The sequence below is a fragment of the Ornithorhynchus anatinus genome, chromosome 1, assembly GCF_004115215.2.
Source record: "Ornithorhynchus anatinus isolate Pmale09 chromosome 1, mOrnAna1.pri.v4, whole genome shotgun sequence".
NCBI classification, from domain to species: domain Eukaryota; kingdom Metazoa; phylum Chordata; class Mammalia; order Monotremata; family Ornithorhynchidae; genus Ornithorhynchus; species Ornithorhynchus anatinus.
This window is the reverse complement of record NC_041728.1, coordinates 71238588-71382766: the sequence shown is the minus strand read 5'-3', so window position 1 is coordinate 71382766 and position 144179 is coordinate 71238588. Positions and strand designations below refer to the sequence as shown.

Genomic DNA, 144179 nt, shown 5'->3' with positions numbered 1-144179 from the left:
CTCTCCACTTTATCCCTCCCTGTCTCCCTCCTCTTGAATGGGACAGAAAGATCCGAGGAACTAATATTTTACAATTCTCTGATGCAGAGTAAGTTCTCCTGGTCATCAGTGCCCCTGCACAGTCGCTTTCCTTCTGGATAGAGGGAGAAGAAGGGGGCTTTGAGGGGAATAGTGGTAAGCTCCATGGCAACAACAATAACAATAATAATAATGGTATTTGTTAAGCGCTTACCAGCACTGGAGTGGATATAAGCAAAACGGGTTGGACACAGTCCCTTGCCCCACGTGAGGCTCAGTCTCAATCCCCATTGTACAGATGAGCTAAATGAGGCTCAGAGAAGTGAAGTGATTTAACCAAGGCCATACAGCAGACAAGTGGTGGAGCTGGGATTAGAACCTCTGACTTCCAGGCCTATGCTCTATCCACTGCATGATGGCACCAGAACCAAAGCTCCTTCAAAGACAAACTACTGGAGCAGTCAGTCCTGTTTGTCCGGGTCACCCTAGAGCCAGCTGTGGCTGGCCAGAGGTCACAGATAAATCCTGGATTTGACTGGATTCCCTGAGCACCAACAGTAGGGGTAGGGTCAATAAATCCGATTGATTGATTCATGGATTAGGGCCTACTTTGCCTCATTTTCTCCTGTAGTCCTCTTCAGCCACTCTGCACCAGCTCTCCCTAGTTCAATAACTCCCTGAGTTCAAACCCACCCCTTCTTACCTCACACACAGGCAACAACAGATCTGACTGGCCCTGCTGGGACAAGGCAGAGCTGCACCTAGGGAAGGAAGATAAGGAACAGCCTTGACTCAGCTTGAGATCAGATTCCTGTTTCGAAGCTCACTCCTGAATCCTTGAAGATTTTTTTTTCCTTTATTGCCTCCACTCTGAAGAAACAGAATTTTTAAAATATAATAGTAACTTCATTAAAACATTACTGTATTTGAGAAGGAGTGAAAAGATGAAAGAAAACACTGGGGATCTCATATGTTTTTCAGAGTTGATGGGCTTTATAAATCCAAATTATAGAAATTATTCATTGTGGTAAAACTAACAAGATGAGTAGGGAGGATCCAACTGTAGACTGGGAAAGATTTTTATTCTCTAAGATGGATGGTTGATGTTCTAATTTGTCCATTGAATTTTATTTTTTAAAGCTAAAAATTTGATCAGTATTTCAAAATGAATGAAAATCCAATCGTTTTTCAGAAAATCATTACAAATCCATTCAGCAAACTACATCCTTCCTAAATTCAATTCAGTGTAAGAAATGAAGGAAACACTTTTAACATTCAACTTTTAAAGTTACATCATTATTTTAATTGAAAAGGAGAAAACCACTTTAGGAAAAAAAAATCCTCCATTTTAGCTTTTGGTGTTTTTTTAATAGCATTTGTTAAGTGTTTACTAAGTGTCAGTCCCTTTGGGAGATGAAAGATATATCGGACGGACTTAGTCGGTATCCTACATGGGGTTCACAGTCTTAATCCGCATATTACAGATGAAGTAACTGAGGCACAGAGAAGTTAAGTGACTTGCCCAAGGTCATGCAGCAGATAAGTGGAAAAGCCAGGATTAGAACCCAGATCCTCCTGACTCCTATCTCTAACCACTAGACCATGCTTCTTCTCTTAGCAGATGTTCTCTATCCCAGAACTCTCAGTTTCCCAGGAGTCTCCAAAACACTATTGAAAAGAGGCTAAGTTCCCTTTCCATTTTGCCCTGGTACATGAATAGATATAAAATCTTACGCACAGCATCTTTAGCAGGAAGAAGTACTTTAAGGAATCTTCCCCAAAACTGACAGTTTGAAAGGTTACAATTTCCCGGCACTTAGTACAGTTTTCTGCACAGAGCGGTACTCAATAATTATTATTCAATGGAGGACAAAATCAAATCTGATTGTCTCTCCTCTTAGAGGAAATGAATGAATCAATCATGTACTAAGCATGTGTGTACTAAGTAAGTGTACTAAGTATTGTATTGTACACAATTCAAAAATTATCCAGGTATCCCCTCTTGTCACCACCCCTCCTCCCCCCCAGTTTCTCTTCCCTCCTTCTTTCTTACTTTGGGTGCTGTCTGCATTCCTCTAGATTTTGAGCTCGTTGTGGGTGGGAATGTGTCTGTTTGTTGTTTTATTGTACTCTCACAAGTGCTTAGTACAGTGCTTTGCACACGGTAAGCACTCAATAAATATGATTAAATGAATGAATCACAGTGCTTATGTACATATCTGTAATTTTATTTATTTGTACTGATGTCTGTCTCCCCTCCTCTAGACTGTAAACTCACTGAGGGCAGGGAATGTCTGTTTTTTGTTGTGTTGAACTTTTCCAAGTGCTTAGTACAGTGTTCTGCACACAGTAAGCACTCAATAATATGACTGAATGAATAAATCTCATCATCTGGCCCTCCTCATCCTCCTCTGACTGACTGATGCTGCCCACCCCACACCTTGTCTGGATTGGGATTCCCACTGGATAACTCCTTGGAGCTTCCCATGTCCACAGAAATGCAGGCAGCCCAGCTTCTGGGAACAAACCTGTCACCATTGACTGCACTTAATTTGGGCTTTCTTGGCCTGATGTGTCCTGGGAATTCCTAGCACATGCTTGCTGGCTAGATTCAGTGAATCCCTAGAGTCAGCGAAGAGCTTTAAAATCTACTCTCTAAATGCTTAGTACAGTGCTCTGCACACAGTAAGTGCTCAATAAATACGATTGAATGAAAAATTAAAAAAAGGATGACAAGGGATGTAGAAATTTAGGCAGGGAGGGAAAAGAAGTTTGGGTGGGGAAAAAAGGAGGGAGAGGAACAGAGGAGAGAGAAAGGGATAGGGGGACAAGAGGAAAGCTTCATCAAGCCAGGATCTTACTTCCCTAACCAGCCACTGTCCCCATGCAAGTTCTCCCTCTGAGGATCAAGGAGGTCATAGTGGCAATGATGCTGTAGGTTCAGATCCACAAACTCATGTCCTTTCCCCAAGTCCCACTCCACACCACCCCTTCTACCACCACTCTGACCTGCCCCTGCTTCCCGCCCGTCCGCCCCCCACCTGGCAATATGGGACCACATGGATATTTTTCAGGTCAGTGTCACAGATACAACCACCCAACTCCTTCATTAACTAAGGATGCCCTCTTGTGCCACTTGTATCTTCACCTTCTTCCTGGACCCAGGAAGGTGGGTAATAATCACTTGCTGGAGGGAACAAATAACCTCCCCACTGATAAAGAAGTAGAAAAGCATAGCAGGGACAAGTGCTTTGATACCATGTCAGCTCAGACCTTCTCTGCCCCTACAGTTCTCCTCATGGATAATAATAATAAATAATTCTCTTCATGGATAATGATAATAAATAATAATGCTGGTACTTGTTAAGCACTTACTATGTGCCAAGCACTGTTCTAAGTCCTGGAGTTGATGAAGTTGATCAGGTTGGATATAGTCCCTGACCCACATGGGGCTCACACTCTTATCACCAGTTTTTAGAGATAATAATAATAATGATGGTACTTGTTAAGCACTTACTATGGGCCAAGCACTGTTCTAAGCACAGAGGTAGAAACAAGGTAATCAGGTTGTCCCACATGGGACTCACAGATAAGGTAACTGAGACACTGAGAAGATGTGACTCCAACAAGTGACTCTAGCCACCATCTTGTCTCTACTCCAGTGTTTAGAACAGCATCTGGAACATAGCAAGCACTTAACAAATATCTTTTTTAAAAAAAACATGCTTCCTGCCCACAACAAGCTTACAGTCTAGTGGGGGAGACAGATATTAATATGAATAAATAATTTATAGATATGTACATAGGTGCTGTGGGGCTCAGTCTCTTTATCCCCATTAGAATTAACTCCATTAGATATTTCACCAAGCTGGAGGCTAAGAATAATAGTAAATGTCATATTTTTAGAATGCTTACTACGTGCTAAGCATTGTACTAATTGCTGGGGTACATGCAAGATAATCAGCTAGGACCCAGTCTCTGTCCCATATGGGGCTCCCAGTCTAATGGAGAGAGAACAATTATATAAAACCCCCATTTTGATGATGAGGAAAATGAGGCATGGAGAAATTATGAGGCTTGCCTAGGATAACAATGCAGAGCAAGAGAAGAACAGGGATTTAAGCCCAAAGGTCTGGATTTCTCTAGTCTACTGGGTTCCTTAGATGTTAAGTGGAGATATTCCATACCAGGGAAACAAAAAAGACAGGCTGTAATATTTAGATAAGAAATCTATCTCTGTCTCTGTCTCTCCCTCTCTCTCTCTTCCCCAGGCCCACTTCCCCACCACCATCCACCAGGGGAATTAGAGATGAAAAGTATTCCAGAGTATTTGTTGGGCAAACTCCAAACTCTTAAGCATCACTAATAGAGAATATTATGTTTTGTTAAAAACATGAGTTAAAAAATTAATCTTTATCACATTGCCATTTGTTCAAACATCACTTGCCTTCCAATCACTAGAGTGATTGTTATTATTATTCCAGGAGCATCTGAGACCCTCCTCTGTTTATGAACTAAAATCCCAAGGAAACCCAAACTTCAACCTCCCCCACTCAGTGAAACACTCCCTTCTTACCTGTTTTGAAAGGCTCCTAGGACCTGGGTACTTTTGTCCATCCCAAATAGGATGAGAAGATAAAAGCAAAAACTCTTCCAGTGAATATTAGGCCACTGAAGAGAAGCCCATTAAGTAAACTCCTCGAGGGCAGGGATCTACCAAACCTACTGCACTGTGCTCTCCCAAACCTTAGTAGAGAGCTCTTCAACAAGTAAGCTCTGGTTAAATACCACTGATTGATTAATTGGTACTGCATGGAACAAATCTTTCTTTTCCACAATGAACCCTTATTCAGGCCTTAAAGACCAAGGAAAAAAGTGTCTGATATTACATATAACAAATCTAATCTTTACATTTCCTTCTCAAATATCATCTCTGCTCACTAGAGGAGGTTGACCTTGAAGACTCAAGAAATAACTAAGTGGAATGTATTGAATGAAGCAAATCTCTGTTTTTTAAGTTCAAATATCTCTAAGGTCTCAAACTGGTACACCTTGAAGACTCACAGGAGAGATTTAATCAGGAGCAATAGCATGAAACAAATCTCTTCTTTTCACCTCAAATATTCTCTACCCACTGGGGTAATCAGGCCTTAAAAATCCAAAAGAGAAAATAAGCAAGAGATATTTCATGCAGCAAATCAATCCCTCCATTGCCTGCTCAAATTTTCTCTCTGTTCTTTCTATAAATTTGGCCTTGAAAACCCAAGAGAGAATTAAGCAGAAGATAAAGAAAAGCACTTCTTTTCAACCTGAAATAGTTTCTCTGGTCACTTTAGGAGTTAGACCTGAACACCCAGGTGAGAAGCAGGATATATTTCATGAAGCTAATGACTCCTTTACTACCTCATATTTTCTCTACTCACTCTAGTAGTTAGATCTTGAAGAACAGGGTTAGAAAGAAGGGGGAAATATTAAATGAATCAAAACTCCCCTTTTCCACCTCTAATATTCTCTTGTCTTGAAAACATAATAGAGAATTAATCAGAATTAAAAGAAGGAAATATCCCTTTTGCACCTCACTGGAGTAACCAGGCCATAAAGGCCCAGGAGAGAACTAAGTAGGTAATATTGCATGCAGTAAATTCAATCTTTCCACTTCCACTTCCAATTTTCTTTTTGAACAAAGTTAGACAAGGAAGAATCAGCAGAGAATTAAGAAGGAATTATTGCATTAAGAAAATCTCTATTTTTCCAACTCAAATATTCTCTCCTCTCACTTGGTACCCAGGCCTTAAAAACACAGAAGAGAAATATGTGGGAGTTATTGCACATAGCAATTCAATCTTTCCTTTTTATAGATACATTTTCTCTATGCTCTCTTGAGGAGGTGGGTTTTGAAGACACATGTAATAATTAAGCACAAGATATTATATGAAGCAAATCTCTCCTTTTCAACCCAAAACATTCTGTCTGATAAAAAATAAATTGTGGTTTCTGTTGAGATAACTCAAGTAGTTGAGCTTTGAAGATCCAGAAGAATTAAGTGGGAGATGTTACATGTTACATTGGAGCAAACCTCTCCTTTTCCACCAAATAGTTTCTGCTCTCTTGAGTAGCCAAGCCTTAAAAACCCAGGACAGAAATAAGTAGGAAATATTTCAGTCAGAAAATCATATCCCTCTTTTTTCCTTTTCAAATATTATCTCTCATCTCTAGAGGCCCCTCTTAGGGTCACTCTTGGAGAGTTTCCAGTATTCCACTGGGCTCAACTATGGGAGGGAGAGACAAGCGGAGGCATATCCATTCCATTCCTAGCTTGGGTGGTGGCTAGCGAGTAAAAGGCAATTTGCTACAAACTCACCTGGCTGGGCAGCAGAGGCAATGGAGAGAGTTGAGGGCAGAGACTCTAGTTTACTCCACAGAAGAAGGCAATGGTAAACCACTTCCATATTTTGACCAAAAATACTCTATGAATCCACTGCCAGAACAATTGCAGATGGAGGTGGTGTGTTATGGGAGAGATGAGTTCACAGCATCGCTATGGGTCGGAGACAACTCAACATTATAAGAAAAGACAAATCTCTACAGGAGACTGGCCTTGAAGGCTCCAGAGAGAATAAGGCAGGAAACTTTGGCATGAGGAAAATATTTTTTTTTGCACCTGAAATGTTTCTTAGCTCCTCCAAGGAGTTTAGACTTGAAGACTTAGGAAATAATTAAGGAGATATTGCATTAAAGAACTCTCTCCTTCACACATCAAATATTCCTCTGCTTGCTTGAGTAACTCAGGGCAAATAAACTCAGGAGAGATCTAAGTATTACAAGCAGAAAATCTAAACTTTCCTTTTCCCCCTAGGACTTCCTTTCTGTAGAACCAGGAGAGAAGTAGAACCAGGAGAGAATTAAGAGTGATTTATTGCATGAGGGAAATCTCTCATTTTCCACCTGAAATATTTTCTCTGCTTACTTGCGTAGCCAGAACCTAAAGACCTTAGAGAGAAGTTGATAATCCTTCATGCAGCAAAATGAAGCTCTCTTTTTCCACCTCAAATATTCTCTGTACTCTGGAGGAGTTTGGCTTTGAAGACCCCGGAGGGAATTAGGCAGGTGATACTGCATGAAACAAATCTCTTCTTTCCTCCTTAAATATTCTCTGCTCACTTGGGTGGACAGACCATAAAGACCATAGAGAGAATAACAGATATTGCATGCAGCAAATCAAATCTCCCCCTTTCCTTCTCAAATATTCTCTGTTTTCTCAAAGATCCTTGAAGAACCAAGAGAGAATTAAGCAGGAGATATGGCATGAAGTGAACCTTAAATAGTCTCTGTCCACTGCTAAAGCCAGACCTCATAGACTCATGGGAGAAGCCAGTTGGAAGTATTGCATGCAGCAAATCAAATCTCTCCTTTTACTTCTCAAATATTTCAATAAATTAATGATGATGATGATGATGATGGTATTTGTTAAACACTTACTATGTGCCAAGCACTGTTCTAAGCAATGGGGTAGATACAGGGTAATCAGGTTTTCCCATGTGGACCTCACAGTCTTAATCCCCAATTTACAAATGAGCTAACTGAGGCACAGAGAAGTTAAGTGACTTACCCAAAGTCACCCACCTGACAAGTGGTAGAGCTGGGATTCAAACCCACAACTTCTGACTCCCAAGCCTTCTAGACTTCTAGACAGTGAGTTCATTGTTGGGTAGGGATTATCTCTATCTGTTGCTGAATTGTGCTTTCCAAATGCTTAGAACAGTGCTCTGCACACAGTAACTGCTCAATAAATATGACTGAAAAAAAAAGGGCCGTGTTCTTTCCACTTATCCACGCTGCTTTGCGTGGTTAATGTGTGCAGATTACTGTATTAAGCACTTCGGAGAGGACTTCTGCTCTCCCTAGGAGTTAATAATAATAATAATAACGATAATACCATTTGTTAAGCGCTTACTATGTGCCAAACACTGTACTAATCACTGGGGTAGATACAAATTTATCAGGTTGGACACAGCCCCTGTCCCACATGGAGCTCAAAGTCATAGTCCTCATTTTACAAACAGAGTAACAGAGAAGTGAAGCGACTTGTCTAAGTCACACAGCACACAAGTGGAAAAGTGGGATTTGAACCCATTACCTTCTGACTCTCAAGCCCATGCACTATCTACTACTCCATGTAAACCTTGAAGACCTAGGAAATACTTTAGCAGTAATATTGCTGAGAAAAAATATCTCCTTTTCTATCTTAGCTAGTATGTTGAGGAGCTAAACCTTAAAAACACAGAAGAAAATTGAATGGGAGATACTACATGAAGCAAAGCCCTCTATTTCCACCTCAAAACTCCTCTGCTTACTTAAGGAACCAGACCCTAAAAGCCCAGGAGAGACCTAAGTGGGAGATATTGCATAAAGCATATCAAATCTCTCCTTTTCATTTGTAAATATTTTCTCAGCTCTTTCAAGAAGGTTGGCCTCTAAGATCAAACATAAATTAAGCAGGAGATACTGCATAAAACAAATTCTTCATTTTCCACTTAAATATTATCTTTGCTTACTTGAAGATTTAGTAATAATAATGTTGGTATATGTTAAGTGCTTACTATGTGCTGAGCACTGTTCAAAGCGCTGGGGTAGATACAGGGTAATCAGCTTTTTTTCCTCAAAAATTCTTGCAGTAAAGGTATAGTATATTTTCAAGGACCTTTCAGAGTAAATTCTTCTTTCCCACACCAGCATCTTAAAGGTTTTGGGATTTCTTCAATGGCTGTAAGTATTATTTTCAGGAAATTTGGTGAAATTCCCTTTTTCTATAAGAAAAAAATGTTTTTTTCTCCCCTTGTTCCTTTTCATAAAGACTTGGGGTGGAGCTGTAAAAGCTTCTGGGAATTTGTTTGAGACCCAAAAGAGTTTCCTTTTATCCATCTCTTGCCCACTTATTTGCCACTTCATCCTCGGTTTATCTTCCTCTTTACGCTCTTCATTTTCCAAATATGACAAGTATGATTGCCATCCACATTAGGCAGAAAGGTAAAGCAATTGCTCCACAAGGCTGGAATTCCCACCTGTGTCAATGTACTGTGGGGTTTCAAGGGGCTTCTATGCAAAAAAAAATTCTACACAGAACCTTTACTTGCTGGGAAGAACTGAAACTGGGTTGACACCTTCATTTCTCTTTCATTTGGCTTCAGGCATAGCAGACCAGTTTCTACTACCCTCCTCCTCCTCTCCCCACCTGCTTTTCTTTGGAGGATTGCAATTTTATGAAAGATCTCAAAAAATGTGATTTGGTTTTAAAAGGTTTTTGTTTAAAATGATAAAATGTATGGGCCAAATATCACTGTAAGGGTGTGACATGCATTATTAATCACTATTATTTAAAGATTGTGAGCCCCTAGAGGGGCAGGGATGATGTCTAGTTCACACCTGGGTATTCTTTCCCAGTACTTAGAACTGTGTTCTGGACACAGTAAGTGTTAAAAAATACTATTACTGCTTCTACTGTACTACTAATCTGACATATTGTACTCTCCCAAGCGCTTAGTATAGTGCTCTGCACACAGTAAGTGCTCAATAAAAAATGACCAAATGAATGAATACTAATCTTCAATTGAGGGAGGGGCAGGGAAGTAAGGGAGAAAATCTCTTCAAGAGCTCTGTATTTGTCTCTTCCTTAGGAATGCAATTTAACACTTGCAAGTGGTGATTGCAGATGGGTGCTGAAGCAACCTCTGCACCCAAAAGCCATGTAGCCCTGCTTCTGTGATCTTTGTGGCGGTGAAGGAGGGGAGGACAGCAGGGTGGAGGAGGGGATCTATTTCCTCCAGGTGCTGAAACTTTTAAGGGACAGAGGCTCTGCACAGTCACCCCAGAAGGAAAACCTTGCCCATCCTCAAAGCCCCATGGTGTACTGGATAGATCACCGGTCAGAAGGTCATGTGTTCTAATCCAGAGCTCCACAACTTTATTGTGTGGTCTTAGAAAGTCACTACACTTTTCTGTGCTTCAGTTACTTCTTCTGTAAAATGGGGCTTGAGGCTGTGAGCCCCACATGGGACAGGGACTGTATCCAACCTGATTTGCTTGTATCCACCCCAGTGCTTAGTATAGTGTCTGGAACATAGTAAGTGCTTAACAAACACCACAATTATCATTATTATTATTATTGTGTAGGCCTAATAGCAGGACCAGCTGCCAGTCCAGCTTAGCATTTCTCCAAAGCCTTATTGAAGACTCATCTTCTCCAAGAGACCTTCCCTGACTAAACCCTGCTTTCCTCTACTCCCCCTCCCTTCTGCATCACCCTAGCTTGCTCCCTTAATTCAACCCCCATCCCAGCCCCACAGTACTTATGTACATATCTGCAATTTACTTATTTATATTAGTGTCTGTCTCCCCCTCTAGAATGCAAGCTCACTGTGGGCAGTGAATGTGTCTGATTTTTGTTATACTGTACACATCCAAGCACTTAGTACAGTGCTCTGCACATGGTAAGCACTTTATAAATACAATTGAATAAATGAATCCGAGCAGTCCCCCTGCCTGGGACTGAAAGTTTCTCTCCCTTTGCAAATCCCAGAGGACTAATAAATGTTGAAACTCAGCAGCCTAGGTGGGCTTGAAGTTTTTCCAAAGAAAGCCCTTTCCAGTGGGGCTCAGTCCCTCCCCTCCCACCTCCTGATGGAGAAAGAAATAGCAGAGGAACCAGGCTTCAGCTTCATACAAAAGATGGAAGCAGGGGGAATTCCCATTGTGATCAGTGAGAGGTCCCTTTCCTTCTGGGAAGGGGAAAAAGGGACAGCTCCCAAGGGTCTCCAAAATTAAAGCCTTACCAAAAGGAACTTCTGCTGCAGCAGTTAGTTCCTGCTCACTGAGGGGCTCTAAGGATTTTTTTTCCTTTCTCCCTCCTTTCTGGAAGTCACAGATTTAGTAAAATTTAATAATGAAACGATAGTGGCTTAAAGAGGGAGTTAAGAAAATAAAGAGATATTAAACCCACTATGTATTCTTGAAAGGAGATTGATTTTATAGGTTAGAACTATAGAGAAATTAGGCATTGTGGAAAAACTGACAAAAACAGGGAGGAGGACCAAATTGTAGATTTGGAAGAAATTTTGTTCCTCTAGAATATACATTTTCTTCAAGATTACTTAACTTTATTTTACACGAAGGGATGTTTTGTCATTTGTCCATTGGATTTTATTTTCTAAAGGTAATAATTTACTCAGTATTTCAAAGTAAATGAAACCTAGTTCAGCAAAACACATTTTTCAGAAAATTATTACAAATCTACCCAGCAAAATTCATCCTTCATAAATTCACTTTCATTCATTCATTCAAACATACTTATTGATAGCTTACTATGTGCAGAGCACTGTACTAAGCTCTTGGAATGTACCATTCGGCAACAGATAGAGACAATCCCTGCCTAATAACGGGCTCACAGTCTTAGCGGGGGAAACAGACAGCAAAACAAAACAGAACAAAACAAAACAACACCTTGGTCAGTAAAAAAAACACTTTCAACTTTTGATTGTTAGTAGATAGATCACTATTTTAAGTGAAAATGAGAAGAACCCCTTAGAAACAAAATCCATTTGATGTCCCGATTAAATCATCCCATTTTATAAACTAACCACGACTTCCTGTCCCAGAATCCTCAGTTCTCCTGGGCTCTCCAGAACTCTCCTGACCAAAGATTAAATTCCCCTTCTCCTCTCCTTCTGATAAATGAGAAACAGCATGGCTTAGTGGAAAAAGCATGGGCTTCAGAGTCAGAGGTTGTGGGTTCTAATCCCAGCTCTGCCACTTGTCAGCTGCGTGACTTTGGGCAAGTCACTTAACTTCTCTGGGCCTCAGTTACCTCATCTGTAGAATGGGGATTAAGACTGTGAGCCCCACATGGGACAATCTGATGACTTTGTATCTACGCCAGTGCTTTAAACAGTGCTTGGCGCATACTAAGCACTATACAAATGTTATCATCATCATCATAAATGGAAAGAAATAAAATCTCACATATAATGACTTAAGCTAGTAAAAGCACTTTACAAAATCTTACCTAGAACTGCAGGTCCTTGAAGACAGGAACTATGGGTTTTACTTCATCTGCACTCTCCCCAGCAGTTAATGCAAGGATCTGGATGGAGTAATTAATTAATCAATCATTCAATCATATTTCTGAGTGCTTACTGTGTGCAGAGAACTATACTAAGTACTTGGGAGAGTGAACTCAATAAATCTGCTTAATGGAGGATACAATCAAATCTGATTATTGTCCATCTTTCCCCTCTGTTTTGAGGAAATGAATCCAGATATTTGTTAACCACTTTTTTTTTTGGTATTTTTTAAGTACTTACTATGTGCCAGTCACTGTATTAAGCCCAGGGGTAGATACGGGCTTACCAGGTTGGACACAGTGCTTGTCCCACATAAGGCTTGCAATCTTAATCCGCATTTTAAAGATGAGGTAATTGAGGCACAGAGAAGTCAAAGGACTTCCCCAAGGTCACACAAGCAGTTAAGTAGTAGATCAGTATTAGAACCCAGGTCCTTCTGACTTTCAGAATGTCTAGAACCAGGCCAGAATTCCCTGGTTCTATGAAAATGCATTTTCATTTTTCTTTCTCCCTGCCATAAAGTGGTGGAGGATATGTGAATGGATTTTGCATGAATTTCCTCTCTCTCCCTTCAGCACTAAGAACTAGAAGATCCAGGGCAGAGAACTTCCTAGGAGGCTGTAGGAGATGGAAGATGGTTTTGAAAGAAGCAAAGTCCTCTTATTTTACTTCACATTTAGTCTTTTCCCTCTTCCATAGCATGAGTCATAAAGATGGGAGGTGCTGACCGGATCCAGAAGAGTTTCCCTTTGCCAAATACCTGAGATTCTCCCACCAGAACAGTTGTCTGATTTCCGTTCATCTTCTCTTCTGCTGCTACTAATCATTCCATATTGTTTGATACTGTTTAAAATTGTTCAATTGTTTAATTATTGTATGTGTACATAAATGAAATAGCATTAGAATCAGGACTTGAAAACAGCATGTGTTTTTCACTTTTTCTCCTGAGTAAAAACTTAATTGCCCTCTCTACCAGAACTGGTAGCTGTTTAATGACCAGTATTCCACTACAAAGTAAAACAGGAATATTCTTTTAATGGAAGTAACAGATATTTGTGATGATTTTTCTTTATGAGCTTTCAATTTCCTGCATCTATCACCAAGTAGCATATGCTGAAAATAATTACCCTATTTGATCCAAATACATTGCGAAGAGTCCCACTTACCTGTTTCTTTCTCCAGGGACTTTTCAAGAGTCAGAGTTGAACCTTCCTAAGGTTGCTGCAACTGTAGAACAGGAAGGACAGTCTTTAAAAACATGATGGGGTACGAGATGGGGCTGCAAATCTTCAGCCTCACTTAATTCAAGCCAGGGTGAAGGAGAGGTTAACTGCACAAACCCAAACTAAAGTAATAATTTTATCTCCCTTAAAAAACACCTCCATTGGGCACTAGGACAAGCTGGGGGACCAAAGCATAGGCCTTTGGGTTTTTTAGGTGTACAGGGAGACAGTCCATATTGAGGGAAATAAATATGCTGGAAAATTGGAATGGGAAAATATCTCTCTGCTTTCCTGGTGGAATTAGAATTGAAAAATATCATAGGTGCTTATAGTGCAAACTTCAATTTTTTGCCAAAATCTGAACTGTATTAAGCGAAACTTTAGAAAGCACAGTTTTTATGAGTTAAAGAAACAAACCTTAATTAGAATGTAAATTTTTCAAATATCACAGACTATCTCTGAACCCTACTCTCCGAACTTGCAAACTAGAATCCCAAGGAAATCCAAACTAAGGACTCCTTCCTTATCCCCTCACCCCACCCCAGCACTCCTCCTATTACCTTTTTTAAGCAGCATGGTGGTGTATTGAATAGATCCCATGCCTGGGAATCAGAAGTTCATGGGTTCTAGTCTCAGCTCTACCACTTGTCAGCTTGTGACCTTGGGCAAGCTACTCTGTCTCATCTGTTACCTCATCTTTAAAATGGGGACTGTGAGCCCCACATGGGACAGGGACTGCCTCAGTGCTTAGTACAGTGCTTGGCACATAGTAAAGGCTTAACAATTATCATAATTATAATTACTATTAAGGTGGCCAAGGGCCTCCAGTGGAATAAGGGATTAAAAAACAAAACTCTTCCAAGAATTATTAGAATAATCAATTTTTTCATCAATTAACTTACTCCCTTGCTCCTTAAACTCACTGATTCTCAAAGACCCAGAAGAGGATAAGATGAAAGTTATTACATGAAGGATATTTCTCCTTTTTCTCTTCAAATTTTCTGTGCTCACTTATAGAGAAACAGGCATTGAAGACATAAGGGGAGAACTAAGCTAGATATGTTGCATAAATCAAATCTCTACTTTTCACCTCAACTACTCTCGGTTCACTAGAATAACAATGTCTTAAAGACCTAGGACATAAGCGGGAGATATTGCATGAAGCAAATCTCTCCTTTCATACCTCAAACACTTTATCTGCTCCTTCGAAGGTTAAGAGAAGTGGGAGATATTGCAGAAGCAAATATAACTGATTCTAACTCAAAAATTCTCCCTGCTCCTTTGAGAATTTTGGCCTTGAAGATCCAGGAGAGAATTAAACAGGAGATTTTGTTCTAAACAAATTTCTTCCTTTTCAATTCAAATATTCTTTCTGCCCTCTTGAGACAATATTGCATTAATCAAATTTCTCCTTTACCTCAAACATTCCCTTTGCTCCCTCAAGAATTATAAAGAGTGAAATTTTGCATGAAGCCTATATTTCCTTTCCACCACAAAAATTCTCTAGAGTATTCAATTTTGAAGACTAAGAACAGAATTAAGAAACAGATAATGCATGAAGGAAATCAAATCTCTCCTTTCCTACCTCAAATATTCTCTTTGCTTGATCAATACATTAGGTCTTGAAGCTCCAAAAGAAAATTGAGGAGATAATACATGGAGTACATCTCCCCTTTTTCATTTGAAACATCCCTGTTAATTTAAGGAGTTAGGCCTTGGAAATTCAGAAATGGGAGAAATGATCAGGACATACTGCATGAAGCACATCAAATTTGTATTTGCCTTCTCAAACATTCTTTCTGCTTGATCAAGGAGATATTGCATGAAGCAAATTTCTTGTTTTCCATAGCATATAGCCTCTCTGCTCTCTCAGGGAGGAGGGCCTTGAAAACATGAGAGAATTAAGCAGGAGATATTGCATGAAACAAATGTCCCTTTCTACATCGAGAATTCTCTGCTCATTTGAGTAGCCAGGTATTAAGGACCCAAAAGAGAAGTTAAGTAGGAAATGTTGAATTAAGCATATCAAATGTCTGTTTTGCTTCTCAGATATTCTCACTGCTCCCTTGAGGAGTTAGGCCTTAAAGACATGAGGGGTGAATTAACTAGGAGATATTCTATCAAACAAATCAAATCTCTTCTACTTATTTTCAACTATTTTCTTTGCTTGTCTGAGTTGCTAGTCCATAAAGACATGAAGGGAATGAAGCCTGAGATACTGTAAGAAGTTAATCTCTGCTTTCCAGAAAAAGTGGACCTTGGAGACCCAGAAGAAAATCTACCAGAGATGTTGTATGTAGCAAATCTCTCCTTTCTAATTCAAATATCTCTGTTCCCTTGAGTAATTTGGATTTTTAGTTGAAAAGAAGTAAATGGGAGGTATTGAATGAAACAAATCTCTCTTTTCAACGTGGCCTACTGAAAAGAGCATGAGTCAGAGGACAGGGGTCTAATCCCGGCTCTGCCACTTGTCTGCTGTGTGACCTTGGGCAAGTCACTTAAATTCTCTGTGCCTCAGTTACCACATATGTAAAATGGGGATTACGACTGTGAGTCCCATGTGGGACAGGGACTGTGTCTAGCCTGATTACCTTGTATCTACCCCAGTGTTTAGAACAGTTTGGCACATTATAAGCACTTAACATTTACTACAATAATTATTATTATTACCTTATATATGGTCTCTGCTTTCCAGAGGAGTTTGGTGTTGAAGATCAAGGAGAAAATTGACCTGGAAACACTGAATAAAGCAAATCAAATATCTTCTAAGGTTTTCAGCTACTTTCTCTGTTTGCTGGAGGTGTTAGTCCTTACAGATCCTAAGGTAAATAAGCCAGAGATATGGTATGAGTTAATCTCTCTTTCCCCCCCATCCCCCAAATAGTTTCCACTCTTTCTAGGACCCAGAGAAGAGTCAAATATTGCATGCAGTCAAATTTCTCCTTTTACTTCTCAAATATTCTGTCTTCCCTCTAGAAGATAAGAGTTTAGCAGGCCCATGAGAGAATTAAGCAGGAGAAATCAGAAGAAATCAGTGTCTTTCCAACTCAGGTATTTTTTGCTCGTTCATTCATTTAATTGTATTTATTGAGCGCTTACTATGTGCAGAGCCCTGTACTAAGTGCTTGGAATGTACAATTCAGCAACAGATAGAGACAATCCCTGCCCAACAACGGGCTCATAATCTAAATGGGGGAGACAGACAACAAAACAAAACAAGTAGTTTGGCCTCAGTACCATCAAGATAAATAGAATCATAGATACATACACATCATTAACAAATAGAGTAATAAATAATATATACAAATATGCACAAGTGCTGTGGGAAGGGGAAGGAGAAAGAGCAGTGGGAGGGAGTAGGGGGAATGGGAAGGGGAGGAGGAGTAGAGGGAAAGGGAAGGCTCAGTCTGGGAAAGGAAGGGCTCAGTCAATTAACCTGGCCTTGAAGACCCAGGAAAGACATATGTAGGAAATATTGCAGACAGAAAATCAAATCTCTCTTTTTTTTTATATGTTAAGCCTTGAAAGCCCTAGGAGTGAAAGTAGGGAAGTTACTGTATGAATACAATCACATTTCTCCTTTTCTTCCTCAAATATTTTAATAATACAAGTGTACTGCATGTTCAAAGATATTTCAGTAAATTTTTCTCCACCACCTCCCTCATCCTAAAAGTACTTCTTCAACAACTGTAGAAACATTTTCAGGAATTTTAAGAATTTCTCCTTTTCTATCTCAAATATTTTGGGTTTTCCTCTCTTTATGTTCTGGTTATAAAGACCTAGGGTGGAGCTCTTATTAGCTTCTGGAAATTGGTTCAGGAGCTAAAAGAGTTTTTCTCTTAATTCTTCTCCTGCCCAATTAACTGGAATTGTATCCATGATTAAAATTTCCTCAATACTCTCTTCAGTCTTCCAATTTTCTTTCCATTGGAGTCTTAGAATTCTTGTTGCAGTTTTTTTGGGGGGAAAATAAAAACGCTTCATTAACTGTAGTGAGCCAGACTTAGGTTGGCACTGTCTGTCAAATTTTCCCAATTAATTAACATTCAGATACAGGAAGATTTGACCTGTCTATAGAATTAAGGACATCAGGTCTCCAGTCCCACAGTCAACTCAAACAGAACCATTGTTCTGTACAGAGGCCCAGATCCCATTTCCAGACACACTGTTGCTTGTGTGTCAACAGTGGCATCCTCTTCCTCACTTTTCTATCCCCCACCTAGATAATCTCCCCCATCATTCTCTCTCTCACCCCCTTCTCTCTCTCTCTCTCTCTCAGACATGCACACACACTCACACATACATACACACACAAGAAAACACATACCCTTCCCTCTGAGGTAGCTGCAAAGGCCTTGGCTCCATCTCAATGGCAGGACAAGTCTGAGAAATGACTTGGTAGTCCAAACTGCAAAGGGATGGTCCTCAAGGCTGGGGAAATGCATTGAGCTGCCTCTGTAGAGAGAGTAATAACTAGTCAGAGTCCCCTCTCGGTCATCTCAAACCAACCTGTGCACTGCCAGGCATTGAGGCTGCAGGACTTCCTTCCAGGTTTTGGAGCCATTTGGACATGGAACTGGGTGGGGAGACTCACGGTCGAGGCCTCCTCTGGCAAAACGGTACAGGTCCGATGGTGGTGAGGTATAATTGGAGCTCCTCTGCTAGTTCTGGCCGATGCACATCTGAAAACCTGGCAGGGATGTTTGGATTAGTGATACTGACATTTTGGTTTTCTCACCATGTCCTCTATCCACAGTTGATGACCATGTCTAAATCTAATGTCTCCAGGAGAATCAATGCTCTCCAAGCTAGAGAGAGAAGGATGGGGTTTCAGACCCTTTTTTTGTTTGTTTTTTGCAATCATTCAATTCTCCCTCCTCCCAGTGACTCCAACACCAGGACAGATGAGGTCTACAGACACAGACAATCAATCACACTCAAGCAGAATGCAAAACTCTGCCCAAATAATACTTAGCTACCCCTTTCAAAGCTGTTAGTCCAGGCAGGGTTTGTACTCTAGGGACTGGAAGTCCAATACAAACAGGATGAAATTTGAATACAATGCCTGTCTTCCTTGCTCCCTGTCCGCACCTATGACAAGTCAATCTCAGAACTCTCCTTTTCAGAGAGGAACAGACAGGCTGATAGTCTTTCTGCCTGACTCCTGACACTAGACTCTTAGGTGGCACCACTGCCAAACCCAGGCACGTCCCTTCTCCAGGGACTGCAGGTGTGCAGGTTGACCCTGCAGACATGACTGTGGGTACAGGGAGATTTGACCAATCTATAGAATTAAGGGCCCCAGATCTTCTCAATACTACAGTCAAGTCAGATAGAACCAGTACCTTGCAAAGAGCCCCAGGCTCATCTTCCAGAAGCAGCCTCCATACCAAGAGCAGCAGCTTCGTCCTCATTATCTTTCCCAAAAGCTAACTCCATTATGCTCTTTCATTCAAACTTAACATGTTTAAAACAGAACTTCTTAACTTCCCACCCTAACCCTGCCCCCCACATGACTTTCTCATCACTGTAGATGGCACCAGCATCCTTCTTGTCTCACAAGCCTGTAACCTTGGCACTATCTCTGGGTGCTCTCTCATTCAACCCAAATATTCAATCCATCTTTAAATACTGTCAGTTTGGCCTTCACAGCATCACTAAAATACACCCTTTCCTCTCCATCCAAACTGCTACCACATTAATCCAATCACTTATCCTACCCTTCCTTGATTACTGTATCAACCTCCTTCCTGACCTCTTTTCCTGCTGTCTCTTCCCACTCCAGTCCATACCTCACTCTGCTGCCCCGATCACATTTTTACAAAAATGTTCAAACCATGTTTCCCCTCTTCTCAAAAAAGTCCCATCACCCTCCACATCAAATAGAAACTCCTCACCATTGGCTTTAAAGCACTCAATCACCTTGCCCCCTCCTACCTCACTCACTTACTCTCCTACTACAACCCAGCACACACCCCTTGCTCCTCTAATGCTAACCATCTCACCGTACCTCAATCTCATCTATCTCACCACTGTCGTCTCACCCACGTCCTACCTCTGGCCTGGAATGCCCTCACTCTTCATATCCAGCAGACAATTACTCTCTCCCTCTTTGAAACCTTACTGAAGGCACATTTCCTCCAGGAGGCCTTTCCTAAGCCCTGTTTTCCTCTTCTCCCACTCCTTTCTATGTCACCCTGACTTGCTTCCTTTGTTCATCCCCCCTCCCAGCCCCACAATACTTATGTACATATTTGTAATTTATATATTTATATTAATATCTACCTCCCCTTAGCTACACTGTAAGCTTGTTGTGGGCATGAAGTGTGTCTATTTATAATTGCATTTTACTCTCTGAAGTGTGTAGTACAGTGCTCTGCACAAAGTAATAATAAATGCTTAATAATAAATACAGATAAATACAATTGAATACGATTGAATAAATACGATTGAATGAAAGAATAAATGAATGAAAGAAAGAACAAAGAACCTCACTTAGTACCTAGAGGGACCCTCCGCTAAAGATCAGCCCCACTTGCACTTCACCACTTTACTTCCTTACATAATGAACAAGGGTGACAGCTGACCCTCCACATCAAACAAGAGGTAACAACAGGGATTGCCATAAACCCAGCATATTGCTCTCAAATATTGGATGTCTCGTATGTGAGTTTTATTGCAGAATTTTAAGTTGTAGATGTGTTCAACTGCTGTCACAGCAGATTTTTTATAGAAATGAACACCTGATCAAAATTGTCAATTTTAGATTCTAAAGGTTAGTACCCTTGTTGTTACTCCAGTTAATTGTAATTATTCCAAACAATATACATTCTGATGGAGTATCTTGAAAATTCTCCCAGATTAACGGGGGGAGTTTTGACACTACTTTGAGGGTCTGTGTTCGTCCCCCTTCCCATCAGTCCTCCAAAGTTTCCAACTGTTGCCCATTCTTCTGTGTATCAAGCAGAAACTTTTGCCCATCAGCTTTAAGGAACACAGTCAGCTCTCCACCATACTGATTCTTACTCCGTTCCCACTACAACCCAGTTTTCACACTTCACTCCTCTGAAGCCATACCACTTATTCTGGCTATTCTCATCTCTCTCTTCTTCTGTCTGGGACTCCCTCCCACTTCATATCAGCAAACCACTGCTCTTCCCTCTTCAAGGCCCTTTGGAAATCACATCTCCTCCAGGATGTGTTCCCTGATTCATTTTTCATCTCCCTCTTCTATCCCTATCACCTCCCCCACTGTTAATTCAGCACTTCCACATCACCCAAGCACTTGGGTACTTACCCCACTGCCTCCCTGTTGCATCCATGTGCAGGTCCTCCTACTCTGTTTTTTTCCTCTGCTTGTAATATATTTCAGTGTCTGTCTCACCTGCTAGATTTTCAATCAGTAAGTCAGTCAGTAAATCACATTTAATGAGCACTTTCTGTGTGCAGAGCACTGTACTAAGTGCTTGGAAGAGTACAATCTAACAATATAATAGACATATTCCCTGTCCACAGTGAGCTTACAGTCTAGAGGGGGAGACAAACGATATAGTTACAGATATGTACATATGTGCTGTAGGGTTTGGTGGGGTATGAATGAAGGGAGCAAGTCTGGGAGAGGCAGAAGGGAGAGGGAAAAGAGGAAAGGAGGATTTAGTCAGGGAAGGCCTCTTGAAGGAGATGTGCCTTCAATAAGACTTTGAAGTGGGAAAGAGTCAATGTCTGTTCAAATTTGAGAAGGGAGGGCATTTCAGGCCAGAGGCAGGATGTGGATGAGAGGTCTGTGGTGAGATGAGACTGAAGTACAGTGAGAAGGTTAGCATTAGAGGAGCAAAGCGTGTGGTCTGGGCTGTAGTAGGAGAGTAGTTAGGTGAGGTATGAAGGGGCAAGGTGATGGAGTGCTTTAAAGCCAGTGGTAAGGAGTTTCTGTTTGATGTAGAGGTGGATGGGCAACCATTGGAGTTTCTTGAGAGATGGAGAAACAAGTCCTCAGTGTTTTTTTAGAAAAATGATCCAGGCAACACAGTGAAGTATGGACCCAAGTGGGGAGAGATAGGAGGCAGGGAGATCAGTAAGGAGGTTGATACAGTTAACAAGGTGGTTAACAAGTGATTGGAGTAGCATGGTAGCAGTTAGAATGGAGAGGAAAGGGTGGATTTTAGTGATGTTGTGAAGGTTGAACTGACATTATTTAGGGATGAATTGACTATGTGGGTTGAATGAGAGGAAACAAGAATAGTGCCAAGGTTAGGGGCTTGTGAGACAAGAAGGATGATAGTGCCATCTACAGTGATAGAAAGGAGAGGACAGTCAGAGGGAGGACACGATTTGGTAGGAAGATAAGTTCTGTTTTAGACATGTTAAGTTTGAGGTGACAGAAGTACATCCAAGTAGAGATGTCTTCAAGGCAGGAGGAAATGCGAGACTGCAGAGAGGGAGAGAGATCAGGGCTAGAGATGTAGATTTGAGTGTTAGCTGCATAGAGGTGGTAGTTGAAGCCATGTGAGAAATGAGTTCTCCAAGGGAATGGGTGTAGATGGAGAATAGAAGGGGACCCAGAAATGAACCTTGAAGGACATCTACAGTTTAGGGGTGGGAGGCAGAGGGGGAGCCCACGAAAGAGACTGAGAATGGATGTCCAGAGAGCCAGTAGGAGAACCAGGAGAGGACAGTGTCAGTGAAGCTGAAGTTGGTTAATGTTTCCAGAAGAAGAGCATAGTCAACAGTGTCAAAGGCAGCAGAGAGGTCAAGGAGGATTAGGATTGCTTAGAGGCCATTGGATTTGGCAAGAAGGAGATTATCTGTGACCTTTGAGAGGGAGGCTTTTATGAAGTGAAGGGGATGGAAGCCAGATTGGAGGGGGTTAAGAAGAGAATTGGAGGAGAGGAACTGGAGACAGCAAGTATAGACGACTCATTCAAGAAATTTGGAGGGAGAGAGATGGGGTGATAACTGGAAGGAGCCATGGGGTCAAGGGAAGGTGTTTTTAGGATAGGGGAGACATAGGAATGTTTGAAAGCAGTGGGGAAGAAGCCACTGGAGTGCATACAGTTGAAGATGTCAGTCAGGGAGAAAAGGGAGGGGGCAAGCATTTTGATAAATTACAGAGGAATAGGGTCATATGAGCAGGTGGAGGGGCTGGATTTTGAGGGAAGACAGGAGGTCTCCATTAGAGATACTGCTGGGAAAGATGGGAGAGTTGAAAAAGGGCAGGACTGGGGAAGGAATGGAGGGACAGGGGAGATTTTAGGATGATCAAGCAGGGATCAAATCTATTAACCCTACTGTACTTTCTCACTACTCTACACAGTAGTATATCGATCATGATATTAACTGAGCACTTACTGGGGGCCTACAACTAAAATTAATTTTAACGGTAGCTTAGAACAGTGAATTGCAGTCAGGAGATACACAACTACAGCTATTCCTGCTCCTAGAAGGCAGCAGCTCCTAGCCTTCACGTTTTCCTCTTGGAGACCTCTAAGAGTATGGTACCCTCCACTCACCACAAACTCCCCACTCTAAAGACCTGACCCCAGCCCATGTTTGTGCTGGAAATTTGGATTTCCCGGCAGCAGTGCTTGTATAGCCCAAGGTGAGGTTTGGGTTTTAATAATAATTGTGGTATATATTAAGCACTATATGGTAAGCACTATTCTAAATGCTGGGGTAGATACAAGATAAGTTGAACACAGACCCTGTTCCACATAGGGCTCAAAGTCTAAGTAGGATGAAGATCAGGTATTAAATGCCCATATTATAAAGCTAAGAAAACTGAAGCACAGAGAAGTTAAAAGACTTGCCCAAGGTCACACGGCAGGCAAATTTTTACAGATATTTAGCTCAGAAGTGCACTTCTTTTCAGCTTGGTTCAGTAGAGAAGCAGTGTTACCTAGTGGATACAGCAAAGGGCTGGGAGTTAGAAGGACCTGAGTTCTAATCACAGTTCTGCCACTTGTCTGCTGTGTGACCCTGTGCAAATCACTTAACTTCTCTTTCCCTCAGTATTCTCATCTTTAAAATGGGGAATGATATTGTGAGCCCCATGTGGGATATGGACTGTATCCAATCTGATTAGCTTGTATCTACCTTAGTGCTTAATACAGTGCCAGACACATAATAAGTAATTGACAATCATTTAAAAATTGAAAAAGATTGGAATTTGATATCTGATGCAGTTTTATGATTCACTGCTACCAGTCCCCATCCTTTTGAGAAGCAGCATGGCTCAGTGGAAAGAGGCCAGGCTTGGAGTCAGAGGTCATGGGTTCAAATCCTGGCTCAGGCACTTGTCAGCTGTGTGACCTTGGGCAAGTCACTTCCCTTCTCTGTGCCTCAAAATTACCTCATCTGTAAAATGGGGATTAAGACTTTGAGCCCCACGTGGGACAACCTGATCACCTTGTATCCTCCCCAGAGCTTAAAACAGCGCTTTGCACACAGTAAGTGCTTAACAAATGCCATCATTATTATTATTATTTAGCTGCATAGAGGAGAGATGTACATAACTCTTCCACCATCCTCACTAGCCTTTGGCCACTGCTGCTCCATCATTTGTCTGCTGTGTGACCGTGGGCAAGCCACTTAACTTCTCTGAGCCTCAGTTACCTAGTGGCTTAGTGGAAAGAGCATGGGCTTATGAGTCAGAGGACATGGAGTCTAATCCTGGCTCAGCCACTTATCTACTGTGTGACCTTGGGTAAGTCCTTAACTTCTCTGTGCCTCAGTTACCTCATCTGTAAAATGGGGATTAAAAGTGTGAGCCCCACGTGGGACAACCTAATTACCCTTTATCTACCCCAGCACATGGAACAGTGCTTGGCACATAGTAAGTGCTTAACAAATACCATAATTATTATTATCTCCCTACATCCCCAACCACAGTGCCGGCTCAGCAAGTAGGGTTTAAGTGCTGAGACTGTCATTGTTGGAGTTATTAAAAGCACATCCTCTCCAGGAGATCTTTTCTAACTAGGCCCTCATTTCCTCTTCTCCCACTCCCTTCTGCATCACCCTTGCACTTTAAAATAATAATGGTATTTGTTAAGCACTTACTATATAATGTTGGTATTTGGTAAGCACTTACCATATGCAGAGCACTGTTCCAAGCTCTCGGGTAAATACGAGATAGATGCACTTGAATTTTCACCCTTTGTTCACACTTCCTGCAGACACCCAGCACCCAGACACCCAGTAGATAGACCACAGGCGTGGGAGTCAGAAAGACCTGTGTTCTAAACCCAGCTTAGCCATCTGCCTGCTGTGTCAGGTTGGGCGAGTCATTTCACTGCTCTATGCCTCATTTACCTCATCTGAAGAATGGGGATCAAGTGTATGAGCTTTATATGGGACAGGGACTGTGTCGAACCTGATTAACTTGTATGTACCCCAGAGTCTGACACATAGAATTGCTCAAGTACAATTATATGTATAATTTACCTATTTAGATTAAAGTCTATATCCCCCTCTAGGCTGTAAGCTTATTATTGGCAGGGAATGTGTCTACCAACTCCCAAGTGCTTAATAGAGTGCTCGAAGCACTCAGTAAGTACGATTGATTGGAGGAGGTTAGATAGGAGACCTAGTAATAATAATGATAGTATTTGTTATGCTCTATGTTCCAGGCACTGTACTAAGCACTGGGGTAGATAAAAACAAATCGGGTTAGACACAGTCCCTGTCTCACAAGGGGCTCACAGTCTCAAACCTCATTTTCCAGATGAAGTAACTGAGGCACAGAGAAGTGAAGTGACTTGCCCAAGGTCATACAGCACACAAGTGGTGGAGTCAGGATTAGACCTCATGACCTTCTGACTCCCAGCCCTGCACTCTATCCACTGTGCATTCTGCAGGGCAAGCAGGTCCAGCAGCAATACAGAAAATAGCTGCCTAGCATGGTTGACAAAGAATGCAGTGGCTACCAATCAGTCAATGCTATTTATTTGGTGCTTACTGTACATAATTCACTATACAAAGTACTTGGTACAATAAAGTATGTAGAAATCATGATCCTTGTCCACAAGGAGGTTACAGTTTAGAAAGGGGAAGACATTGAAATCATCAATGGTATTGATTGAGTGCTTAATGTATACAGAGCACTGTACTAAGCACTTGGGAGAGTACAATGCAATAGAATTGGTTGACAATTTCCCTGACCATAACCAGTTTAGTCTAATCTGTAACTGTTAGTCTGTAACAGAAATGTTACAGGTGGGGGTAATGGGAGAGTAAAAGGATATGTTCAGAAGTGCTGTGGGTGAATATCAAATAAAAGTGAACAGATCAAAGTGGGAAATGCAGAAGGGAGACTCTACCACACTGAGCTATCCCAAACACTTAGTACAGTGCTTTGCACACAATATGTGATCAATAAATAAAACTGATTGACTGTGCAGGATGGGTTGTAAGAGGAGATCAGTGAGGTAAGGTAGAAGGGGACAAGGTAGTTGAGCACTTTAAAGTCGATGGTAAAGTGTTCTGTTCAGCCGGAAGGTGGATGGGCATTCTTGGAGGCTTTTGAGGAGTGGGGAGACATGGACTGAACATCTTTTTAGAACAGTGATCCAGGCAGTAGTATGGATTGGGGTAGAGAGAGACAAGAGGCAGGGATTTCAGTGAGGAGACTGGTGCAGTAATCAAAGTAGGATATAAGTGCCTGGATCAGCATGGTAGCAGTTTGGATGGAAAAGAAAGGATGGATTCTAGAGATAACAGGAAGGTAGAACTGGCAGGATTTACCAACAGACTGAATAACCAGGTTGAATGAAATGAGTTGAAGACAATGCCCAGGTAATGGGCATGTGAGGAAGAGAGAATGGTGGTGGTGTTTACAGTGATGAGGAAGTCTTGGAGGAGATGTGCCTTCAATAAGGTTTTGAAGGAGGGGAGAGTCATTGTCTATCAGCAGTTACTCTGCTCCACTCACCATGCTCTGTGCTCAACCTCTCCCTGATGCCTTCAAGGCCTGGCTGGAGACTCCCCACTCAGAAAGCATGGGTCTGCATGCAAAATACACTTTTTCATGCTGTACTCCTACCCTGCTTTCTCCCTGCATCCCCTGCTCCAGTAGGGATAGAAGATTGCACCACTGCTGCAAACAACTCTTTCATGCATGCTGACAGCCCTGAACTCTCAGGCCTGAGGCTAGTACTCCATCTTGAAGAAGCCACTCTCAGCGCTAGGCCACTGTCTGACTGGAAAATCCCCAGATGGGCAGGATCAGAATGCATATTTGTACAGCGGATGGGGCCCAATAGGCATGTCTACAGGCTTATTCAGTGTGTCCCTTTGTCTCCAGCCATCACAGGAATGCCCACTTTGCATTTCGAGTGAACTTGGGATGGGGCTTTGGGTTGAGGGATGGATGGAGGATGTTCATAGTGACCTCCAGCGGGTGCTCAAGAGCTCTAATGGGTTCAGGAAGGAGGAAAATGGGCCTAGAGGGATTTCTGGATCACGCTGGGAAACCATGGCCCGCTACAGTACCAGGAGTGAACCAGAACTCACTGGAACTCAGTTCTGGTAAAAGGAAAATCCTGGAATGGGTATTCTGGCATGGCAACAATCAATCCTATTTATTGAGCACTTACTGTGTGCAGAACTGTGTAGTCTGGACTCCGCTCTACAACTGCTGCTGCTTCTTCTAGTTCATTCATTCATATAGTCTTATTTATTGAGCAACTGCTGTATGCAGAGCACTGTACTAAGGGCATAGGAGAGTACAATACAACAACATATGCATTCCCTACCCACAATTTTACAGTCTAGGTGTGGGGGGTGGGGAGAGACATTAATATAAATAAATTACAGATTCATACAGAGTGATCTGGGGCTAGGAGGAGGGAAGGACAAAGGGAGCTAGTCAGGGAGATGCAGAAGGGAGTGGGAGAAGAAGAAAAGGGGCTTAGTCAGGAAAGACCTCTTGGAGGAGATGTGCTTTCAATAAGGCTTTGAAGGAGGGGAGGGTCATTGTCTGTCGGCAGTGACTCTGTTCCATGACCCATGCTCTGTGCTCTGTGCTCGGCCTCTTCCAGGTGTTTTCAAGGCCTGGATGGCCACACTACCTTCAGAAAGGCTGCTCGATACCCTCACCTTCTAGCCCCCCAAGAAAGTCTGTTCATTAAACATTGCAATGAATGTCCCTCCCCTCCGACGCTCCCCACCTCCCGCCCCACATGTAACAGGCGTGCTCTGTGTCCTGGCACAATCCTTCTCTCTTGCAAGCTCGATCACTGCCCCCACTGCCCAACATGCTCGTTGCTCTGTGGAGAGTAGAGAAACTCAGTCAGTTGTACTTACTGAGAGCTTACTGTGTGCAGAGCACTGTACTAAGTGTTTGGGAGAGGACAATACAACAATAGACACATTCCCTGTCCACAACAAGCTAACACCATGGGAAACTACTTATTTAATAAATTGTGGAAACTTCCTGCACAGCTCATCTGTGAGAGAATTTGCAAACAGAACCTAATTCTTTTACTAAACCAACTATTGCAATACCTTTGGGGGAAAGTCGAGGACTGTGTTGCAGAAATAACAGCATGAAAATTTCTGATGTTAGATTTTTGCCAAAGGCAAAATATAGAAAGTTAAAAAAAAAACCACCATCACACTGAGAGGCCAAAATGGCATAAGTTTTCAAAAAACAAAAGGCCTGTCTTCCCCCAACAGAACCTGTCTCTCCCACTACTCTATGGGTCTTTGGCAGGGAGAAATAAGGTTATGTCTGTCTGGGGGAAAAAAAATTGGCACTGTAGAAGTTTGAACACAAGAGGGCAGTTTGATACAATTCAGGGGAAACACAGAACCACATTAGGAAAACAGGCCGGGGAAATTCCCAGCCTATAGAACTAAAACACCTGGTTCCATCTCTTTAAAGGTCAGAATGGTGTTGGGACTGAGCTGCCAGAACGAAGTCAGTCATCGAGGATGAAGGGAGTCATCTTTAGAAGTCAGAGATCATAAGGTCAGATTCCAGCAAATGGCACCAGGAAGATAAGTACAAATGATGAGGTTACTCCAGGTACACTCTGTGGGTTTTCTAGAGAGTTTTCTTACAGGGGAGCAAAGTTTGGTGTGAAGGGGAAGAATTCCAACACAGGCTGTACACACACTGCTTAGCACATCCACTAATTCTGTTATACTCTCCCAAGTGCTTAGGACAGTGCTCTGCACAAAGTGCTCAGTAAACTATTATCTGCCCACTTGTCAGCCTGTCCCCTCCTCCTTTGTATACCCATCTGTCCCATACCATATCTCACTGTGAGTCTGCCATACCAGATAGAATTTAGAGGGAGTCTTCCCAAATTTAAGCATTTTCTCCACTTAGTACAGTGCTTTGCACATAGTAAGCACGCACTCAAATACAATTGAATGAAGTAGGAGGGAATAGCACTTCAGTACTGACACTTTGTTAGCAGCTCCCATCAACACAAATATTAACATCCATTCTTAAGACTCATGATTATGTCTAATCACTTTAGTACTTCATTCTGATATTCACATTACCTATTTTCTCCTTTTTCTTCCTGCTCCCCCTATTGTATTTGTCTCCCCCATTAGATTGTAAGCTCCTTGCAAGAAAATGTGTTTTGCCTATGTAATACTCTACCACAGGCTTAATACAGTGCCCTTAAAGCAGTTGGTCCTCAAGAAATAATGTCAGTTAATCTACATTTGCATATTTGACTAAGCAACTTGAAGGCAGAGGAAACTGCAGCTTCTGTTTAGACTGTATGTTTGCCCCAAGCTGTATCTACTGAGTATTCAAGATAATTTCTTCTCATGGTAGGCATTCCATAAATGCAACAACTGGTTGACAGCCAGCTATTCTGAGTCTGCAGGCTGGTTCCTGCTTTGCTTGCCTTATTCCCCTTTGCCAGATAGATCTGCTGAGATGGGATGACCACTTACCTCAGTTTTGATACACACAAACCCCATAAGCAAGGAGGTGGGTGAAACAGGCCTGAACCTGCTGTCATTTTCAACTCTGGCCCCCACCTCTACACATACTTTGTCATGAGAATTCTATTACCACATTCCAGACCAAAATTTCAAAATAGGAGAAACACGGACAGAATGCAAGAGGATATAAAAATGAGAGGAATGTAAAGTTATAATGAAGGAGCTTGAAAAATAACATTTTCCCATTTAGGACAACTTTGTAGTACTGATTTTCTAGCCTTAAAGTGACAAGGGGCAGCAGGCATTCTGATATGGGGCTTGAATGAAGTCTGATAGAGTCTCCCATCAGGTACAGCAGACGAATCTGAGTTCTGAGACTCCAGTAGGCCTGAATTGAGTGATGTTTCCTTGGCTTTTATGGCTTTTCCTCCTTTTGGTTCTAGTCTGGTAGGTAACTTTTTGGCAAAAACCCAACAAAGTGCAACCACTTGACACCTACTCACACTAGTGTTTTCCACTTCTATCACATCCATTGTCTATTTCTTTTTTTTAGCATTTAAAAGCTTTCCACCCTTTCCTTCCTCCAACAAAGGTGTTCTACTGCCATAGGAAAATCTATTCATTTTTTAGGATGAGGAAGGGAGAGTAAGGAAAAAAGTGACAACCCCATGAGAGGAAGAGGGTTTAGAGGCTAGGAAAGGAACATTAAATACTAGTTTCCTGAATGTCCAGGATGAGTTGTCTTCGTCAGAGTGAAACAGGATCTTTCCCCATAATCTAGATCACCAGCACTGCTGGTGTGCTGGGTTGACCTTTGCAGTTTCCCCACTTTGATGTCTTTCTACTCCTTTCAACGAGCACCATGTTCACTGGTGGCATTGAGGGGCACAAAGGCAAGGATAGGACCAGTGGGCAGAGTGGCACCTACTGCTTTATCTCTTTCCACCGCTTTCTGCTCCTGAGCCTTGAACTGCAGCAGTAGGTTTTCCTCCTTGAGGAATGTGTGTTTTCCCAATGTGACCCCTTCCACCCTCTTTATTCACTGTGGTAGACACCACCCCCCATTCTCTTTCTCCTTCAGTCGGGGTCACTTGCTTCCAGAAGGGCCTTCTATCTACTTTGTGTCTCCAACTATCTAGGTAGACTAGAAGATATTGATCCAACGATATGTCTCTCACTCTCTCAACCACACTGACGAACAAGAGAGTGTAGATCCAGGGAAAGAGGGCTGAGGGTAAATTTAAGGGCCATATTTAAATAAGGTGGAGAATGATAATGACCAATCCATTTCATTCTCTTCAAGTCAGAGTCAGGGAGCATAACCTAGACATGTAGACTTCAGCTTTTATATAAAAAGTAAAAGTTTCCCCATAGAGTACCGTTAAAAACCACAATAGCTTATGGAAAAAGGTTGGGGAAATCCTGTTGCCCTGAGGGGCTAGGGAAGGAGAGAGTTATAATATTAGGCATACTGTATTTAATTATAAGGTACAGTCAAGGTGTCTTTAAAGTGGTAATGATTCATCTGAATGGGGTGATTTAGTTGTGATCCTGCTTGAAGGCTGGGGTTTGGATCCCAAACTTCGAGACCCTCCCAACTTGTAGGAACCATGAAACCCTCTGGATCTTTAGCCCGGATAAAGCAGCTTTTACTATGGAATTAAGTGTTGAGAGCAGACTTGAGAGAGCAAGAAACGGTACTGTTAGCCACACAAGTGTCTAGTTTGAAACTTTCATTTAGCCTGGAGAGCCTGGCCTAGCTTAGCAATCAGAAACCTCATTTCTTAACAAAAACCTAAATGACTGAAAATACTTTTTCATTTAGTTGCTAGGTTAAAGAACTGGGATGCAAGATGGATGAAATATAGATCTGGGAATCTGAAACTCTACCTCTAATTCCAGTTTTGTCTGGTGAGGCTATTTCCAAAGTGTCCAACCTCTATATCCCTCAAATTCTTCACCTGACAAAATAGAGACAATACTGAGAAAGCTCAGGCTGACAGACAGTAATAGGTGTGGTTGTAAGACTGAACTCAGGACAACAGAGCTATTTACAGTGGGCTTGGTTCAAACCTGATCTGTTTGGAAAGTACCAAGCTTATCTTCACTTAAGCAGCAAAAATCATCAGGTCAAACATTCTGAACCTTAAAGCAAAGGGAACTTTTTTCTGGTGTCTTAAAGCAACTAAACTTTCTGGTAAACAATCAAGAGGAAGTCTTCTTAGATAGATTCTTCACTAAGAAGTCCCCGATTCTGGAGCATTTGAGCTCCAGAAAGTGGAGTTGCTGTCCTTAACGAATGGACTCCCTGTGATTATCCTGGTGGTGCTGGATGCTTCTCAGGAAGACAGACCCCATGCGGGTTAGAGGCATGTTTTAATTTAAAAAGATGAAAATATAGAATTTGTTTTCCATTGAAATAATTATTGTTAGTGCCAGGTTGATCACATGAAAGTACAGAACATTGTCAAAAAATGTACTAGAGCTGAGGGGATATGGAGTCACAATAAATTGAATGGCAGTTCAGGGCAAGATTAGGAGGAACTAGAGAAATGATTAAATCATAAAGCAACAGGATCTTGATACCGAAGGAGGATCAACAGACAACAGAAATAAGGCTTTACACTCATCCTTTTCAACATCCTTGAGAGAGTCTAATGGAGTTTTCATGGGGGTATGTAGTTTCTCTGGACTGTCAAAATTCATTTCGGAGACTGCTTCACCGTGGCCCAACCCGGTTCTTGAAAGCCCTTATGGACTTGGCCATCATGGGTGCCATTTCTGTGGAAGAAACACAAACCATTTTCTTGGCTGTCAACTTCTTTCCTCAGCAGAGCATGTGTCAGTGTAAATAATTAGTTATTCTTCTATCAACTGAGGGAGAACATTTGGCCCCAAAACATACAGTTATTGAAATGCCTATATTTAGACCCTGCCAGACTATTCTTTAATCATGCAGGACAACCAAAGCCCCAAAGTCTACAGTTGGGGGGGGCGGTGGGAGAGGAGAAGAGGGGTGGGAGGGAGGGGCTGGGGTCAGACTTGGGCACGTTCTACTTACTTTTCCCAGCTCTTTTGACATCCTGGCAGGAGCCACTAGAAAGAGGACTCGAGCTCGTGGCTGCTACACTGCTGCTTGCTGCTCGAGAGTGTTTTCTCTCTCTGCTCTCGGGAGTCCGTTTTCTGGAGAGAGAGAAAACTTACAAAATATTAGACTTCCAAATTCCCCTCTCCATTTCTTGAAGGCTCATTTACTGCCTGTCAACACTAGGGAAAAAAGGAGGATTGTCATTTTCAACAGCACCCAAGGGGATGAGGGTCCAGCAGTGTCTGCCTTTGAGACAGTCCACCAAGAGACAGCATTTGATCCATAGCCATCGTCAATGGTTTTTATTGAGCACCTACTGAATGCAGAACACTGTACTAAGCACTTGGGAGAGTACTATACAGAATTGATAGATACATTACAGAGTTGATAGATACGTTACCTGCCCACAGTGAGGTTACGGTATGGAGTGCTTTGATGAGGGGTGGGCAGATATTAACATAGTTTGTAATATATAATCGGTAGATTATATAATTTATAGACAGACACCAGCCAGCCATGCCTCAGTGAAACTATCTTCTTGGTCCAAGGCTCAGCACCATGGGCTCCCCCTTCCTTCACTGGGTGGTTCTACTGCTACTGCTGCATCTCCGAAGGGTCTTGCTTCCTCTTTCTTTTCCAGAGCCAGCTCTCACCCCAGTCCCTCCCTCTCTGCTAAGCACCTGCTGCTGCAGGTTCTATTCTTCACCACTAAGGGGAAGTAAACTCAGCATTTGCAGAACTAAAATCCACAAGCATTTGTTGCACTGTTTCGTTTTTTCCCCCCATCTTTTCTACTGCAGTTGATATATCTCATTTTCAAAGCCCATTAGTTTTATTGAATGGTTAATTCTGGCTTTATTTTGCAGTTAAGCCAATGGTTATGGACCGAGAAATATAACTCTTAGGCAGTGGCAGAATAATTAGCTTCAGCCTTTTGAAGACTAGGCCCAGGATTTTGACTATTTCAGTTCAAAGATGGAGCAGTTGTTTGATGAGGGACCCAGATCATTAGTGGTTAGTAATCTTCAGCAAGAGTCACTTGACAGAGTATTGACTGAGCTCTCATGAGTATTGATTGAGCTCCTGTGAGCAAAGGAATTATAGTAATAGCATTTGTTGAGCACCCACATGATGTGATCCACCATACTAGATAAGCAGTGTGCCTGGGTGTCAGAGGACCTGGGTTCTAATCCCTGCTCAGGCACCTGCCTTCTGTGTACCCTTGGGCAAGTCACTTAACTTCTGTGTTTGTTACCTCTTTCGTAAAACTTGGAAAAAATCCCTCTTCCTCTGTGTCCAGCCTGATTACCTTGTATCTACCCCAACACTTAGAAAAGTGGTTGAAACAGAATAATCGCTTAATACATTATTATTAGTTGCTTGGGAAGGGCAGATTAACAAAGTGTCACATTTCCTGAAAACAAGGTCTTCACACTGTAACAGGGGAGACAAGAAGAAAGACATTTAAAACTAGGTCTAAACACTTGGGAGAGCACAATAGAATTAGTAGACATGATCCCTGCCCTCAAGTACCTTATGATCTAGCAAGGAAGACAGTCATAAAATGTTACAGGTAGGAGGAAGCAACATAGAGAAGAAGCATGGACAGAAAACAGGCCTGGGAGTCAGAAGGATCTGGGCATCGACCCCTGGCCCACATCCTACCGCTGACCTGGAATGCCCTCCCTCCTCACATCCGCCAAACTAACTCTCTTCCCCTCTTCAAAGCCCTACTGAGAGCTCACCTCCTCCAGGAGGCCTTCCTAGACTGAGCCCTCCCTTTCTCTCTGCTCCTACTCCCCTCCCAATTCCCCCTTCTCCCTCCCTCTGCTCTTCCCCCTTCCCCTCCCCACAGCACTTGTGCAGATTTATATTTATTACTCTATTTTGTTAATGATGTGTATATATCTATGATTCTATTAATCTTGATGATATTGACATAAGACTACTTGTTTTGTTCTGTTCTGTTGTCTGTCTCCCCCATTTAGACTGTGAGCCCATTGTTGGGCAGGGGATGTCTCTATTTGTTGCCGAATTGTGCATTCCAAGTGCTTAGTACAATGCTCTGCACATAGTAAGCACTCAATAAATACAAATGAATGAATGAATAATCCCACCTTCATCACTTGTCTGCTGTGTGAGTTTGGGCAAGTCATGTAATTTTTCAGGGCCTCAGTTAACTCACCTGTAAAATGTGGATGAAGCCTGAGCCCAATATGGGACAGGGACTGTGTCCAACCTGATTAGCTTATTAGCTGGTTAACTCCACCATCTAGAACAGTGCCTGGCACATAGTAAGTGCTTAAGAAATACTGTTTAAAAAATGGATATAAATGCTACAGATGGGGAGAGGGTGAGTGCTCAAGACACTCAACCGAGCACCAGTTACTATGAGATTCCTCCAAACACTCACTTGTACTTGTTAGAATGAAGTCCCGCCGTGCCATGGAGCTCTTGCTGCCGACGGATATCTCTAGGTGGTTTAGCCGTACTGTGTATGTAGGCCATTTTCACCTGACGCCCTAGCAGGAACAGAGAAGAGAGTCAGCAGAGAGATGAGAATTAATGTCAGCTACACCGGACATTTTAGGAGAGTGTCGCTCTGCATACATGGGCCATCTGTCTCCAACAAGGCAATGGAAGAGTTCATTTTTCTTAAAAACTCAAAAAACTTCAGAGCAAGTTTCCTAAAAGACTGAGTAGGTTTTCTTTAAGACATACAAGATGCATTGCATAAGATGTTTATAAATTGAGCAGGACCCTCTAGAGTCATTTAAAACTATAAATAGGCTCCCCAGACTGTTTCCTTCATTGCAGAAATGCTTTAAAACCAGGCTTGTCAGATTTCAGGTTTGAGAACACAGAACCAACTGTAATCACTTAACCCACTCTCCTGCAGAGAAAGGAGGTTTGTGTCATTCATATTCAGGTAAGTTATCCATTCCCTCCTGACAGATCTTTCCAGGGAAGAAATGAGAAAGAAGCCCCCAGCTCTGTAAAAACTATAGCCCCTTTGACACTTCCTGTAATTATCTAGATTCTGTCCAGATAGCAATTGCAGGGAAACACATATCTTGATGGTATAGAGTCCATAAGTGTTTCTATATCTGCCTGAGTCCAAAGAATCAGATCAATAGGAAGTCCATTAGACTGTAAGCTTCTTGCAGGCCAAGCTCAGATCTCTCACTCAGTGGCACTTGAGTGTGTTCTCTGTGCCAACCACTGTACTAGGCTCCTGTAACCACTGTACAGTACAGTTGTTAGGCAGTCCCTGCCCTCAAAGTGCTAACAGTCTGATGAGAGAGACAGACATTAAATTACTGATAGGGAAATGGTACACACAGTAGGCAAAAACAGTTGATTGATTTTTGCTGGACTTCTTAGAAAAAGCTATTTACTATGGAGTTTGAGCATTTCTAAAGCACCCATCCATTACAAATTTCAAGTTCGAGGGAAAAAAAGTTACCTGAAGGGGTTAGTTACCTCTGGGTTTTTCAGACTGAGCAGAAATAATATTTTTTGTGAGGATCTTCAGTTTTTGTTCCCTCTGATCAAAAAGCCTCAGGTACATCTCCCTCCATGATTCATACTCCAAAAGGCTCTCATTTTTAAATTCTCTCTGGCAATGCTTCATCCAGAGATGGTCGTCTTCTTCCATGAAGGTCTTAGAACAAAGAGTCATCAGGGTGGCTCCATCTAATTTCACTTTAGCGAGGGCTACTTCAACTCCACAACCACACCCCAGTACCTCCAGCTGCTTATTGCTGTGGACCCTTCCCTAGAATCCTTCTAGTTTCCAAACGTCAAAAAACAAACTACTTACCCACTGTTAAATTTAGAAAGTCAGAGATTAGAGTCATTTGCAGCATTTATGCACATACAGCACTTATATTCACAACTTTGAATTATATATTATAAATTTATACAAATTGTCAGTCTCACCCTCTAGACTGTAAATTATACATGGGCATTGAACATGTCTGCTAATTCTGTTGTATTGTACTCTCCCAAGTGCTTAGTACAGTGCTCTGCACATAAGCATTCAATACCATTGATTTTTGGATTTTTTTTTAAAAAAAGAAGAAATTCACCAGGCCAGTGGTTTCAAAAATAAAATCCACAGATGAGGCCCTTCTTTATCTATAAAACCAAATGACAACTCTAGATTTTCACCTTTGTACAGAGAATTAGGCTTAGTATCATTTGTTTTTCATTAAATTGATTTAACTGAAGAAAAGGAACTTGGATTCATTTTTAACATTTTTTTGATGATGGTAGGCTCTTTTGCCCATTTTAGCTGTGGTTGGAATTCCAGAGAGGAAGACCTATGGAAAAAGTAGGTTAGGAAGAAAAGAGGCGGCGAGGGGTATGACTGTTTAGAAAGTTAAGAAGCAGTGGAAAGAGCATGAGCCTGAGTCAGAGGACCTGGGTTCTAATAGCTCTGTCACTTGTCTGCTGTGTGAACTTGGACAAATAACTTAGCTTCTCTGTGTCTCTGTTACCTCAACTCTAAGATGGGGACTAAGTCTGTGAGCCATATGTGGCACAGGGTCTGTGTCCAACCTAATTACCTTGTATCTATCCCAGTGCTGAGCACAGTGCCTGGAACACTATAAGTGTTTAAATACCATTTAAAAAGAACAAATCAGAGACTTTCTTTGTGATTCTTCCTTACTCTGCCCTGAGCTAGCCTCTGATTTCCTCAGAAGGGGAAATGGAACAAGTCATTGGTAAGGGAAGGGTGAGTGGGCAGAAGCCACTCTCTCCACTCCCCCCAGCACTACCCTGCTATCCTCCCTCTCTCCCAGGAGGCTGGAATGAGAGGGATGATGCAGTCCAAAACAGTGACTGAAGATAGACACCGGGTAGAGTCAGGGCTGGATCCCTTCTGTGTCTCATCAAATGTTCACAGCACCTCTTAGAGCAGTGCTCTCCTCACAATCCCTTTCTGTCATTATCGTCGGGCTTTAGTATGTAGGCTTGTAGAGGGGTCAGGACGAACAACAAAGCAGAAGAAGTGCTTTTCAACTCTTCCTTACAAGCAAGTGGTTTTCTTTCAGTGGCTGAAGTGGGGAAAGGGGAAAAAGGACATCTTTTTCAACAATGGTGGGGTAGTGCCAGATCCATTCTCAAAGATGCTACACACCAAGCTGCCATTTTTCACTTTGCAAAATTGCCCTGCTCTTTTTAATTTTTGAAAGCACAAAACAGAGGAGGGGTGATTGCATGGGAAAATAAATCTAGTAACAAGGGGAACAGGAGAAAGAGAAAAGACAAGAAAAGGGAAAAAGAAGAGGAGGGTTAGGAGGATACTTGATCGTGTGTATACACTCAATGAATTATGGCAATCCCTCAGCTCCTCCCACTCTCTAAGGACCCCTACCCCAGAGTTTGAATTTTTCACAAGCCTTTATCTGCAGCTTGAGTGTATTCTGAACCTGCTCCCTTTCCTACCCTGGCATACACAACTATCACTGCTTACAAAAATAATCTTTTTATTTCCTTCCCATAAAACCTGGCCGAAGGGGGCAGGGGTGTGGCAGGTGTGATTGTGTGTGCATAAATTATGCAGTTCAATATGGTATTTAAAAATATTGAGTATGGTGGCAGAGCCCCTATCAGCTCCCAACACACCTCAAGCAACACTTACCGGATTGCAATCCTCAATGTGGAGCAGTTGTTTGGGGGTGCAGCGTTCCAGCACAGGCTCAAGAAGCTCAAAGGGTACACCTCCCACTTCACGGAGGGCTACGAAACAAAAGATGAATTCCAGTCTCCCAAGAGAGCCCCTTACTCTGTCCTTTCTAGCCCTTTTGCCAAAAACAAGACCCACCTCAACATTTTCTCCCTCCATGTTCTCTCTCCTGCGGACATCATTTGCAAATCAGTTATGTCTACCTGCCTTGCCTATTGGAATGTAAGCTCCCACGAATAGGAAGCATGTCATACTTCTCTCCCAAGAATTTCATACAGTCCTCTGCTCATAGTAGGTGCTCAATAAATGGCAGCAATCGAGTGATTCGGGGGAATTTGAAGCAAATCAGTGAACTGCCTAATCACTTTGTATATATTAGTTAATCCTGGCTGTTAGCAAACCCAAGTTCATGGCTGCCAACTTTTTACCCCTCTCCTTTCCCTTCGTGGTTCATATCACTCAAGCCTAAGGACCAGTTATTACAGTGAGTTAATACCTACTCGTTTCCAAATAAATTATCAGAAATGTAAAGAAGCAGTGAACGCCATAGACCAGTAAGTCCAAGTTGACTAAGATCTGTCAACCAGGGTTAGCAATTGCCACTTGTCCAACCCATCTAAGTTGCTTCCTCATCTTACAGTCAGAGAAATCAGTCCCATCCCAGCAGCCAAGGGGAAGTCCCAGGCCAAGATGCTCACAGCTCACAGGGTTGTAAAGTACTCACAGTCCAGATTATTTTGAAGCACCCTGATGCACTGAACATACAAGGAAAGCATCTTTGGCAAGTGGGTGGTTTTGGATCCAGAGTACACCTGCATCTTGGAATTCAGCCTCCGACATGTGAAAGGATTCGGCTCGTTGCAAGGGATGTTGGCTGCTGGTGCTGCCAAGGTGAACAGAAAGAAAAGAGATCACAACTGGAGTGCTTCCCAGAGAGGAGGAAGGCTCTCCCCAAATAGTGTCGTTAGAAGCTAGAAGCTGGTAAGAATGGTGGCACTAAGAACTGCTTTTGCATGCAACTCGGAACAAGCTGTTGCAGAAAAGGATTGTTTTTAAAGCCTCTGATGCCCCCAGTGCACATGGCACAGAACTGTACCATACCCTTCTCATGAAAACAATCCTTCCTGCACTGGACTTTGGCAAGTCCTTAGGGAGACAGATTAAGGACACTTGGAATTTTCACCCAAAGAGGGAACGTTAAGATTTCTTCCAGGGTGATGCCTGCTCTTTGGCCCCAAAGAAAGGGTCAATAAAGAGACCCCTTGAGAGTAAGAGGATGATACTTAGTAAGAGTCAGAGAGGAAAGTCTGAACCAAATAACGAGTGGCATTTGGGGGCTTACTGTGTGCACAGCACTATTCTAAGCACTTAGAATACAATAAAGTAGTCATTATCTCTACCCTTAAGGAGTTTGCAATATCACGGGGGAAGGCAGACATGAAAATAGGCTATAACAGGACTCCTTTTCCAGTTGCCTATGTACAAGTCTTAGCAACTACTGACCATTGTGCAAAAAAACTGTAGGTAGGATAAGTGATCAAGAAGAATATCTACATAAGTTTGAGTCGGAGGAGTATCAAAAGGCTTGAGGGGTACAGACTCACACGCATAGATGATGTAGTAGGGAGGGAGGATAGGGTGCGGAGATAAGGGATTAGACAAGAAAGTCTTCCTGAAGGAGATGAGATTGTAGTAAGACTTTGAAGATAGAGAGTGGTGGACTGCATGAGGGCAGGTATGTCTGTCTGCTGATCTTTTTGGAGGCTCAACAGCAGGCAGGGAGTGTCATCTTGACAAATGTGCTCAATATCATTGAAACTCCAGACACAGGGGAGGCCTAGGATGCACGTTAGAGAGTGTGGATTGGACAGCATGGAGACTGTAAGTGTGATTTTGTCCTACACCTCAACCAAATGGAAAGAGAGGATCCCTTAATGGGGATCATTACTATGACATAGTACAGACTGTAATCCACAGTGATTCGGGTCTAAGAGAAGCAGAGTTTGGTCTCCGAGAGCAAAAAACACACTATTCTTTTATAAAAACGTTGCTAGAAATATGACAAATCAAGTGGGAGTTTAGTCCTTCACAGGTTTGATCTAAGAGAGACTTTGGCATTAAGAGTTTCCCAAGGGTCTGGTAGACAGTGATCCCCTCCCCGCTACTCAACCTTGCCACAGATCCTGCTTGTTATTCTGGGTCGAGGTGATGACAAGTGCTCTAAACCCTTCCTCACCCTGATTTCCATACCTTTAAATTCCATAACGTAAGGGGGTGAAGGTACTAAGGAAATCTCTGGCAGAAATTTAGGCAGTGGGAGATTAAGGAGTTCTTCAAGCGATGTGGTCTTGGCCTAGGCGAGGTCAAAAAAATTCCGTTATTCAAATGCTGATGCAGCATTCCATCTCTACCCATCAGGCAAAGGGGGTGGCTGCCCAGGGTCATCAGTTTGAAAGGGCTCCTCCCCTCTGAGGGAGGCAGAGCCATTTGTTTCACAGCTCTCCTGGGCCATTCCAGGAGAGCTAGCATTTCACAGCCCTGGCGCAGGGAGCTGGTGGATTAGGAAACAGGACCGATTTTGAGGAGCCAAATGACTTGCTACAACAGTAGTTTGACCTTTAAAGCCATCCCCTCCTGGATCCAAACTCAGCATGTTTTTGGGTCCCAAGTAGGCAGGAGACTGGAGTGACTGTAATTTCACTGTTTGGACCCCCATCCTTCCATTTCTGGCCTGGGGCTACCAGTGTTTGTAAAATGGGGCCTGAGTGGTGAATTTAATTAAAAATGTTTCCACCAGAACCATCCTGCTAAAAGATAGCTTTGTGTCTTAGTTCTCATCCCCTTAATCAAACAGATGCTAAAAATTTCTCTCCAAGTTCTTCTATGTTTCTCCCAGGTGGTTGCAACCTCACTTCCTTTATGTTTTCAGGTCCTCATCCTTCCTCTGTTTCCCTATCAGAGTCCTAAAGTCTGCCTCTTGTGGTTCCTAATGAAACCATCTCAAACTCTTGAATATCTAAAAAAGGTAAATAAAGGGCAGATTCCCCCCAGACACCACACCTTTTTGCCTCACTTTAGGACACAGCTTAAGGAGATAAAACTTTGGTCCAATTTCTCTGAAACTCTCTCTCTGGAACAACCTTTGTGGGTCCAAAGTTAGATTGCCCATCTACCTCTTGGATAGGCTGGAACCTTAGTCCAAGCTCATTTGGAACAAATAGAGGCATCCCTGGATGTTGGCAGATTTTACAGTGAGTCCAGAGAGGAAATGGATGACCAATGGTCTCTTGAGGGCAAGCAGGCAAGTCCCTGCCAAGGGTGAGGGGCGGGCTGCGAGTCCCACAGGGGGGGACGAAGAAGGGGAGCAGAGAGAGTCAGCAGACAAATTTGCCCGGCAGCGGCTTACCTTTTTTTCCAGCTGATCGGTCTGCTTCTGGGAAGGGATGCCAGGGTCTCTGACTGCTGTAGGAGTCAGTGCCCTTTTTGAGTCCGGTCGGCTTTCCTCAGTGTCCTGAGCTGGGGGAGGCTGCCCCCTTTTACAGCTGGGTCTTCTTTTTCTCTTCCTAGGCACTTGATCATAGTTGAGGTAGGATTCAAAAGACATAGTGGGAGGCTCAAATTGCTCCCCCTCAGGAAACTCGACTCCATTCTCTGCATGTTTTTCTGTGAGTTCAGACACCAGCATCCCGGGGGCCAGAGGGCTCCTTTGCCCTGACTTACAGGGGGAATCTCTGTGGCTGGCAGTATGAGTGCAGAGCCGGTCTGGAGCTCTCTCTCTTGTTCCATCCCCTCTCCCCGGGGAATCCTTTGGCTTTCGGACACTCCTGGCATCTTTGACCTTAAGCCCACAATAAGGTTTAACCACCTCTTTTCTCTTTGGTTTAGACCTTGTCCCAGCCGGCCTTTTCTTTGGGGCCTTTGAAGACCTTTTCTTTTCTCTTGGGGCACTCTCAGACTCCTCTCTTGACTGTTTATTCTCCTTAGAAACAGAAAGCTTCTTCTTGCCTCTCCCAGAGTCACGCTTTCTTCCTTTGCATTCACTGCAAATCAAATCAAGAGGTGAGTTGAAAACACTGGCCCTTCTAGACCGAGAGAAGATCCCGGTGTACAATCTGATTATTCGGGCCACCGTTGGAGGCGGCAGGTTTTTCCAGTCTGATCAGGCTCATCAGCAAAGTCTGTCCAAAGGGGTGTCAAGCAAATCACGTTTTGCATGGAAGCTGAAACAAACCTCTCCTTTGAGAATTTTGGGAGATGGCCCTCATTCATGGATGACCTCCTGGAGTCAACCCCTTTTTCTCCTGGTGGGGTCTAGCAATCCTTAGGGTGCTGATGGTAATAGGTAGCAAAGTATCATAAAGGCTGTCAGTCTCTGGCCCACCAAGGTGAATGCTTATCAGGTGTTCAGAGAACGGTGCTTCAGTTCCAGCCACCTCTAATTTCATGCCTTTTACCCTTGATCCTGTTCACATTCAGTGAAAGTTGGGCAACTTTACACAAGGTCAAGATAACTTATGTCCCTCTTATATGGGCCCATCTTGGGCCTCCCTTGGAAGTCAGTCAGGTACCTGAATTCTTTTGAAGATTCTGGATGGAGGGAGCACTGACCTAGATGTTGGTCCTTTAATGATAATAATAAGAGTAATTGTAGTATTTGTTAAGTGCTTACTAAGTGCCAAGCACTATACTAAGCGCTAGGGTGAGTACAGGCAAATCAGGTTGGACATAGTCCCTCCCCAGCACGGGGCTCACACTTTCAATATTTATTTTACAGATGAGGTAAGTGAGGCACAGAGAAGTGAAGTGACTTACCTGAGGTCACAGACATGTGAAAGAGCCAGGATTAGAACTCATGACCTTTTGACTCCCAGGCTTGTTCTTTATCCACTACACTGCTGTACACCATGGTCCTTTCCTGGTGAAGAGACTTCTGTACCAGGACATGTGATAGCCCTGGATTCCTAGCCCATGGCTCTTCTTCACTGAAAGCAGGAGCCATAGTGGCCCTCAGCAGAACTTATGTGGCTATGGTGGATATTATGGGTGACCAGCCCATTCACACCTGTAGCCCTTAGCAGTGGGAGCCTCAGGGACAAGCAAGGAGGTGGCAGGAGAAGTAGAGGCTTAAGGATTCTCCTGCTCTCACCAAGGTCCTGCATGGAGGGTGAGAGTGAGGCCAACATGGTACCCCTCCAGCTCTATCCCCCAGCAATGATTTAGGCTTTGCTCCAGCTCAAGTTCTTTGAAATCCCAAGTCCTACTGGTAGGGGAAGGGAGGTGGACTCCCAAGAGCTATGTTATAATAGGCTTTTACTACATCACACAGCGGATGGTATTCACTGGGACAGAGACCAAGCTGACTACACTTCCTGGGATTAGAGAAGCAGTGTGGCTCAGTGGAAAGAGGCGGGCTTGGGAGTCAGAGGTCACGGGTTCTAATCCCACCTCTGCCACTTGCCAGCTGTGTGACTTTGGGCAAGTCACTTCACTGGGCCTCAGTTAGCTCATCTGTAAAATGGGGATGAAGCCTGTGAGCCCTATGAGGGACAACCTGATCACCTTGTATCCCCCCAGCGTTTAGAACAGTGCTTTGCACATAGTAAGCGCTTAACAAATACCATTATTATTATTGTCACGTGCTAAACGAAAAGTTAAAAACATTATAACATTAGAGGTAGAGCATGGACCTGGGAGTCAGAAGGACCTGGATTCTAATCCCAGCTCCACCTCTTGTCTGCTGTGTGAACTAGGTTATGTCAGTTAACTTCTCTGTATCTCAGCTCATTTGAAAAAGGGGACTAAGACAGTGAGCCCCAAGTAGAGCAGGGACAAGTGTCAATTACCTTGTGTCTACCCCAGCTCTTAGTACAGTGCTTGGCACATAGTAAACAATTAAATACCACGGTTATTATTACAAAGTGTCGAGGTAATAAGCCTCAGCTGTAGATATCCCAAACTCCACACCTCACTGACCTACTCATCTCCCATCTCTCTTCAACCAATAGGATTCTCAGCTAAGAATATCCTCAGCTGTCTTCCTTCCCCTCCAGTGCTACTGGGGGATTTCATTTAACCAAGAGGAAGTGGACACATACCTGCCATTTTCTGAAGGGAGAAGTTTTTTCCACCGCTTTACCAGGGATTTAGCAACACTTCCAGCAGTATCATGCTTCCTAAAACCATTGACTGTTTTTCCTATTCCAGTTTCCTAGGGAAGATGGTGGAAAGGCAGAAGAGATGAACAAGTCATTGCCTGGAGGAATCATCCCAAAGTATTGGAGCGCCTGCATGTGTGATTCCCAGACCAGGCCCTTGGGGAAATGATGGAGTCTCCAGTTGGGAATAATGGAGGATCCTTGGTCCTGTGACTTTAGAGGACCTGTGTCGAGGAATCATTTAGGAATCATGGTTTGTACAGCACTACTCCTGTTCTCTGGACTGTAAACTAGTGGGCAGGAAAAGCATCTGCCAACTCTGTTATAATGTAGTCTCCCAAGTGCTTAGTACAGTACAGTGCAGAGGCACACAGTAAGCACTCAAATTCCATTGATGATGATGACAGTCCCTGCTGGCTGTGTTAACACCAGGTACAGTACAGAAAGAGCAGGAGGAAAAATGAACTACCATGGGAAATTACAAGAGTACCAAAACATGAAATAAATCTATTTCCTACCTCTATTCCTACAGAGGCCTACAAAGACAGCTACATAAGTGCAAAGGGAAGCTGGGTAGACAAATTAAAGATGAGGATTAGGCCTCCTAATAGGGCCCTTTCAGTTGACATGAAAGACCAAATCAGGGCTGGGTTTTTCCATGTGTGCTCAGCATGCTGTTAGTGCTTAAAGGAGGCAGCTTGACCTAGAAGAAAGAGCATGGGACTGGAAGTCAGGAAACCTGGGTTCTATTCCCAGCTGCATAATGTGTCCTTAGGAAAGTTACCTCTTTATGCCTCAGTTTCCTCAACTGTGAAATGAGAACATCAGTTGCTTCTCCCTACCTTTTGGATTATGAGTCCCAGGGAGAAAGCAATTGGGTTTCACCTAATTATCTTGCATTTTCTCCACTGCTGAAGCTCATTCAGTCATTCAATCAAATTCACTGAGCACTTACTGTGTGCAGAGCACACTACTAAGCACTTGGAAAGTACAATTCAGCAACAAATAGAGACAATCCCTGCCCACAATGGGTTCACAGTCTAGAAGGCGGGAGACAGACATCAAAACAAGTAAACAGGCATCAGTAGGGTCAATATAAATAGAATTATAGATATATACACATTAATAACAGAATTATAAATATGTACATCTATACCCCACAAGTGCGGTGGGACGGGGAAGGGGAGCACAGGAAAGGGGGGCTTCAGTCTGGGAAGGCCTTCTGAAGGAAGTAAGCTTTCTGTAGGGCTTTGAAGGAGGAAAGTGTGCTAGTTTAGAGGATATGAGGGATTCCAGGCCAGAGGTAGGAGATAGGCCAGGGGTTGACTGCAGAACAAGCAAGAACGAGGCACAGTGAGGAGGTATGAGGCGGCAGAGAAGCAGTGTGTGGACTGGGCTGTAGGATGTGAGAGGGGAGGAGAGGTGGCAGGGGGCAAGGTGATGGAGAGCTTGGAATGTGTCTACCAACTCTGCTGTATTATACTCTTGAATGCTTAGTATAGTGCTCTGCACAAAGGAAGTGTTCAATAAATACTGCTGATTGATTAATATTCAAGATATCAATCGAGTTCTTGTCTTTTAAGTGATATTTATTAATCCCTCCATCCCCAGTCACTCCTGCAGTGGAACTTTTATTTTATTTTTTGAGACAGCTGCAGGCCTGGATCTGAACTGGGTCCTGAGGCACATCTGCCTCTTGGGGCTTCCCCCCACCTTCCACATGGTGCTTCATGGTGTTGTTGCTGTCGAGGGACCTGGGCAGGGACAGGACTGGGGCTAGGGAGGGTGGAGGGCCCCTAGCCATGCAGGAATGATAGCAGTGATAATAATTGCAGTACTTAAGTGCTTACTTTGTGTCAAGCACTGTTCTAAGAGCTGAGGTAGTTGCAAGTTAATCAGGTTGGATAGTCTCTGTCCCACATGGGGCTCAAACTCTTAATCCCCATTTTACAGATGAGGTAACTGAGGCCCAGAGAAGCTAAGTGACTTGCCCAGGGTCACACAGCAGACTTATGGCCAAGCCAGAATTAGAACCAGGTCCTTCTGACTTCCAGACCCATGTTCTATTCACTAAACTACTTTTCTTCTCCCATCCACCATCCTCCTGGCCACCAATGCCTCCTCTTCTGCAACCCAGCTTGTGAGAGCCCACGCAGTCTTGGCAGGGGAAGGACAGGGAGTGCTATCGCCACCTCTTCACACCGCAGCTGGACTGCTCCACAGTCTCACAGAACAAATGCTAGGGGCCCTCCCAGCTCAGGCGGAGGGAGTGTGCTGGAAGGTAAGGGGGGCCCATGGAGGACTGAAGGCTATCCCAGGCCACTACTTCTCCTGTGCCTCAGCCACCCATAGGGAGGAGGGGCAGACCTGGGCAAGCAGGTGGAGAGTCAGTGTGGGGGTAGGGATGGGGCAGTTTCTCACTGAGTGTGGAACACTGAGCCCCGTTGTGACTCCCAAGAGCCAACCCCACTCCTTGGGACAGGGGAGTGACTTCAGGGTGGGCTCACATGCAGGGCAACCCAGAAAAACCACTCTAAAATCAAATGCAGTTTGTCACATGGTAGATGACTCAGTCCTGGGGTCAATCTGCCGTGGCTGGGGCTATCTATGAGGTTCATACATTAGGTCATATGTATAGTGTGGATTTGAGTTGTGGGGGGCGACGGAGAGGGGAAGAGAATACGAGGTTAAAGGGAAGCAGTGTAGCCTAGTGGAAAGACCCCGGGCCTGGGAGTCAGATGACCTAGGTTCTAATCCCAGTTCTGCCACTTGCTTGCTTTGTGACCTTGGGTAAGTCACTTGACTTCTCTGGGCTTCAGTTTCCTCATCTGTAAAATGGGGATACATGTTATCCCATCTCAGAATGAGTCCCATGTGCTTAGAAGAGCGCATGACATATCGTAAGCACTTAAATACTATTTCAGAGGGAAAAAAAGGGCAGAGGATAATGTTGATTCAAGGGGCTAAAATCATGACACTCCTCCTGTGGCAAAACTCCATTAATGCTGAAGTCTCACCTATCTTTTCTCAGTTGCTTCAACCCTGTTTGCTGACCGGAGGCTTTGGAACAATCTCTCTACCTCCCCAAAGGGTCTCATGTCCTAACTTGATCAGGCAGCGACCTGCTTTGCAGGATGGATAGAATGAAAATAGCCATCACTTCTAAAAATACACTGCGGTTCTCCAGAAACACTTATCCGTAGGGACACACTAAGGCAAACTTCAGTCCGATGGAAACGCGAACTCACCCTGGGCTCCTGATACTACCACCTACTGTGGAAACAAGTATTCCTGCAAATGGGAGTATTCAAATACCATTGAAATACACCAGTTGCATCTCCTCCATACCTATCCAGTGTTAGGATGACAGATTTGGGGTATGGATGTTATCCAAATCTACATCTCCTCCCCTGACCTCTCTCCCGGCTCACACCTCCTGCTGCCTTCAAGACATCTCTACTTGGATGTCCTCGCATCACTTCAAACTTGACATGTCCAAAACAGAGCTTATCTTTCCACCCAAACCCTGTCCTCTCTATGACTTTGCTATCACTGTAGGCAGTACCACCACGCTTCCTGTCTCACAAGCCCATAACCTTGGCATTATCCTTGACTCCTTTCTCTCATTCAACCGACATATTCAATCCATCACCAAATCCTGTTGGTCCCACCTTCATAACATCACTAAAATCAGCCCTTTCCTCTCCATCCAAACTTCTACCACGGTAATCCAATTGCTCACCCTATCCCTCCTAGCTTACTACATCAGCCTCCTTGCTGACCTCCCAAACCCCTGTCTCTCCCCATGCAAGTCCATACTTCACTCTGCTGCCCAGTTCATCTTTCTACAAAATCTTTCAGGACATGTCATCCCCCTCAAAAATTTCCAGTGATTGCCCATCCTCCTCCATAGCAAATAAAAACCCCTCACCATAGGCTTTAAAGCACTCCTCTACCTTGTCCGCTCGCTTGTCTCCTACAACCCAGCCTGCATACTCCACTCCTCTGGTGCTAACCTTCTCACTATGCCCCAATCTCACCTGTCTCGCCACCAACACCTGGCCACATCCTGCCTCTGGCCTGGAATGCCCTCCCTCCTCAAATCTGCCAATTACTCTCCCCCACTTCAAAGCCTTATTGAAGGCACCCCTCCTCCAAGAGGCCTTCCCAGATTAAGACCTACTTATCTTCATCTCCCACTCCCTTCTACATCATCCTGACTTGTTCCCTTTTCTATTCCCCCCACCTCCCAGCCCCAAAGCACTTATGTATATATCTGTAATTTTATTTACACTGATGTTTCATCTAGGCTGTGAGCTCATTGTGGGCAGGGAATGTCACTGTTAATCATTTTATTGTACTTCCCCAAGCACTTAGTACAGAGCTTTGTACCCAGAATGAATTCATTCAATAGTATTTATTGAGCACTATGTGCAGAGCACTGTACTAAGATCTTGTAATGTACAATTCAAGCGCTTGGAATGTATGAATGTTACTTAGAATTTCTAGAGAGTGGCAATATCGTGAATAAAAACTAGGGATGATCCAGAAAGCACATTAAAATACATTTACTCATGCTGGTTTTTCTCCCTACCAGAACAACTTACACCTGCATCACACCAAGAAATGTGTTGCATTTTCAGGCAGACATGTAAGACTGCTAAGTCCTCAGTTCCCTGTCCCCCAGAATTGATTTGGACACCAGCTCAGTTAACTCACTATCCACATCCTGAACAGATGCCAAGATCCAATGTCCTTAGGCTGAGGGTTGGGGGTGGGAAGGGGTTTTTCAACCGGAACCAAGGGAGTCCAGCACTTAGGGCAGTGCTTGGCACATAATAATAATAATATTTGTTAAACACTTTATGACAAGCACTGTTCTAAGCATTATGGTAGATACAAGGTAATTAGGCTGCCCCACGTGGGATGCATAGTCTTAATACCCATTTTACAGATGAGGTAACAGACCCAGAGAAGTTAAGTGACTTGCCCAAGGTCATACTGCAGACAAGTGGCAGAGCCAGAATTAGAACCTACAACCTCTAACTCCCAAGCCCGTGCTCTTTCCACTAAGCCATGCTGCTTCTCTGGATGTAGTTCATGCTTAACATATACCATAATAAGGGCCATAGGACATCTGTGCTCTAGAGCAGTAAACAGCTGCTTGGTGATGGAATGAAAAGCTGTGGCATAATTGGCCAGGCTTCTCTGTCTCTTCCTGCATCACCTATGGATGAAGGGTGAGATTAATTCATTTTAAATTATATTTATTGAGCATTTACAGTGTGCAGAGCCCTGGACTAAGTGCTTGAGAGAGTGCAGTGAGTTGGTAGACATGTTCTCTGGCCACAGTGAGCAGAGAAGCAGTGTGCCTAGTGAATACAGCATGGGCCTGGAAGTCAGAAGGACCTAAATTCTAATCCCAGATCTGCTACTTGTCTGCTATATGACCTTGGGCAAGTTACTTCTCTGAGCCACAGTTCTCTCATCTAATAATAATAATAATGTTGGTATTTGTTAAGCACTTACTATGTGCAGAGCACTGTTCTAAATCCTGGGGTATACTAGGTAATCAGGTTGTCCCAAATGAGGCTCACAATCTTCATCCCCATTTTACAGATGAGGTACCTGAGGCACAGAGAAGTTAAGTGACTTGCCCACAGTCACACAGCTGACAAGTGGCAGAGCTGGGATTCGAACCCATAACCTCTGGCTCCCAAGCCCATGCTCTTTCCACTGAGCCACGCTGCTTCTCTAATGGTGGTATTTGTTAAGCGCTTACTATGTGCAGAGCACTGTTCTAAGCGCTGGGGGAGATACAGGGTAATCAGGTTGTCCCACATGAGGCTCACAGTCTTAATCCTCATTTGACAGATGAGGGAACTGAGGCACAAAGAAGTTAAGTGACTTGCCCACAGTCACACAGCTAAGTGGCAGAGCCGGGATTTGAACCCATGACCTCTGACTTCCAAGCCCATGCTCTTTCCACTGAGCCATGCTGCTTCTCATCTGTAAAATGGGGATTATGACCACAACTCATATGTGGACTATGTCCAACCTGATTAGCTTGTATCTATCCCAGGACTTAGTACAGTGTCTGGCACATAGTAAGAACTCAATAAACACCATTGATAGAAAATTATTAACTAATACTAAAAAAAAGAAACAAAGAGAGCAAGCCTATAGTTTAGAGGTGGGAGACAGTCATATAATATATAATTTATTAGTATATACTTTATAGATAGGTACACAAGTGATATGAAGTTGAGGGTGGGATGAATGTCAAATGTCTGAAGGTCACAGGTCCAGGTGCAATTAACTGGGGACAGGGAGATATTTAACTGGATAATGAAGGGGTACCAGGGAGTAAAGGAGGAAAGAAAAGAATGAGAGTCATGGCAGGTGTCAAATCAGGGAGGAAGCATTTGAAAAAAAGATCAATTTAACTGTCCCTACTACAACTTTTGGTATTCATTCTGCATCCTCCAAGAGGATCCTCTATGACCTATTATTGCCAGTGCTTGTCATTGTGCTTAAAATCTTTTTTAGCTGTGCACATATGTTCTGCCTGGGGCACTGGGCTTGGTGCTATTTGAGACCCTCCCCTTTGGTTTACTACCACGATAAAGTCACTTCAGAGTCCTTCCTCATCTCATTGCTGAAAACTATGCAGAATTTGCTTCTGCCATTCCCCAGTCATGAGCATCAAGATTCTAAATCTTCAAGTAAGGGTCCAGTAGAAATATGATTTTTTTTTGTGCCTCCCACCTCAAAAATTAAGAAAAAAAATCAGCCTCACTACAAAACAGTTAATAGCCCAGATTTTCCTTTCCATCACAAATGCTCAGATACAAAGGCAGCTCATGCTTACTATCCAACTGTGGCTCCTTCCTCAGGAGTCTAGAGTATACTTTACATTCCTTGTGACCTCCTTCTGGAATGGATGAGAAAGGAAAAGAAAGGCAAATCCATACAGGGAGGCCTCCAGATTTGTCTCAGTCTGAGAGTGTTCAGAGCCTTGCCCATCAGGAACAAAAGCTATATATGTCAAACAATGGTATTTTTTGAGCAGGTAATGTGTGCAGAGACCACACTAAGCACTTGGGAGAATACAATATAACAGAATTGATAGAGATAGAATTCTCTGCTCACAACAAGCTTACAGTCTAGGTGACAGTGAAAATAAATTGCAATAGTAAAATTCCAGGAGTTTCTAGTTTTCCCCTGTTGCAAGAGAGCAGTCCTTAAAACTACCTTAGACAAGCATAGCTCCTTTGGTACCAGCCCAGGACTTTATATAGTAAGGGCCAGGGCCATTTTCCAAACCCTCCTTCTTTTTCACATGGCCCGATGAGGTTTCATAGCAATCAGGACACGAGCGTCCTAACTTAATTCAGAAGAGGTCATCAAAGTCGTTGGCTCACAACAGCTCACCTAGACCCAAGGGGTCATTTTCCAGTAAATAAGATGCTGCTGTGACTTTCTGGAAGGGAATGGAGTGAGATCCCAAATCAAAAAGTCAAGGCTGCAGTGTCCTAAAGGGAGTCGATCCAATGGGCCGCCACATTTAGATCCAGAAATACAAGCCAACCTAGGGGAACACAAGAGAAAGACAGATGGCCAAAGGTCCCAGAGGGCCAAGCCAAGAATCACTTGAAACACTCAGGAAACCCCAGATGGCTCAGGGAAAGTGCCTTAAAAGGTACCTAAAATGCTCATTAGGGGCAGGGAACGTCTCTACAAACTCTGTTATATTGTGCTGTCCCAAGCGCTTAGTAGAGTGCTCTCTGCACATGATAAGTGTTCAGCAAATACCACTGACTGATTAGGACTGGATTGGAAGGAGAGTGGGGAAAAAAAAAAGTCACCAGCTGTTCATTCCTTAGTGGAGATCAGTGGGGAACTAAAATTCATTCAATAGTATTTATTGAGCGCTTACTATGTGCAGAGCACTGTACTAAGCGCTTGGGATGAACAAGTCGGCAACAGATAGAGACAGTCCCTGCCGTTTGACGGGCTTACAGTCTAATCGGGGGAGATGGACAGACGAGAACAATGGCACTAAACAGCGTCAAGGGGAAGAACATCTCGTAAAAACAATGGCAACTAAATAGAATCAAGGCGATGTACAATTCATTAACAAAATAAATAGGGTAACGAAAATATATACAGTTGAGCGGACAAGTACAGTGCTGTGGGGATGGGAAGGGAGAGGTGGAGGAGCAGAGGGAAAAGGGGAAAATGAGGCTTAAGTTGCGGAGAGGTAAAAGGGGGATGGCAGAGGGAGTAGAGGGGGAAGAGGAGCTCAGTCTGGGAACGCCTCTTGGAGGAGGTGATTTTTAAGTAAGGTTTTGAAGAGGGAAAGAGAATCAGTTTGGCGGAGGTGAGGAGGGAGGGCGTTCCAGGACCGCGGGAGGACGTGACCCAGGGGTCGACGGCGGGATAGGCGAGACCGAGGGACGGTGAGGAGGTGGGCGGCAGAGGAGCGGAGCGTGCGGGGTGGGTGGTAGAAAGAGAGAAGGGAGGAGAGGTAGGAAGGGGCAAGGTGATGGAGAGCCTTGAAGCCTAGAGTGAGGAGTTTTTGTTTGGAGCGGAGGTCGATAGGCAACCACTGGAGTTGTTTAAGAAGGGGAGTGACATGCCCAGATCGTTTCTGCAGGAAGATGAGCCGGGCAGCGGAGTGAAGAATAGACCGGAGCGGGGCGAGAGAGGAGGAAGGGAGGTCAGAGAGAAGGCTGAGACAGTAGTCTAGCCGGGATATAACGAGAGCCCGTAATAGTAAGGTAGCCGTTTGGGTGGAGAGGAAAGGGCGGATCTTGGTGATATTGTAGAGGTGAAACCGGCAGGTCTTGGTAACGGATAGGATGTGTGGGGTGAACGAGAGGGACGAGTCAAGGATGACACCGAGATTGCGGGCCTGCGGGACGGGAAGGATGGTCGTGCCATCCACGGTGATAGAGAAGTCTGGGAGCGGACCGGGTTTGGGAGGGAAGATGAGGAGCTCAGTCTTGCTCATGTTGAGTTTTAGGTGGCGGGCCGACATCCAGGTGGAGACGTCCTGGAGGCAGGAGGAGATGCGAGCCTGAAGGGAGGGGGAGAGGACAGGGGCGGAGATGTAGATCTGCGTGTCATCTGCGTAGAGATGGTAGTCAAAGCCGTGAGAGCGGATGAGTTCACCGAGGGAGTGAGTGTAAATGGAGAACAGAAGAGGGCCAAGAACTGACCCTTGAGGAACTCCAACAGTTAAAGGATGGGAGGGGGAGGAGGCTCCAGCGTAGGAGACCGAGAATGATCGGCCAGAGAGGTAAGAGGAGAACCAGGAGAGGACAGAGTCCGTGAAGCCAAGGTGAGATAAGGTATGGAGGAGGAGGGGATGGTCGACAGTGTCAAAGGCAGCAGAGAGGTCAAGGAGGATCAGAATGGAGTAGGAGCCATTGGATTTGGCAAGAAGGAGGTCATGGGTGACCTTAGAGAGAGCAGTCTCGGTAGAGTGGAGGGGACGGAAGCCAGATTGGAGGGGGTCTAGGAGAGAATGGGAGTTAAGGAATTCTAGGCATCGATTGTAGACGACTCGTTCTAGGATTTTGGAAAGGAAGGGTAGTAGGGAGATAGGACGATAACTGGAGGGGGAAGTGGGGTCAAGAGTGGGTTTTTTTAGGATGGGGGAGACGTGGGCATGTTTGAAGGCAGAGGGGAAGGAGCCCTTGGAGATTGAGTGGTTAAAAATAGAAGTTAAGGAAGGGAGGAGGGCAGGGGCGATGGTTTTAAGAAGGTGAGAGGGAATGGGGTCCGAGGCGCAGGTGGAGGGGGTGGCACTTGCGAGGAGGGAGGAGATCTCCTCTGAGGATACTGCAGGGAAGGATGGGAAAGTAGGGGAGGGGGTTGGTGGGGGGGAGGGGAGAGGCGGAGGGGTGACTTTGGGGAGCTCAGACCTGATCGTGTTGATTTTCGTGAGGAAATAGGTGGCCAGATCATTGGGGGTGAGAGATGGGGGAGGGGGAGGAACAGGGGGCCTAAGGAGAGAGTTAAAGGTCCGGAACAATCGGCGGGGGTGACGGGCATGGATGTCGATGAGGGAGGAGAAGAAGCTTTGCCTGGCGGAGGAGAGGGCAGAGTTAAGGCAGGAAAGGATAAATTTGAAGTGTGTGAGGTCGGCTCGGTGCTTGGACTTTCGCCAGCAGCGCTCAGCAGCTCGAGCATAGGAGCGTAGGAGGCGGACGGAGGAGGTGATCCAGGGCTGTGGGTTAGTGGAGCGAGAGCGGCGGAGGGAAAGGGGGGCGAGAGAGTCGAGATGAGTAGAGAGGGTGGAGTTGAGAGCGGAGACCCGCTCGTCGAGAGTGGGAAGAGAGGACAGGGCGGCAAGGTGAGGAGAGATGCTATTGGAAAGACGGATGGGTTCGAGAGAGCGGAGGTCTCTGTGGGGCAGTAGCGAAGATTTGCAGGGGGAGGGAGTGTGAGAGATGAGGCAGGTGAGAAGGTTATGGTCAGAGAGAGGGATTTCAGAGTTGGTGAGGGAGGAGATAGTGCAGCGGTAGGAGATGACGAGATCGAGGGTGTGACCGAGTCGGTGAGTGGGCGCGGTATGGTGGAGGAGGAGGTTCGCAGAGTCGAGGAGGGATAACAGGCGGGCGGCAGAGGAGTCGTCGGGTACATCCGTATGGATGTTCAAGTCTCCAAGGATCAGAGTGGGCAGAGAGAAGGAGAGAAGGAAGGTGAGAAAGGGGTCAAGGTGGTTGAAGAAGTCGGAGGTGGGACCGGGAGGGCGGTAGATGACGGCGACAAGTAACTGGAGTGGGTGGTAGAGGCGAATGATATGGGCTTCGAAGGAGGGGAAGGAGAGGGAGGGGGGAGGAGGGATAGTGCGGAAGCGGCATCGGGGCGAGAGGAGGAAGCCGACGCCTCCTCCCTTACCGGTGAGTCTGGGGGAGTGGGAGAAGGAGAGGCCTCCACCGGAGAGAGCGGCGGCGGAGACCGTGTCTTCGGGAGAGAGCCACGTTTCCGAAAGGGCGAGGAGGAGGAGAGAGCGGGAGAGGAAAAGGTCATGGATGAAAGGTAGTTTGCCTGTAATAGAGCGGGGGTTCCAGAGGCCACACTTGAAAGTAGCTGTGGGTGCAAGGGGAAGAGGGGGGAAGGGCGGGGGGAGGGGAGGGTTTGCATGGGAAGGAGGTGGCGGGGCCCTGGACGAGGAGAGGGGGATGAGGGGTGGCGGTGGGACAAGAGGACTGGGATGGGTCATGGGTGGGGAAGAGAGAAGGGGGGAGGGGGTGAAGAGGGGGTTTGGTGGGGGGAAGAGTAGGGGGAGGGGGAAGAGGGGTAGCGCTGGTAAAGTGGGGTTCTAGGGCGGGAGAGAGGAGGGGGGGAGGAGACAGAGGAGAGAGCGGGAAAGAGCTGAGCGAGAGAGGGGAAGGGGAAGGGGAAAATGAGATATGAGAGATTTGTGTGGAGACAACTAGACAGCAAGTCAGATAAAAGGAAGAGGGGTGAGGAGTACAGAGAACCACGAAGGGAAGGATGAATTAAAGGTGGGCAGGCAGGAGAAGGAGGTGGCGATCTGCCTGACCATTTATTCATTCAAATGTATTTGAGCACTTACTGTGTGCAGAGCACTGTAGTAAGTGCTTGGAAAGTACAATTCAGCAACAGATAGAAGCAATCCCTGCCCAACAACGGGCTCACAGTCTAAAAGGGGGAGATAGACAACAAAACAAAACAAGTAGACAGGCATTAATACCATCGAAATAGATAAATAGAATTATAAACACATCATTAATAGAATAATAAATATGTACAAATAAACACAAGTGCTGTGGGGAGGAGAAGAGGGTAGAGCAGAAGGAGGTAGTAGAGGTGATGGGGAGGGGAGAAGGAGCAGAGGAAAAAAGGGGAGCTCAGTCTGGGAGGCCTCCTGGAGGAGGTGAGTTCTCAGTAGGACTTTGAAGAGGGGAAGAGAGTTAGTTTGGCAGATGTGAAGAGGATGGACATTCCAGGCCAGCGGTAGGACATGGACCAGGGGACAATAGTGGGAGAGGTGAGAGTGAGGCACAATGAGGAGGCTAGCGGCAGAGGAGTGGAGTGTATGGTCTGGGCTGTAGAAGGAGAGAAGGGAGGTAGGTAGGAGGGCGCAAGGTAATAGATTTGGCAACACCTGAATATTGTGGCTTGAAAAGGAAGAGTTAAAGATGATGCTAAGGTCACAAGCTTCAAAATTGGGGGTGGGGGTGGGGTAATTTGTGTTGTCATTTGTGATGAGAAAGTTAGGTGGAGGAGTGGATTTTGGAGGGAAGATGAGTTCGTTTTGGGATATATTACGCTTGAGATGCCAACGTAACATCCTGGAGGCAGGATATGAGGTGAAATAGAGAAGGAGAGAGGTCAGGGCTAGCAAGGGAGTCAGTTGTTTCATCACTGTAATTGAAGCCCTGGAAGTACATGAGCTGTCGGAGAGAGTGAGTGAAGTGTGAAGAGAAGAGGACCCAGAATCGAGCTTTGAAGGATACCCACAGATAGGGATAAGAAGCAAAAAAAGAGGGGCTAATAGTAAGAGGCAATGTGGGCTAGTGGAGGGAGCATGGGACTGGGACAGTTAGCAGGTCTGGTTAATAGTCTCAGCTCTGCTACTTTTCTTGCCCAAGGTCATACAGCAGGCATTTAACCTGTGCTTCAATTTTCTCACCTTAAAATGTGGATAAAATACTTGTTCTCCCTCCCTCTTGAACTATAAATCCCATGTAGAAGAGGGGCGGCACATGAACGCCTCATATTTGACATAAGGTAAGTATCCTATTTTTACCTCTGTGTTCAACACAAAGTAGGAGATCATATCACTAAAGGACAGCCTCTGTAGTCCTTATTGAAAAAGAAACCTTCCCCAGGGCCATGTTAGAATTGTAAGAAAGGTATCGCTGGCAGGCAAATGTGGATTCTCTTTAAGCAAGTGCTCACAACGGATCTGTGAACACTGGGAGCCTTCCGGGGCTTGGGGTGCAGGAGAGAGGCTGGCCAGCCCCCTAGCACTGTAAACCCCACTATCCTCTGTGCCAGCCGTGGAAGGACAAGGAAACTCCTACCTGGATCATTTCATTCAATAGTATTTATTGAGTGCTTACATGTGCAGAGTATTGTACTAAGCGCTTGGAATGTACAATTCGGCAACAGATAGAGACAATCCCTGCCCAATGACAGGCTCACAGTCTAATCGATCATTTGTCTTTGAAAAGTCCAGTCCACATTTCCCCACTCCTCAAAAGCCTCCAGTGGTTGCTCATCAACTATAAAGCACTCAGTCAGCTCTCCCCGTCCTAACTTACCTCACTGATGCAACCCAACCCACACACTTCGTTCCTCTGCCAACCTCACTGTGCTTTGATTCTCTCCGTCTTGACATTGACCCCTGCCCACATTCACCCTCTGGCCTGGAACTCCCTTCAATTTCATATCCCACAGTCCACATCTCTCTCTACCTGCAAAACCTTAATTAAAAAAAAAAAAAAAACCCACCTCCAAGAGGCCTTCATTTCTCCTAATCATGCTTCCTAATACATTGCCTGTGCATCTAAATCTGCCCCCTTAAACTCTTTGTTATTCATTCCAGCCCCACACCACTTTAGGTACATATCTTTATACTCTATTTCCCCTATCTGTAATTTTAGTGTGTATGCTCCTCTAGGTGGCAAGTTCCCTGTGGGCAGGGATTATGTCTACCAACTCCATTGTATTGTACTGTCCCAAGTGCTTAGGATAGTACTCAGCAATCAATGGTATTTAATGAGTGTTTATAGTGTGCAGAGCACTCAGAGTTGGTGGACACATTCCTTGTACATGAGGAGCTCACAGTCTAAATGGGGAGACAGACATTTTAAAAAAAAAGAAAGGTGCAAGTGGATTTGGAGAAACAGGGATGGGAGTGAGCTGTTGAAGATGATTGACAGGAAAAGAAGAAGAGTGTGTACAAATGCCTAATGAGTAGTCTCTGCCTCTACCACTTACCTGCTGTGTCACCTTGGGAAAGTTACTTAATGTCTGTACCTCAGTTTTTTTAATTCTGTAAAATAGGGAGTCAATACTTGTTCTGCCTCTTCCTTTGCCTGGAAGCCCCAGGTATGAGAGAGGCTGTGTTCATCCTTATTATCTTGTATTTAACCCAGTGCTTAGTAAAGTGCTTGTCACAAAAATACTTAATGAATACCACTATTACTATCATTTCTAGTTTTAGAACCTTCTGGGACCTTCCCTCACTGTTGGGCATGGGGAAGGGAGGGGAAATCTACAGCTTCTTTTGCTAAAGGTACCACTAGGCCTTCTCCCAAATGCTTAGCACAGTGCTCTGCACACAGTAATGGCTCAATAAATATGATTGAATAAATGAATGGTTTCTGGCCTCCCTGATGTCAATGGTTCACAGTTTAGAAATTTGGACCATGGCTTTCAAGGTTCTCCACCAAATGGCAACCCCTTCTCTAACTGTGGTCTTCTCCATTAGACTCCAAGCACTCTCTTTTCTCAACTCTGGGCTGCTGTACTAATTACTCTTAGTGGAATGGGCTCTTTCCCTGCCTATATGGCTACCAAGCTCTCTCTAGATGCACTGATTGATTGGTTCCCTATCTACAATTTGCTTGCTTCTCCTGCTTTTCATCAGTCATATTTACTGAGTGCAAAGCACTGTATTAAGCTCATGGGAGAGTACAGTATAATGAGTTGGGTAAATATTATGTATGTGTCGCTTCCATTAGATTATAGGGTCTTAGTGGGCAAGGAATTAATATTTTGCTTCTGTTGTACTTACCCAAGCACTTAGTACCATGTACCAGCCTCGTCAAGTACTGAATAAATGCCATTATTGCTTCTACTTTTTTTTTTACTGGTATTTAAGTGCTTATTATGTACCTGACACTATATTAAACACTGAGGTAGATACAAACTAATAGGGTTGGATACAGTTCATTTCCCACGTGTGGCTCACAGTCTTATTCCCTATTTTACAGGTGAGGCAATTCAGGCTCAGAGAAGTTGTGTGTTCTTGGGCAAGTCACAACAGACAAGTGGCAGACAAGTGGCAGACCTATGATTGGAGCCCAGGTCTTCTGGCTCCCAGGGTGTGCCATTTTACTAGGCCATGCTGTTTCTTCCAAAGTGTTAGAAGTCCTCCTTCTTCATAGCACCTCTCATATTAAGCATCCTCACTATAGACCTGGCAACTGGAGCCAAAGAGCAGATCACGAAATTCATTTCCGGGCCTTAGATTTTTTATTTAATAAGATGGTTATCATAGGAATACAGTGATAGCATTATGAACTTACTTTAAAGTTTATACAGCACAAACTTTCATCTTACCCTCAAAAAAATGAATGATGTCATAGAAGATCTTTCTGACATCTCATATTTAACAAATACCACACACCAGTCAGCTTTTTTCTTCCATAATTCATCTTTTCACCCACAACGAGGAAACGTGTGTGTCACAAGCCTGTAATCTTGGCATTATCCTTGACTCCTCTCTCTCAACCCATATATTCTACCCATCACTAAATCCTGCAGGTTCAACCACAATCACACGTTGGTTGCTTTGTTAAAATGGGCTTACATAGTTTATAATTAAAAAATATGTTAAGGTATCTTGGAATACTCTTTAGAAAATTTTAAATTTTTTCCAAAAAATACCTATCTCTTCACAAAGATTTTCCTTGTCTGCCTTTAACCATTTCCTGCCTTCTCTACTGCATCAGCCTTCTCACTTACCTCCCTGCTTTCCATTTCTCCCTTCTCCAGTCCATACTTCATTCTGCTGCTTGAAAAAGCCATTAAGTCCATATCTCCCCATTCCTCAAGAACTTCCAGTGGTTGACCATCCACCTTCACATTAAACAGAAACTCCTTACCTTCGACTTTAAGGCAATCAGCTCTCCTTAACTTACCTCACTGATTTCCTGCTGCACCCCAACATACACACACTGTTCCTAACACCAACCTAGTCTCTCTTTGTACACTTAGATCTTGTCTATCTCCTTGCTGACCTCTTGCCCACATCTTCCCTCGGGCCTAGAACTCCCTCCCACTTCATATCTAACATACCACCACCCTCCTCATCTTCAAAGTCCTCCCTAAAAAAGAAAAAAATCACATCTTCTCCAAGAGGCCTTCCCTGACTAAGCCCTCCTTTCCCTTCTCTGCCATCCTCCCTCCATGGACAATTCAATTGGTTGTGTACTTTTTAAGCTTTATAATATGCACCTCATCCCTCTAGCACTTACCTACATGTCCTTATACTGTCCATAATCTGACACTGTCCTCTCCTGGCTTTCCTCCTATCTCTCTAGCCACTCATTCTTAGTCTCTTCCATGGGGTCTTCCTCTAATAATAATAATAATGTTGGTATTTGTTAAGCGCTTACTATGTGCCGAGCACTGTTCTAAGCGCTGGGGTAGACACAGGGGAATCAGGTTGTCCCACCTGGGGCTCACAGTCTTAATCCCCATTTTACAGATGAGGTAACTGAGGCACCGAGAAGTTAAGTGACTTGCCCAAAGTCACACAGCTGACAAGTGGCCAAGCTGGGATTCGAACCCATGACCTCTGACTCCAAAGCCCATGCTCTTTCCACTGAGCCACGCTGCTTCTCTGCCTCTTCCTCTGCCTCCACCCCCTAACTTTGGGGGTCCCTCAAGGTTCAGTTCTGGGTCCCCTTCTATTTTTCATCTATACCCACTCCATTGAAGAACTCATTTGGTTCCATAGCTTCAACTATCACCTCTATGCAGATAATTCCCAAGTCTACATCTCCAGACCTGATCTCTCTCCCTCTCTTCAGTCTCACATTTCCTCTTGCCTACAAGACATCTCTCCTTGCACGTCCCACCAACACTCAAACTAAATGTCTAAAATGGAACTCCTAATCTTTCAACCCAAATCCTGTCCTTCCCATCACTGTAGATGGCTCCACTATCCTTCCTGTCGTACAAGTCCGTAACTTTGCCGTTATCTTTGACTCCTCTCTCATTCAACCCACATTTCTACCCATCACTAAATCTGCAGGTTCAAAACTCACAATGTCGCTAAAATCAGTCCTCTCCTCTCCATCCAAACTGTTACCATGTGAAGCCAATCACTCATCCTGCCTGGATTAATGCATCAGCCTCCTTGCTGACCTTCCAGCCTCCTCCCCACTCCAGTCCATACTTCACTCTGGTGCCCAGATCATTTTTTCATAAAAACATTACCACTCTCCTCAAGAACCTCCAGTGATTGCCTATCCACCTCTGCAAACAGAAACTCACTACCACTGGCTTGAAAGCACTCATTCACTGTGCCCCTTCCTACTCTCCTACTGTAACCCAATCTACACACTTTGCTCCTCAAATGCTAATCTTCTCACTTTACCTGAACTCGTCTATCTCACTGCCAACCTCTCACCCACGTCCTGCCTCTGGCCTGGAATGCCTTCCCTCTTCCTATCCAACAGACAATTACTTCAAAGCCTTATTGAAGACACATCTCCTCCAAGAGTCCCAGACTAATCCTTCTTTTCCTTTTCTTCCACTCCCTTCAGCATCACCCTGACTTCCTTTCTTTATTCATCCCCTTTCCCAGACCCACAGTACTTTTTGCATATCTGTAATTTTAATTTATTATTGTCTATCTCCCCCTAGAAACTGTGAGCCCATTGTAGGCTAGGAATGAGCCTCATAGTATATTCTCCCAAGTGCTTAGTATAGTGCTTTGCACAGAGTAAGCACTCAATTAATATAATTGGCTGACATACTCTACTATTTCCCATATCCGTAGTTTATTTTAAATGTCTCACTCTAGATTGTAAGCTCCTTGTGGACAGAGATCATGTCAACCCTATTATAATGTACTCTCAAGTGCTTAGTACACTGCTTTGCACACAGTAAGTGCTCATTAAATACCAATGATTGAATTCATTTACACCAGCACTTAAGGAAACCATATGTACTCTTAAGCTTTAGAGCCCATGAACATACACCATGTCTACATGTTTGTTTTTTCTCCTTCCCCAGTAGATTCCAAGCTCCATTTATATCAGAGACTGTGTCTGATTCTTTTTCTTACCCTAGAAAAACTAAAATTATGTCTGGGAAGCTGGTTATGCAACCATCACATTCTGAGTTTAACAAAGCTTCCTTGAACAGTTGATTTCAGATAAAGGTGTGTGAAAAAGCCAGTGGTATTCCCTTAATGCAGAGCAGTAAACAACTAGAAGAATGATCCAAGAAATTCATTCATCAGTTAGGAAACTTACCACTAAGACATCCAGGGACATTTCCAAAACCTCTAGTCTCTTCAGTGCTTTTAGGATCTGAGGGAAAAAAGAAAAAAAGTTCAACTATGATTTTTTTTTCCCCCATTGCATTTATTCCTTCAAGTACTCTCTATTTTTGTAGGCACATGCCCTTAGTAACCTAGAGGAAGTGTTGCCTAGAGGAAAGTATGTGGGTCTAGAATTCAGAGGACTAATCTCAGGCAAGTCACAACTTCTCTGTTCTTTTGCTTCCTCAATCTTATTTCATTATTCTTCAAAATCAAAGTCCACCACTGGTGGTGTAATTCCCCTGTGGATGAAGGTGTGGCTAAAAGACCAATGAGGGATTAAGAGAAGCAGTGTTGCCTAATGTGAAGAGCACAGACTTGGGAGTCAGTGGACCTAGGTTCTGATCCCAGCTCTGCCATATGTCTACTTCGTGACCTGATGTATGGTCAGACTCCACTCCATCCTGCCTTGTTAATTGCAGAGCGCCGGCATAGTGCCAGCCCTGGGTGGGAGGAAGACAGACCTGCCGGAGGATAAAGGTCCCATAGCAGCAACAAGACCGTACGGTGAATGATCGCCAAGGACATTCTACCTCGCGAATCTTGGGGCCCCAGAGATATCTGGAAGGGTAAATCAATTCAGGTGGCCAATGTTCTGGGGGTAAGACCCCCTGCGTTTCACTCTAAATAACTATCAACTTGGACTTATCCACCTCTTATCCACCTCTTTCTTCAGTATTCTGTTATTATCAATATATGGGGGATAGGTAGTCTACGCAGGCTCCGGTCCTGCTTGGTACACCTGAACGAGTCACTTAGTTTCTCTGCGCCTCAGTTTCCTCATCTATAATATGGGGTATTAAATTCTACTCCCTCCCACCTAGACTGTGAGCCCGATGCGAGACAGGGACTGTGTCCAACTGATAACCTTGTGTAATAAGAGTTCCAAGCAGGATCCTCAAAGAGACTACCTCCTTAACTGCAAGATAGGTGTAATACTCTGCCAGACCTCAGTGCACTATATTTTCCAAGCCCTTCCAAAGTTCTACACCCTCCAAGTCTTCTCTAATATTCTGAGTTCTACCCACCCAAAATCCATGCCTCACTAGTGCATAGTCAATGATTAAGTCTGATAATTCAAAACTTACAGTTTTCATTCTACTTTCTATTGGTTACTTGCACAATGCTCTTGGCATAAAAACTCCCTACCACCCCCCCATATTTTTTTTCATTCATTCAGTTGTATTTATTGAGGGCTTACTATGTGCAAAGCACTGTACTAAGTACTTGGGAGCCAGCTTGGGAGCGTACAGCTTGAGAAGCAGTGTGGCTCAGTGGAAAGAGCAGGGGCTTGGGAGTCAGAGGTCATGGGTTCTAATTCTGGCTCCGTCACTTATCAGCTGTGTGACTTCGGGCAAGTCACTTAACTTCTCTGGGCCTCAGTTACCTCATCTGTAAAATGGGGATGAAGACTGTGAGCCCCTTGAGTGACAACCTGACCACCTTGTATCCCCCCAGTGCTTAGAACAGTGCTTTGCACATAGTAAGCGCTTAACAAATACCAAGATTATTATTACAGTAAACAAAAGACAAATTCCCTGCCCACAGTGAGGTTGCAGTCCGAACAGGGAGATTAATGTAAGGCATAGTGGATAGAGCATGGGCCTGGAAGTGAAGAGATCATGGGTTCTAAACCCATCTCCTCCACTTGTCTGTGTGTTCTTAGGCATGACACTTCACTTCTCTGTGCCTCAGTTACCTCCTCTGTAAAATGGGGAATAAGACCGTGAGCCCTAAATGGGAGAGGGACTGTGTCCAACTTGATTTGCTAGTATCCACCCCAGTGCTTAGTACAGACTCTGACATGTAGTAGGTGCTTAACCAATACCACTTATTAGAAGTAAATAAATTACAAAAATATATGTAAGTGCTCTGGGACTGGGCAGGGGTTGAAATATGGTGTTACTATTTGCCAGGCTATTAAGTGCTAGGGTATATACAAGCTAAGCAGGTTGAACACAGTCCATGCCCCACATGGAGCTCACAGTCTTTATTCCCATTTTACAGATGAGGCTAAGAAGATAAGTGACTTGCCCAAGGTCTCATAGCAGGCAAGAAGAAGAGCAGAGATTCAAACTAGGCCCTCTGACCTCCAGTCCTGTGCTCTTTCCACTTTCCACAGTTTCTCTGTGTGGAATAGGAACTATGATATTTTATAATCTTCCCTGTGGGTATCACATAGATAAAACTTCCTGTCATTACTGGGTGATCATAAAAACCTCCTGCTTTTTTCCATCTAACAGTAGGGATCCCAGAAAATAGGAGTTATTCTTGGGCAGAAAAAACAAACAGGAAAAAGACAAAGACTAGAGGGGTCCATTCATTCTTTCAATAATATATACTGAGTTCCTACAGTGGGAAAAGCACTGGAGGAAAATGCAAGATGGGAATTAGACTCCATCCCTGGCCTCATGATTTAAGAATAAGGTAGTGGAGAGAACTGGGGGTGGACACATAGAATAGAGATATTTGAGACGAGGGCAGTAATGAATACATTGAGGAATAGAGCTTTGCTGCTAGGGGACAGAACCCAAGGCTACTCACTGCTGAGGTAAGGCTGTCCAGAGAAGCAATGTGGTTTAGTGAAAAACACACAGGTTTGGGAGTCAGAAGACCTGGGTTCTAATTCTAGCTCAGCCACATCCCTCTGTGTGACCTTGACAAGTCACTTACTTTACCTAATTTAACTCATTTGTAAAATGGGGATTTAATAGCTGTTCCACCCTCCTACTTAGATCCCTGTGTGGATCCCTGTGAGCCCTGTGTAGGACAGGGCCTGGGTCTGACCTGATTATATCTTCCCCAGTACTGTGCTTGACACATAGTAAGTGTTTAAATACCACAATTATTATTAAAACAATCAAAACAATGCCCTAGAAGTTGGAAGGGGAAGATATCTGGAAACAGCAAGTCAAATTAGATAAGAAGCAGCGTGGCTCAGTGGAAAGGGCACGGGCTTTGGAGTCAGGGCTCATGAGTTCGAATCCCAGCTCTGCCACTTGTCGGCTGTGTGACTGTGGGCAAGTCACTTAACTTCTCTGTGCCTCAGTTCCCTCATCTGTAAAATGGGGATTAAGACTGTGAGCCCCATGTGGGACAACCTGATTCCCCTATGTCTACCCCAGTGCTTAGAACAGTGCTTGGCACATAGTAAGCGCTTAACCAATACCAACATTATTATTATTATAAGAATTAGAGCATTAGCCAATCTAGAGAAAAAATAAATCAGTACACCCTTGAGGCAGAAGTGTCAGATAGATTTCAAGCCCCCACAAGTTGGATTTAGGATGAAAATCTCTCTCTTCTGAAGTCTTGTACTTTCTCTGCCTTCAGGACATCTTTACATGGATATCCCACTGATACCTCAAAATTAAAATATCCAAGACAGAACTCCCCAGCTCCCCACCCAAACCCCATTTTCCTCCTGACTTTCCCATCTCTGTAGACAGCACCACTATCCTCCTTGTCTCACAAGTACATAACCTTGGCATTATCCTCAACTCAAAGCTCTTCCTTCCTCCCTTCTTTCCTTCTACAGCTTAGCCCGCACACTCTGCTCCTCTGCTGCTAACCTCCTCACTGTGCCTCCTTCTCGCCTGTCCCACCTTTGACCCCTGGCCCACCTCCTACCTCTGGCCTGGAATGCCTCCCTCCTCACATCCGCCAAACTAGCACACTTCCCCCCCTTCAAAGCCCTACTGAAAGCTCACCTCCTCCAGGAGGCCTTCCCAGACTGAGCCCCCTTTTTCTCTGCTTCTCCTCCCCTCCCCATTGCCCTGACTCCCTTCCTCTGCTCTACCCCCCGTCCCAGACGATTTGTGTATATATGTACATATTTATTTTATTTTACTAATGTAATTCTATAATTACATATTCTATTCTATAATTCTATTTATTTAAATTGATGCTGCTGATGCCAGTCTACTTGTTTTGTTGCATGTCTCCCCCCTTCTAGATTGTTTCTATTTATTGCCAAATTGTACTTTCTAAGTGCTCAGTACAGTGCTCTGCACACAGTAAGAGCTCAATAAATACGATTGAATGAAATTCGAACACACATATTCAATCTGTCACCAAATCCTGTTGGCTCAATCTTCACAAGATTGCTAAAGTCCATCTTTTCTTCTTCATTTAAACTGCTACCACATTAATCTATGCACTTATCTTATGCTACCTTGATTACTGTATCAACCTCCTTGCTTACCTCCCTGCCTCTCCCCACTCCAGTGCGTACTTCCCTTTGATGCCCAGATCATTTTTCTTCAAGTGCTCAGTCCATGTTTTCCCACTCCTCAAGAAACTCCAGTGGTTGCCAGTCCACCTCAATAACAAAAACTCCTTACAATTGGCTGGAAAGCATTCATTCACATTGCCCTTTCCTATCTTACCTCCCTGATTTCCTACTACGACCCAGTCCACACACTTTGCTCTACTCATGTCAACCTACTCATTGCACCTAGAGCTCATTTATTTCCCCGCCAACTCCTAGGCCATGCCCTGCCTATGGCTTGTAATACCCTTCCTCTTCATACCTGACAGATGCTCGCTTTCTCCACCTTTAAGGCCTTATTCATTCAATAGTACTTATTGAGCACTTACTATGTGCAGAGCAGTGTATTAAGCGCTTGGAATGTACAAAACGGCAACAGATAGAGACAGTCCCTGCTCACTGACGGGTTTACAGTCTAATCAGGGGAGACAGACAAAAACAGTAGCAATAAAGCATCTCCTCCAAGAGGCCTTTCCCCACCAAGCCCACATTTCCTCTTATCCCACTCCCTCTGTGTTACCCTTACACTTGAATTTGTACCCCTTACTCACCCCTCCCTTAACCCCACATCACTTATGTGCATATCTATTTATTTATATTAATGTCTACCTCTCCTTCTAGACTAAGTCCCCATCTAGGCTGTAAGCTCCCTGTGGGCAGGGAACTTGTCTATCAACTCTGTTGTATTGTACTCAGGTGCTTAGCACAACACTCTGCACACAGTAAGTGCTCAGTAAATACAAAAGACATTCCCTCAAAGCATGCAGATACCTGAAAGACACGATGGTAATCATAATAAGAAAAAATTTATTAAGTGCTTACTATAGGTCAAGTACTGGGGTAGATAGGAGAGAATCAGATAGGGCATGGGTCCTATCTCACATGTGGGGCTCATTCCAAGAAGGAGGAAGAACAGGCTGAATCCCCATTTTACAGATGAGAAATTGAGACAAAGAGAAATTAAGTGGTTTGTCCAAGGTCATAACAGCAGGCAAGTGACAGAGCTGAGATTAGAACCCAGAGGTTCTGACTTTCAGGCATATGCTTTTTCCATTAGGCCACATGACTTAACTCACCTCAGACTCAACCCTGATCTGTTTTTTGCTTGCCTGTTTCCATATGGAAACAGGTGCATGCAAATGCATTCTGACAACCTCCTTTCCACCCAAATCATGTCCAAGATCAGATTGAAATGGAACACTTCCAGCTACAAAGTGGCTGTGCTCATTTCAACTGGGGGAAAATGCACTGGCCTACAATCAGAACTGACACCTTTCACTTCCCCATCAGTCATGTTTGAGTGCTTTCCTGTGTGCATAGCTATGTGCTAAGTACTTGGGAGTACTAAGCACTTTGCTAAAATCCACCCTTTCCTCTTCATCCAAACTACTACCCCATTGATCAAAGCACTTATTTCATCCCACCTTGATTACTGTATCAGCCTCCTTGCTGACCTCCCTGCCTACTGTCATACCTACTCCAGTCCATATTTCACTCTTCTGGCCAAATCATTTTTTCTAAAAAAAGTTCTATCCATGTTTCCCCACTCCTCAAGAACCTCAAGTGGTTTGCTATCCATCTCCATAAAGAAACTCTTTACCATTGGCTTTAAATAACTTAATCACCTTGTCCCTTCCTACCTCACCTTGCTACTCTCCAACTACAACCCAGACAACACACTTCGCTCTTCTAGTGCCAAACAACTTGCTGTAACTCCATCTCATCTATCTTGCTGCTGACCTCTCACCCACATCCTGCCCCGATCTGGAATTTTCTCCCTCTTTAAATCCAAAGGAAAATTACTCTCCTCTCCTTTAAAGCCTTATTGAAGGCACATCTCCTCCAAGAGGCCTTCCCCAGTTAAGTCCTCCTTTCCTCTTTTCCTACTCCCTTCTTTGTCACTCTGATTTGTTCCCTTTATTCATCCCCCCACCATGCTCTTCAACCCAGCATCGCAGCACTTATGTACATATCTGTAATTTATTTAATGTCTTTCTCCCCCTCTAGATTGTAAGCTTGTTATAGGAAGGAAATATGTCTCATTTTGTTATATTGAACTCTACCAATAGTGCTCTACACACACTAAGAGTTCAATAAAACGATTGTCTGGGAGTGCATGACATAACAGTCAGTAGACATGTCCCCTGGCCACAAAGGACTTACAGTCTAGAGGGGGATATGGACATTAATATATATAAATTAGATATGTACAGAAGTGTTATGGGCCTGAGGGAGGGGTGAATATAGGGTGCAAATCCAAAGTCAAAGGCAATGCAGAAGGGAATGGGAGAAGAAGAAGTGATAACTTAGTTGGGGGAGGTCTCTTGGAGATGTGCTTCTAATAAGGCTTTGAAGGTGGGGAGAGAGAGCGTCTGTCATAAAAAGAGGGAGGACATGGGGAGGGGCTCAGTGGCTATATTCATTCAATCGTATTTACTGAGCAATTACTGTGTGCAGAGCACTGTACTAAGTGCTTGGAAAGTGCAATTCGGCAACTAATCCCTACCCAACAACAGGCTCACAGTCTCGGAGAGGGGAGACAGAAAGATGAGATTAAGATACAGTGAGTAGGCTGTTGTTAGAGGAGCTAGGTGTTCATGCTAGATTGGAGAAGGTAAGCAATGATAAAAAGGTAAAAGGAGGCAAGCTGACTGTGTGTTTAAAGACAATAGTAAGGAGATTCTTTTTGATGAGGAGAGTTTCTGTGATGCAGAATAGTACTAGAGAAATGCAGTGTTTTGTTTTTTTTTTACTGAGCTCTGAGCAACAGAGAGACTCTTGTCTCCACCAATGAGAACTCACCCTACACACAGTAAGCACCATCCAAGATGATGAATCTAACTGAATGGGGTGCTGGCAGGTTGGAGCAGGGCCAGATAGAACTTGGTAGGTTAGTGGTTTAAGGAGCAGATGATTATTTGCTTGTGCTATAGAAGTAAAAAGAAACTTCTGGGAGCCCATCCCTGAACAGAAGCCTGAAGCACTCACTGTGGAGATGGGGGATGTCACGTTCAAGAATAAATAAAATCAATGAATTTGAGGACTTACTGTGTGCAAAGCACTATACTAACCACTTGGGAAAGCACAGTACAACAGAATCCCTACCCACAGGGAGCTTAGATTCTAGAGGGATGAATCTGTGGTATTTGAGTACTTACTGTGCAAGGTCCCCCCTTAGGGTTGTACCTTGAGAGTTTTCAGTACTCTACCAGTCTTGACTATGGGAGGGAGAATCAAGCAGAGGCATACCCATTCCATTCCTAGCTTGGGCAATGGCTAGCAAGTGGAAGGCAATCTGCTACAACTTAAAACTCGTTTGTACTGGGCAGGAGCAGCATGGGGGAGAGTCGAGGGCAGAGACTCAAGTTTACTACACAGAGGCAGGCAATGGTAAGCCACTTCTATATTTTTACCAAGAAAACTATCTGGATCCACTACCAGAACTATTGCAGAGGAAGGAGGGATATTTTGGGAGAGATGTGTCCATGGTGTCACTATGGGTTGGAGATGACTTGATAGAGAAGCAGCGTGGTTCAGTGGAAAGAGCCCGGGCTTGGGAGACAGAGGTCATGGATTTGAATCCCGGCTCCGTCACTTGTCAGCTGTGTGACTGTGGGCAAGTCACTTCACTTCTCTGGGCCTCAGTTACCTCATCTGTAAAAGGGGGGTGAAGACTGTGAGCCTCACATGGGAAACCTGATTACCCTGTACCTACCCCAGTGCTTAGAACAGTGCTGAACAAGTGCTTAATAAATACCAACATTGTTATTATTATTATTATTGATAGCATAACACAAAACACTGTGCAAGGAGTTCTATTAGGAGCTTGGAAAATAACAGAATCAAGAGTCCCTGACCCATATGAGTTTAGACAGCAGGGCAGTTAATAATAATAATGGCACTAGTTAAGTGCTTACTATAAACCAAGCACCTTTCTAAGCAGTGGGGTAAAAACAAGCTAATCATTTTGGACATAGTCCTTGTCTCCATGGGGCTCACACTCAAACTCCATTTTACAGATGAGGTAACTGAGGCTCGGAAAAGCTAAGTGACTTGCCCAAAGTCATGTAGCAGACATATGGCAGAACTGGGATGAGAACACAGGTCCTTCTGACTCCCAGGCCCATGCTCTATCCACTAAGTCACATTGCTTCCCAGTACTTTACAAGCAACAAGAGCAGAGCATCCCTCAAGATTGTAAGCTTGCTGTGGGCAGGGAAAGTGTCTATCAACTCTCATATTGAATGCTCCCAAGAACCTTGTACAGTGCTCTGCACACCATGAGCACTCAAGTACCATTGATTGCTTGATTCCTAAAAAAGAGCAAGAATTTAGAAAGCTCAAGGCTAAGGACTACATGAGATATATGGAAATGACTGTTTAATTTAGGGTCAAGGAAAAAGAGAGCAAACCTTATTTTTAAACTTCTGATAATAGTTCAATTTTTAACCTTACTATGGCTATTACAAGTGTTCGATAAGCCCTTTGCAGATCAAATCAGGAGGTGTTAGCTGGCCTTGTGGGTGCTTTGAATGATAAAATTAGTCTTTAGATCATTCTTTTAGGGTTGGATGAATTTTCATGTTTGGAACCACAAGATTCAGCTTAAGGAAAGGGAACAATACAGACAGGATGCTGGATAGAGAATAATTTAAAAAATTGTGTGAGAAGACCAGGGATTTAAGTGCCCTGGATGACAAAGCCATGACTTAAGCACAGGCAAGTCTCATTCTGTGTCCTCATTTTTGCTTGGTCAGTATGATCTTGGTCATATCACTTTCTTCTGGGCTTCACTTTCACCATCTAAAATGGATTTACCCCACTTCACCCCCTAAGTTGTCTGCCTATTGAGAAGGAGCTATACTAAGACATCCTTCCCAACAGTATCTCTAGAGAATCTCCTGTCTCCTCTCAAAAGAACCTGCATGTCTGACCCCATTCCTTCACACTTTATCAAAAAACTCACCCTCTCCCTTTTTCCCCCTCCATAAAGCCAGACTACTTGTTTTGTTCTGTTTTGCTGTCTCCCCCCTTTAGACTGTGAGTCCGTTATTAGGCAGGGATTGTCTCTATTGCTGAATTGTACATTCCAAACTCTTGCTCTGCACAGACTAAGCACTCAAATATGATTGAATTAATCTTCAACCATTCGCTTTTCAGTGGCTTCTTCCCCACTGCTTTCAAATATGTCCATATCTCCCCATCCATAAAACAAAACAAAACGAAAAAAAAACACCTTGACCCTATGGCTCTCTCCAGTTATGACCCCATCTTCCTTCAACCAATCCTCTCCAAACTCCTTGAGCAAGTTGCCTACACCTGTCTCAGATACCTCTCCTCAAATTCTCTCCTTGACCCCCTCCACTCCACAGAAACCACCCTCTCAAAGGTCACCAGTGATCTCTTTTTTGCCAAATCCAACAACCTCTACTCCATCTTAATCCTCCTCAACCTCAGATCCTTTCAACACTGTCAACAACCTCCTCCTCCTGGAAACGTTATAATAATAATAATGTTCGTATTTGTTAAGCACTTACTATGTGCAGAGCACTGTTCTAAGCGCTGGGGGAGATACAGGGTCATCAGGTTGTCCCACGTGAGGCTCACAGTCTTCATTCCCATTTTACAGATGAGGGAACTGAGGCCCAGAGAAGTTAAGTGACTTGCCCACAGTCACACAGCTGACAAGTGGCAGAGCCGGGATTCGAAACCATGACCTCTGGCTCCCAAGCCCGGGCTCTTTCCACTGAGCCACGCTGCCTCTCTATCCAACGTTATCCAATCTTGGCTTCATTGACTCTATCCTCTCGTTTCTCCTCTAATCTCTCTGGCTGTTCATTCTCAGTTTCCTTCATGGACTCCTCCTCTGCCTCCCACCCCTTGACTTTGGGGGTGACTCAAAGCTTAGTTCTGTATCCCCTTCTATTCTCCATCTACACCCTCTCCTATAGAGAACTCAGCTTCAACTATCACCTCTATGAGGATGATATACAAATCTACCTCTCCAGCATCTCCTCCTGCCTTCATCTCCTTCCAGCATCTCCTACTTGATGTCCTTCAACCTCCTCAAACTTAATATGCCCAAACAGAGCTTATCTTTCCACCCAAGCCCTGTCCTCCCACTGACTTTCCCATCACTGTAGACGGCACCATCATCCTTCCCATCTCACAAACCTATAACCTTACAATTATCCTTGACTCCTCTCTTTCATTCAACCCAGATATTCAATCCATCACTAAATCCTGTCAATCCCAAATGCACAACATTGCTAAAGTTCCCCCTTCATCACTAAAGTTCAACCTTTCCTCTCCATCCAAACTGCTATCATGCTAATGCAATCACTCATCCTATCCATCCTAGATTACTGCATCCCAGCCTCCTGTCTCTCCATACTCCAGTCCATACTTCTCTCTGCTGCCCGGATCATTTTTTTCTACAAAAATCTTCAGGACATGTCACACTGCTCCTCAAAGAATTCCAGTGGTTGCTCATCCCCCTCTTCACCTGAAGAAAACTCTTCACCTTTGGTTTTAAAGAACTCCACTACCTTGCCCCCACCCAAGTCACCTCGCTTCTCTCCTTCTACAACCCAGTCCACACACTGCTCCTCGAGTGCTAACCTTCTCTTGTGCCTCCATCTCGCCTATCAACACTGACCCCTAGCCCACGTCCTGCCTCTGTCTTGGAATACCCTCCCTCCTCAAACCTTCCAGACCATTATTCTCCCCTGCTTCAAAGCCTTATTGAAGACATTTCCTCCAAGAGGCCTTTCCAGACTAAGCCCCAATTTTCCTTATCTCCCACTCCTTTCTGTATTGCCCTGACTTGCTCCTTTTGTTTCCACCACCCCCCCCCATCCCCATACTTACATACATAAGTCTGTCTCCCCTCCCAGACTGAAAACTCATTATGGTCAGGGACTGTGACTGTTTATTGTTGTATTATACTCTCCCCAGAGTTTAGTACAGTGTTCTACACACAGTAAGTACTCAATAAATACAATTGCATGAATGAATGACAAAAAAAATAATGGCATGTCAACATTAACCCCAAGTCAGCCAGCATAAATGAACCACTTACAAGTTAAACTAATGGCTAGTTAATGTTAAACATGGTATAATAACTCTGCTCCAGATACCAACATGCAAAACCCCAAAATGCAAAGTTTGGCATAATCTCAATCTGCCATACTTCATGAGTCTGCCAAATTGTTAGTTCAAAACAATTTCACTACACTGAATCTTGAAGAATACTCATACAGTCAAGTTAGATTAAGACAGAGTGTTCTCATTCTGCATCTGATTTCAACCCAGGAGGTGGCCAAGTTCTACATTCAGATCTTTGATAGGAGGGCAAACATCAGACAAAAATAACACAGCTTCGTTTTGCTATCCAAGTACAATGTTAGTACTGGGAGCTGGCTGCTTAACTACGACACTCAAAATGAGGTTACTGAATGATACCCATTTAAAATACAATGTAGAGCAAAAAATACAAAACAGATTTTTCCTGAGTGCTTCTTTGGCCAATTAAATGTCACTGGTCTTTTTTGGTCTATTTATTTGGACAGAATGGACTGACCCAGGAATTAACAGATTTATGCCAAAGGTTCACAATGTTTTATACCCCTGTTTCTATCAGTGCCTGAAAAAAAAAGGCTTAGTACAGGTCATTATAACTTTACAAAGTCCCATTCCAAGGATTATGAAGTGGAACAACTCTTTGGAAAGAAGCCTGGATTTAGCAACTTGGAACTGTAAATAATTCTAAGAAGAATCACAGATAAGTCAATAATTCAGGATTTCTTTTAATCCATAAATTGGGATTTTTCTTTTACTTAGATAAAAATGTGAACATTTCAGGTTTTTTTTTTTTTTTTTAATTCTTGTATTCCTTTATGGCACTGCAAAAGTGAAGGGCTCCTCTAGTTATGGGAAGCAGTTCGGCCTAGTGGAAAGGAACACAGTTCTGGGAATCAGAGGATTTGGGTTCTCAGCTCCACCACTTGTATGCTGTGTGACCTTGAGCAAGTTACTTAACTTCACTGTGTGTAGGTTTCCTCATCTGCAAAACTGGGGGTTCAATACTGTGCTCCCTCTTAAACCATGAGCCCCATGTAGGAGCTGATTATCTTGTATCTCTCCCACTGTTTAATACAGTGTTTGGCACTTACAGAGTGCTTAAATGCTTTTATCATCATTTCCAGGTATTTACAACAATACAGTCCTATTACTGGTTCTGTGAAACGAGTACAGGTCTGGTTTTCAGGAAAATTGAGGCCCTAGTCCTGACTTGAAGTGACAGTTGTGCATGGCTTGAAGGAGCCTGGGCAGTTAGAAAAAGCACCAGATTGAGATTTAGGAAACCCAGGTTCTAGTCCCTTTGTTACTTGCTTGTGGGTGAATGCTGTGGGTGGGTGGGCAAGTCACAACCTCTCTAGACCTCCGTTTCCTCCTTTTTAATGGTATTTAAGTGCTTACTATGTGCCAAGCACTGGGTTAGATACAGGATAACATTTTGGACACAGTCTATGTCTCACGTGGGGCTCACAGCCTTAATCTCCTTTTTACAGCTGCGGTAACTGATGCACAGAGAAATGAACTGACTTGCCCATGGTTGCACAGCAGACAGGGGAAGAACTGGGATTAGAACCAGGGCCTTCTGAGTCCCAGGCCTGTGCTCTTCCAATTAGACCACACTCCTTCTCAACTTCATCTGCAAAATGGGGATATGATACATGTTCTCCCTCCTCTTCATTCATTCAATCATATTTATTACGATTATACTTGGACTCCCTTTTAGACTCAGTCCTGTATGGGACTGAGACTTTGATTTAATTACCCTACCACTCGGCACTCGTATTTGTCACATAGTAGGTGTTTAATGCACTTATTACTATTATGGCCTTGGTCCTCCCATCTCCTGGGAAATGGACAACTTCTCCCTGACCCCACAGTATCTGGGCACTCCAGCCCTACCCTGCTGGACAGTGGTGGGAGAGACTGAAGCAGTGTTAGCAGAAATTGGCCTCCAATCCCAGATCAGGGTTGGAAGAGATTAAAGTGGAAGCAGCATTAGGAAAGCTGTGATTGTTATGAGTACTGGATTCTGGACTGTCCTGTCTGAATGGCAAGAAGTCCGAAGTCATCCACAATGTTCTGGAGTTCTTATATTGTTGGTCATTGCCCTTTGAAGACATAAGGACAAAATAACCTTTCCTAGTATCAGTAACCAATCTTTCCACCAACCCCTTTTGACATTCAATCATTCGTATTTATTGAGCACTTGTGTGCAGAGCACTGTACTAAGTGCTTGGAAAGTACAATTCTGAAGCAGACAGAGATAATCCCTACCCAACAATGGGTTTACAGTCTAGAAGGGGGATGCAGACAACAAAATAAAACATAGATGGGCATCACTACCATCAAAATAGATAAATTTTGTATTTATTTGTATTTGTATTTGTATAAAATTTGTATTTATCAAAATAGATAAATAGAACCACAGATAAATGTACATCATTAATCAATAGAGCAGTAAACATACATACAAGTGCTGTGGGGAGGGAAAGGGGGTAGAGCAGAGGAAGGGAGTAGGGGCAATAGGGAGACATCCCCTTGAAGGCCAGGGGAAAAGTCTTACTCATCCTTTATTATATTTTTCCCAGCACTCTTCACACAGTGGGAGCTCAATAAATACCACTGAATGAATAACTGAAAATAGGGAAATTGCTATGGCTAGGCTAAGGGTGAAGGCTTCTGGCTGAAGAACTATCTAGGACTTCTGCTAGGTGGACAGGCTCAGCAGAAATCCTGAAATATAGCTGGTCAACTTGGCCAGTGAAAACTGCAGTGGCTACCAAGACAATAACTACTGGTGCATGGGGCTAAGATAGTTCTGTGCTCTGCTGGGGTCACTCCAGTTGTAAATGATTTAGACTGTGAGCCCATTGTTGGGCAGGAATTGTCTCTATTGCCTAATTGTACATTCCAAGTGCTTAGTACAGTGCTCTGCACATAGTAAGTGCTCAATAAATACGAAGCAGTGTGGCTCAGTGGAAAGAGCACGGGCTTTGGAGTCAGAGGTCATGGGTTCGAATCCCAGCTCGGCCACTTGTCAGCTGTGTGACTGTGGGCAAGTCACTTAGCTTCTCTGTGCCTCAGTTACCTCATCTGTAAAATGGGGATTAAGACTGTGAGCCCCACGTGGGACAACCTGATTCCCCTGTGTCTACCCCAGCGCTTAGAACAGTGCTCTGCACATAGTAAGCGCTTAACAAATACCAACATTATTATTATTATTAACTGAATGAAATGGGTCCTGTAAGCAAAAACTGCTAGTACTTCAATTTATGGCATCCAATTCCCTTCTAATCCCATGAAGCTGGGGGTCAGAGGACTGGGTCCTCATACCAGATCTCTCACTTGCTGACTGTAGGACCTTGGGCATGTCACAACTTCTTTGGGTGTGTTTCTTTATCTGTAAAATGTAGATTAAATATTTGTCCTCCCCACTTAGCCGTGTGGGTCCTATATGGACTAGGGATGGGGTCAGATCTGATTACATTGTATCTACCCTAGAACTTAGAACAGTACTTGGCACATGGTAATTGCTTAACCACTACCACAGTTATTTTTATTACTCTTTGCTGCACTCTTTGTCCCAGCAGAAACATAATTGGCAGGGATGAGACAGTGGACACTGCACAAACTCCTTGTTTCTTTGGGTAGGTTCTTGGTCCTGAAGCCTCAGATCAAGACTCAGTCATCATTCAACTAGCGATTCCATTATGGATGGTAGATGATCTACCACTAAAGTAAGCTGGTTTTTTTGTTGTTTTTTAAGGCAATTGAATTCCAACCCCAGTTCCCAAAACTAAAGATATCCAAATCTCTGTTCTGAGGACTGTATGTTGGTGTGAGGAGCAGGGGAACTCAGGAGGTAAGCCAAAGTCAGCCAGCTGACAGCTATCATAAGAAACTCCAGAGCTTTTATAGACTAGGAAGGAAGGAAGGAAAGAAATCACCGTTCCCCTCCCCACACACAACCCTGGGTTGATATTGAAAAGTGGCCAAGCCCTCCATACAGCAAACTACAAAGTATATGTCAATTCTTTTGTAGACTGCAAGCTCCTTGTGGGCAAGGAATAATGTCTACCATCTCTGCATTATTGTATCCCAAGTGCTTAGTGTAATGTTCTACACACAGTAAGTGCTCAAATACCATTTACTGATTGATTCTATTCACAACAGTGGAGATGCTGACAATCTGTCATACAAATGCACTGTCAATTCAAATTAACTGTGGTGGAATTGGATGGGTCAATATAGTGATTAAGTGCATTCTGACAGTGTAAACTCATTGTGGGCAGTGAATGGGATTGTTGATTGTTGTATTGTATCCTCCCAAGTGTTTAGTTCAGTGCTGTGCACACAGTAATTGCTCAATAAATATGAGTGAATGAATGAAAAAGCATTTTTTAAATTTAGCTTTTCCACATTTTATCATACTTTAGAAAAATTATTTGAGGGTAAAATCTGTGTTAAATCAGGTAAGACACTAAAAATCCACTCTCTAATTACAAGAGAGTTGTAGTATTTCAGCAGTTAAATACCCATGCATCTATTTCCAGCCAAAATTTAGATGTTCACACATCTCCCACACTCCTAGTATAGTGCCCTGTGCACAAATAATTCCACTGATTGATTTCTATTTTTCCCAGTGAAATGAATATCCACCTGCTTGTGTCAACACATACACACTCCCCTTCTGTGAAGATGCAGGGAAGCAAGTAACATAATATTTGAGGCTTATCATGGAAAACCCAACTACATTGTGATAGAGTGAAAAATTAACCCAATGTTCCCTGACTCCATATCTCATTACCAACCTTCCAGAACTTCAAATCCAACCATTCTCTTTCTTCTAAATCTCTCCCTAAGGTTCAGCTTCATAATGGATGTGTGTGAATAAAGGAATGCAAAATAAAATCCACCTCAAAGATTTAACAATCATGGAACATATTTGTTTCTCCAACAAGTGATCATATCTACAGTATAGGACCAGAGAGTTGGCTGGCATTTGGGTGCCTCCTACTATGCTAAGCAGGTTAGCTGGATACAACAGCAATACACAGTGGCTTCAATTATCAGTCAATTGAAGTATTCATTGAGAACTTACTATATGCAGAGCACTGTACTAAACACTTGGGGAAGTAAACAACTGAGGTGGTAGATATGTTCCCAGCTCACGAGGAGTTTACAGTCAACTATTTGGACACTTCAAGCTTCTATTTTTCCTCCTAAAATAATTTGATATGTGAATAATTTTCATAGCAGGACACAGCCTTAGTTTCTTAAAAAAAATCCAGAACTCATTGAGCATATTCAAAAGCCTCTCTGAGCAGATTTAAAATTAATCTTAGTTTGGACAGCCCTTCTGGGTAAAATGCATGGTTTCATACCCATAAAATTGCTCACATCCTCCCTCTGAACTCAAACTCCCTCCCCCTGTATATAGGACAGACCGCCACTCTCCCCACCTTCAAAGCCTTTTTAAAATCACATTTCCTCCAAGGCCCTTCCCTAAGCCCTCATTCATTCAATCATTTTTATTGAGTGCTTACTGTGTGCTGTACTAAGCACTTGGAATGTACAATGTGGCAACAGCTTGAGACAATCCCTACTCAACAACAGACTCACAGTCTAGAAGGGGGGAGACAGACAACAAAACAAGTAATAATAATGTAATAATGTTGGTATTTGTTAAGCGCTTACTATGTGCAGAGCACTGTTCTAAGCGCTGGGGTAGATACAGGGTAATTAGGTTGTCCCACGTGAGGCTCACAGTTAATCCCCATTTTACAGATGAGGTAACAAACACAGAGAAGTTAAGTGACTTGCCCACAGTCACACAGCTGACAAGTGGCAGAGACAGGATTCGAACCCATGACCTATGACTCCAAAGCCCGGGCTCTTTCCACTGAGCCACGCTGCTTCTCATAAAGCAGTGGACAGGCATCAGTAGACAGCCTAGTAGCAATAGCCACGCCACCTTCAAAACCTTATTAAAAGCACATCTCCTCCAAGAGCCCTTCTCTGACTAAGCCCTCATTTCCTCTTCTCCCACTCCCTTCTGTGTCACCCTTATACTTGATTTGCACTATTTATTCACCCTTCCCTCAGCCCTACAGCACTTACACACATATCCATAATTTATTTATATTAATGTCTGTCTCCCTATCTAGACTGTAAATTCATTGTGGGCAAGGAATATGTAGACCAACTTTGTTATATTTATAATACCCTCCCAAATGCTTAGTACAGTGCTGTGAACATAGTAAACGCTCAGTAAATATGATTGATTGAGGACCTTAAAAAGGGCAGTTTCTGTGGGTAAGATAAGGGGTAGGAGCCAGACTGGAGAGGGTCAAGGAGAGAACTGAAGGAGAGGAAGTGGAGGAAGTAGGTGTAGACATCTTTCTCAAGGAGCTGGGAGGAATGGTAGGAGGAAAATGGGGCGATAACTAGAGGGAGCCTTGGGGTCAAGGGAAGTTTATTTTATTTTTTATTTTCCAAGAATAAGGGAAACATGAGCATGTTTGAAAGAATGTACCCTTTAAGCACTTGATATTCACCCACCAGCCTCCCTTTAGCCCCACAGCACTTATGTATCTGTATTTCCTTAAAGTTAGTGTCTATCTTCTCATCTAAATTGTAAACTCTTTGTAGGCAAGGAACTTGTTTACCAACTCTGGAGTAGTGTACTCTTCACAGCACTTAGTACAGTGCTCTGCACACAGCAATCACTCAAAATACCATCGACTGATTGAATTAGAAAGTCTCTCAGGGATTCCTGAAAATGTAAACACAAAGCATGACAAACTTATAAAGGCCAGATTTCACAACAGCTTCAGGATTAGATTTTGCAGTCAGACCAGAATGAAGTGATAGAAAACACCACCTAGAAAATATTCACAATCGTAATCCTTTTCCAAATGAAAAATCAAATCTTGTCATCAGTGACTTGGAAAAACCACATCAGTTTCTACAGCAGAGAGCCCCCTGAATCCTTTTATTGGAAAAGCCTCCTCCTAACCTCTAGAAAATCTGGTATGACTGAGCCGTCAGTGAGATCGGTAGCTATGTAAGGGAAGACAACAGGCTGGGAGCTCCAGTTACACTTCTATAATTGGGCAGTATACATGCCAACAGCTAGTGTGGCAGAAAAAATGGCTGAGCTCATGGCTCAATGCCACAGAGCCTAAAGGATAATAGGAGCAACATAGTCAACTCCTCCTCACTTAGCCAACTCACTGGAAAGGAAAGCAAGTTTTTTGGTTTTTTAAAGTTATTAGGGCAGAAATTCAGTCAGACAAGTGCTAAAATTGGGGATTAATGACAGAAGCTATTAAAACCAGTTATTTCCTGTCCCAATTCCCAAATTTATTACACAAGAGGACACTTGTAAAAATTAGGGCCTAAGAAACCTGAAAGGATGATTGAGATCTTGAGCCTTTAATTTTAGTTTTTGGCTTTTTTTCCATTGCAGTTTACAGAGTGCAGTAGCAGAGATCTTGTCTAGTTTAAGCCCTGATGGTATGTTAATCTGTCTCTTTTTGCAACTGATATCCAGTTATTCTCACAAAATATGGACAACAGTACTCAGCTAAGATTAAGACCCTGGCCAGTAAGGGGCTCACAATTCCTGTTGGGGAGGACAGACACAAAGGAGAATAATCAGAAGGTGAATATTTAATAAAACTAAGAATAGCAGCAGTAAAATTATGCCAGAGTTAATCAGGAGGTTGCAGCAACTCAGGGAGATCTCATACTGGGTGAGCTCCTCTTTCTCCCTTCCATGTCCATCCATACCTATGGGAGCCCTCTAGCATATTTCAGAGCTATGGAGGAAAAATTACTAATGTCCACTTCCTATTTTCTCACTGCTTTCCTGGAAGGGACTTTTGAGTACTGGTCAGGCAAGGCAAGGCCCACCTCCAAGGAAGCTGACCTGTGACTGTCTCAGGCCGAGCTGGAAATGCTCGTGGATCAACACCAGTTGTTCTGGTGCACCTGGAGCAGTGCTATCCAGATGGTCACTATGGTAAAAGCTAAACTCTTTGATGCAGCCGCAGGCCTGACTTTTCTTCATTGGCAGTAAAAACAAAGTCACGTCAACCCTCCTTGGTGAAGCTGACTGGCCAGTAAGCTCCTTCTCTTGACCGTGAATGCCTTTTTTATGGTATTTGCTAAAGTGTTACTATTTTCTGGCCACTGTCCTAAGCACTGGGGTAGCTATACGTTAATCAGGTTGACACAGTCCATGTCCCACCTGGAGCTCACAGTCTTAATCCCTGTTTTACAGATAACATATCAGGCAAAGAGAAGTTAAGTGACTTGCCCAAGATAATGCAGCCAACAAGTAGTAGAGTAGGGATTTGAACCCAGGTCCTCTGACTTCCAGGCCTGTGGTCTTTCCACTAGGCCATGTTGTTTCTCAAGGCAGGGAAGGTGCCTACCAACTCTGCTGTACTGTACTCTCTCAAGTGCTTACTACTTACTGCACACAGTAAGCACTCAATAAGTACCATTGATTCATTAGGTAAGCTTACCCTCTCACTCATTCTGTGGCTACCCACTGAACTTTATACTTTTTCCTCTGCCCTCCTGGTCGGATTTTAAAGTTCTCTCCTTCCCTTCCCTCACGTGGCAGGTGCTTTTTTTTTTTTTTTTTTTTAAGTGCTGGGGTAGGTAAAAGGTAATCAGGTTGAACACAGACTCTGTTCCACATGGGGCTTACAGTTTAAATCCCCACTTTACAGATGAAGTAACTGAGGCACAAAGAGAAGTGACTTACCCAAGGTGACAGCAGATAAGTGGCAGAGCCAGGATTAGAACCCAGGTTCTTCTGACTCTCTGGCCCATGCTCTAGCCACTAGGCCCTGCTGCTTCACAATTCCCATGAACCCCAAATCTGTCCTTCTCTCCACCCTGACCTCTCTTTCCCAGCAGCCCCTCTCCTTCCCAAACTGGCTCCGCTGTTTGAGTTTTCTCTTCCCTATACCATGGTCCTCTGGCTTCTTCCCTGCAAGGACCAGACCAGGCTAGGCCAGAGTAAAATGGGGAAAGGAGAGGGCCATGACCATTCTTAGTACAGTGCCTGGCACATAGTAAGCACTTAAATATCATCATTACCATTATTATTATTATTCTCTTCCAGTTTCCATTATCCATAACCAGTCTCCACAGTCCTAGGGGCTACAGCTGGAGAAGCAATCAGCCTGGCAGCAAACCAGGAAAATAAAGTCCCCAAAGCAGAGCTGGGTGAGAGAAGGGAGGGGGAAACACACACACACACACACACGAACCAGGGGAAATGAGGACACAGTTTTTAAAATGGCAGTGATAGGAGCTGAGAGAAGGGGGCTAAGTTCAAAGAGAGGCAGGTTATCTGATCTCCAGAGACACCAGGGAGGGTTGCATGACTTTTTTTTTTCCCCCAACTATTTCTGATGAAGGAAACAGTCACCCTGACTTGCAATTTTCCCCACTTCAGGGCCTGACCACACACCACCTCGGCGTCGGCATCAGCATGAAGGAAACTGAGCTCTACACCATGGAGGGCTGCCTATGGACTGAAGCTTGACCTTGTGTAGGGTAAGAGTCACCACGATACCTCCCTGGGCCTATACACAGCCAAGTCTGTACATTCTGTTCCTGCTGAACAGTGGTCAAAACTCACTCTCAGTAATATCAGTTGCATTAAATTGAGGCCCAGGATCTTCCTCCTCCCCCAAGGAATTTATACAGGACTTTTAACAGTTTTACCAGGAACAGATTGAAACTTTGTTGCCCCTCCAGAAATACCTACCACTCCCTCACCTCACCCCAAAGAGGCCTGCATTTTCCAAGTCACCATGGCCATTTGGACTATCCCACTGTGGAAGCAAGGGAGCAAAGAGGAGCGTGGAGAAGGTAAAGAGCAGAAATACAAACTAAAGGAGTAAACCGGGGCTACTGGGAGGCTCAATCTCCTGAACACTGGAAGAAATAATTTTGCATTTTTAAGCACTTATTTTGTTCCAAGGATTGTACTAAGTGGTGGAGTAAATACAAGAGAATCAGGTCAGACTCAGACCATGTCCCTCATCTGGGGCTTACAGTTTAAATAAGACGGAGGACTGGTACTGAATCGTCATTTTACAGATGAGGAAACGGAGGCACAGAGAAGTTCCGTGACTTGTCCAAGGTCACACAGCAGGCATGTGTCAGAGCCATGATTAAAACTCAGGTCATCTTATTCTTAGGCACGTGCTCTACCAAATGCCTAGGTAACTAGGCTTTTACCTAGGCCACTCAAATGCCTAGGTAACATAAAAGAAGAAAATAGGGTGTGCAGGTATGAGATGAGTCAGGGAAGCTTCCTGGAGGAGATGTGATTTCAGTAAAGCTTAACTTGATTTTCACTTTCAAGCCTTTCCCAGGGAAAGAATCCACCTTAAGACACTAACTCCTGGGAACAGAAGACCTCTTGAAACTATCTTTACCAGTTTTGGTAAAGATTTTCACTCTTTGTAACTTGAAGTTGGCTTTGTTCTGGAACTCTGCTGAAATTACCCATCAATAAGCAGTCTCAAAAGTAAATGTGTTCTCAATTATATCTAAAGCTGCAGTGAGCCACAGAAATGAAGCTAAAGTTAAGAGTCACAAAGATTCCTGACACAAGATTAATAGGAATTCAAGAGCTGCCCCAGAACCACCAAATGACTTCAGTGACCTCCCTCAGCCTGACACTTCCTACACATTAATAAGCTACAGCAACTAAGAGGTGAAGTACAGTGCAATTTATTGAGGAGAAGCAGTGTGCCCTGGTGGAAAGACCACAGGCCTTGGAGTCATAAGATCTGGGTTCATATCCTGGCTCTGCCACTTGTCCGCTGTGTAACCTTGGGAAACTCACTTCACTTGTGTGCCTCAGTTACCTCAGTTGTAAAATGGGGATTAATACTGTAAGCCCTATGTGGGACATTGACCAGTCCAACCTGATTATCTTGCAACTTAACGCAGCACCTGGCACATAGTAAGCACTTGAATACCCTTTAAAAAAAATGACAATGGAGGCAATAACAACTAATATTGCATGTAATATAATAGAGATACAGCAATACCCTAGGGGTTGAGGGGGAACAATTTGGGAAGTATCCCACTGGATCAGTCCCCAACAGGCTTATTAATCAACATCATAATCAGAAAACAATAATAATAATAACCCCTCTAGACCGTAAACTCCTTATGAACTCTGTTTTGTAGTCTCCTAAGCACTTAGTACAGCTCTCTGCATACAGTAAGAACTCATTACCAATAACTAATTGATTGAATTGGTATCATGTCAGCCAGATAGACTTGTCCAAGTGGCCTGTGAGGAAAAACTAAGAATGGTTTCCAAAACAGACCATTCAGCCAAATGCACAAAGAATTTAAGACTTTGACAACAAACCTTTCCTATAAATTGGAGTCATTTCATTTGAAATTCAAGTAGCTGTTGGGTACCTGGAAAAGATACCTTTCAATCTGGTGGAGAATGCTATATGGGGCAAGTCTTCCACCCTTTGGGAAAGAGAGATGAAATTCAAAATTTAATAGAGGTTAATGCCCTCTGAATCTAAAAATAACCCACACAAATCCAGGAAGGGGAAAAGTTTGGCTTCATACTGGTAAATAATAATAATAGAAATAATAATAATAATTGTGATATTTGTTAAGCACTTAGGTATCAAACACTGTGCTAAACATTGACTAGGTAGAAGTCAATCAGGTCAGACACAGAATGTTCATTCTAAGTAGGAGGCAAAAAAATATTTAATCTTCATTTTATAGATGAGGGAGCTGAAGCACAGAGAACTTCAGATCTTGCCCAAGGTCTCAACACGCAAGTGGTGGACCTGGGATTTGGACACAGGTTTCCTGACTCCCACTCCTCTGCTCTTTCCACTAGACCACACTGCTTCTCCAGTCAAGACTGGAAATTATAATAGTATTGATAATAATACATTGTTTTTTGCAGAGCATTTGGCCTAGTGGATAAAACATGGGCCTGGGAGTCAGAAGGACCTGGGTTCTAAGGCCAGCTCTGCAGCTTGTCTGCTGCGTGACCATGGGTAAGTCTTTTAACTTCTCTATGTTTCATCTGTAAAATGGAGATTAAGACCGTTAGCCCCATGTAGAACAGGTATATAAGCTAATCAGGGACATGGGACTGTATCCAATCTGATTAGCTTGCATTTACCTCAGTGCCCATAGTAAACACTTAAATATCGTCATCAAAATCTTCTCCCATTGCTTCTCATTTTTATTCTCAATAACTCTGAGATACATAGATTTTGGCTGATCAAGAGCTGTGACTATACTGTAATATAGTACACACATACACACACACACACACACACAACCAATGACATCAGCTGAAATGCAACCAATCACAGAGGAAAAACCCACCAAGAAAGAGGGTACTAGGAAAGTAGGGAGAAAAGAAAAAAAAAAAACCCCAAAATAAAAAAAAGCCTCCAGCACTCAGTCTAACCAAGAAGAAAGACCAACCACATTGTCATCTTGAGTGTTTGCTGGGAGACAATGTTGGGTGCTCATTTCCCTCAGCAGGCCAAGGGTCACCAGGGTAAACCCAAGAGGAAAACTTTGAGGCTGATGTTTCCACAAGAGAGATACTAAGAGAATAATAACAACAACAATAATGGTTGAAGAGAGAAGGCTTTAACACTTGGCGTTCCAGGAGTAATGATCTCATCATATTGAACAGTTTCTTTAAAAAAAAATGTTATCTGTTAAGTGCTTACTATATGCCAGGCACTGTATTAGGCATTGGGGTAGATACAAGATATATTAGTTTGGACTCAGTCCATGTCTTACATGGACCTCATAGTCTTAACCCCTATTTTCATTCATTCATATTTATTGAGCACTTATTGGGTGCAAAGCACTGTACTATGTGCTTGGTAGAGTACAATATAACAATAAACAGACATTCCCTGCCCACATTTTACAGATGAGGTATTAGGTTCAGAGAAGTGAAGTGACTTGCCCCAGGTCGCATGGCAACCAAGTGGCAAAGTGAGGATTAGAATTCAGGTCCTCCAATTCCCAGACCTTTGCTTTTTCCACTAGGTCACACTTCTCTGTTCTTTCTGAGTGAAATCTCTTCAGAAAGTGGCTAATCCAAGTGGAAGGATAATTTGGCACTCCTCCACACCTCAGCAGCCACCCTTAAAGGGTCAGATTTGGCTGGCTAAATTCAGGTCTTTTCTATGCCTATTAGGAGTCTTCTAATTTGTTCCCCTCTGAGCCAGAGGAATGCTACAGGGGAGGTGATGTGAACCTGCTGCTGAGTAAACAGCAGGTGCCATTCCAGCTTAGTTCGTGGAAATCCTCATGCAAAACCTAACTGAAGCCCTCTGTCTCCCCACATCAGGAAAGCCAGCCAACATTCCAAATAGCTCACCAGCACTGACTTTTTTCCAAATAACTTCTGACCCAGCAAAGTGATTCCTTCAACTTTCACACACACACACACACACACACAATTTAGAACTAGAAAATACAAAAGTATCCCCACTCCAATTTAGAAGTATTTCTCTTTTTTCCTTCCTATCTGCCTGGTGCCAACTTTTGTTTCTAGTCAGACTGAGTGGAACTCTGCTTCATACAAAACAGTCTTTAGAGCTGCAGGTGGGTGGGGAAGAGAAGGAGGGAAGCAGCATAGCCTAGAGCACAAGCCTGGGAGTCTGAAGGACCTGGGTCCTAATCCCACCTCTACCACTTGTTTGCTATGTGACCTTGGACAAGTCACTTCACTTCCCTGGCCTCAGATGCCTTATCTGTAAAATGGGGATTAAGATTGTGAGCCCCATGTGGGACAGGGACTGTGTCCAACCTAGCTATCTTGCATCTACCCCAGTGCTTAGTAGAGTGCCTGGTACACAGTAAGGGCTTAACAAATACGATTTTTTTTAAAAAAGAGAATCTTAGGGATAGTGTACACAAATGCAATTTCTTGACATGGGTAAAAAGGATGGAAAAATGGGAGGAGAGAGGCAAGACCAATGGGTAGAATCTAGAGATAGCAATAAGGTTGAAAAAGACATGTATAGCACATTATGTTGGGAAACAGGGTGGCAAAAGCCAGATAAGTGGCATTTTTAGTAATGCAAAGAGCCACAGGAAAAAGACCAAGAAGAGACATTTAGTGGTTTGGATAGGAGAACCACATCCCATTCTCTCTCCCATCTCCCCACCCTTAATCCCACTGAGTTGGGGTCCCCAAAGCTTGGGAAGTCAGAGGGATAGGAAAAGAGGTATATTAGAAAGAAGTAGAAGCAGTGAGGAATGCCTCACAATGCGTACAGACAAATGATAGCATTTGTTGAACTCTGAATCAACTCTGGAAATTAAATGGCTACAGTATATTCTTTTTGGCTAAAAGCCTTTCTATTGTTGGCAAAATCTGCTTGTTAAGTATAAAAGCAAGGCAATCTGCAAACTAACATTGTCAGCTTCATTCCAAGGTTATTGTTAAGGTGGGCGTCATCCCATTTTGTTCCAGACCGTCAGGTTTGCATCTGGCCCGTAAACTTTCTAGTAAAGATATGGCACAAAATATCTCCAAGTCACATTTTGATTTTCCAAGGCCAGTCTGCCTGAACCTCGGCTCTGGTGTCCTGGGCCAGGAAGTGCCCCCAGTGTATAAGAGGAACTGCGAGGGAAATGGAGCATCTAGAGCAAGGGAGGGCTCAGGAGTCCACCTGGTGACACACTAAGTCCAGGCAGGCTCATATGGACTGCCACAGAGTGTCCTGTTAAAGGCCATTATGCTTCACTGCATGCCCATTTCTTGTCCTCTGGTATCGGTGAGGGCTGGCCATCAGTGACCACCTTACCCATCAAGTGTCAAACACTTTAAATAAACTTTCTAGGAATATATACAATTGTGAATATTTTGGATGCATGTCACCTCCTATCTCCCTGTTCTCTGACAGCTTTTTAGTACAAAGAGAAAACACATCTTGAACCTCCACAGTGACATGGGGGGGAATTTAAGGCCAGTCATGCAAGAAAACAGCCTAATATTAATGTTACATTATTCACTGAAAGAAGACTTGGATGAGCTTGCCCCATAGCAGGGACTTTCCTGGCTCCCTGGAGCCTCCATTAGAGCGGAACAAAAGCCATTTCCCAGCAGCCTGGCCCCTCATTTTTGTGTTAACTAGAGATGATGTCTATGGCTGCAGACAGGCTGCTCTCATTCCCTACTAATTCTCCCTCTGGCCCCTGCTCTAGCTCTGCAGCAACCATGAGACTGCAGGGCACCAGACTTCTCTCCGCTGGGCAAAATAATAATAATTGTGATATTTGTTAAGCACCTATGTGTCAGGCATTGTACTAAGCACTGGGGTAGATTCAAGATAATCAGGTTGGACCCAGTCCCTGTCTCACATGGGACACAATTTTAATCACCATTTTGCAGATGAGGTAACTGAGGCACAGAGATGTTAATTGTGGTATTTGTTAAGCCCTTAATATGTGCCAGGCATTGTACTACTGCTGGGGTGGAGACAAGCAAATCAGGTTGGACACAGTCCCTGTCCTGTGTGAAGCTCTCAGTCTCAATCCCCATTTTCACAGGTGAAGTAACTAAGGCAAAGAGAAGTGAAGCGACTTGCCCAAGGTCACACAGCAGACAGGTGGCAGAAGCGGGATTAGAACCCATGACTTTCTGACTCCGAGGTCCATGCTCTAGCCACTATGCCATTGACTTGCCCAAGGTCACAGCAGGCCAGTAGCAGAGCTGGGATTTGAACCTAGTTCTTTCTCTACTATTAATAATAATAATAGTGGTATTTGTTAAGCACTTACTATGTGCAAAGCACTGTTCTAAGTGTTGGGGAGATACAAGGTAATCGGGTTGTCCCACGTGGGGCTCACAGTTTTAATCCCCATTTTATAGATGAGGTAAATGAGGCACAGAGAAGTGAAGTGACTTGCCCAAAATCACATAGCTGACAAGCAGTGGATTCAGGATTAGAACCCATGACCTCTGACTCCCAAGCCACTGAGCCATACTGCTTCTTTAGGCCACACTGCTGCTCACAAGCCATGCTGTTTCTCACCATCCCCTGTCTTGGACAAGTCATCCACGCCATAGTCACACATGGCCAAGGATGATTTAAACCGACACGACTAACCTACGTGGCTTTCAGGATGCAAGGAAATAAGATCGTTTTGAAAGCAATCTAGCCCTGATTCTACCACTTACTTTCTGGGTATTTCAAATTCCTCATGTATAAAATGGGGTTAAATGCTTATTCTACATCCCTCAGAAGGTGAGCCCCACACAGGGCAGCGCTTGCATCCAATCCGACAAAAAACCAAAACAACCCAACAATTAATCATATTTATTAAGTGCTTACTGTGTGCAGAGCACATACTAAGCACTTGGGAGAATATAGTATAAGAGAATTTATAGACACAATGAGCTTACAGCCTAGAATGGTCTTTAAAAAACCCCAAAAACAAACAAACAAACAAAAAAAAACACCCTCCTCCCATCCCTCTCACCTCTATGTGCGGGGCGGGGAAGAATCCTCAAGGCTCAGTTTTGGATCCCCTTCTATTTGCCATCTATACCCAGTCCCTTGAAGAACTCATTTTGAAGAACTCTTTTAATGTATGATTCCTAAATCTACCTTTCCAGCCCTATCTCTCTCCTTCTCTGCAGTTTCACTTTTCTGCTGCCTTCAGGACATCTCTACTTGTATGTACCACCAACACCTCTAACTTAACATGGACAAAACAGAATTCTCTTCCTACCCAAACCCTGGCCTCGCCCAACACCACTTTTGTCCCTGGCCCACAAACTGTAACCTTAGTATGATTGACTCATTTCTCTTATTCAAACCATATAATCGGTCTGTCACCAAATCCTGTTGGATCTACCTTCACAACATCTCCAGAATTCACCCTTTCGTCTCCATCCAAACTGCTACTATGCTGATTCAAACACTTATCAGGAATTGACCGCTGTATCAGCCTCATTGCTGACCTCCCCATTGACTACCTCTCCCCTCTCCAACCCATACTTCACTCTGATGGTCAGATCATTTTCCTAAAAGTGTTCAGTCCATATCTGCCCTCTTCTCAAGAATTCCCAGTGTTTGCCCATCCACTTCTGCTATAAATAGAAACTCCTCAATCTAAGGCACTCGATCCTACTACAAGCCAGTCTCCACACTTTGGTTCTCTAATCCCAGCCTAATCAATGTACCTCAAACCACATCTATAGTATTAAACTCTTGTCCACATCCTCCCTCTGGCATGGAACTTCCCCTTCATATCTGATTAACCACCACTAGCGCCACCTTCAAGACCATATCTCCTCCAAAAAGTTTCTCCCCATTAAGACCTAATTTCCCCTCATGCTCTCCCTTCTGCACAGCCTATGTAATTGGATCTGTATTGCTTAAGCACCTGATACTCATCCACCAGCCACAAGACTTATGCACATACCTGTAATTTAGTTTAGTGTCTTTCTCCCACTCCAGATTGTAAATTCCTTGTGGGAAGGGATTTAGTCTACCAATTCTATTGAACTGTACTCTTCAAAGTGTTTAGTACAGTGCTCTGTGCACAGTAAATTCCCAATAAATACCATTGATTGGTTTATTATCTTGTATCTACTGAGGATAACAACACTATCCTGTCTCACAAACCAATAACCTTAGCATTGTCCTCAAATAGTATCTCTCATTCAACCCACATATTCAGTTTGTCACCAAATCCTGTTGGTTCCATTTTCACAACATCACTAAAATCCATCCTTTCCTCTCCATCCAAACTGCTGCTACCCTAATCCAAACACCTAACTTTATCTTGACTACTGCATCAGCCTCCTTACTAATTCCCCTGCCTTCTGTCTCTCCCCATGCCAATCCATACTACTTCATTCTACTGCCTAGACTATTTCCTCACGAAAATCAACACGATCAGGTCTGAGCTCCCCAAAGTCACCCCTCCGCCTCTCCCCTCCCCCCCAACAACCCCCTCCCCTACTTTCCCATCCTTCCCTGCAGTATCCTCAGAGGAGATCTCCTCCCTCCTCGCAAGTGCCACCCCCTCCACCTGCGCCTCGGACCCCATTCCCTCTCACCTTCTTAAAACCATCGCCCCTGCCCTCCTCCCTTCCTTAACTTCTATTTTTAACCACTCAATCTCCAAGGGCTCCTTCCCCTCTGCCTTCAAACACGCCCACGTCTCCCCCATCCTAAAAAAACCCGCTCTTGACCCCACTTCCCCCTCCAGTTATCGTCCTATCTCCCTACTACCCTTCCTTTCCAAAATCTTAGAACGAGTCGTCTACAATCGATGCCTAGAATTCCTTAACTCCCATTCTCTCCTAGACCCCCTCCAATCTGGCTTCCGTCCCCTCCACTCTACCGAGACTGCTCTCTCTAAGGTCACCCATGACCTCCTTCTTACCAAATCCAATGGCTCCTACTCCATTCTGATCCTCCTTGACCTCTCTGCTGCCTTTGACACTGTCGACCATCCCCTCCTCCTCCATACCTTATCTCACCTTGGCTTCACGGACTCTGTCCTCTCCTGGTTCTCCTCTTACCTCTCTGGCCGATCATTCTCGGTCTCCTACGCTGGAGCCTCCTCCCCCTCCCATCCTTTAACTGTTGGAGTTCCTCAAGGGTCAGTTCTTGGCCCTCTTCTGTTCTCCATTTACACTCACTCCCTCGGTGAACTCATTCGCTCTCACGGCTTTGACTACCATCTCTACGCAGATGACACGCAGATCTACATCTCTGCCCCTGTCCTCTCCCCCTCCCTTCAGGCTCGCATCTCCTCCTGCCTCCGGGACGTCTCCACCTGGATGTCTGCCCGCCACCTAAAACTCAACATGAGCAAGACTGAGCTCCTCATCTTCCCTCCCAAGCCCGGTCCGCTCCCAGACTTCTCCATCACCGTGGATGGCACGACCATCCTTCCCGTCCCGCAGGCCCGCAATCTCGGTGTCATCCTTGACTCGTCCCTCTCGTTCACCCCACACATCCTATCCGTTACCAAGACCTGCCGGTTTCACCTATACAATATCGCCAAGATCCGCCCTTTCCTCTCCACCCAAACGGCTACCTTACTATTACGGGCTCTCGTCATATCCCGGCTAGACTACTGTGTCAGCCTTCTCTCTGACCTCCCTTCCTCCTCTCTCGCCCCGCTCCGGTCTATTCTTCACTCCGCTGCCCGGCTCATCTTCCTGCAGAAACGATCTGGGCATGTCACTCCCCTTCTTAAACAACTCCAGTGGTTGCCTATCGACCTCCGCTCCAAACAAAAACTCCTCACTCTAGGCTTCAAGGCTCTCCATCACCTTGCCCCTTCCTACCTCTCCTCCCTTCTCTCTTTCTACCGCCCACCCCGCACGCTCCGCTCCTCCGCCACCCACCTCCTCACCGTCCCTCGGTCTCGCCCATCCCGCCGTCGACCCCCGGGCCACGTCCTCCCGCGGTCCTGGAACGCCCTCCCTCCTCACCTCCGCCAAACTGATTCTCTTTCCCTCTTCAAAACCTTACTTAAAAATCACCTCCTCCACGAGGCCTTCCCAGACTGAGCTCCTCTTCCCCCTCTACTCCTTCTGCCATCCCCCCTTTACCTCTCCGCAGCTAAAGCCTCATTTTCCCCTTTTCCCTCTGCTCCTCCACCTCTCCCTTCCCATCCCCACAGCACTGTACCCGTCCGCTCAACTGTATATATTTTCGTTACCCTATTTATTTTGTTAATGAATTGTACATCGCCTTGATTCTATTTAGTTGCCATTGTTTTTACGAGATGTTCTTCCCCTTGACGCTGTTTAGTGCCATTGTTCTTGTCTGTCCGTCTCCCCCGATTAGACTGTAAGCCCGTCAAACGGCAGGGACTGTCTCTATCTGTTGCCGACTTGTTCTTCCCAAGCGCTTAGTACAGTGCTCTGCACATAGTAAGCGCTCAATAAATACTATTGAATGAATGAATTATGTTTCTAAAAAATGTTTGGTCCATGTTTTCCCACTCCTCAAGAATCTCCAATGGTTGCTCATCCACCTCTGCATAAAACAGAAATTCCTTGCCTTTGTCTTTAAAGCACTCCAACAGCTTGGCTCCTCATTACCTACGTTGTTGATTTTCTATTACAATTCAACCTGCACACTTCACTCATCTAACACCCAGCTGCTTACTATTCCTTCATCTCATCTGCCTCACCACTGATCCCTTGCTCACATTTTGCCTCTGGCCTGAAACTCCTCCCCAAACCCTCCCACCCCTTCACATGACAGATGGCTATTTTCCTCTACCTTCAAAACCTTATAAAAGTCATACCTCCTTCAAGAGGCCTTCCCTGATTAAGTTCTCATTTCCTCCTCTCTCTTCCCTCTGCCGCATCCTTGCACTTGGATTAGTATCCTTTTAAGCACTTGGTAATCACTCCACCCTCAGCCCCACAACACTTATGAACATATTTGTAAATTATTTTAATGTCTGTCTCCCCCTCTAGATTGTAAGGTCCTTGTGGGCAGGGAATATGTCTCCCAGTTCTATTGTATTGCACTCTCCCAAGCATTTAATATAGTGCTTAAACCCTCAATAAATACTATTAATTGGATAAAATTACAGCTACCTTATTTTTCTTGTGGGTCATAATTACAATTACAATAATGGTATTTATGGGTTAAGCTCTGTACTTAGTGCTGTGGTAGATACAAGAGTTAAGTCAGATACAATCCCTGTCTCATTTGAGGAGGAGGGAGACAAAGTATTGAATTCCCATAATGAGGAAACTGAGGCTCAGAGAAATTCATTCAATAGTATTTATTGAGTGCTATGTGCAGAGAACTATACTAAGCACTTGGAATGTACAATTCGGCAACAGATAGAGACAATCACTGCCCATTGACGGGCTTAAAGTCTAATCGGGGGAGACAGATGGACAAAAACAACTTAATCACGATAAATAGAATCAAGGGGATGTATACCTCATTAAAAAAATAGGGTAATAAAAATATATGCAAATGAGTACAGTGCTGAGGGGAGGGGAAAGGAGAGGGGGAGGAGCAGAGGGAAAGGGGGAAAAGGGGGCTTAGCTGAGGGGAGGTGAAGGGGAGGAGAGAGGGAGCAGAGGGAGAAGGGGAAGCTCAGTCTGGGAAGGCCTCTTGGAGGAGGTGAGCTCTCAGTAGGACTTTGAAGAGGGGATGAGAGTTGGTTTGGCGGAAGTGAGCAGGGAGGGCATTCCAGGACAGTGGTAGGACGTGGGCCAGAGGTCGACGGCGGAATAGGCGTGAATGGGGAACAGTGAGGAGGTGGGTGGCAGAGGAGCGGAGCATGTGGGGTGGGCAGTAGAAAGAGAAAAGGCAGGAAAAGTAGGAGGGGGCAAGGTGATGGAGAGCCTTGAAGCCCAGAATGAGAAGTTTGTTTCATGTGGAGGTTCATAGGCAACCACTGGAGGATTTTAAGGAGGGGAGTGACATGCCCAGAGTGTTTCTGTAGGAAGATGATCCAGGCAGCGGAATGAAGAATAGACTGGAGCGGGGAGAGACAGGAGGAAGGGAGATCAGAGAGAAGGCTGACAATAATCCAGCCGGGATATTATGAGAGCCTGTACCAGTAAGATAGCCGTTTGAATGGAGAGGAAAGGGCGGATCTTGGCGATATTGTAAAAGGTGATACTGGCAGGCATTGGTGACGGACTGGATGTGTGGGGTGAAAGAGAGCTGAGTCAAGGATGACACCAAGGTTGCAGGCTTGAGAGACAGGAAGGATGGTCATACCATCCACAGTGACAGGGACAGTGATAGGGCTTGGGAGGGAAGATAAGGAGCTCAGTTTTGGACATGTTGAGTTTTAGGTGGCAGGCAGACATCCACATGGAGACATCCTGGAGGCAGGAGGAGATACGAGCCTGAAGGGAGGAGGAGAGAAGAGGGGATATGTAGATTTGTGTGTCATCTGCATAGAGATGATAGTTGAAGCCCTGGGAGCGAATGAGTTCACCAAGGGAGTGAGTGTAGATGGAGAACAGAACAGGGCCAAGAACTGACCCTTGAGAAACCCCTACAGTTAGAGGATGGGAGGGGGAGGAGGAGCCTGCGAAGGAGACCGAGAATGAACAGCCACACATTTAAGAGGAGAACCAGGAGAGGACAGAGTCCGTGAAGCTAAGGTGAGATAAGGTATGGAGGAGAAGGGGATGATCTACAGTGTCGAAGGCAGCTGAGAGGTCGAGGAGGAGTGATTTGCCCAAATTACTCAGCAGGCAGATGGCAGAGCTGAGATTAGAACCCAGGTTCTCTGACTCCCAGGTCCGTGTTCTTTACAGTGGGCCATGTTGCTTTACAACATCATGCACAGAATTAATCACTGCCATCAGCATACATCTCTTCACCATTATAATACAACTCTGGACTTGCAAGTTAAGCTGCTAACTATAACAGAGCCACACTGAACTGTTGGTTTTGCACCTGAATATTCTAAATCCACTCTATAAAATGAATATGTGCACTGAAACTGCTCTGTAAAGCTTTAGCTTAGAAAGAGCTGGACCATGGTTGACTAAGCTTGCAATTCTGAATCAGATAGTTAAAAGAGGGCACTTGGAAAATATAGACCAAAAAAACACCACATTAGTAGGAATATCAGAATTCCCAGAGTTAACAGAATAAAGTCTATGCTATGAAATTGTCACTATTTCACAATTTTGGTTTTAGGACTGTTGTTCAGATGACCTTTTCACATTTCCCATCATTCTTTGAACTTTTCTGATGGTCACTTTGTCTTTGTTTCATAGACAAGTACGGATACCAGCTGATAATAATGATATTTTTGTCAAGCACTTCCTATGTGCTTGAAACTTTACTAAATTCTAGGATAGATTCAATTTACTCATTCAAATGCATTTATTGAGCACTTATTGGGTGCAGAGCACTGTAGTAAGTGCTTGGAAAGTACAATTCAGTAACAGAGACAATCCCTGCCCACAACGAGCTCATAGTCTAGAAGGGTGGCAGGGGGTGGACAGACATCAAAACAAGTAAACAGGCATCAATAGCATCAATATAAATAAAATTAGCACTATATACACATCATGAATAAAAAATAGAATTATAAATATATACAAATATACACACATGCTATGGGGTGGAGAGGTGGGTAATAATAATAATGTTGGTATTTGTTAAGTGCTTACTATATGCCAAGCACAGTTCTAAGTGCTGGGGTAGATAAAGGGTAATCAGGTTGTCCCACGTGAGGCTCACAGTCTTCATTCCCATTTTCCAGATGAAGGAACTGAGACACCGAGAAGTTAAGTGACTTGCCCACAGTCACAGCTGACAGATGGTGGAACCGGAATTAGAACCCATGACCTCTGAGTCCCAAGCCTGGGGAGCGAGTGGGGGAGATGAGGATGGGAGAGGAGCAGAGGAAAAGAGGGGCTTAGTCTGGGAGGCCTCCTGGAGGAGGTGAGTTCAAGAAGTAGCATGGCCTAGTGGATATAATACAGGCCTGGGAGTCAGAACCTGGATTCTAATACTATTTCTGCCACTGGTCTGCTGTGTGACCTTGGGCAAGACACAACTTCTCAGGATCTCAGTTACCTCACCTACAAAATAGGGATTAACACCTTAATCCCCATTTGGCACATGACTGAGCTCCCCCCTTTTCCCTCTGCTCCCTCTACCCTCCCCTTCACCTCTCTGCAGCTAAACCCTCTTCTCCCCCCTTTCCCTCTCCTCCTCCCCCTCTCCTGTCGCACCCCCTCAGCACTGTACTCATCCGCTCAACTGTATATATCTTCATCACCCTATTTATTATGTTTAATGAGATGTACATCACCCCGATTCTATTTATTTGCCATTGTTTTAATGAGATGTTCTTCCCCTTGACTATTTATTGCCATTGTTCTTGTCTGCCTGTCTCTCCCAATTAGACTGTAAGCCCGTCAAAGGGCAGGGACTGTCTCTATCTGTTGCCGAATTGTACATTCCAAGTGCTTAATACAGTGCTCTGCACATAGTAAGCGCTCAATAAATACTATTGAACTGTGTCCAACCTGATTACTGTGTGTCTACCGCAGCACTCAGAAAAGTTCTGGCACATAGTAAGGACTTTGCAAATACCATTAAAAAAAAAAAAGTCAGACACAGCCCCCATCCCATTTGGGGATCACAGTTTAAGTAGGAGGGAGAACAGATACTCAATACCCAATTTACAGATGAGGAAACTGAGTCACAGACATTAAATTACTTGCTCAAGGTCACACAAAAGGCAACTGGCAGAGCAGGGATTAGAACCATGGTCCTCTGACTCCCAGGCCCATGATCTTTTCCCTAGACCATAAGAGCCTCCTCCTCTGAGACCCCTTTAACTCATCCTTGTCCCTCTCTGAGTCCCCTCCTTTTGCTTTGAAAGCAAAATCTGAGCAATCTTAGTCATACTTTTCCAGCTCTTCTCTACTCCTGATCCTTGCAAGTTCAAACCCTACCCAATAGCTGTGTAGCCTAATGGAAAGAGCATGGGCCTAGGAGTCAGGAAGACTTGGGTTGTAATCCCAGCCGTCCTATGTCTGCTGTGTGACCTTAGGCAAATCTCTTAACTTCTCTGTGCTTCAGTTACCTCATCTGTAAAATAGGGCTTAAGATTGAGCCCCATGTGGGTCATAGACTGTGTCCAACTTGATTATCTTGTATCTATCCAGTGCCTAGTATTCACTCAATTGTATTTGAGTGCTTACTGTTTGCAGAGCACTGTAGTAAGTGCTTGAGAAAGTACAATTCAGCAACAAAGAAAGACAATCCCTGCCCACAATGGGCTTACAGTGCCTGGCACATAGCAAGTGCTTTAACAAATACCATTAAAAAAATAATAGTCTCTCCTGCTTGTAAATGCCGACCAAGGGGCTGAATTCTTAGAGCAAAAAAATTTTATTAACTATTTTCTGAACTGCCACTAACACTCCAGATCAGGAAATACCTGATTTCTTCAAAAAGTTCATGCATAGGCAGGTGTGAGAACAATTCCTAACTTGAGTCAGGGAATCTTTCACAGAGGCCTCACAGCTGTGGAATGACTTTACCAAAGCAGCTGGAGTAGAGTCCAAATTAACCAGTCTTTTGAGTTTTTCCAGTAGAAACTAGGTTGTCCTTTGCAACTTGTTAGACATGTAGTAATGTTTTCCAAATTATTCCCATAATTTTTAAAAATCCATATTTTGTATTACTACCTCTGGGTTTAGAACAGAGAGATCTCAGCCTTTGCTACAAGTTTAACAGCCAATGTTAAACTGAACACTTATTTGTAATCAACTAGATAACCAATTGATTGGATTTACTGAGTGCTTACTGTGTGCAGTGTGCTTGGGCAAGTACAATATAACAGAATTGGTAGACATTCCCTGCTCACAAGAAGCTTGCAAACTAGAGGTGGAAAACAGACATTACTATAAACAAATAAATTACAGATATGTACAGAGGTGCTGTGGGGTTGGGTGGAAGGGGAATGAATTACAGGTAGCAAATAACTGTCACATAGAAAGGAGTGGGAGAAGAAGAAATAAGATCTTAGGCTTGGAAGGCCTCTAAAGGTGCCTTCAATAAGGCTTTGGAGGTGGGGAAAGTTACCATCTGTGCCACATCTGTGAAAAGAACCACTGTTCTTCTCCCCCTCTAACAGCCCTGCTGTTGGTCCAGTGGAAAGAGCTGCTCTAGGAAGCCAGGAGATCTGGGTCCTAACCCTTGTGCTGCCTACAACTGGCTAACACAGGCAGAGATTGTGCATTTGCAGTGGTACAACAGTTAAGCCTTTTGAAAACTGTGGTCACGTTGTGTTAATTAGTCAATTTACCTGCAACTCTTCAGGGTGATGGGTCTCTTTCTCAAACCTACCAGCAAGCAGGGGGTGGGGCTAGCAAGGACGAGGCAGGGAGAGAGCATCTCTAGCATAGCCTAGTGGGAAGAACTCTGGCCTGTGAGGCAGTAGACCGGGGCTCCAATTCCAACTCTGCCTCTTGCCTGCTAGGTGATGTTGGGCAAGTTATTTCTTTTGAGCACTTTTTATGTGCCACAAACTGTACTAAGCACTGGGATAGATACAGGTTAATCAGATTGGACAGCATACCTCTCCCACATGGTGCTCACAGTCTCAATCGTCATTTTACAGATGAGGCAACTGAGGCCAAGAGAAGTGAAGTGACTTGCACAAGGCCACAAAGCACACAGGTGGCTGCTCTGGGATAAGAACCCATGACCTTCAGGCTCCCAGGCCCGTATATCAACTACACCGTGCTGTTTCCCAATGCAAGAATGAAGGTGGTCTCAAACTTTCGCATACCTCACAGTGTGCTGCACCCCTGCCTCTCTACTTGCTCATTGCATTTTATACCTCAGCAGGAACATGCCTGGAAGGTATGAAAGAAGGCAAGTAGAAACAAGCAAGCCACTAGCACTGTAATTAATTCCTCTGTGCACATTCTTGGTCCCAAAGACAAAGACTAACCTGTCATTCTATCAATCCCCTGGAACTCAAAAGAGCAAGAATTGCTAGAAACCAAATGAGTACACATTCACTGGGGCTATTCGTAACCCAGAAAAGTTTCAAGGCACAAAGAAGCAGGGTTTGCGTGATGCAGATGGAAGCCCTGTGGTTGAAGGAATGTGTGACACCCCCTCATTTCACCCAATTCCACTTGACAACATCTTTGCTTGTATAGAGCCTGGACAGCCAAGTTTGAGAACACACAAACCACCCCAGGCTGCAGTATAATCAAGACAGGTGCTTCAAAACCCAGTTGGGAAACAGATACCTTTTTAGGATCACGGGCCATGTTGAGGTGCTCTTTCAGCTGCAGAACCCTGTGAGTGATGTTCCCTGCTTCCGCCATCTCCACAGAGCTGCCCTTGGCTAAGTCAAGCACAGCTTCCCTCGACCTCCAGCACTCTGACCTCTCCCAAGGCTGAGCCCACCTCAGAATGGTGCCTTTAATAACCCAGCCCTTCCCTGCCTTAACAAGCTGCACTTGGCTCAAGGCAAACCTGGCAGACCCACCCCCAGTTTTTAGAATAGGAGTCCCCCATTGGGTAGAGATGGGGTCTGTTCTGATAACCTTACAATCTTGGTAATTTACCCCACAGCTAACAGTGCTTTGGTACATAGTGAGTGCTTCATAATTGCCATGTCTATGAATAAATTATTATTAAGGAAACAGTAGAGTCTGCCAATTTACTCTGTTGTACTCTCCGCAGAAGCAGCGTGGTAGTGGATTGAGCATGGGCCTGGGAGTCAGGAGGACCTGGGTTCTATTCCCAGCTCTGCCACAAGTCTGCTGTGTGACCTTGGGCAGGATACTTCACTTCTCTGGGCCACAGCTACCTCTGTTACCTGTAAAATGGAGATTAAGAGTGTGAGCCCCTTGTGGGACAGGGACTTTGTCCTACCTGATTAACTTGTACTATTAACAAGTACCATAATTATTATTATCGCAAGCACTTAGTACAGGCCACTTCCCAGAATACTGTACTAAGCTATTGGGAGGGTACAATACAATAGGATTGGTAGATATGATCCCTGCCCTCAAGGACTTTACAATCTAGTCAGGTAGACAAACATGAAAATAAATTACTGATAGAGAAAGCATCAGAGTATGAGGGCATGTAGCAACAAAGAAGGATGGCCAAATGAAATGAGCATGGGCTTGGGAGTCAGAGGTTCTGTGTTCTAAACCTGATTCTGCCATTTGTCTGCTGTGTGACCTTGAGAAAATCACTTAGCTTCTCTGATCCTAAATTCCCTCATCTGCAAAATGGGGATTCAATTCCTGGTCTCCCTCTTAATAACTGTGGTATTTGTTAAGTGCTTACTATGTGCTGAGCACTGTTCTAAGCACTGGGGTAGAAAAAGGGTGATCAGATTGTCCCTCGTGGGGCTCACATTTTTTAATCCCCATTTTTACAGATGAGGTAACTGAGGCACAGAGAAGGTAAGTGACTTGCCCAAGGTCACACAGTTGACAAGTGGCGGTACCGGGATTAGAACCCACGACCTCTGACGCCCAAGCCCGTGCTCTTTCCACTAAACCATGCTGCTCTGAGCCCCATGTGGGACCTGATTATCTCATATCAACCCCAGCACTTAGTAGAGGGCTTGACACACGGTAAGCCTTTATTAAATATCCTAATTTATGTACATAAGTGTTAGGGGACTGGGGTTGATATGAGGATCAAAGCATCTAAGCAAGGCGTGGTGGATAGAGCACGGTCCTGGGAGTCAGAGGTCATAGGTTCTAATCCAGGCCCTGCCACTTGTATGCTGTGTGGCCTTGGGCAAATCACTTCACTTCTCTAGGCCTCAGTTACCTCATGTGTAAAATGGAGATTGAGACTGGGAGCACCACATGAGACAGAGACTGTGACCAACTAGGTTTGCTTATGTCCATCCTAGTGCTTAGTACTGTTCCTGGTACATAGTAAGCACTTAACAAATACTATTATTTTTATTAGTATTATTACTGTCTATGGGGTACAGACCAATGTGCCAAGGTGATGCAGAAGATGGGGTGAATGGGGTGGAGAAATGAAAGTTTAGTCAGGGAAGTCTTCTTGGAGGCGATATGATTTTAGGAGGACTTTGAAGATGGGGAGAGTGGTCGTCTATTAGATATCAAAGCGGAGGGAGTTCAGGGATGAACTGTCTGAACTCAGGGATTGAACTCAGTTGGAGTTAGAGGCCCAAAGTGTGTGGCCTGGGTTGTAGTGGAAGAGGAGTGAGATTTGATTGGAGGAAGAAAGGTATTTGAGTGCCTTAAAGCCAATGATAAGGCATTTATTTTGATATGGAGATGTATGGGCAACCACTGGAGGATATGAGGGCTGTGGAGAGGAGTGCAGAGTGGTTTTTGAGAAAAATGATCCAGGCAGCAGTGCGAAGTATACAGGTGGCAAGGAGGTAGGGTGTGAGCTAGGGAAAGGGTAAGTAGAGGAGGAGACTCCTGTATGAGGCCTTTCCCCTTCCTTTCCTACTTCTGGTTCCAGGGGAAAGGGTGGGACAGCAGAGGAGGATTAGAAGCAGTAAAGGTAGCATTTATTGAACACCCACTTGGTGCTTAATAAGTGCTTGGGCCCTTGGGGCTTGGGAAGTGCAGAATAACCAAATGACACATTCCCTGTCCACCAGAAGCTTACACTTTAATGGAGGAGAAAAACATTAAAATATTTAGAAATAGAGAGGTAAAAAATCAACCAATTGAAACTGTGCCTCAATCTAACTATTTTTCCACCAACCCCTTCCCCCCTTTAGCCTGGAACTCCCTCCACTTTCATATACACTAGACCACCACTCTCCCCACCTTCAAAACCTTATTAAGATCACATCTCTTAAAGGATGCCTTCCCCAATTAAGCCCTCTCTTCCCCTGTTCCCTCTCCCTTGTGCATCATCTCTACCCTTGCATCTGTGACCTTTAGGCCCTTCATGTTTGTCCCACAGCATTTATGTATCTACAAATTATCTACTATAAATTATTTATAAATTATCATTTATATTAATGTGTATCTCCCCCTCTGTAAACTTACTGTGGACAGGTAATATCTACCAACTCTCCCAAACACTTAGGAGAAGCAGCATGGCTTAGTGGATAGAACACGGGCCTGGGAGTCAGAAGGACCTGGGTTTTAATCCTGGCTCTGTCACATCTGCTGTGTGACCCTTTGGCAAGACACTTCACTTCACTTAGGGAAGCAGTGTGGCTCAGTGGAAAGAGCCTAGGCTTCGGAGTCAGGGGTCATGGGTTCGACTCCTGGCTCTGCCACTTGTCAGCTGTATGACTGTGGGCAAGTCACTTAACTTCTCTGTGCCTCAGTTACCACATCTGTAAAATGGGGATTAACTGTGAGCCTCACGTGGGGCAACCTGATTACCCAGTGCTTAGAACAGTGCTCTGCACAAAGTAAGTGCTTAACAAATACCAACATTATTATTATTATTAGTCTCAGGGCCTCAGTTACCTCATCTGGAAAATGGAGATTAAGAATGTGAATACCATCTGGGACAGGCACTCTGTCCTACCTAACTTAGACCGGTGCTTGACATATAGTAACCACTTAATAAGCATTATTATTGTTATTATTACAATGCTTTGCATACTGTAAGCACTCAATAAATACCATTGATGATGATGATGATAAATAAAGATGATGATGATAAATGAAGTGGCTTTGTATTTTTATACTCCTGAGGGTGTAAATAAGTTCTTAAATGCTCGAGGCTGAAGCAGAGATGAAATTAGAGGGTGATGGTGTGTAGGAAGCAGAAGCAGCATGAGAAGCAGCATGATGCAGTGGATAGACCTCGGGCCTGGGAGTCAGAAGGACCTGGGTTCTAATACTGGCCCCATCACTTGTCTGCTGTGTGATCTTGGGCAAGTCATTTTACTTCTCTGGGCCTCAGTTACCTCATCTGGAAAATGGGGATCAAGACTGTGAGCCCCACGTGGGACAGGGACTGTGTCCAAACTGATTTGCTTGTATCCACTCCTGCACTTAGTACAATGCTTGGAATATAGTAAGTGCTAAATAAATACCATAATTATTCATTAGGAGAGAGATGTGATTTGGTCTCACTCTGCCTGGCAGTCCCTGGATAACCTGCCCAGTCATTTAACCTCTCTGTTCTTGTCAGGGACAACGCTGTAGTTGATGACAGGGAACTGGGTAATATGCAGAAAGACCAGATGGAGAGGCAAGAGGCTGTTCCATCATCTGGTCTTTTTGAGACAACCAACTGCTCTCCACCCACCAAGTGGAATCCTGCTCTCTAGCCTTGAGTGGCCTGCAGGGGGTGAAGCGGGGGGGAGATGGGGGAGGGGGTCACCAGAACGCGCAGACTCAGGCTTCCCTTATCCTACATGACAGCAAAGGATCATGTTAGATATTGCTGCAGCCGGGCCTTGTCAGGTGGTAGCTTGTGTCTCCCTGCTGGATTTTTCTATTTCCTTCTCTCTCCCACTCTCTCTCTTTCTCTCTCCTCTCTTTCTCTCTCTCTCTCTCTCATTCAGCCCTCAGGTTGCTTCCCAAGAGGAGTCCCTGCTGACCCTCCATTTCACCGTTCTGGGACTACTCTCTGAAAGGGTAAGGAGAGGGGATTGATCTCACAGATTCAGACTCCCGGGCCCCAGCTCATGGTTTTTTGGGGAGAAGGAGTCTGCCTCTGGCACCTGTTTGTCACATCTGTGTTCCAGGCTTGAAAATGGAAGGCTCGAGTAGAGAGTAGGCTCGAGTTCTGGCTGGAGTCAAAAGGATTGGATATTCTTAGGGGAATGTGAAAATCATAGGAGCCCAAATTAGCCGAAGTTTAGGAAACAAAAACTCGTCCAAGAATTTGGAAATTATTTTGGCGGTGATTATTTTTTTGACACCTGCATGTCATTTTGACCTGGGGTTGCATGACTTTTGATCTCTCTGGTCCCCGATGAATTATTTTAACATGAGGAAGAAAGCAAATTCTGGTATTGAGATTGCTGCCACTGGAAAGAATTAAGGAGTGTGAATAGTTGCTGGAAATTTGTAGTCAGTTTGCAAAATGCAATACATCTGAAACCACTCCTGGAAGGAAGGAGAGTAATTTTTCTTTATATTATTATCTAAAGTATTCTATATGCAGCCCAGGAACATGACACGTAAAACTTGAGCTCCCTCAAGAAGAAAAACTAATTTTGGCTGCCTCACTATGAATGTGCTTGCATGTAGGTATACGAAGAGAGATGTATGCTTTTAGAGATGGAGAAGCAGCGTGGCGCAGTGGAAAGAGCACGGGCTTTGGAGTCAGGGCTCATGAGTTCGAATCCCAGCTCTGCCACTTGTCAGCTGTGTGACTGTGGGCGAGTCACTTAACTTCTCTGTGCCTCAGTTCCCTCATCTGTAAAATGGGGATTAAGACTGTGAGCCCCACGTGGGACAACCTGATTTCCCTGTGTTTACCCCAGCGCTTAGAACAGTGCTCGGCACATAGTAAGCGCTTAACAAATACCAACATTATTATTATTATGCTTTACTTTAAAATGTAAAGACATATCGCAAGAGGAATATGAAACAATCAAGTGACAAGTAGACCTTAAACTGAGCCTAGCTTAAAATGGCAAGCTGTATGAGGTCTGGGTGTTGCTATTTCAGGAGTCAGCTCTGACAGGCTTCAACAGATGCAGTTTGGGAATGTGGAGAGGAGGGGTGAGCCCAGAGCAGCTGACCCACCTCTTTGACAAGAAGATATTCTGAAAGCCCAGCTCATTCTGGCATGAACACGGCCCTGACACGTCAGCACACATGGCTGTTTATCTGGCCCCACAAGGGAGAATTTCCCATGAGAGGACCAGAAATTAATACTTTGTTCTGAAAAGGGAGCAAATCATGCCTCTCTACAATTAGTACTTTTGTGAGCTAGGTATTTAGGGAAGGATGTTGGGGATGGGGAAGAAGGCGTAATTTTAAGTGTGATGGGGATGTGGTTTGTTCCTTGAAATGGGAAATAGAATAACCTGCCCCATCCCTTGTTCCTTTAGGATGTGGACTGTGTCTAATTTTGCAGGCTTGCATTTGGGAGGATTGGGTGTCCCCACCTTCTGGGGTGATGAAGAAGTGAAATTAAACTCTGACCCACAAATCTCCCTTTGGACCCAGCCCTACACAACCTTTTAGTTGAAAGGATGCCAATCCTGAAGGACTTTAGTTAGCATTCCACACTTTAGCATTGAATGGGATCTCTGAATGTCCTCAACCTCCAGGAATCAGGGAAAAGGCCAATTTGCTGAAGTTTATACCCAGGCCAGAATGCAGGAATGGTTGTCCCCTGACTTGCTGGGCTATTAGAGGCTATTATCTGTGACTGAGGTTTGGGAATTCATGCCTTAAAACTTCAAATGATAGTTTCTGAACAAACCGGCTAAATTGATTGAGGGAAAGGTTTACACCAATATACTTGGCTTTCCTTTAGACTGTCATTCTAAGTAGTTTCCCTAGGAGTCTGAAATGCAGAGCTTGGTTTGCCTAACTTTGAGTAGATAAACTGAGCAGTACTTGAAATAGGAAACCGTCTCAACAATACCATGGTTTTCCATAACGCTCTTATTCTCGAAGTCCTCTCACATTAATTAGTTCTCACCGTTCTCGCTGTCCACTACTTTCTTACACCCACCCTTCTGCCTGGAACTCCTCCCCCTTCACATCTAACAGACCAACCCTCTCTCCATCTTCAAAGACCCACTAAAATAACATTTTGTCATATATTCCCTGACTAACCTCTCCTCCCCCCATCCTATTCTCCCTTCCTTCTGTGTCACCCATATACTTGAGACCTACTCCTGAGAAGCAGCATGGCTTAGCGGAAAGGGCATGGACTTGGGAGTCAAAGGTTTCTAATCCTGGCTCCGCCACTTATCAGCTGTATAACTTCAAGTCACTTCATTTCTCTGTGCCTCAGTTACCTCATCTGTAAAATGGGGATTAAGACTGTGACCCCCACCTGATTACCTTGTATCTACCCCGGTGCTTAGAACAGTGCTTGGTACAGAGTAAGCACTTAGTAAATATCATTATTATTATTATTATTATTTTGAAACACATCCCACCCCCACAATGCTTATATACATATCGTTATGCTCTGTTGCTTCCCCTAGCTGTCATTTATTTTAATGTCGGTTTTCCTCACTAGTTTTTAAGTAGAGGGTAGGAATAGTGTCTACCTACTCTACTGTTCTCTCCCAAGTGCTTAAAAAAGTGGTCTGCACACAGTAAGGGCTCAATAAATAGTACTGACTGATAGATGGGAAAAATGAAGAACATCATTCCAGGAGGCAGACAAAGGTGACGCAATCAATTGGTGGCAATTATTGAGTACTTATCAACTGTGAAGAACTGTCCATGCATTTGGGAGAGTCTAACAGAAGCAAGGCATTCATTCCCTGGTATTTACCAGCATGGCCTACTGGAGAGAACCTGGGCTTGGGAGTCAGAGGTCATTTGTTCTAATCTCAGCTCCGCCACTTGTCAGCTGTGTGACTTAGAACAAGTCACTTAACTTCTCTGTGCCTCAGTTACCTCATCTGTAAAATGGGGATTAAGACTGTGAGCCCCATGTGTGACAACCTGATTACCTTTACCGCTCCCCCAGCGCTTAGAAAAGTGCTTGGCACATAGAAAGCTCTTAACAAATGCCATCATTAGTAGTAGTAGTGGTAGTAATATAAACAATAATAATGGCTGGGTCAGGCAAAAATGATCTACAAAAAGTGAGAGCATCAAGAAGATCAAGGATATAATAGGAAATAGTACAAATATACCAGAATGAAATAGGCAAATACATAATTGAATGGACAAATAAATATACAAATAAAAATGTGCATTCTACATATAAGGGATGAGAAACAGAATAAAATACATAAGTACTAAGGGTGAGTGTGAGGTTGACATGACTGGTGTATTGTGAAGACTTCCTGGAGGAGGTAGAATTTTAGAAGGGCTTTGAAGATAGGGATAACTATTGCCTAGTGGCTTTGGAAGTGGAAAGGAAGTTCCAGGCCAGCATGAAGAGGAATAAGAAGTAGGAGAGATGAGAGTGAGGTACCACTAAAAGCGAGTTGAGTAGGAGCAGAATGCCAATTGAGTAGTAGTGGATGTAGAGAACTAATATGTAAGATGGAGAAAGCTGTGGGAGAAACTTGAAGTTGGCAAGGACTTTCTGCTGGATGCAGTGTGAGATGTGAAGCCACTGGAGGTTTATGAAGAGGAGAGAGGTGTGTGCTGAGTGATATGTCGAAAAGAATATCCATGCAACACTGTGTAGTATAGACCGAAGGGGAGAAGTTAATGGCAGGACCGTCAGCGAGAAGGGTGATGCAAAGAGGTAGCTCTGACTCCCTCTGCAGATCATTCACCCAGCGTTCAGTAAATAGCTAAAGAAACTACTGCATGGCTGGCAGTTATAGCTGTCCTTTTGCCTTTCAAAAAAGGTGGAAGTTTGAAGAATTCCCTTCCCAGTGCCTAAATCAACTCCTCGGTGGCAAGAGCAGTACAAGGATGTTTGGACCTCAGCGTACAGATAGATTGTGGACCACTTAATAATAATGTTGGTACTTGTTAAGCACTTACTATGTGCTGAGCACTGTTCTAAGCGCTGGGGTAGATACAAAGTAATCAAGTTAGGACTCACAGCCTTAGGGCTCACAGTCTTAATCTCCATTTTACAGATGAGGTAACTGAGGCACAGAGAAGTTAAGTGACTTGCCCAAGGTCACACAGCTGACAAGTGGCAGAGCTGGAAATAGAACCCATGACCTATGACTCCTATGACTCCCAAGCCCATGTTCTTTACACTAAGCCATGTTGCTTCTCATAACTTGTTCCCTTCCCCTAGATACTTTGGCTAGGAAAGGTTTGGAGAAGGCGTTTCTTCTGCCCTCGATTGCCTTACTGTACAAACTCCCATCTCTGCAGCCAAGGAGAAACTGAAGAATAGTCCATCATCATCATCATCATCAGTGGCGTATATCGAATGCTTACTTTGTGCAGAGTACTGTAGTAAGTGCTTTGGAGAGTACAATGCAATAAGAGTTGGCAAACTTGTTTCCTGCTCATAATGTGTTTACAGTCTAGAGGGGGAGACAGCATTAAAATTAATAAATAAGAATATATAATTTATAGATATGCACTTAAGTGCTGTGGCACTGAGTCTGGGGAGAATATCAAATGCCCAAAGGTCACAAATTGTTCATAGACCAACGCAAAAGAGAGAGGGAGTTGGGGAAAAGACAAAAAATCCCAGTGCAAACATTTCCCCTGAACTCATGTCAACCCAAATATTCAATTTGTCACCAAATTCTATCAGTTCTATCTTCAAAACATCACTAAAATCTGCCCTTCCCTCTTCATCCAAAGTGTTACTATGCTTTGATCACCACATCAGTCTCTTTACTGACTTCCTTGCCTCCTTCTTTCCCCACTCCAGTCCATACTTCACTCTGTTGCCCGGATTATTTTTCTAAATAAAAAAAGTTCATTCCACATCTCCCCATTCCTCAAGAACCTCTGGTTGGTGCCCATCCATCTCCATATCAAACAAAAACTCCTTTCCATCGACTTTAAAGGACTCGATAAACATTTCCTCTCCTACCTTACCTCACTCATCTCCTACTACAGCTCAGGCTGTACACTCCGCTCCTCTACTGCCAGCTTGCTAGACCACCACTCTCCCCACCTTCAAAGCCTTGTTAAAATCACATCTCCTCCAAGAGGTCTTCTCCAATTAATTCCTATTTTCCCATACTCTCTCCCCTTTTTGCTTCACTTATGCATTTAGATCTGTGCTCTTTAAGCCCTTGGTATTCACCCCTTCTTCAGTCCCACCACACTTATGTACATATCTGTAATTGATTTATTTGTTTTAATGACTGTCTCCCCCTCTAGACTGTGAGTTTCTTGTGGGCAGGGAACGTGATCTTCCAACTCTATTGTATTTTGCTCTCCCAAGTGCTTAGTGCAGAGCTCTGCACACAGCAAGTGCTAACAAATATCACTGATTAATTGACTGATGGATTGCCCTTCCACGCCCCCAAATAGGCTTCACCTTGAAAGTACGTCTTACCCCACTCGGTAGTTAGTTGGTTCCTTGTGGGCACTGTGTTGTTTGCCTCTATTGAACTCTCCCGACTGCTCAGTATAGTACCTTGCAGAAAGAAAGTGTTCAGTAAATATCAGTGATTGATGGAGCAAGCTTAAGGAGGTAAAGCCATCCTCTAGTGTTCTTCCTGAGTATAGTAGTGACATTAGGAGACCTTGAGTGTACCACAGGAGTGTCTTAAAAAGTACCAAGTAATTTTTGTATTAACGTCATAGTTAAAACATTTCATTAGTCTATTTCAATTGTGTACTCTGCACACAGTAAGCCTGCAAAAGTATGATTGAAAGAATGAATACCCTTAACTACTTAACTACTAGCTCGTTAACCTAACTAGTAGTATATTTTCATTCATTCATTCAATAGTATTTATTGAGCACTTACTATGTGCAGAGCACTGTACTAAGCGCTTGGAATGAACAAGTCGGCAATAGATAGAGACAGTCCCTGCCGTTTGACGGGCTTACAGTCTAATCGGGGGAGACGGACAGACAAGAACAATGGCAATAAATAGACTCAAGGGGAAGAACATCTCGTAAAAACAATGGCAACTAAATAGAATCAAGGCAATGTACAATTCATTAACAAAATAAATAGGGTAATGGAAATATATACAGTTGAGCGGACGAGTACAGTGCTGAGGGGATGGGAAGGGAGGGGGGAGGAGTAGAGGGAAAGGGGGAAAAGAGGGTTTAGCTGCGGAGAGGTGAAGGGGGGGTGGTAGAGAGAGTAGAGGGAGAAGAGGAGCTCAGTCTGGGAACGCCTCTTGGAGGAGGTGAGTTTTAAGTAGGGTTTTGAAGAGGGGAAGAGAATCAGTTTGGCGGAGGTGAGGAGGGAGGGCGTTCCAGGACCGCGGGAGGACGTGGCCCAGGGGTCGATGGCGGGATATTTTGAGAAGCGGCATGGCATAGTGGTTAGAACATGGGTATGCGGATTAGAAGGACCTAGTTTTCTAATCCCACTCTACCACTTAATAATAATAATGATGATGATGGTATTTGTTAAGTGCTTACTATGTGCCAAGCACTGGTCTAAATCCTGGGGTAGATACAAGGTAATCAGGATGTTCCACATGGGGCTCACAGTCTTAATCCTCATTTTACAGATGAGGGAACTGAGTCATAGAGAGGCAAAGTGACTTGCCCAAAGTCACTCAGCAGACAAGTGGCAGATCTGGGATTAGAACCCACGACCTCTGGCTCCCAAGCCCATACTCTTTTCACTAAACCACACACTTGACTGCTGTATGACCTTGAGCAAGTCACTTAACTCCTCTGTTCCTCAGGTACCTCATCTGTAAAATGGGGGTTAAGACTGGGAGCCCCATGTAGGACAGGTATGGTGTCCAACCTGATTAACTAGTACTCATCCCAGCACTTAGTAGAGTGTCAACACATAGTAAGCACTTAACAAATGTCATAAAAAAGGAAAATAACTTAATAATCAATGATTGAATCGAGGGTGCCTGAGACGCTGGGGAAAATCTGGCTGAAAAGGAGATTCATAGACATTCCGTATGATTCTTCACTGAAATGAGGCACGGTTTGGAATGTTTTCATTGGAATGTCATTTTGGAATTACATCTAATTTTTGTATAGGTTTCATAGATAAAACATTTTTAGTCCATTTCAATTTACCCTCTGCATTAAAAAAAGAACATTTCAATGTTCAATTAATCTAACCTGAGGTTGGGAAAATAATGTGCTAATAATTCCTTGAATCTGTAAGAACACTCTTGTTCTCCAAAGGAAATTTCACACTACTTATCTCTTTTTATCCAAGACCCCTGTGAGAAAGATTTGATTATTTCCTTTTTACAGATGATGAAGCTGAGGCCCTAGAGATTAAGTGACTTGCCCAAGACCTCACAGTAGGACACTGACAAAGCTAGGACTAGAGTTCTGGTCTCCTCTCACTCAATCAATGGTATTTATTGAGCACTTACTATGTGTAGAGCACTGTACTAAGTACTTGGGAGAATACAATACAACAAGCCTCCAGACTGGCACTTCTTCCACTGGGCCAGCTGCCTCTCCACTCTTTGAATAATAGTAATAAATGTTGGTATTTGTTAAGTGCTTACTATGTGCAGAGCACTGTTTTAAGCACTGGGGTAGATTCAGGGTAATCAGGTTGTCCCATGTGAGGTTCCCAGTTAATCCCCATTTCACAGATGAGGTAATTGAGGCACAGAGAAGTTAAGTAACTTGCCCACAGTCACACAGCTGACAAGTGACAGAGCCGGGATTCAAACCCATGACCTCTGACTCCCAAGCCCGGCTCTTTCCACTGAGCCACACTGCTTCTCTAAATATCAGACTCCTGGGAGAATGGCTTAAGATGATATTCCAAAGGCTACTATCAACACAATTGATCTGCTCAGAACAGGCAGAAGACTTGTACTGGATTCACAACATGCATGACAAGGATTTTCTCGAGCAGAATTTTCAAGGAAAGATAGTTTTCAGACTTAAGAAATAAGTGGTTCCTAAATGCTGCTTCTTAAGACAAAGTGTTGTAAATCTAAACTAATCTTCTCATAGGAACAATGCTAAAAATAGGGGATGAGTTTTGGACCAATGTTGCATATCTTATTTTTATCAAAATTACCCAGAATTGTGTACTCTACCAATTTTAGAGAAATAAAATAACTACAGCTTTTTTTTTGTAAATAGCCACTATATTGGCATAAATATCACAAAACATAAAACATTCAGCACCTAAAGAAATATGCTTGATCTTATTCATTCAATCATATTTATTGAGCACTTACTGTGTGGAGAGCACTGTACTAAGTGCTTGGAATGTACAATTCAGGAACAGATAGAGACCGTCCCTGCCCAACAATGGGCTCACAGTCTAAAAGGGGGAGACAGACAGCAAAACAAAACAAGTCATCAGGTTTCAATACCATCAAAATAGATAAATAGTACCATAGGTATATACACTATATTTATCATCTATAGTCACTGAACAGCCACTACCCTCACCAACTTTGAAATCCCTCTGACTATAATCTCCTCACCTGCCTTCTCTCACAAACACCCCTTCCCCGAAAATCTGTTCTGTTCTTCCTCAGAGTCCTCTGATATCTTGATTACCCACCTCACCTCTTTCCAATTTTCTAATCATGCCCCATTAGGTCTCCCTACCCAAACCACCTTCTCTTAACACACAAATTGATGCTCCCAACACTGCCCTTTGCACTGAACTCAACTCTCTCTCTCCCCTGTCCATCCACTGATTTTAAACCACTTATCAGCAACCCTGAATCACCCAAACAGTATGTTGCCTCCACCGCTATGGATGAGCTGTGGAGCACTGCTGGCAGAAATCCAGTGCTTAATCGCTTAGTACTGTGCTCTGCACACAGTAAGCACTCAAAAAATATGATTGAATGAATGAAATCCAGAAACCAGGATGACCTCGTCCAACTCAATTCATCCTCAACTGTTTTAATTCTGACATTAAAATTCTCTGCCAGCAACAGAACTTCTCCATCTTTATTGAATTCCATACTCATTGCCTATGCCAGCTGTTTCAGATGTTTAATTCCCTCTTCAAACCTCTGCCCCTCAATCCTCACCATTTTTTTCCCTTAATGACCCGGCCACATACTTTATTGATAAAATTAAAACCATCAGGTGTGATCTTCCTAAAATGGCCCCTGTTCCTCTCCAGTCATTCATTCATTCAATTCATTCCGTCGTATTTATTGAGTGCTTACTATAATAATAATAATAATGTTGGTATTTGTTAAGCGCTTACTATGTGCCAAGCACTGTTCTAAGCGCTGGGGTAGACACAGGGGAATCAGGTTGTCCCACGTGGGGCTCACAGTCTTAATCCCCATTTTACAGATGAGGGAACTGAGGCACCGAGAATGTGCAGAGCACTGTACTAAGTGCTTGGAATGTACAGTTTGGCAATAGATAAAGACAATCCCTGCCCAGTAATGGGCTCACAGTCTTAACGGGGGAGACAGCAAAGCAAAACATAACAAAACAAGTAGTCTGGCGTAGATATCATCATGATAAATAGAATCATAGATATATACACATCATTAACAAAATAAATAGAGTAAGAAATAATAAATACAAATATTCACAGTGCTGTGGGGAGGGGAAGGGGGAAGAGCAGAAGGAGGGAATTGGGGGAATAGGGAAGGGAGGAGGGACAGAGGGAAAGGGAGGGCTCAGTCTGAGAAGGCCTCCTGGAGGAGGTAAGGTCTCAGTATGGCTCTGAAGAGGGGAAGAGAGTTCGTTTGGTGGATGTGAGGAGAGAGAGCATTCCAGGACAGTGGTAGAACGTGGGCCAAGGGTCAACAGCAGGACAGGAGCGAACAGGAGACCATGAGGAGGTGAGCGGCAGAGAAGCGGAGTGTATGGGGTGGGCAGTAGAAAGAGAGAAAGGAGGTGAGGTAGGAGGGGACAAGGTGATAGAGAGCTTTGAAGCCAAGAGTGAGGAGTTTTCATTTCTTGCGTAGGTTGATAGGCAACCACTGGAGGTTTTTGAGGAGGGGAGTGACATGCCCAGAGTGTTTCTGTAGGAAGATGATCCGGGCAGCAGAATGAAGAATAGACTGGAGTGGGGAGAGACAGGAGGAAGGGAGATCAGAGAGGAAGCTGACACGATAATCCAGTCGGGATATTATGAGAGCTTGTACCAGCACGGTAGCAGTTTGGATGGAGAGGAAAGGGCAGAACTTGGCGATATTGTGAAGGTGAGACCAACAGGTGTTGGTGATGGATTGGATGTGTGGGGTGAATGAGAGAGTAGAGTCAAGGATGATTCCAAAGTTGGGGGCCTGTGAGACGGGAAGGATGGTAGTGCCATCCACAGTGGCGGGGAAGTCAGGGAGAGGACAGGGTTTGGGAGGGAAGATAAGGAGCTCAGTCTTAGACATGTTGAGTTTTAGGTGGCGGGCAGACATCCAGGTGGAGACATCCTGAAGGCAGGAGAAGATATGAGCCTGCAGGAAGGGGGAGAGAACAGGGGAGAAGATTTAGATTTGGGTGTCATCTGTGTAGAGTCCCTCTCTCCTCATGTTCCTTCATCAACTCCCCCACCTTTCCCAGAAGTATCTCAAGAGATCTCCCATCTCCTCTCAAAATCTACCCACTCAACCAATTCCTCTTACTCCATCCCTTCACACCCCTTCCAAACACTTTACCCTTTCCTTCTTCCCTCCCTGATCACCATCTTCAAATGTTCACTTTCCAGTGGCTTCTTCCCCACTGCTTTTAAACATGCTCATGTCTCCCTTAGCCTAAAAAATAAAATCTCACATGGCCCTCCAGGTATCGCCCCAGCTCCCTCCTACCATTCTCCATATTTCTTGAGTGAGTTGTCTACACCCACTGCCTTCACTTCCTATCCTCTAATTTTTTCCCTGATCTGCTTCAATCTGGCTTCCATATTTATTACTCCATGAAAACTACCCTCTCAAAGGTCACCAGTGACCTCCTTCTTGCCAAATCCAGTGGCCTCTATCCTGATTCTCCTTGACCACTTTGTTACTGTGGACCACCCCCTTATTGAAACACAATCCAACCTTGGCTTCACTGACACTGTCTTCTTCTGTTTTATTTGTATAGTTATCTGTCGACTGTGAGCTCATTGTGGGCAGGGAATGTCACTGTTTATTGTTATATTATATCTTCCTAAGTGCTTAGTTCAGTGCTCTCCACACAGTAAGCACTCAATAAATACAATTGAATTGAAAGAATGAATGGTTCTCCTCCTAGTTCTCTGATGCTCCTTTTCAGTCTCTTATGCTGGCTGCTCCTCTGACTCCCACTCTCTGAACACTGGGATTCCCCTCAGGGCTCAGTTCTGGGTCCTCTTCTATTTTCCATCTACACCCACTCCCTTGGAGAACTCATTTGTTCCCACAGCTTCAACTTCTGTGCCTTTGCAGATGATTCCCAAATCTACATCTCCAGCCCTGATCTCTCTCTTTCTCCAGTTTCACATTTCTTCTTACCTTCAGGACTTCTCTACCTGAAACTTGTCCAAAACAGAACTCCGCACCTTCCCACCCAAACTCTGTCCTCCCCAAGTCTCTCCCATCACTGTAGACCACAGCACTGTTCTCCCTATCTCACAAGCCTGTAACCTTGGTACTATTCATCCATTCATTCAATCATATTTATTGAGCGCTTACTGTGTGCAGAGCACTGTACTAAGCACTTGGTAATTACCCTGTCTTATCTCTCCTATTCAACTCTGACACCAAATCCTGTTGGATCTGCCTTCACAACATCACTAAAATCTGCCCTATCCTCTCCATCCAAACTGCTACGATGCTGATCCCAGAACTTATTATAGCACACCTTGATGGCTGCATTAGCCTCTTCACTGACCTCTCTGTCTTCTGTCTTTCCCCACTCCAGCTCTTACTTCATTCTGAAGTCAAGATAATTTTTCTGAAAAAGATCATTTTTCTGAAAAATAGTTCAATCCACATCTCCCACTTCTCGAGAACCTCCAGCATGGTTCATCCACCTCCGCCTGAAACAGAAACTCCTTACTATTGGTTTCAAAATGCTCAGTAACTGTTGTCCCCTCTTATTTATCTCCCTGATTTCTTACTACAATCCAGTAAGGACCATTTGCTCCATTAATGCCAACTTACTTATTGAGCCTTGATCTTATCTGTCTCACCACTGACTCTTTTCCCACATCCTCCCTCTGGCCTGGAACTCCCTTCCCCTCCATATATGACAAATCCCCACTATCACTACCTTCAAAGCCTTACAGAAATTTTATAACTCTGCCCCGGGAGACTGCTCCAGCCTGGAAAGAAACTCTCTAGGGCCCCAAATCGGGAAGGCAGGCATCTGAGATGCCTAGCACCCGGCCCCTGTGTAGCCTGCAGACCACCACAACTCAGATGGGCCAGGGTCTCCATCCAGTTTACCTCAGCAGAAACCCCAGGCCCAAACCGCACTGCTTGTTGTGGTGATGCCACAGTGCTGACCTCAGAGCAGGCTCCACATGTGCTAGGCCTCTTGCTCTCTTCCCGGACGAGTTACTAAAATCACGTGAGAAGCAGCATGGCCTAGTGGAAAGAGCATGGGTTTGGGAGTCAGAGGACCTGGGTACTAATCCCAGCTTTGCCTTCACTTAGCTTCTCTCTAACTCAGTTCCCTCGTCTGTAGCATAGAGATTCATTGCCTGTGGAACCTGATATATCGTATCTACCTAAGAGCTTAGTTCAGTGCTTGGCACATAGCAAGTGCTTAACAATTACCATGATTATTATTTATTATTATCTCCTCCCAAAGCCCTTTCCTATTTAATCCCTCTTTTTCCCTACTCTCTTTCCTTTCTGCAACACCAACACTTGGATCTATATCATCTTATTATTTGATATTCAACCTACCCTCAACCCCACAGCACTCATGTACTTATTTGACTTTTCTTGACTTTTCCACCTCCCATCCTCCTGTCTTTTTCCACTCCAGTCCATACTTCACTCTGCTGCCCAGATCATTTTTCTACAGAAACGTTCAGGACATGTCACCTCACTCCTCAAAAAACTCCAGTGGTTGCCCATCCACTTCCGAATCAAACAAAAACTCCTTGCCATTGGCTTTAAAGCACTCTACTGCCTTGCCTCTTCCTACCTAACCTCGCTTCTCTCCTTCTACAACCCAGCCCACACACTTCACTCTTCTAGTGTTAACCTTCTCACTGTGCCTCAGTCTCTCCTATCTTGCCACTGACCCCTAGCCCATGTCCTGCCTCTGGCCTGGAACACCCTCCTCAAATCTGACAAATATTCTTCCCTCCTTCCAAGTTTTATTGAAGGTACATCTTCTCCAAGAAGTCTTCCCATACTAAGCCCCACTTTTCCAATCTCTCACTCTTTTCTGCATCTCCCTGGATTGCTCCCTTTGCTCTTCTCCCCTCTCCCAGCCCCACAGCACTTATGTATATTTCTGTAATTTTACTTATTTGTATAGATGTCTGTCTCCCCCCGATAGACTGTAATTTTGTTGTGGGAAGGAACTATGATTGTTTATTATTGTATTGTACTCTCTCAAGTTGCTTAGTAAAGTGCTTTGCTCACAGAAAGCGCTCAATAAATATGATTCAATGAATGAATGAATGAATGAATCTGTAATTTATTTTAATATCTGCCTCCCCAAAACTGTAAGTGCTTTGTGAGTTACCATCTCTGTTACCAACTCTATTATATTGTACACTCCCAGGTGCTTAGTACAGTAAATGCTCAATAAATGCCAATGATTGATATGGTATAAAGCTGTATAATGTACATTGCCCCTGCCTACAAATGATCTCCCTTCTCAGGACCACATCTAGAGAGTTTCTTGTACTCTACCAGTCTCAGCTGTGGGAGGAAGAGTCAAGCCGAGACATACCCATTCCATTCCTAGCTTGGGCAGAAGGCTAATGATTGGAAGGCAATCTGCTACAAGTCAAAATTCAACTGAACTGGGCAGCAGCGGCATGGGAGAGAGTTGAGGTTAGAGACTCAAGTTAACTGCACAGAAGGCGGCAGTGGTAAACCACTTCCGACTTTTACCAAGAAAATTCTATGGATACACTACCACAGTGATTGCAGATGGAGCTGGGGCTTTCTGGGAGAGATGTGTCCATGGAGTCCCTATGGGTCGAGGGTGACTTGACATCATAAGACAAGACAAATGATCTAAAAAGCATTAACAGATTAACAGATTTTAAAATCTTTTTTTTAAAAACAGAAAAGAGGTTAATGAATATTTCTAATTGAGTGGAGTTTCTAGGGGCATAAAAGAGGAGTAGTTGGCAACTGGAGAGACTTTTTGAAGGTTTATTAGCTGGAGCCTTCTCAGGAGTCTTGGCTGTTGTTTTTTTGGCATTCAGAATCAATGGGGCTTCCCCTTAAGTGTGATCAATCACCAGAGATGTCCCCTAGTTCCACAACAAATAGGCAGAGAGGGAAGATATATGAGAGAAGAGAAGTAGGGTAAGAATAATAATAATAACAATAATAATAATAATTGAGGTATTTGTTAAGCCAAACACTTTACTAAGCTCCAGGATAAGCACAAGATAACCTGGTCAGACCCAATCCCTGACCCACAAGGGACTTGCAGTCTAAGTAGGAGGGAGAACAGGGATTGAATCCCTACTAGACAGAGGAGAAAACTATGGTATAGAGAAGTAAAGGGTAGAAAGAAGAAGAGTTGATGATTATCCTTGCAAAAATTCAAATGATGAGACTTGTAAAATGATGCATAAATCGAAATAGTAAATTTTCCTGATGATGCCTGGTGCTTTTGCTTTAATCTTTTGCTGCTGCTATTCGAAAGGTACTGAACCCCAAAGGCTGGCTAAGAACACAAGCAAAGATGGGGAAGAGTGCTACAGATGTGTAGTTTACAGAAGTGAGCAGCTGTTCTGCTTGATAAACCCTATGTTGTCACTGCTGAAAATCACCCAGCTTCCTGCTGTTTGTGTATCCCTTTAACACAAGCCAGCCAGCCAGGAGGTAGATGACAGTGGGAACACCAGCCCATGATACAGAGTGTTTCCTCGTTGAAGTCCCGTCAGAGCTAGGCCAGCAAAGACAGGAGAAGACAGGACAAGTGTCAAGAATAGGACATGGAGGGCTGGGTGGAGAGCGAGAGGCTTAGTGCTGGCTGGAGCCCGCTGAGGGAACAGCTCCGTGGCTTCACCACAACAAGCAGTTCCAGTCTGGGCTTGGGATTCCCAGAAGGGTCAGCTGAATATTAATAATAATAATTGTGTGCTTGTTAAGCACTTCCTATGTGCCAGGCACTGTACTAAATACTGGGATAGATACAAGGTAATTAGATTGGATACCGTCCCTGTCCCACACAGGGCTCAGTCTTAATCCCTCTTTTACAGGTGAGGTAACTGAGGCTCAGAGAAGGGAAGTGACTTGCCCAAGGTCACACAGCAGACAAGTGGCAGGAGCGGATTTAGAACCCCAGTCCCTCTGACTCCCAGGCATGTGCTCTATCGGCATGTGCTCTATCCACTAAGCCATGCTGCTTCTCCCGGGCCCGGGCTGGAAAGAGACTCTGACCAACTGGGTTGTAGTGGTTTTCAAGGCTGCTCAGGAGCCAGGGGTTACAGCCACCTTGATCTCTGCCACTCCATTCTCTTTGTGTGTCCCTTTCCAGGCCAGAGTGGCCTCCTGAGCCAAAGACTGGGATGAGCTGCCTAGAGAGCTGGGAGCAGCGAAGGCTGAAAGTGAAGAAGAGGAGGAAAGGATTCCACAGCAAGCCCCACAGCTGCTGCTGTCACTGCTGCCACCGCCAGCCTCTCCACAGCCCTCACCGTCCACCATCATAGGGCTGGGGACTGGGCCAGGGAGCCGGTGGAGGAGTCTGGTTGTGGGGAGGACTGTAGTTGTAGGGAGGACTGTACTATTTTCTGGCCTTGTCTTTGGGTCCTTCTTTTGCAGCAGGGAAGTCCTAACTGAGTTCAGCACTTGAAGATTCCAAGTGTCCTACAGAAATGAATCCATAATGGTTTTTTTTCTATTTTTTGTAGCCGATTCTTCCCAGTAATAAGGCACTGCCAGCATGGCACCCAAAAAGAAGGCTGTCAAAAAGAACAAAGGCGACCTCAATGAGACAACAATCATCGTAGAAGACAGCCCGTTGAGCAAACTCAATGCTCTGAATGGCCTCTTGGAAGGAGGCAATGGGCTGAGCTGCATCTCCTCCGAGCTTTCCGACACTTCCTATGGCTCCAATCTCCTGGAAGGCCTGAGTAAAATGAGGCAGGAGAATTTTCTGTGTGACTTAGTGATAGCCACCAAAACGAAATCCTTCAACGTCCATAAGTCAGTAATGGCTTCCTGCAGTGACTACTTTTACGATATCCTCAAGAAAGACCCATCGACTCAAAGAGTGGACCTCAATGATATCTCGCCTCTGGGCCTAGCCACCGTGATTGCCTACGCTTACACGGGGAAGCTCACTCTCTCCTTGTACACAATAGGCAGCATCATTTCCGCTGCCATCTTCCTTCAGATCCACCCCCTCGTCAAGATGTGCTGCGACTTTTTGACGCGAGAAGTCAACGTGGAGAACTGCATGTACATTGCTAACATTGCAGAGACTTACGGGCTGAAGAACCCGAAAGCGGCAGCCCAGAAATTTATCCGGGACAACTTCATCGAGTTCGCAGAAACAGATCAGTTCCTGAAACTGACCTTTGAGCAGATCAACGAACTCCTCGTGGATGATGATTTGCAGTTGCCCTCTGAAGTGGTGGCCTTCCAGATAGCAACAAAATGGCTTGAGTTTGATCAAAAGAGGGTCAGGTATGCTGCCGATCTCTTGAGCAACATTCGCTTTGGCACGATCTCTGCTCAAGACCTGGTCAATTACGTTCAGTCAGTGCCCAGAATGATGCAAGATGCCGAATGTCACAAGCTCCTCGTGGACGCCATGAATTACCACCTGCTCCCCTATCACCAGAACACGCTGCAGTCCAGGAGAACACGAATCAGGGGTGGCTTCCGAGTTCTTGTCACCGTGGGGGGACGTCCATCGCTCATGACTGAGAAGTCCCTGAGTCGAGACGTTTTGTATCGGGACCCTGAAAACGGATGGAGTCGCCTGACCGAGATGCCCTCCAAGAGCTTCAATCAGTGTGTGACCGTGATGGATGGGTTTCTCTATGTGGCTGGTGGGGAGGACCAGAATGACGCAAGGAACCAAGCCAAGCATGCCATCAGCAATTTCTGCAGGTAAATGAGCCTCCATTTAGGCCCAATAATCATAATAATTGCGGTGTTTGTTAAGCACATACTATGTGCCAGGCACTATATTAAGCACTGGGATGGAAATGAGCAAATCGGGTTGGACACCGATTTGGGACAAGGACTGTGTCCACCGTGATTAGCTTGTATCCACCCCAGTGCTCAGTTCAGTATGTGGCACATAGTAAGCACTATACCATTAAAAAATTAACAAACAAAAAACTACCAGTTGAGAGTAACATATTGCTCCTATATGCCGACTTTCACTAGCATGATGTCATTTTAAGTCCAAGGGAGACTAAATTTCTCATGGCCCGAGATCTTGCCTAGTAACTCTATTGTATTACACTCTCTCAAAACCTAGTACTGTGCTCTGCACATAGGAAATACTCAGTAAATAATATTGATTGATTGATTGATTGATTGAATAAAGAGAAAAATTCCCTCTGGGGTCTTTTAAGAACAGGTACAGTGAACCTCCTCCACCTCACCTTGTTGCTGAGGTTGGTGCCCAGATTAGCCTAGCCCATGTCTCACGAAGCAGCTGGAGTCCCTCAGAGGGAACCATCCCATAGAATTCCCAAGGGATGGTATAAGTTGGGACCCCATCCCCAGCCTGAGGGAGCCCGAGGTCCAACAACACAATCCCTCTGCTGTCCTCAGGTACGACCCGCGTTTCAACACGTGGATACACCTGGCAAACATGAATCAGAAACGCACCCACTTCAGCCTGAACGTGCTCCACGGCCTGCTGTTCGCCGTGGGCGGCCGCAACGCCGAGGGCTGCCAGACGTCCCTGGAGTGCTACGTGCCGGCCACCAATCAGTGGCAGCTCAAGAAGCCACTGGAAGTGGCCAGGTGCTGCCACGCCAGCGCGGTCATCGACGGTAGGATCCTGGTCACGGGCGGATACATCAGCAGTGCCTACTCCCGCTCCGTGTGCGCCTATGACCCCTCCACCGACAGCTGGCAGGACAGAGCGAGCCTGAGCACCCCCAGGGGCTGGCACTGCGCCGTGTCCCTTGGGGACCGGATCTACGTCGTGGGAGGGAGCCAGGTCGGGGGGCGAGGTGAGAGGGTGGATGTGCTCACAGTCGAATGTTTCAACCCCAGCACTGGCCAGTGGAGTTACGCTGCCCCGCTTCAAACTGGAGTCAGCACCGCGGGAGCGTCCACCCTGAATGGAAAGATCTACCTGGTGGGAGGCTGGAATGAAGTAGAAAAGAAATACAAGAAGTGCATCCAGTGCTTTAATCCTGATCTGAATGAGTGGATCGAGGAGGATGAGTTACCCGAAGCCACGGTGGGCGTGTCTTGCTGTACCATCGCTATGCCTAGCAGCGTGGCCCGGGAGTCGAGGGCTAGCTCCGTCTCTTCTGTACCAGTCAGTATTTAATGAAGGCCAGTAAGGTCTTGGTAAGAATGAAGAGCAAATGTGTATTTATACATTGGTGAAATGAACCCTTTCAACAGTCTTTTTTTTTCCAATCTCATGATAAAAATGCATCTGTTTTAGCCCAGTAGTTGCCATTATATCACATCATCTACTGGCTTCTGGACCACACATTAATATGAATTTTGGAGCACAAATTATGGCTGTGGTCACGGAAGAAAGATGCAATAATTCCTGGTGAGAACAGTAGGGGACAGAGCTAAAGTCTAGATGCTATTGCACATGGGCAGCCTGTTTGCCAATCGCTGCAGTTTTGAGAATATTGTGCCAAATTGATCTTCCTCACTTAGATATCGGATTTACATTAGCTATCTCTTTCACCATTAGAACAACCAACCTGGGTACTATTTTAGAACACATTGTATTTGTATTCTTTACACTGTTTAATACTATCGATTATATTCATTCAAAATCCATGATTCCGGTAAATCCCACATAAAAGTTTCCTATTTTTTCTTCACACTATGAAGGGACAGATGAGAACATGGAGGAAAGGGATGGATTGCTAGGGTTTTTCATGATTTAACTCAGTTTCTTCTCCCAAATTGTTTTTGTTTTTTAAACTAGGGTTAATGTTAAAAACATTTAATTTTTTTAATGTTAAGTAATTCTTAGCATTTTCACTGCCCAGATGGACTTACGTTGATTTGAGAAGCCAGTGTAATTCTCCTTTAATTGACTTAAATTGATTTATTTTGTCTACATGATTAATCATCAGTATCTTCTTGGGCATCAATGGAAGCCATCCAGTAGTTTACTGTGGGATATTCAACCTCTTCCCCTTTTTAACCTGTAGCAACATTATTCTGTTGTATGTTTAAGGACAAAGAAACAGTAAAATGATATCCAATCTTAAACATCTATAAATCCAATACAGGTCTGCTGCTCCAGATACCATTTCTGCCTGTCTGCCACTCTGTGGTATTGTACTCTCCCAAGCACTTAGCACAGTGCTCTGTACCTAGTAAGTGCTCAATAAACACCATTGTTGATGACAATGATGAACCAGAAGTGAGAGTACTTCTTTAGTAGTCTATCTTCTTCATTGCAGGCTATATTCTAACATCCAAGGAATACAATTTAAAATGATTTAGGAAAACATCTTTTCATCTTTTTCTGATCACTCCTGTTTAAATAGGCCTCCAGATTTGAATTAATTGTTTGTGAAAGAAGTATCATTTGTGGGCTATATACAATAAGATCCAATTCATTTTCTCCCCTTTATACCTTCACTCCCAACCAAAAAAAAAAAAAAAAACCTACTTAAAGCATTATCCATGAGGATATATGAAGTTCAGCTGAGTTTTCATTAATCCAAATCCTGCCTGGTTTGATTGGATTTTTTAGCTGAAATTGTGATATTTTTGCTTCAAGTTTCGTTCCATTAGAACTGTGAAAGATGGTTTGTATATTACCTGTGGTGGAACAATTTTATGTCATTGTCCCTTATGGTATTTTTAAATTTCAGGAAAGTAATAACAACAGCTAGGCTGAAGCTATAAACATATATCCTTGAAAAGATTGCTTGGAATAAATGGTATTTAAAAGCAATATCAAAGTACATTTCTGGACTATTTTTTCCCTTGTGTGGCATTCCCAAGGAAGCTTTTGAGAACATAGGATTCCCTCTTCAATTTGGAAGGAATTGGGTGTCCAATCAGATGACTCTGTTCTCTCTCTTCTTGGGAGCTCAGCCGTGGGACTAAAGTAGGGATCAACGAGAGAAGTCAGTGTTATCCTGAGGAAAGGGAGAATTGAGGTCCGGGACCCACATTTTGGGGATCTTCATTCGATCAGTCCGTGGCATTTATTGAGCACTTCCTCTGTGCAGAGCACTGGAATAAGAGCTTGGGTTAATACAACAGAGTTCATGGGCATGATCCTGGCCCCCAAGCATTTTACAGTCTAGTGGGAGGAGTTCCCTACCTCTCTCTCTGCAGAAACCGAAGGGCCATTTGGTCCAAGAGAAATTGGCTTACATTGCTAACGTTTCTCAGGTTTGGTCCAGACAAGAGTGATTTAAGGAGCAAAACTACTGTGCTGTTTAAGTATCACCATTTCCTGCTTTTTACCCTCCCATTCTTCTCTCCCGCATCCTTGGACAGATAGCTCCATAGCCAGATATTTGGCCCAGGCTTTGCTCTGTCCAGGGAAGACTTGACAGGCAACTGACAGGTTGAGAGTATTTAGGAAGTTCTATAGAATCTTTGACGCATGGTAAAATCCCAAATGGAGCTAACTGATGTTAATGCTAGGGTTTACTGCACTGAAGGTAAAAATAGAAAGTATAAATGTTGGTTAGCATTATAATGGAACATAGAAATCAAAGAAAATAGGAATAGCCCATTTGAGTCCCTTCCAAATTACAGTTTATGAAATAAGTATTAAGAATTCATTTGTTTCATCAATAAACCAACAAATCATAGCATGGTTTTATTTCCTTAGGGAACATCATAGTTTGTCCTCCATAACCAGTTTAAGAAGCACCATGGTCTAGTGGATAGAGCACGGGCCTAGAAATTCCATGCTTAGTACACTGCTTAGTACAGTGCCCGGCACTTAAAAGCACTTAAAATATACCATAATTATTAAAAGTCAGAATGACTTTGCTTCTAATCCCAGCTCTGCCACTTGTCTGCTGTGTGACCTTGGGCTAGCCACTTAAGCAGCGCAGACCTGGGAGTCAGGAGGACCTGGGTTTTAATCTCAGCTCTGATACTTGTCTGTTGGGTGACCTTGGGCAAGTCACTTAACTTCTCTGTGCCTCAGTTACCTGACCTGGAAAATCAGCGTGGCTCAGTGGAAAGAGCATGGGCTTTGGAGTCAGGACTCATGAGTTCGAATCTCAGCTCTGCCACTTGTTGGCTGTGTGACTGTGGGCAAGTTACTTAACTTCTCTGTGCCTCAGTTCCCTCATCTGTAAAATGGGGATTAAGACTGTGAGCCCCACGTGGGACAACCTGATTCCCCTATGTCTACCCCAGCGCTTAGAACAGTGCTCGGCACATAGTAAGCGCTTAACAAATACCAACATTATTAACTGTAAACTATGCAGGACAGGGACCATGCCCAACCTGATTAGTTTGTAACTACAGTGCCTGGCACACAGTAAGTGCTTAACAAATACCATTAAAAAAACCCAAAAAAAACTTAACTCTCTGTGCCTCAGTAACCTCATCTGTAAAATGGGCATTAAGACTGTGAGCTCCATGTGGGTCATGATGGTGATGGTATTTGTCAAGTGCTTACTATGTGCCAAGCATTGTTTTAGGCACTGGGGGGAGATACAAGGTAATGAGGTTGAACCGCTTGGGGTTTACAGTTTTAATCCCCATTTTATAGGTGAGGTAACTGAGGCCCAGAGAAATTAAGACTTGCCCAAAATCATGCAGCTAACAAGTGGCAGAGTTGGGATTAGAACCCACGACCTCTGACTCCCAAGTCCCTGCTCTTTACACTGAGCCATGCTGCTTCTCAACCTCTCACCTGAATAGCATTTTATCTTCCCCAGGACTTAGTAGAGTGCCTGACACATAGTAAATGCTTAACAAATACCATAAAAAATGTGGCCTTGGGCAAGTCACTTAACTTCTCTGTGCCTTAGTTAACTCGTCAGTAAATTGGGGATTAAATTCCACTTAGATTGTGTCCAAATGTATTATTTTGTCTATCCTAGTGATTAGTATAGTGCTTGGCACATAATAAGCACTTAAGTACCATAATTATTATTTAAGAATGATAATAAAAGGCTTATCAGGCTTGAAAATGGGCCCCCCACCCATTTATGATTGCTTTGTCATTGAAATGCTTTGGTGAATCCCTTAGATGTCAGAGAGCACTTCATATTTCCCAGGAGCTGGGTTAAATACAAGATGATCAGATTGGACACAGTCCCTTTCCCACATGGGTTTATAGTCCAAGAGGGAGGGAGAACAGGTATTGCCTCCCTATTTTACAGTTGAGGAAACTGAGGTCCAGGAAAGTTAAGTGCTTTGCCCAAGGTCACCCAGTGGGCAAGTGGCAGAGCCAGGATTAGAACCCAAGCCTCTTGACTTCCAGTCCTGTCCTCTCTGCACTAAGCCATACTGTCTACCAAGTGGAAACTGACTGTGAATAATAGAGCTGATTTCATATTCTAGAAGAAGGATAATGTGGAAGAGAAAGGATATGTGGCCCAAGACTTGAAAGCTTAAAGGAGAGGATTTTCCTGTCTAAATAAGATTTCTGGTGGACAGTCTACCTGGCAAATTTGGATGACTGATTAGCAACTGGAACAAAGTGTCACTGAGGTGGAAAAGGGATTTAGCTTTAGCTCACTTAATAATAAGAAGCAAAGTAGCAGAGCTTCGAGATGAGCCCCAACTAATCTCTTCAGTGGCTGGGTTTCACTGACTTCGGGAAGAACCTCTTCTCTCAGGAGAAATCCTTAGCCTGACCAGGCATCCAGGTTTGGCTGGTGGGAAAGTGATTTGGCATGGAAATGGGATCATAAAGTCAGAGATCTCCTCCTGAGGGGTGCTTGAGCGAGTTTGATTAGTGGAAGGAACTGACAGTAAATTTCGCCTCATGAAAATGGAGACACTGAAATTGGTTTATCCAAATTTAACTACTAATTCTCTAATTTACCCGTGGTCAGTCTGAAGATTTAGATTTGCATACTGGCAAATCTCCCCATCTACTGATCAAGTCTCTCCAAAAGCTATGCTGATCAAAGTAAAATAATTATGAATTGGACTGTAATCACTTTTAATATCATTCACCAGAAAGGAACAGAATTTTTTTTAGAATAAGTAGCTATATAAATTGAACACGAGGGTCTGTTAAGTCACTGTAACCAGAACTTATTCTTAGGAAGCCTGTTTATATTTTTCCTTGGGAATTGTTATATAAAAGATATGTTGTTTCAAATGAGAATATTCTTCTCTTCTTATCACATGATGTCAAAAGCACTCTTTAGTCCAAATATTTGATACTGTGGAATACTTTTAATTGTTTATGGAAGGAAGAGTTATTTAATTTTACAGTGGTTGTAAATTAACCTCACATTAAATTATTCTGTCATAAAAGAGCCAATTGCCAATTTTGATTTTCCAATTTTTTCCTTTCTTGTTGTTGTTTTATCGGTACTTGTTTAGTGCTTAATAGGTGCCAGGCTCTGTACTAATTACTTGGGTAGATACAAGCAAATTAGGTTGAAAGCAGTCCCGGTATCACATGGGGTTCACAATCTTAATCCCCAATTTGCAGGTGAGTTAATGTAGGCACAGAGAAGTTAAATGATTTGCCCAAGGCTATGTAGAGCCATGAGTGGAACTGGGATTAGAACCCAGGTCCTCTGACCCCCAAGCCCTTGTTCTTTCCATTAAGCCATTCTACTTATTTGTGTAAACAGTTGAACTTGAGATAGTCATTGTTCCTAGCTACTTAAACAATTCTCATCTCTCAGGGGAAGCTAGAAGTTTAGGGTCACACTTTAGGAATGAAGGAAGGTTTTTAAGTGAAGTAACTGAAAGTAGAGACGTATCTGTTTGTTGCCTGTACAATACTGTACAATACAATACTATTTTCCTGCCAGTACTTCCAGGTTAACATCCCCTGCTAAACTGGTATGTGGGAGTTTAAAGTTTAAACTGGGGCGGTTGTTGGCAAAGGGCAATAGAGTGGCATATTTTGAATGTGCTTTAAAAATACTTCTGACCACCAGGTCAGTGATGTTAGAAATGAACTAAATCAAATTATTAGAATACTATGGGCTGGGCTATTACTGAGACTAAGAAAGTATGGGTGGTTAATTGCCCTAATGGTATTTTTGTAACCAAGGAGTGTAAACTCTTATTTTCCTAGAAAAGTTTATGCCCTCAAAAAGGTCAATTCTGTGCTTTCTACCCTGGCCAATTGGATTTTTTAAACTCTGTTGAAAGGAGCCAAAGAGAATTTAAAGTCTTTTCACCACTCATATGTTGGTTTTTCTGGGTGCGACTGAACTTCTTGAGGCAATCTTTTCCTTTATTATCAGTTTCTATAAAATAAGCATCTGCAAGAATAAAGAAACATTATGTGGTTTCTCTGTTATTCCTACAAACTTCTTAGTCCATTTCAGGGGTGAAAGTAACAGTTTTTTTTTCCTTACCTGGCAAATAAAGCACACACAGTCTAGCATTCAGAAGCAGCATGGTCTAGTGGATAGCACACCAGTCAGGGAGTCTAAAGACTAATCCCAGCTCCATCTCTTGCCTGCTGTGTGACCTTGGGCAAGACACCTGTCCTCTATGTGTCTTAGTTTCTTCATCTGGAAGTTGGGAATTCAATTCCCATTCTCTTTCTATGAGCCACTTGAGGGACAGGGACAGAATCCTATCTGATATCTAGCCCAGCATTTGGAATGTAGTAAGCATTCATCAAATAATGCAAGTAATGTTGGGATTGGGGAGCAGGACTAGAGAATGGATACCCTCCTCTGCTCAGCCTGCTGTCCACCTGCCACTGCCACCATCAACAGCTGCAGCGGTGCCTGGCACGGGGAAGCTATTGCACTCCACCCCACATCTGCAGGAGCTGCCTGGCCCCTTCCACAGAGGTGAGCCACCCCTGCCTCCCTCCACCTGCACACTACCCACCCATCACCATCATGAGCTGTGCTTAGTACTGTGCTCTGCACACAGTAAGCACTCAATAAATATGTTTGAATGAATGAATGAATGAGCTTTGGTGGTGAATGAGTGTTTGTGGGGGTGTTTGTCAACTCCTTCTGGGCAGAGTTCACGTCCAACCACTCTGTTGTGCCATATTATCCTGAGTGCCATCCTCTCTAGACTGAAAGCTCATTACGGCATTAGGGGCAGGGAAAGTGTCTGCTAATTCAGTTAGTCATATTATTGAGCACTTACTAGGTGCAGAGCACTGTACTGAGTGTCTGGAAAAGTACAATATAACAATAAATAGACACATTCCCTGCCCACAACGAACTTACAGTATAGAACTCTCCCAAGTGCTTCGTCCAGGGCTCTGCATCCAATACGTGCACAGTAAATACCATTAATTGGCGATCTCTTGCTTAGTACAATGCTCTGCAGCCACTAACACTCAATAAACACCCTTGAATACTTGCTGGATTGATTGGTATGGAGAGAAGGAAAGAGTTGAGTGTCAGCTCCCAACTTTGGTTCAGGGATGAAGAGAACCAGAACACAGGGGTGGTGGGTCAGCTCTCCCCCAGCCACAGCCCTGAGCAGCCCCCCTTGCTCCCTGCCTCCAACCAGAGCTCCGTTGGCCATTCCATGGAAGAATGGATTCTCCTGACCCTGTACTTGGGTGATAGGAAGGGGTGCCCTAGCGGCTGGCCCCTCGGTGACTTCCACTTTTCTCCCCTGCAGTTGCTTTAGGCTCTTGGCCATTGCTTCGCAGAGTCAGCGTGAAGTCCAGCCCAACCATTAGGCCCCGGGGCAGGAGCTGCAGTGGAGTGAGGCTTGTGCTGTCAAAAAATTCCCAACAGAATGCCTAACCACCATTTCTTGCTTTCCTGGAGCCACCTACTCAACTGTTCTGACTACAATCAATGACTCAATCAGTGGTATTTATCAAGCACTTCTACATGTAGAGCACTGTACTGAGCACTTGGGAGGTAAGCGCTCAATAAATACGATTGAATGAAAAATAGAGTAGGTCTACATGATCGCTCCCCTCAGGGAGTTTACAGACTAGAGAGGAAGACAGACTTTTAAATAAATTACAGGTGGATATGTGCTGAAGTACTGTGGGGGTGTGGTGGAAATCAAAGTGCTTAAGGGGTACTCACCCAAGTGCATAGGCGAGGCAGAAGGGAAAGCAATAGAGTAAATGGTTGGGGAAGGCCTCTTGGAGGAGATGTGATTTTAGCAAGGCTTGGAAGGTGGGAAAAGTGGTGGGACTGTAAGAGATTAAGAAGGAGGGAGTTCCTGGTCAGAGGGAAGATGTGGACAAGGGGATAGTAACAAGATTGAGGTAAAGTGAGTAGATTGGCATTAGAGGAGTGATGTATCCAGTCTGGATTGAAATAGGAGATCAACGAGGTAAGGTAGGAGGGGAGAGCTGAAGAAGTGCCTTAAAGGTTTCCCTTCACCTCTGAGTCTCTTCTCCATCCTAACTCTAAATGGTCTTTCCACCTTAGTGATCCTCCAATATGTGAAACATTTACACATCAGCATTCTCCTATACCATTCACTTGTTTCCGCTAGAGAATTTCAAACAAACTCCTTGTCATAGGGAGTTGTGAAAGAAAGTTCATTTACCTAACAAAACTGGCAAAAAACTACTTGGTGATTCTGAGAATAAAAATATATGTGGAACCATGAATTTGGTTTCTGTGGCACTTTCATAAACAGTACATTAACATTAAAGCCAAACACAGTAAAAATATAGTGTGCATATTTGGATACACTTTTGAAATTTTTTTCTGTTATGATTCTGTGTATAAATATTTGATTTGCGGGATAGCTCACTGAAATAGAGAAGCAGCGTGGCCCAGTGGAAAGAGCACGGGCTTTGGAGTCAGAGGTCATGGGTTTGAATCCCAGCTCGGCCACTTGTGAGCTGTGTGACTTTGGGCAAGTCACTTGACTTCTTGGTGCCTCAGTTACCTCGTCTGTAAAATGGGGATTAAGACTGTGAGCCCCACGTGGGACAACCTGATTCCCCTGTGTCTACACCAGTGCTTAGAAAAGTGCTCAGCACATAGTAAGCGCTTAACAAATACCAACATTATTAAATAGAAACCAGAAAATAGAAACATTTCCCCCGTATGAAATATATTCACCTTCCTCAAGGTATTGGAACTAAATACACACACACACACACACACTCTTAAAACTTCAGTTTTCCAAGATGAAAAGATCCTAGCTATCTGGGCAAGTATGGCTGAAAACTCTGACATGTGTCTACACTTAAGACAGTGGGCACAGGACTTAACTTGCCCCCTCTAGAATGTAAGCTTGTTGTGGGCAGGGAATGTGTCTATTATATATATATCATCATATTGTACTCTCCCAAGTGCTTACTACAGTGCTCTGCATACAGTAATTGCTCAATAAAGAAGATTGACTGACTTTTTAAGGTCCTTACTTCAATAACTGGTTTCTCTCAATTAGGGCTAGGTTCTGTATTCAAGCCTGACCAATTTCCACACCATATCTGTTCCAGGAGAGCAGCTCCTCTCTCAACTGCTGCAAACCAAGCTGGTCTTTCCACCACAGTGATCTCCCTGCAGTTCCCTGTTAGATCACATCAGTTGTGACAAAACTTCACTGTGTCTTTATATCACTGCTCTCCTAGATTGTGAGTCCCTTGTGTCCAGTCTGTGGCCTAGGTGACCTGCTGTGACCCATTCTCCTCAAAAGTCCTACCTGCAGAGCTGGGTTATTATGTGACTTCAGATCTGAAAACTTCCCCTTGGAGAATGCCTGGAATTGTAATTTTTCGAAAAGGTAAATCTTGCTGGCTACATCTCAGATTCATTATCTCATTGAGAAGCATTCCCTATAGAGCGTATGCTCACTGTGGGCAGGGAACTGGGGTAGCAACTCTGTTACACTGTACTCTCCCAAATGCTTAGCTCAGTGCTCTGCATGCTTTAAAGTGCTCAATAAATATGATATGATAGAATAGTCTAACAGTTAAATTGTAATAATAATAATGATAATAATGATGTTATTTGTTAAACACTTACTATGTGCCAGAAACTGTACTAAGCATTGGGTGCACACAAGCAAATTGGGTTGAACACAAACCCTGTAGTATATGGGGCTCACAGTCTCCCTCCCCATTTTACAGGTGAGGTAACTGAGGCCCAGAGATGTGAAATGACTTGCCCACTGTCACAGAAGACAAGTGGCCAAGCCAGGATTAGAACCCATGACCTTCTGACTCCCAGGCCTGTGCTCTATCCACTATGCTTGGGTCACACTTGCATTTAATGTAGTCTGAGGTTTAAGGATTGTAATTAGTAATGACATTTTTCAGAAAGGAAGCTTTATTGATGTCTTAACCATGCCTTCTGACCTTCATCTCCAACTCTCCTATCCCAGTGAAGCCACTGAAATGAATGGAGGAGATCTTAGCCAGCATCAGCTGGAGTGTTTAAACCAACAAGACAAATGGATGTGCATGGGTAGGTCTGGGAGTGAACTGTGAGCCTGTGGCCCACCCTTCCTTCTTCATCTGGCATTTCAGGAATCTAAATGCCAGCTTTTCATTTTCAACACAGGGGGAGAAAAAGAGATGGAGATGGATACAGGGAGGGAATCCTAAGCCTCAAAGAACCTCAAGAGGTTGCCCATCCACCTCCATATCAAGTAGAAACTCAAGGCCATCAACTTTCCTCCTCCTACTTTAACTCACTGCTCTCCTAATACAACCCAGCCCTCACACTTCACTGTTCTAATGACAACCTACGCACTGCAGCTCAATCTCGCCTATCTCACCACCAACCTCTCACCACAACCTGCCTTTGGCCTGGAATGCCCTCCCTCCTCGTATCCTAGAGTTAATCGTTTTCTCTTCCTTCAAAGCCTTATTGAAGCCACATATCCTCCAAGAGGCCTTCCCTGACGAAGCCCTCATTTCCTCTTCTACACTCTTCTGTGTCGCTCTTCTACTTGGATTTGTTTCTTTTATTCAACCCTCATTTAGCCTTATAGTACTTATGTACACATCCAAAATTTATTTATTTATATGAATGTCTGCCTCCCTCTCTAAACTGTGAATTTATGGTGGGCAGGAAATGTGTCTACCAACTCTGTTATATTGTAATAATAATTATTGTACTCTCCCAGATGTTTGGTACAGTACTCTACACAGAGTGAGCACTCAGTGAATATGATTGATTGATCAATTAAATAATAATGTTGGTATTTGTTAAGCGCTTACTATGTGCCGAGCACTGTTCTAAGCGCTGGGGTAGACATAGGGGAATCAGGTTGTCCCACGTGGGGCTCACAGTCTTGATCCCCATTTTACAGATGAGGGAACTGAGGCACAGAGAAGTTAAGTGACTTGCCCACAGTCACACAGCCGACAAGTGGCAGAGCTGGGATTCGAACTCATGAGCCCTGACTCCAAAGCCCGTGCTCTTTCCACTGAGCCAATTGATTCATCAAAGAGCCAATGAGCCAGAAATCAATGATTTGGGGTATTTTCAGCCCAGACCAGAAACTCTCAGATCTTGCTAAGAGATTTTGGATGAGCAAGACTGGATGTCCAGCACAAACAGTGGAGGGCCATCACCCCCTCATTCCCATTGTCCCCATGGATTTTGCCACTCTGGGCTTTAAAGAGAAGCTTAGAGACTCTGTTCCTTTCTATAGTCGATCCCTTACCTGGTTCCAGTGTCCATAAGAGGCTCTCCCACCCTAAGATGTGATGGTAGGGGGCGCATGGAGAAGACTGGCACTGGACATATACACAAAGAAATAACACAATAGATAGAGATAGAGAAGCAGCATGCCATAGTGGATAAAGCACTATCCAGGGGAACAAAAAAGACGTGGGTTCTAATCCTAGCTTCACCACTTGTCTGCTTTGTGACCCTGGGCAAGTCACTTTACTTCTCTGGGCCTCACTTACCTCATCTGTAAAATGGGGATTGAGACTGGGAGCCCCATGTGGGACGTGGACTGTCCCCGAACTAATTGTCTTGTATCTACCTAAGAGCTTAGTTGAATGGCAGGCACATAGTAAGCTCTTAACACATTCCATAAGAAAAAAAAAGGTAGACCCAGCTGATCTGCACATGAACAGCCCAGGAAACCACATTAACAACAGAAGCTGAGTCCACTGCTGATAAACGGAACAGTTTCTGGGCTCCTCACCAGCTACACTGGGCCATTTCTCTTCCAACATTACTACTTTCCCACAGCATGGCCCGGCCAAGATTGCCAACAGCCAGTAGATTCATGCAGTTGTGCCCGCTGCAGCTCTGTGGTCTCAGCTGTGCAAAAATAAAGATCGTTGGCAATGATTGGCCACCTATGGCACTCAAGGATACTAGACACCTCTATGTTTACCACTTTACTCCCACATGAGAAACAGCGTGGCCTAGTGGAAAAAAGCATGGGCCTGGGAGTCAGTGGACTTGTGTCCTAACCCCAGTCTGTCACATCTCTGCTGTGTGATCTTGGGCAAATCACTTAACTTCTCTGGGTCTAAGTTACCTCATCTTTAAAATGAGGATTTAAACTGTGAGCCCTATGTGGGACAGAGAGTGTGTCCCAACTGATTACCTTGTATCTACCCTGGCACTTAGTAGAGTGCCTGGCCCAGAATAAGTGCTTAAACAATATTATAAAAAAGAGGAAACATTTGAAAGCAGCAAGATTAAGATGAACTACTCAGCTTAAATCTGATATGTCCTGGTGAAGACCAAATAGAAAAACCTGTGTACCATGAATACCCACACTGGAAAGCATTCATAATTTGGTCACTTCCAAACCAAATTATTTTGAATATTTTATATCAAAAAGCCAGACACATGATGGGCAGAATTCATGGCCCATTGGCCCCTATGGGCAGTGAACATGTCTACTGACTCTTTTGTACTGTGCTCTCCCAAGTGCTTAGTACAGTGTAAGCACTCAGTAAATACTCAATAGATATCACTGAATGTGTGATTTTAAAGCCAGAAAAAACATTTTGAGTTGCTAAGAGAGAATATAAAAGTATTTTCATGATGGAAACTCAGAAAAGTGGTTGAAGAAATTTCTTCACTTTTATGCCAAAGAAAGGATGTTCAGAATAAAACTCCTTATTAGATGATAAATTACAATCAAAATTTCACAATGACTCTAATAATAATAACAATAAGGATGGTATTTATTAAGTGCTTACTAAATGCCAAGCACTCTGTATATTGGGGGGCGGGGGGATACAAGGTAAACTGGTCAGGCACAGCTCAATATGGGGCTCACAGTCTAAGAGCAAAAGAGAGCAAGTATCTTATTTCCAGTTGGGAGTTGAGAAAACTGAGGCAAATAGAGGTGAGATGACTTGCCCAAGGTCACACAGCAAGCCAGAAGCAGTCCCAAGAAGGACAAATTGGAACAATTGTCCTGTGTCCAGAGCTTTAGAGGACCTCATTCTATCCTCTGCTCCCTTCCTCACTCACCCCCACTAACACATAGCAACGAGAACAGTACAATGGTACAATCTGGTAGAAACAGTGCAGGAAAAATCAGGGCTGGAACCGATGGCTTGGGCTTGGTCTCAGTTTAAATGAAGTGATTCAGTGGTGAAACTGCTACCATCCTTATCAAGCACTTATATCCTATCCCGCCTTAACTTCTGCAACTGCCTCCTTGCTGACTTTCAGGTCTCCTATCTCTCCCCACTCCAGCCCAAACTTCACTCTGCTGCACTGATCATTTTTCTGAAAAAAAAACAAAAAAACAATTCAGTCAATGTCTCCTCACTCAACAACCTCCAACAGTCGCCCATCCATCTCTGCATCAAACAGAAACTCCTTACCATTAGCTTTAAGGCACTCAATAAGCTCCCTCCCTCTTCTCTTACCGATCTTCTACTACAGCCCAACCTGCACACTTTGATTCTCTAGAGCCACCTTTCTCACTGTGCCCAGGTATTGTCTATCTCGCCACAGACCCCTTTCCCACATCCTGCCCATAGCCTGGAACTCCCTTCTTTTCTATGTTTGGCAGACAACCACTCTCCCCAACCTTCAAATATCTTCCAACAGGCCTTCCTGGATTAAGACCTCTTTTCACAGGCTCCCTGTCCCTTCGGCGTCATCCATGAACTTGGACCTGTGACTTTTGAGCATTTGATACTTGCCCTACCTTCAACCTCACAGCACTTATGTATATGCCTATAAATTTTTCATTTATATTAATGACCGTCTCTCCCTCTAGATTGTAAACTAGTTGTAGGCAGGACATGTCTACCAACTCTCTTGTATCCTCCCAAGCACTGAACAGTGCTATGCACCAAGTAAGTGCCCAATATATACCTTTGATGATTATGAGAAAAATCTGCACAGGATTAACATCAGCAGCAACAGCAGTGTTGATTTGAGCAACTATTGTACATAAGAGCTTAATACAGTACTCTGCACACAGTAAGCACGCTCAATAAATATGACTGAGTGACTGACTGACTGACTGACTGAATGAATGAATGAATGAATGCATAAAAGACTGCACTAGACATTTGTAAACTTACAATGGAAGAAAAGTACACAGTTCCTACCTCAAGGAGCATACAATCTTTGGGGAGAGACAAGAGAACACAAATTAACAAATGTGAAAAGAGTAAGAGAATAGTTACAAATCATTAAATGTAAGATCAGAAATGAATTGCAAACAGTTACAAATGCCTGTTATGGTGGTGTGGCCGGGAAGGTGGGGAATACAAAAGTAAATTCAATCAATGTGCAAATTTTGGATTTCAATCAATCAATCAATTGCTTTTATTAAGTTCTTACTTAGCGCTTGGGAGAGTGCAGTATAATAGAATTGGTAGAAACATTCTCTGCCCACCAGGAACTTAGAGCCTAGAAGAGGAGCTTATTCAGAAGTAATCTGTGATAGAACTAGGGAATATTCCCTGAAAAGATGGCTGTGTCAGTGAATGGCTGACCCTTTCTTTCAACACTCATGCTCAGTCTGTCCCTAAAGCCTCTTGGTTTTACCTCCACAACATCTCCAAGATCTGCCATTTCATATCCATTTTTTAATGGTATATGTTAAGTACTTATTCTGTGCCAGGCACTGTTCTAGGCACTGGGTGAGCGACACGCTAATCAGGTTGGACATAGTCCATAAAGACTGAGAAGCAGCGTGGCTCAGTGGAAAGAGCATGGGCTTTGGAGTCAGAGGTCATGAGTTCGAATCCCAGCTCTTCCACTTGTCAGCTGTGTGACTGTGGGCAAGTCACTTAACTTCTCTGTGCCTCAGTTACCTCATCTGTAAAATGGGGATTAAGACTGTGAGCCCCATGTGGGACAACCTGATTCCCCTGTGTCTCCCCCAGCGCATAGAACAGTGCTCTGCACATAGTAAGCGCTTAACAAATACCAACATTATTATTATTATTATTATTACTGTATCTATAGGGAATAAACGTGACTTAGTGGAAAGAGCCCAGGCTTGGGAGTCAGAGGATGTGGGTTCTAATCCCAGCTCCGCCACTTGTCTGCTGGGTGACCCTGGGCAAGCCACTTAACTTCTCTGGGTCTGAATTACCTCATCTGTAAAATGGGGATTAGGACTGTGAGTCTCACGTGGGACAACCTGATGACCTTGATTTACCCCAGATCTTAGAACAGAGCTTAGAACAAATACAATCATTATTATTATTGTTATTATTACATCCCACATGGGGCTTACAGTCTGAATCCCCATTTTACAGAAGAGGTAACAGGGGCACAAAGAAATGAAGTGACTTGCCCAAAATCCTTCTGACTCCCAGGCCCGTGATCTATTCTCTAGGCTACCATGCTTCTCCATTCCAAACTTCCACTAGGTTGGTCCAAGTTCTAGTCATTTCCTATCTTGACTACTGCATCAGCCTCCTCACTGACCTCCTCACTGATTTCCCTGCCATCTTTCTCTCTCTTTCTCTTTCTCTGTCTCTCCCCACCCCCTATACTTCACTCTGTTGCCCAGATCATTTTTTCTAAAACATTATTCTTCCCACATCTCTCCATCCCTCAAAAACCTTCAAAGGAAACCCAATCCTCTCCACATCGAACAGGAACGCCTACTCCTCGGCTTTAAAACATTCAAAACAACTCCCTCCTTCCTTCTTATCTACTCTCATCTCCCACTACATCAAGTTCACATGCTTCGTTCCTCCCCAGCTAACCTACTCACTGTGGTGCTTCATTTTAATCACTTCTACCATCAACTCCTTCTCATAGCACTTTGCCTGCCTGGAATTTCCTTAATTTCCAAATCTGCCAGATCACACATATCCCCAGATCCAAAGTCCTTCTAAAATCACAACTTTTCCAAGAGGCCTTCATTTCTAGTCTCCCCAGGTAATGTCCCCTACAATTGAAACTCAGCATTTCTGCACCACCTGAGTATTCATGAACTCATCATTTTTGTAAATGTAAGTACCTATCATGCACATCATATTAGTTAAGTACTAAAACATCCCCTTTTTCTCTTTCCCCAATCTGTAAATTGTGTCATTGTATGTCTCTCCTTAAAATGTAAGTTCCTTGAGGGCAGGGACCATATTTACTAGTTCTATTGTACTCTCCCAAGTGCTTAATGCTGAACTCTGCACAAGGTAAGCACTCAGTAAATGCAAATAATTAATTGACTAAATTCCCCAGGAATCTCCAGTGGGCCTTTCCACTAGGCTGTAAGCTCATCCTCTAAACTTTAAGCTCATTGTAGGCAAGGAATCTGTCTATTGTTGCCTTATACTCTCCCAAGCGCTTAGTAGAGTGTTCTGTACACAGTAAGCACTCAGTAAATACGATTCATTGATTGATTAATTGAAATCCAAAATTTGCCCATGGCTGGCCAACATTTTGATCTTCGACTATAGTAACAAAGTAGTATAGTTATATTAGTTCCCAAACATGCCAGATATTGTTGGTGCCAATAAGACGCAGGTAGAATCTATAACATTTTTTGACCTGTAGTTATATTTGCCTCATGGTAGATAGGTTCCTAACTTGGACTTTGCATCAAACCTTTCTTTCATTTCTACATTAATAATCCACTAGAGGGCATTATTAGGTTGATGGTCCAGGCAGATTTACTTTGTATGCTAAACTGGAAGCCGAAGTTAATCCATTTAACACAAGTTTGAGCTGTGGGTGGATGTTTTGTGACTCATACAGTACCGTGCATCTTTCCAAGACCTTTGGGGTAGGCCAAAAACCGACTGACTGATGACATTCCTCTAGCTACTTCCCTCTGGAATAAAAATTTGCATGTTTTCGGTCTAAACTGCCAGATCTCTGAAAACAGGTTACAACAAGTGAAAAGAGAAGCAGCCTGGCCTAGTGGAAAGAGCATGGGGCTTGGAGTCAAAGGTTTTGGGTTTTAATCCCAACTATGCCAACTGCTTGCTGTGTGACCTTGGGCAAGTCACTTATCTTCTCTGTGCCTCATTTTCCTCAATTTGGAGATTCAATGTCTGTTCTCCCTCCTACTTAGACTGTAAGTCCCATGTGGGATAGAGACTGTCTCCAACCTAATTAACCTGTACCTGACCCTGTGCTTAGAACAGTGTTTGACACATAGTAAGCACTAAAGAAATACCAAAAAAAAAGAAACCCAACTAAAAACTAGTTGTACCTCCTGGTAATCAGCCCTAATTGATTGATTCATTCATTCATTCAATCATATTTATTGAGAGCTTACTATGTGCAGAGCAGTGTACTAAGTGCTTGGGAAGTACAGTTCAGCAACAAATAGAGACAATCCCTGCCCACAACGTGCTCACAGTCTAGAAGGGGGGAGACAGACAACAAAACAAGTAAACAGGCATCAATAGCATTATTATAATAAATAGAATTATAGATGTATACACATAATAAAAATAAATCGAATTATAATTATAAATATGTACATATATGCATAAGTGTTGTGGGGCAAGTAGGGGAGTAGAGCAAAGGGAGTGAGTTGGGGTGATGGGGAGGGGAAGGGGGGCAGAGGAAAAGGGGGGCTTAGTCTGGGAAGGCCTCCTGGAGGAGGTGAGTTTTCAATAGGGTTTTGAAGAGGGGAAGTGTGCTAGTTTGGCGGATTTGAGGAGGGATAGCATTCTGAGGTAGAGGTGGGATATGGGCCAGGGGTCGACAGCGAGACAGGCGAGAACAAGGCACAGCGAGAAGGTTAAAACGGAGTGTGGAGGCTGGGAAGTAGAAGGAGAGAAGGGAGGTGAGGTAAGAAGAGGCAAGGTGATGGAGAGCTTTCTTACACATCACAGTTGACGGACAGGAGAAATCACTTGGCTTAGGAGGGAAGCATAGGCTGAAGAATAGTATAGCTGCATGTGTCCAAACTTGAAATGGGAGTGTCCACCCATAGCTGACCACACTCAGCTAATGAGTGTTCAGTTTCTAATTGATATTTCCTAAATGAAGCTAAAAGAGTTAACTTGGAGTATTCACTTTTCTCCCCTAATGCTAACCTTCTCACGTACCTTGATTTCATTATCTCTCTGCCAATCTCTAGTCCACTTCCTGCCTCTGGCCTGGAATGCCCTCCCTCCTCAAATAGCAATAATAATAATAATTATGGTACTTGTTAAGTGCTTTCTATGTGCCAAGTACCATTCTAAGCTCTGGTGTAGATACAAAATAATCAAGTTGGACATAGTCCACATCCCACTTGGGGCTCACTAATCCCTAATTAATCCCTAATTTCACAGATGAGGGAACTGAGACCCAGAGAAGAGGAGTGACTTTCCCAAGGTCACACAGCAGACATATGGAGGAGCAGGGCTTAGAACCCATGTCCTTTTGATTCCCAGGCCCATGCTCTAGCTACGAAGCCATGCCACTTCTATTTGACAGACAGTGACTCTCCCACCTTTATCAGAGATTGGCCCTGTTGTCCTCCTAGCCTTTCCTTCCAAAATGCTTAGTTTTTCCCTCTAGTAATCCACTGTGGACCACTATTCCGTTAAGATATTTAAACATCCCTAATCCTACTGACATCTTTGATTACATAACTTCTTGGGGAATTAAATCCCATGTGCTTATTGCCCGACTGGGTGAAGAAGTGTTCCTTTTGGTTTGTACCCAGCCTCAAAATGATATCATTGACAAGGGAGACCATTCCCAATTAAATGACTTTTTTTAATGGTATTTGTTAAGCGCTTACTAGGTGCCAGCCACTGTACTAAGTAGTGAGGTAAATATAAGGTTGGACACAATCCATGTCCCATATGGGGCTCACAGTTTTAATCCCCATTTTACAGATGAGGTAACTGAGGCACAGATAAGTCAAATGACTTGCCCTGGGTCACACAACAGAGAAATGTCAGAGGCAGGATTAGAACCCAGGATTAGACTTCCAAATTCCTCTCTTCCTGCTAGTTTAAGCCGCTCCCTAAGGACAAAAAAAGCTGCTTTCACAACAAGCAAAGAAACAAGCAACAAAAGAACAGCAAGTGAAGAATGATCAAGCTTTCTTTTTTTATGTTATTTGTTAAGCGCTCACTATGTGCCAGTCACTGTACTAAGTTCTGAGGTCCACACAAGATAATCAGGCTGAACACAGTTCACATCCCACATGGGGCTTACCATCTTAATCCCCATTTTACAGATGAGATAACTGAGGCACAGAGAAGTGAAGTGATTTACCCAAGGTCACACAGTAGACATGTGACTTAGTGGAGTTAGGACACACGATCCCTGACTACCAGGCCCATGCTCTTTCCACTACACCATGCTGCTTCTGGGAGAGTTGCCAACAAAGTTGGCAGAACTGCTCCCCGTCCCCAACGAGCTTACAGTCTAGATACAAGCTAATCAGGTTGGACACAGTCCATGTTCCAGCTGAAGCTCACTGTCTTAATACCCATTTTACGGATAAAGTAACTGAGATTCAGAGAAGTTAAGTGTCTTGCCCAAGGTCCCACAACAAACAAGTGACACAATTGCGTTTAGAACCCAGATCCCCAGACTCCCAGGACCAGGTCCCCAGACTCCCAGGCCCAGGCTCGTTCCACTAGGCCATGCTGCTTCCCTCAGCCAGGAAATGGTGGTTTGCTCTAGTGAGATGGGGTGCTTTTCCATTAGGTCACAACCTTTGGGGCAGCCAAGACAGTAGGAGAATAGCTCACATTTCAGGTTTTTTTCTGCTACATTCATTGTTGCAAAGACTTTGCCAAACAACCCCTGGCAGTGGCTTTTATTGCTCAATCCCTTTTGCACAAATGCTGGGCCTGGATTTAGCATATTATTTTGACCCCCATGAGAGAGGGCATTGAAGTTGGTATTTTCAACTGCACCCTAAAATTCCAAAATGATCTGGTTGGAAGATAAAGCAAAATGAAGTCAGAGGTTATGGGATATTGCCAATAAGACTGCCCACTTGAAAAAACAAGTCTTCCAAGATCAGTGGGTGTTTGATTCATTCATTCATTCAATGGTATTTATTGAGCGCTTACTGTGTGCAAAGCACTGTCCTAAGCCCTTAGAGAGTACAATATAACAACAAAGAGACACATTCCCTGCCTACAATGGGTTCACAGTCTAGAGGGGAAGACAGACATTAATATAGATAAATAAATATATATAGATGAGTAATATTTCTAAATGGGTTAAATGGGAAAGGGTCATAAAGTCACTTCTGGAAAGTCACTTTAATTGGGGTTTTGAGCCCTTGTGGGTCCACACAGTGCTAGATGTCTAACAAGCACTTAATATGTGCTGGGCATTTAGAGTTGCTCAATAAATTCTGCATGTCTGAC

The 144179-nt window shown here is 43.9% G+C and overlaps 2 protein-coding genes and 1 non-coding gene across 4 annotated transcripts; 2 read left to right on the top strand and 1 right to left on the bottom strand.

Moving 5' to 3' along the window:
* Positions 1–31617: 31617 nt before the first annotated feature.
* LOC100088046 (elongin-A-like) lies at positions 31618–100864 on the bottom strand. 2 transcript variants are annotated; one of them, XM_029051334.2, is made up of 11 exons: positions 100698–100864; positions 62459–62515; positions 44139–44251; positions 41450–42083; positions 40294–40396; positions 38768–38926; positions 37999–38096; positions 35832–36012; positions 34762–34870; positions 32322–32459; positions 31618–32041 (listed from the first exon to the last, which is right to left on the bottom strand). In XM_029051334.2, exons 1-10 carry the CDS (start codon positions 100773–100775, stop codon positions 32357–32359), a joined length of 1635 nt encoding a protein of 544 aa, XP_028907167.1. In that variant the 5' UTR covers positions 100776–100864; the 3' UTR covers positions 31618–32041; positions 32322–32356. The 2 variants fall into 2 exon arrangements, with proteins under 2 accessions (XP_028907167.1, XP_028907083.1); XM_029051250.2 differs by having other exon boundaries at positions 32322–32443.
* On the top strand, positions 69965–70102 carry LOC114816450. Its single transcript, XR_003764229.1, has one exon. It is a non-coding gene; the product is annotated as a small nucleolar RNA SNORA7 (small nucleolar RNA).
* A 3923-nt stretch (positions 100865–104787) lies between the features above and the next one.
* On the top strand, positions 104788–125313 carry KLHL31 (kelch like family member 31). The gene is made up of 3 exons (XM_029073547.1): positions 104788–105014; positions 121084–122290; positions 122966–125313. The coding sequence occupies exons 2-3, from the start codon at positions 121116–121118 to the stop codon at positions 123696–123698; spliced, it is 1908 nt and encodes a 635-aa protein (XP_028929380.1). The 5' UTR covers positions 104788–105014; positions 121084–121115; the 3' UTR covers positions 123699–125313.
* Positions 125314–144179: the final 18866 nt, after the last annotated feature.

Coding starts and splice junctions, on each gene's coding strand:
- KLHL31 (XM_029073547.1), top strand. CDS start 121,116: ATGGCACCCAAAAAGAAGGCTGTCAAAAAGAACAAAGGCGACCTCAAT. Junction 122,291..122,965: donor GCCATCAGCAATTTCTGCAG/GTAAATGAGCCT, acceptor TGCTGTCCTCAG/GTACGACCCGCGTTTCAACA.
- LOC100088046 (XM_029051250.2), bottom strand. CDS start 100,775: ATGGCGGAAGCAGGGAACATCACTCACAGGGTTCTGCAGCTGAAAGAG. Junction 42,084..44,138: donor CTCCCTTCAGAAAATGGCAG/GTATGTGTCCAC, acceptor TTTGATTTGCAG/TGAATGCAAAGGAAGAAAGC. Junction 32,042..32,321: donor TGTCAAAAGAGCTGGGAAAA/GTAAGTAGAACG, acceptor TTTCTTCCACAG/AAATGGCACCCATGATGGCC.